The sequence below is a fragment of the Leucopleurus acutus genome, assembly GCF_964270905.1.
Source record: "Leucopleurus acutus genome assembly, chromosome: 19".
Taxonomy (NCBI): Eukaryota; Metazoa; Chordata; class Mammalia; order Artiodactyla; family Delphinidae; genus Leucopleurus; species Leucopleurus acutus.
Genome location: NC_139161.1, coordinates 18024259 through 18164404, shown reverse-complemented (window position 1 = coordinate 18164404; position 140146 = coordinate 18024259). Strand labels below are relative to the sequence as shown.

The window sequence follows — 140146 nt, the reverse complement described above, 5'->3', positions numbered from 1 at the left end:
ATCACATGATAAGTATTCTTTTATGTCCAGCTTTCACTCAACATTATGCTTGTGAAATTTGTTCTTGTGTGTAGTTATAGTTTGTTCATTCTCGTTTCTGTATAATATTCTGTGAATATTGTGTGGATATGTCACAATTTATTTCTTTTTTTAAAAAAATAAATTTATTTATTTATTTATGGCTGTGTTGGGTCTTCGTTGCTGCTCACGGGCTTTTTCTAGTTGCGGTGAGCGGAGGCTACTCTTCATTGCGGTGCACGGGCTTCTCATTGCAGTGGCTTCTCTTGTTGCGGAGCACAGACTCTAGGCTCACGGGCTCAGTAGTTGTGGCTCGCAGGCTCTAGAGCGCAGGGTCAGTAGTTGCGGTGCACGGGCTTAATTGCTCTGCGGCATGCAGGATCTTCCCGGACCAGGGATCGAACCCGTGTCCCCTGCATTGGCAGGCGGATTTTTAACCACTGCGTCACCAGAGAAGTCCCTATTTCTTCATTCTACTGTTGATGGACATTTGGGTAGTTTCAGGTTTGGGGATATTATGAATACTGAGGCTATGAACATCCTTGGAAGTGTCTTTTGGTGACTACGTGTACACATTTCTGTTGAGTATATATCCTTGAGTGGAACTGCTGGATTATAGGGTGTATATGTTAAGCTTTATTAGATAGAGACAGTTTCCCAAAGAGGTTGTACCAGTTTACACTCCCACCAGCAGGATAAGAGCTCTGGTTCCTCCACATCCTTGTCAACACATGGCATTATCTCTCTTTTGCATTTTAGCTATTCTGATGGATGTGTAGTGGTAGCTCACTGTGGATTTGTTTGGGTTTTTTAAAAAATTTTTTGGCCATGTTGCGCGACATGTGGGACCTTAGTTCCCCAACCGGGAATCAAACCCATGCCTTCTGCATTGGAAGCATGGAGTCTTAACCATTAGACTGCCAGGGGAGTCCCTTATTGCGGTTTTAATTTGCATTTGCCTGATGACAAATAAAGTTGGGCATCTTTTCATATGTTTATTGACTTCTTTTGTGAATTTCCTTTTCAAGCCTTCTATCCAATTGTTTATCAAATTGTCTACCTTTTTCTTATTGATTTGTACAAGTTCTTTATGTACTTTGGATATGAGTCCTATACAAATCTCTCCTTCCACTCTGTGGCTTGCCTTTCCAATCTCTTAGTGGTATGATCACTACAGTCCAATGTATCAATTTGCATAAACATTTTAAATTGGCAGCCAGAGAACATATGCATTCTTTCAGGCACTGGATGAAATTATCACTGCGCAGACACACCTCCAGCTCTGTCCAGCTCTGCCTGGACAGGGACAGGGGACTCCAGAACCCCAGACAATGGAAGCCCTAGCCACATTCACACTTGAACCCACATTCTCACCCACACACATCTCCCCAACCCTGAATCTGAATGGCAGGTCCACGCTAATTGGCAAGCATCCCCACTTCAGAGTGAATGGGCTGGGAAGCACATCCCACGTGGCAGGCTGTCAGGAAAAGCTGGAAGACTCTGGAGCACAGATTGGATGGGGTCAAACCACTTGCACATGTGGGAGCCAGTGAGCGTGTTTTCCCATACACGGCCCTGGGTGCCTGTGTAGGCTCGCCTCTCAATCAAGGACTTGACGAGGAAGCCACCGCATGCTCAAAGGTATTACTCTGTGTCTACGATGTGAACGGTGCCTCTGAGAGTCAGTGCTCTAGTGCAGTGCACAACCTGGCTCCTAGTACTTGGCAGCCTTGCTTTCAAGCAGGAATCAGTCAAAATCAGAGAAAGTTTAGCCAAGGTTCTGGCCAAAGGAGGAAAAAAATGTAGATTTAAGCATGTGGCAGGAACAGGCATGACTGCACAGGACTGGACAGTCTTTCAAGCTAATCAGATGTTAGTAAGGCTTACCCTTGAACTTGGGCCAGGCTGGATTCTGCTCTCAACTGGGAGTCTGGGCCATACGCCTATGGCCAGTCTATGTTCGGCAGGCTTTCCTGGTCTGGGCAGTTGCTCATTTTTTCCTGGATAAGACAGTTTCTCCCTCAGGCTACCTTGGGCATGGGGTATCCTAAGGAGGAGGAGAAGGGTGGTGGCCCCAAGTCTGCAGCCTCCAGCAGTATGTTGAGGTCCTGAAGGCGCTAGGAGTGGAAGATGGGGGCCAAAGGAGGGACGTGGGGACAGAGCTGACAGCCCTGGGATACAGCAGGCAGTGGGGCGGGGGGTGTTGCCCTCCAGGGGCTCTCTGGCCCTGACCCCTGCCTGGTGCTGTCCCCAGCTCTGGGGTTTGCTCAGTGTCCCACAGTCCCAGCCCTGCTGGGACACAGGCAGCCTGAGTCTCCCACTTCTGGGACCCCAGGGGTGTGGGTGCCTGTCCCCAAGGGGAGGAAGGGGAGGCTTGTTAGGGAGCAGTGGACAAGTAGGTCCCTGAGGCCTGGCTGGAGGGGACGCTGCAGGACGTAAGGGCTGTGCCCTGGAGGCTCACACACCACAGGATGGCACAGTCCCTCTGATACCTACTAGCACCCACTGCCAACACCCCACAAGCTCAGGCACCCAACTGTCACCTTCAGGGATGTAGACACTTCACACATGCTTCCATTCAGACCCACACGGACTCCCACCGGCTCAGGGGCGCACCCTCCAGAAACTGACAACGCCCCGCGGCTCATCAGCACCCCACACCCCCCACGTGCCCACTCCCCACGCGCTCCCACCCTTCACCCCATACTTCGCAGCTCTGACCGGGAAGTCGCCGTCACAACCTCCCCGCCCGGGGGTCCCGAGCATCCCGAGGCAAGCGGCGCCTGTTTGCGCAGCTAAGTGGCATCTGTGTACAGAGCTGCGCGCTTATCTCAGCAAACACGGCTCCCGCCGCCCGCCTGCATTAGCCCCGGCCCGGAACCCTTCCCCACCGCGCGCTCATCCGGCCACCGCTGATAAGGAGCGGAGGGGACCGCCACTCCCCGGCACCCCACCACCTCCGATCGCTCCGCGGAGCCAGGAAAAGTGACCGGATCCCTGTCAGTGGAGCTCCAACCCAGGCGAGGCCAGAGCCCCTCCAGCGCCTCTCCCGTTGCTGCCCACTGCTGCTCGGTCAGCCCTGCTTCCTTCCTCTCCCCACCGCCCGGACCGTGGCCATCAGCCTGGCTGCCGCAAGAACACCTGGCTGTCCCGGCCTCCTTCCCCTTATGGGATCCACGTCTTGACCTGGATTCCCAATGGATGTAAGCAAGAGACTCAACGGGAATTCCTAAATATTACCGCTGCTGCTGCGGCTACTCCTAGTGGTAATAATAATAATCAAAATAATATCAACTTGACCAAGGCTTAGCGGGGGCACAGGGCTGCCTGAGAAGCAACCTTATCATCTGATTTCATTTTCCCAGCAATTGAGTGAGGGAGGCAGTGTTATTAGCCCCGGTTTACAGAGGTGGAAACTGCTGACTTAGAGAAGTTGAAGACCTTAGCACATGGATGAACCTGGTGCTGCCTGAACCCAGAGCCTGCACCGGCCACCTCAGAAGACACCAGCTGGTTAGTCCAGCCTCCTCGGTTTACCGATGGAGAAACTGAGGCACAGCCAGGAAGGCAGCTCCCAGACCGGCCTCGGCACTGCCACATCTGTCTGGGGGTCAGGAACCAAGCTGGCTCTGAGGTTACCGATACTGATTATCTAAGTCTAGTCTCAACTGGCGAGGTCGTTAAATCTCGATTTCGCTCTTAATTAAATCCAGTCGGGTTACATAAGTCGGTGAGAATCACAGAGACGCCTATTTTAAAAAGTAAGGAAGGGCAATGCACAAATGACTCACAAATGTGAATTGATTCAATTCCACTATTAATCAAAGAAATGCAAATTAAAACAGATCCTTTTTTTTTTTTCCTATTAAAAAATGTTGGCAGGGCTTCCCTGGTGGCGCAGTGGTTGAGAATCCGCCTGCTAATGCAGGGGACACGGGTTCGAGCCCTGGTCAGGGAAGATCCCACATGCCACGGGAGCAACTAAGCCTGCGAGCCACAACTACTGAGCCCACGCACCACAACTACTGAAGCCCGCTCGCCTAGAGCCCGTGTTCCGCAACAAAAGCCACCACAATGAGAAGCACACGCACCGCAACGAAGAGTAGCCCCCACTCGCTGCAGCTAGAGAGGGCCCGTGCACAGCAACGAAGACCCAACACAGCGAAAAATAAATAAATAATTTATCACAAAAAGAAAGGCTGTAAGAGAACTTTCAGAAGGCTGATAATGTGTATAACCTTTCAACCAGAGTTTCCATTTCTATGAATGTAACCAATGGACACATCCAGAGATAAGCACCAGGATATTCATCATAGCTGCAATTAACAACGGCACACACACAATAAGAGAAACAACCCATACCCCCAAATGGTAAATATAGTATATAGAAAAGATGCACTATTTTAACGGAACCATTAAAATCACGTTTTAGAAAAATGCTAAATGATATGGAAATGTTTATGACATATGCTTACATGGGGGGAAGCAGAGTACAAAAATAATTCATATAGAATGATTCTGAGTCTGTAAATATATATATATATTTATAGGAAGAAATATTTCTATATATATTTCTAGGAAGAAATCCAGTAGGGATATTCTATACATTAAAATGTCGATATATGTCAACTGATACACTTTGCTGTATACCTGAAACTAACACAGCATCATAAATCAACTATACTCCAATAAAAAAATTGTTTTTAATTAAAATTAAAACAAATGTTAAGAGCATTATCTCTTGGGATGGGATTACAGGTGGTTCTTTTCTTTGTGCTTCTCTGTAATTTTTCTAGTTTAGAATGAATATGTATTTATAATCAGAAAAGTTCTAATTGAAAAAATCAAGAACAAACAAAAGAAATGAGAATAAAAGATGTATAATCGACCACCACCTCCCTGGCCCAGTGTCAAAGTCCAGCCCGCCTCTCCCACCCCTTCCAGCCTCTGGCCACGAGTGAGGGCCCAAGTTAGGACCACAGCCCAGTGGGGCTGTGGTCTCAGCAGGGAAAAAGCAGAGGCCAGACTCAGGACCTGAGAGGAGCAGAGACCCACGATTCACCAGGATTAGGTAACGAGGTGGAGACACCCCCTTGGCCCATAAAGAGAGAGGTGAGTGTCCAGCAATTTCTCCCCTGAAGACACATGCCCAAGTGTATGTCCAGGGAGGATGGCCTGTGGGGTGTCTGAGGAGGAGGTTGGGTGCCCCATCGCTCCCCTGGTTCACCCCAGGATGGGGTCACTTGGTTTCCTGTGACTGTGTACCCCAAGTTTCTGTAGCCTTGCAGCCTAAAGGAAAGGGTCATTTGAGGACTGTGGCACCAGGCAGGCTTAAACTAGAATCCCAGCTCTACAACCCACTGTTTTTCAGCAAGCCACTTTGCCTCTCTGAGCCTCAGTTTCCTCATCTGTGAATGGGCATAAGAACACCCTTACAAGGGTCATTGTAAGGACCACAAATAATGGAAAAAATGGACAGAGTGTCTGTTAAACGATACCCGAGGCTGTTTTGCCTGCCCCAGGACTCAGACCCACGGGACCCCGTCAGGAAAGCCTGCGTGTTCTGGACTCCCCACCCAGTCATCTGCTCCCATGTGGATTCTCACACCCCGCTGCCACAAACTACTTTTTGAATCCCGACTCTACATGTGTTTGCTGCACGCTAGACGCACTGCTAAGCATTTTACAGTTAATCCCCAGAGCAATCCTGTGAGATCCGTGTTATTAGTGCCATTCTACTGGTAAGGAAACTAAGGCTCAGAGAGGTTAAGCAACTTGCCCCAGGCCCCACAGCAGGTAAATGGCAATACCGGGGCTGTGGGTCGGGCCAGTCTAGCCCTGGTCCGAGCTCTTTCTTCTGTCTCAGGCTGCCTCATGGAACCAGATGCCATCACATTCCTTGGGCCCCTGCTGTTCTGGTGGTCAGCACAGATGTGGGTGACTGAGGCTGTGAAGCCACGTTTCTATTATCGATATTCCCAGACTGTGCAGAGCTCTGCCTTCCTCTGCCCTGATTAATTACACCAGGAGCCTACTGAGAAAATCAGGTCCCTCTCCCCCAACCCCTGCTGTTCTCTGGCTTAATTACTTCTCCTCCTGGCTGTAATGAATGTCTCAGGAAGCTTCATCAGGAGCTGCGGTCTCCATGACTCAGCCCATGCCTCCCATAGCCCTGTCCCTTTGGGCTCAGACACAGGCCCAGCCTCTGCCCCTGTCTCCTACCCCTGCCTCTGTGCCCCGGCTTCAGCTACAGAGAACATCTGTGGGAGGGAGACTCCCAGCCCCTCAGCCTCCCTGCCCCCCACGGAATGCAGACCAGAAAACCAGACACAACAGGTCTGCCCCAGACTGGGGGCAGTCCCTCGCCCAGCAATCTGCCCGCAGGCTTTGGAGCAGATGCTCGGAATGGCAGTTCCTCCTGGATCCCTACCTGCTTACAGCCCCACGGGGCCAGCTCAAAGAGGCCATTCTTTCCTTTCCTTCATTCACCCAATATTCCCTGAGCACCTACTCTGTGCCAGTCTCTGTTCCCGGCACTGGGAATACAACAGAGAGCAAGAGAGACAAGGCGTGCGTCCTCCAGCAGCTTACGGTCTAGCAGGAGCACAGATGCAAACAAGCAGACAAACAGATACGTACAATTATTTATAAGGAGGGGGAGAGTGGGAGCAGAGAGTGACAGCTTGCGGGGCAGGGGATGGGCAGGGAGAGATGGTACATACTCCTCCATCCCATCCTGTCTAATCCCTATGCTGGAAGTCCTTACAGCAGCCTGCTCTGCATCCCTCATACTTCAAGGCCAACGTGGTCTCACTGGATCATCACCTCCCATGACCCAGGGCTTCGGTCACACACACACACACCAGCCGTCACCCAAAAGAACCACAGGGAGGAGAGAGGGTGATGAGCAATGAAGGCAGGGTTCCTGGTAGCCACCAGCCTCCCCTTCTGCCTCTTTGCCTTTCCATTGGGGGTCCTTTATCCCCCCATCAATCACCAAAATAATTTCCAGGTAGATCAAAGAGTTAAATGTAAAACTAGACTGAACCACTGGAAACCAGGAAGAAACAGAACGATCAGCCCTCTTGAGGGAAAAGCTCTTTATGAGCATAAAACCACTGGAAGAAATCACAGAGAGAAAGGTCAACAACAGCCTTGCCCACGGAAGCGTTAAGCGTGTGTGCGTGTCATAAAAGCATAGCCGAAATTACGACTCAGACCTCCTCCCTCTGCTAGACTAACGCCTAAGCTCTTCCAGCTTTACTTACACAAGGAACTTGACCCCCACCCCACCGCTCACCCACTCTGGGTCAGCTGTCACCCCTGACTGCTCCCTGAACCCCGGCTGCTCGACCCTCTATCAAAGCAGACATGAAACTGCATTGGGACGGTGCTTTCTACTTCGATCCTCATGGTGCTTGGGTACCTTGATGTCCTCCTGTTTTTATAATCTCCGTGCCCAGCATAGCATACAAAAATACTTCACACAGAACTCAATAACCTTTTTAGTGTTATATTTTCTGCTTCCCTAGGTTTTGTGTTTTTTATAATTATAGTAATATACACATAAAATTTCCCGTCTTAATTTTTTTGAGGAACTGCCATATTGTTTCCATAGTGGCTACACCATTTTGCATTCCCACTAACAGGGCACAAAGATTCCAATTTCTCCACACCCTCACCAACACCTGCTATTTTCTTGGGGTTTTGATAGTAGCCACCCTGATGGGTGTAAGGTGGCATCTCACTCTTGTTTTGATTTGCATTTCTCGGTAACTATTTTTTTTTCAAATGAAAGTCAACAGACTAAAAAAGAAATCATCCTTATGGTCGTTATGACAAAAGGTTAGTATATTTTATGTGTAAAATGAATGTACAAATCTCTAAGCAAAACAGTAGAATGCCCAAAAGATAAATGGCCGTGAACAGACAACTCCAAAAGAGGAAAAGCAACATTAGAACAAATAGTTCAGCATCATCAGTTACACAAAAGACAAAATGGGACAATATTTTACCTGGTAAGATTTCAAAACTTAAAAAAAAAGATAAAACTCACTGCTGACAAGAGTGCTGACAAAGAGACACTCCTTCATGGCTGATGAGAGTGTATATTGGTACAACCCTTTAGAAAAGCAACTTCCAGGGGCTTCCCTGGTGGTCCAGTTGTAAAGAATCTGCCTTGCAATGCAGGGGATGCCGGTTCGATCCCTAGTCGGGCAACTAAGTCCGAGCGCAGCAACTACGGAGCCCGCGCCTCCTAGAGCCCCTGCCCCACACCTCACAACCGGAGAGAGAAAACCGGAATGCCACAACTAGAGAGGAGCCTGCACGCTGCGAGGAAAGATCCCGCATGCGGCAACTGAGACCCGACTCAGCCAAAAATAAATAAATAAATATATTTTAAAAATGTTAATCACTGTATTGTACAACTGTAACTTATATGATATTGTACATCAATTATATTTTCATTGGAAATAAAAAGAAAAGCAACTTCCAAAGACTCAAGAGCATTAAAATTATTCATGTACTTGAACCCAGAAATTCCGTTTCTGGGCACTTACTGAAATAAACTCAATTTAGAAATCTAAGCACAGGGACTTCCCTGGTGGTCCAGTGGTTAAGAATCCGCCTGCCAGTGCAGGGGACACGGGTTCAATCACTGGTCCGGGAAGATCCCACATGCCTCGGAGCCCGTGCACCACAGCTACTGAGGCCACGTGCTGCAACTACTGATGCTCGCGCACCTAGAGCCCGTGCTCTGCAACAAGGGAAGCCACCGCAATGAGAAGCCGGCGCACCACAACGAAGAGTAGCCCCCGCTCGTGGCAACTAGAGAAAGCCCACGCGCACCAACGAAGACGCAACGCAGCCAAAATAAATACAGAAATAAATTTTAAAAATCTAAGCACAAAAAATGTGTACCACAGTTTATTTATAATAATAAAAGCTTGGAGGCATTATAAATATCTAATAATAGCATATTCAATATTAAATTTTAAAATATTCCTATTGCATAACACCATGCAGTCACCCAAAACATGGTTATGAAGTCTATGGGATGAGAAGCTGTCTAGGATCTAATGTTATGCGGGAAAAGCAGGATCCAAAATGTTACCTGCAATAACGTCTAAACTAGGGAAAAAATTAAGGGTAGTAAGTGTATATGAAAATATACGGCAGGCTGGTGGAAACTATCTCTGGCTGATGGACCTATGCGTAATTCTTCTTTTCTTCATTTTGCTTCTCTGTGCTTCCTCTCTCCACACCAGACCTCTCCCCAAACCGATAACATAATTAAAACATTTCCTAAACTTTTCTGAATATTGATCCTTAAAAAACGTCACTCAACAATATGAGGGAATTTTAATGCATAAAGTGCTAATTAGGACGTTGTTTATAATCATATAGAAACTGGACGCAAATCAAGTTTTAATAATAGAAAATTAATTAAGTAAGTGAAGGAATTTTACCCTTGTTGAAATCTTAGGCAGTCACTACAAGGCCGGGTTAGGAAGTGCTATCGGTTGAATTGTGTCCCCAAAAAGATACGTTGAAATTCTAACCCCAGAATGTGACCTTATTGGGAAATAGGATCGTTGTAGATGTAATCAGTTAAGATGAGGTCATACTGGAGTAGGGTGGCACTTAATCCAGTATGACTGGGACTTCCCCAGTGGTCCAGTGGGTAAGACTCCACCCTCTCAATGCAGGGGGCCTGGGTTCAATCCCTGGTTGGGGAACTAGATCCTGCATGCATGCCGCAACTAAGAGCCCGCATGCTACAACTAAAGATCCAGCATGCTGCAAGGAAGATCCCGTGTGCCACAACTAAGACCCAGTGCAGCTTAAATAAATAAACAATTTTTAAAAAATCCAGTAGGACTGGTGTCCTTATAAGAAGAGGAGACACTCAGGGAGAAGATTGTCAGGTGACGGTGGAAGCAGAGATTGGAGGGATGCATCTATTGATACAAGGCAAAGAATGCCAAGGATTGCCAGCAAACACCAAAAGTTAGAAGAGGCAAGGAAGGCTTCTTCCCTACCAATTTCAGAGAGAGCATGGCCTGCTGACACCTTGATCGATTTCTAGCCTTCAGAACTGTGAGACAATAAGTTTCTGCAGTTTTAAGCCACCCAGTTTGTGGTCCTTTGTTAAGGCAACACTAGGAAATGAATGCAGGCAGTAATATGAAAAATGTTCGTGACATCCTGATAAATGAAAACTCAGGACAATTAATATGTACACAATAACACAGCCATGTTTTAGAAATATATAAAAAAAGCCTGGAAGGAGACAGACCAAATGCAAACAGCAGCTGTATTACTAGACTAGGTGGGTTTTGTTTAGCCAGTTTTTCAGTTGTTTCCCTAAATTACTTTTATAATGAAAAAAAGTTTTATTTTTTAAAAAAAGTATATCCTAATTATAACCACCAGCTCCTCTTTCCATTCCCACTGTCAGGACCCTGGCCTCTCTGCCTGGGATCCACCACTCCCACTCCTCCCACCCCATCCCACATCCCTTCCTTCTTCCAAGAACCCGCCTGGGATCTGGCCACGCTCCTCCTCAATATCCCTCAGTGGCTCCCCAGGTCTGTTTGATCCTCACCCACGGTACTGGCCTCAACCCACCCTGGGCTGTGCCCTTCCCTCCCCTTCGCCTGCCCACCACACTAACAGTCCAGTCGAGGAACATTTGTGCTTCCCCTGAGGTTTCTCAGTCGGAGGCAAAACAACCGGTAAGGTAGTGAAGGAAGCGAGTTTTCTCCCTGCTGGGAAGACGGAAACAGAGGATCCATCCCTGCGTGGGAGGGAGCGAAAATCCTATTCAAAGCCAGCCCGAGGCCAGTCTCTGAGGCTGGGACCCGAGCCCGCGCGTCTGAGCCCAGATCAAGGCAAGGACCGTGCCCGACCCCCGTCTCTACTCGCCCAGCGCCCTACCGGGTACCCAGTGGGAACTCCATTAATGCGTCCCGTCCCGACTGAGGACGCCTGAGACCCCTCCTCCCATCTTTGCCCCAAATAATATCCCCACTCCTTTCAATGCCTTGGCCCCTGCCTCCCCTCTTTGACTGTACCCTCACTCCCTGACCCGCGGGCTGGGTTTTCAGGGAAGAGGGTTGGAGTAAGGGATCCGAGAGAGGCACGCGAAGATGGGGTGGCTCTGGGAGGGTGCTGGCTGGGGGTGGGGGTGGCCAGAGCTCGGGGGGAGGGGCGTAAGTCTTGGCACGAGAAAGCCGGGAGTACACCGCCCCCAGACCCACCGCCCAGGGTGCGTTCCCTCCGGCCCCTCGCGCGGATCTCTTTACTTCGAGGATGTGGGCACTGCGGGCGGACTGGACGCGGCCAGTCCGGGACTCACCAGGATCTCGTACCGCGTGGCCGGGCCGGCGTTGCCCTCTCGTGGCACTAGTGTGTAATTACAGCCTGCGGGCACACAGCGGAATCCGTCTCCGCCAGCCACTGACGACCAGAAAAGTATTTTGGGGTGTGGACCTACGCCCTGAGTTCCCTGAGCCCCGGAGGCTGACTGTTCATCCTTAGGACAGTTTCCTGAGCCCTGAGGCCCCACCATCCCCTACCTACACATTAACCTAACCTCTGGACATGCACATCTTAGGATGAACCGTATGAAATTTCCATTAGTTGACCTTTCTGATGTATAAAAAACACACATACTGTCCCACATCTCACCTTCACACATGCCACCACACACATACACACACACACACACACACACACTCCTCTCTCCTCTGGAGAACACACAGAGCTTTCAGCCACGCGACATGGAAATACTGTTCCACTTAGCACCACACTACCTTAGCCATGAGTCCCACACAACACCTAACCCCTGCCCAGCCATAAACACACACACAACCACCCTCAGTCCTCACCCCAGTGTCTTCACCTCTCCCTCTTCACCTCCTCAAACTCACTAGGGACATCCCCATATAGAAAGCCACCTTTCCCGACCTCTAGGGACCAGCCCACATCTCTGCTCCACTACTTTTCAGACTTGAAAGCCCATAAAATCCCCTGGGGATCTCATTAAAATGCAGATGCTCACTCAGTAGGCCTAGAGTGGGCCCCAGATAGGGCATCTCTAACCGTCTCCCAGGTGACGCCACAGACCATGCTTTGAGCACTGTAGCCCTGCTTCTTTCTCCAGCCTCAGTTTCCCCAGGAGTTCCATGCTATGGTCTCATCCCACGCCTCTCCCCAACCCTCTGCCACCTGGTTCCCCCACCCTACCTCCCCACCACCCCACTGAAACAGAAAACTCACTAATGAGTGAAGCCAATGGTCTTTTTTTTTTTTTTTTTTTTTTTTTTTTTTGCGGTACGCGGGCCTCTCACTGTTGTGGCCTCTCCCGTTGCGGAGCACAGGCTCCAGACGCGCCTCAGCGGCCATGGCTCACGGGCCCAGCCGCTCCGCGGCATGTGGGATCTTCCCGGACCGGGGCACGAACCTGTGTCCCCTGCATCGGCAGGTGGACTCTCAACCACTGCGCCACCAGGGAAGCCCAAAGCCAATGGCCTTTTCTCAGGCTTTGGGGCATCTACAGTGTGAGCTGCCCTTTCCTTCTTCAAACATCACCACCTGTGGATTCTTGGTGACTCCTGACTGGCCTCCTACTCTGGACCCCCTCCAACCTCTCCCCTTTCTACAGCCCTCCCTGGCAGCTCATGGCCAGGATCAGGGGTCTCGTCCACCACCCTCTCCACACCTCTCCCGCCCAGACCCCTCTCCTGAGTTCCAGGCCCCTTTTCCAGTTGTCTGCTAGGAAGCCCTGCCTATACCCTGAAAGCACCTTACCTCCACTTGTCTGAAACCAGCCTCCTAGGATCTCTGTAATAATGGTGGGAATTCTGTGGTGGCCTAGTGGTTAGGACTCCACTTTTACTTCCGAGGGCGCAGGTTCGATCCCTGGTTGGGGAACTAAGATCTGTAAGCTGAGTGGGGCAGCCAAAAACAAAAAAAGGTAAAGCCTAACTTCATGGCATTATGTGAGAATTAAGTAAGTTAATATATATCATGTGCTTATGGCAATGAAAGCACTGAGTCCTAACCACTGCACCACCAGGGAATTCCCAGAATTTGCTATTATTCTAGTAGTCCTTCCTAAATATCCCCAATACCTAGAGATTATAAACTGAAGGAAGACCCTTCCTATCATAGAGTTATGGACAAATCCTGCTTTTTCTCTCCCTCTGTTTCCTTCTATCATCTCAGAGAAAATGTCCCTATCAGATGCTAACACGCCTGCCTGTGTGCATCAGGGCATCGTCTTTCTTACACTGTTGATAATCTATTCCTTTTTTTTTTTTAATTTATTTTGGCTGTGTTGGGTCTTCTTTGCTGTATGGGGGCTTTATTTGCGGCGAGCAGGGACTACTCTTCATTGCTGTGCGCAGGCTTCTCATTGCAGTGGTTTCTCTTGTTGCAGAGCACGGGCTCTAGGCACGCGGGTTTCAGTAGTTGCAGCACGTGGGCTCAGTAGTTGTGACTCGCGGGCTCTAGAGCGCAGGCTCAGTAGTTGTGGCGCCCCAGCTTAGTTGCTCCGCAGCATGTGGGATCTTCCCGGACCAGGGCTCGAACCCGTGTCCTCTGCATTGGCAGGCGGATTCTTAACCACTGTGCCAGCAGGGAAGTCTCTCTTTATTGGCTTTTGAGCGGCAAGCAGCCAGACCCCGTTTTCGGTTACAGATCCCTGTATAGCACAGGGAACCATACTCAATATCTTGTAATAACCTATAATGGAAGAGAATCTGAAAAAGAATATGTACATATAACTGAATGATATAAGAATATATAATATATACAACTGAATCACTCTGTTGTACACCTGAAACCAACACAACATTGTAAATCAACTATACTTCAATAACAAAATAAAAATTAAAATTTTTTTTAAAAAAGCACATCTCAATTCAAACCAGCCACATTTCAAGTAATGAACAGACACATGTGGTTAATGGCTGTTGTACCGAACCCTTCAGAGTCAGAGAATTAAAAATAAAGGGGAACAATAATCGAAGGACAGCAGTGTTCAGAAAAGAGGCTGCCTGCCTTTTGCAATAGGGGAAGAGGGGCGGTGGTTCTCTGGGAAGAGGCCACCACAAGTATTGATGGAAACATTGTCATCATCTTCATGGTCTCCACAGAGCTTGTTCCATCTTCACCCTGACCTTGTGAACTAAGGATTACTCTCTCCTGATTAACAATAAGGAAACAGGTTCAGTAGTCTAAGGGCTGGTCCAAGGTCACACCGTGAAGGAGAATTGGATGTGGGATTCAAGCCCAGGGCTCGTGACTCCCCGTGTTGGCCATACCGTGCTCTGGAAGAACCCGGAACGATTCCTGAAACTCCAAGGGACTCTCGTGGCTTTGTTCTGTCCCCAGACCTCTCTCAGCTCCTGGAGGCCCCGTAGTACACTGCGAGCACTGCTCTCCGCTTAAATGATGGGGTGTGCTAACGTGCTGGACTCGGGGACACCACTGAGGGCACAACAGGGGCCTCCGGGAGGGACACCTAGACATTACATAACAAAGGAAGAAGGAACGGAGACCCAGGACAGCACAGTGGGCAGGAGAGATGAAGATGAATGTAAAAGGGAGGCTTGGCGCCATCTTCCAAGCAGATCAGACTAAAGACCGGAGAATGGGTCGGATACCACCTCTGAGTTCTCATTTTTGTTTCCGGTAACATCAACGTAACTTGATGAATGGTGATTCCTGATAAGGAGAGTGTGCCCAAGCAAAGCAGGTCCGTTGGCCAACGCACAGCAAACCAAACGCTGAGATGCCATGGTTCGCAGCCGAGAAAGAGTTTACTCACAAGGCAGCCAAGTAAAGAGATGGGAGAACAAGTCTCAGATAACCTCCCTGAAGTCCGGTTGTCTATTCCTTTTAACAAACCCCCGGGGCAGCAGCGAGAGAGAGGCAGAGAGTAGGGAGTCCCCTGCTGGACAAGAGGTTCATGGCACATTTGGAACTGAAAATCTTACAGCCATAAATCTGTGGGTTTCCTCCTCCACGTTGTACTATGTATTTGTGGAGTATTTAGTATTTCACATATTTATGCCTTGGAGGGAAACTATGCCTGGAAGGAGAAAACTAGCTTTTACTAAGTGTTTACATTATGTCAGACTGGGAACATGCACGTATGGGAATTCACTGAATCTTTAATTTTGCAAACGTCCAAGCATTCATAAAAGTTGGGAGATTGTATAGTGAATCCCCTGTATCCATCATCCAGCTTCAACAAGTAGCAACTCCTAATTCATTGTGGCTCTGTTCCCCCACCCCGCTTTCCCTTCTCCTGGGTTATTTTGAAGAAAATTCGAGGCATCTTATCTTTTCATGTATAAATATTCAGTATGTATACTAAAAGATATGGAATCATTTTTAAAACATTAACAATCATATCACATCTAAAAAATTAATATGTCAAGTATTTTTGTGCTCAAATGTTCCTGATCGTCTAATATTTTATGGTTTGTTTGAATCAGAATCCAAATAAGGATGAAAAGAGGCTTTTAAAATGCTTCTTTTGATCTATAGGTTCATCCTTCCCCTCCTACTCTTTCCTTGCAACTTATTTGTTGAAGAAACCAGGTTGTTTGTCCTATAATGTTTGCGAGGATTTGGCTGACTGCGTGCCCACAGAGAACTTTACATCCTCACCACGATTCAATGAGATTAAGTTTTCTTCCCCCCATTTTACAGGTGAGAAAACTGAGGCTCATAGAAGTTAAAAGCCTTGCCCAAACCTTTGCATCCTAGTAAGTGGCAGGGCCCAGGCCTCCTGACTTCCAGCCAAAAAAAAAAAAAAAAGAACAGCTTCCTCAGAGCACCTAGTTCAGTACCTGGCACATACTGTGTGCTCCTCACTGATGGAGAGGGCCACCTTGGGGCTGCCTGGGCAATCCTAGGGCCAAGCCCACGAACACAGATTCCACAGACCCCACAAACCATGATGCCAGACTTTTCTTTCCACAGGCTCTGCTTCTTTCTCTCTGTCCTCTCTTCATTAATTTATCCGATAAATAACTACTGGGTACCTCTCACATGCCAGATGCCATCCGGGCATATGAATGAGTATGGCTGTGTGCCTCTGTACATGGGTAGATGGGTATGGTCTCAGGGAGAAGTGGGTTCTACTTCTAACTCTGCATGTAGTGTGTGTGTGTACACAAGTCTGTGTACATTTGTATCTCCAGATCTAAACATCCCTGTGGTTGTCAATGACTACAATTGGCTATATAGTTGTGTGTTCTCAGTATCCTTCCATGTAAACGTGCGTGTGTTTCTATGTATGACACAGTCACTGAGAAAACCTCCACAAATGTACACAATTCTGTATGCATATGTGTGTCTGAGTGGACCTGTGTCTCTCTGTATAGCTGTGTGTCTACACACGTGCATCTCTCTATGTGCACATATGTATCTGTGTGACTACGGATGCTGGAGCTCTCCATGTTATATATATACTCTGTGTATCTCTGTACGCTTGTGTGTCTACACACCTGTGTATCCGTGTGCATCTCAAAGGGTGGCGTGGGTCTCTACTTTTGTGTACTCTGTGTATCTGTGTGTATGTCCCCTCTGGTGCTGTGATGAGGACGGTCACCTATCAACCCTCACCTGCCCAGATTCCTGTCACCTCCATGCCCACCTATACTAAGTGGCAGTCAAGGAGGACTCTCATGGGAGGGAAAACCTCGGCCCTTCAAACCAGCCCCTGTGCCCAGGGCTGAGGCCCCTGCTGAGGGGAGTGTGTAGAGGGGTTGGAAGGTTGTGTCTGCTCCCAGCATCTCGAGGACCCGAGGCCTGATTAGAAGATAGGAGCCTGACTCTGGGCCCATTGACAATAGGCTTTGCTCTGAAAGACGAAACATCAGCCAGCTTCAGAGGGGAAAACATAAAATTCAAGCAGGAACCATAGGCCAACAATGGTCCTGTAGGCCTTCAGTTCAGACGGGTGGGTCAGGTAGGGAGGTTGACCCCATACCCACAGCCATCTCCTCCAGAAAGCAGGGCCAATTCCCCAACCACGGGCTGGCCTTCTCCAGGGAGAGTGACCCCAGGGTCAGCCGGCCTGGAGTTAATCATCTACTCGGGGTATCCCTGGGCCCCATTGGCTGCCTGGGGACACGGCCCTCTGGGCTGAAACCCAAAGGAGAGGAAAGGAGTTTCCCAGCCAATATCTGCCCCACCGGCCCAGGGGAGATGGGGAGGATGCTGTTGGCTACTGGACCTGGTGGGCCCTCAGGAAGCCCACAGTCTGGGAAGGAGAGAGCACCCCCCCCCCCCCCCCCGCTCAGGAAGCCCCAGTCTGAAGGGAGAGACCATCCTTGCCCTCACGGGGGCCCCAACCTGGCAAGAAGCAGGACTCAGCCGCAGCTGGGGGGAAAGGACCTAAAAGGGGTGTACGCTTTAGTTGGAAGAAGCGAAGGGTAGGGGCAGAGACCCAGAGCAGCAAAAGCGGGGGAGACCCAGAAAGAGGAAGTCTGAGTAAAGCGTGGCCCGGAGGGTGGGCGCTCTGACGACGGGCTTGGATGGAGAGACCAGGAAGCGGAAGCACATTTGAGGTTGAGGGTCTCTGAGAGCAGAAAGAAGGAAAATGATTTGGGCTCCAAGGGTTAAGACCACCTCCTCTAGTGGATTCTGGGAAGTGTGGGGATCGGAGGGGCAGCAGTAAAGAGAGAAGAGAACGAAGGCCCTGGAGGTGGCCCCTCAGGGCAAGGGGTACACACCCTCCCTGCCATTGCTTCACTCTGTTGGAACTCAGGATTTCTAAGTAGGAAAACGGAAAAGTCAATGGAGGAGATCACAGAGGTCAGCTCCCGTCTCCCCCTGCCAGGAGTCTCCTGCCCAGGACGGTGCGTGCATGTGCTGTGCTGTGCGTGTGTATGTGCCTGCTCGTGTGCGTGTGCACGTGTTCACGCGAACGTGTGTTTTGGTGGGGGATCCTTGGCAGGGTCAGTGCACTCACGCAGCATCCTCTGGGACACCCAGGGGAGAAGAGCCCAGACCACTGCTCCCCATTCAGGCAGAGTCTGACACCCAGCACAGGGAACACAGAGCTGTACGGAAGGAAGGAAAGAGCAGGGGGTAGGAACTCAGGATGTCAAGGGTCCAGCCATGACACTAACAAGCTGTGTGACCTCGGCCAAGTCACCTCCCCTCTACAGTTGATTTCACCACCCTCTGTAAAGACAGAGGGTGGGACCCCACCGGGATAGAGTGTACCCGAGGGCAGGATATGTACAACTGTTAGCACACCAGGTGTTTTTAGGCAGCACAGGGGATACAGTATTAAGCAACAATGAATCACATCCTGTGAAAGTTTTCAAGTCCTTTTCAAATCTTGCTTAAGAGCATGGATCGGGAGCAAAACTGCTTTGCTTCAAAGACCAGCTCCACTGCTTACGAACTCAATGACCTTGTCCCTCACATATTTTTGTGCCTCAACTTCCTCGTCTATAAAATGGATGTAATAATAATACCGATTCTGGAGTCACTGTAAGGATTAAATGAGTTACTACGTGTGAAGTGCTTTGCACAGTGCCTGGCGTTCTGCATGTGTCAGCAGCTATTATTCTATCTTGGAGAAAGCCTCACAGTGTGCTAGGGGACCTCTACCACCTGGTGCTTGCTAACATTCTTTGTTCCCAAGAGAAGCAGACGACACTAACCAGCTGGAATTTATAACATTTTGTTCTCTCTTTATTTGTAAGACTTTCTTTCGAGTGATAATGGCCTTCTAGTTACAATCCTGATGTGGATAAATTTTAAAATTAAGAAGTTCATTTTTTTTAAAAGTCTTTATTGAATTTGTTACAATACTGCTTCTGGTTTTTATATTTTGTTTTTTTGGCCCCGAGACATGTGGGATCTTAGCTCCCCGACCAGGGATTGAACCCGCACCCCCTGCATTGGAAGGGGGAGTCTTAACCGCTGGACTGCCAAGTCACAGGATTAATTCTAGCCTCTCATTGAAGAGTCGACTGAAGGGGCAAGGGTGGAAGCAGGAAGTCCAATTAGCAGAGGATTGAGATAACAGAAGTGGGAGGTGATGGAGGCTTGCACTGGGGGTGATGGGGAATGGGGGCGTTGGTAGAGGAAGTAAGAAGGCATATTTCATATTTTTTCATAATTCAGAATGTTAATTTCATTATACCATATTATAACATTTGGTTTCTCTGGCCAAAAAAAAAAGTTTAAAGAAAAACTTTAACACTAATAAGGGGTGATTTGAAGACATGACAAAATTCTTCAAGGTGGTACCCAGTGGCTGGCGTTTGGCAAACTCTGGTAACCTCGTGATTCCATCTTCTTTGAACTCCAACAGGACAGAGGCATCCCCGCCCTCCACGCTTTCACTCTTCCCCCACCTCTCCCTCCAGTCTCCTCCCTCAGCCAGGCGTCAACTGCAACCTGCTCTCCTCTCTTGCCCTAATCAGACTCCCCCTTAATCATTCAAGACCCCGCAGAGCGCCAAATCCACCTGTGTGTCCCCTGAGCCCTTCCTGGAACCGGCCTTGGCGGCAAGTTAAAGACACCCAGCCACCGTTTATCTCTGCCTCGTGACTCTCGCTAGTGGGTTCCATCCCCCCACCCCAGGGGCGGGGATCCTGTCGGCGCTGCCTTCTGACCCATGGCCTGACCCTCCTCAAACGCACCCGGAGGCGACTCCGCGGCCCCCATCGGCGCCCCGCCCCGTCAGTCCCAGCCCCGCCCCGCCGTAGGTTAAGAGGCCCCCAGAGCCAGGAGCTCTGGACAGACGGACACTTGGTGGGGGGGCGAGCTGGTTTGGTTGTCATGGCGACGGCGCGGTTGGCCTGGGCCCTGCGGGCCGCCCCTGCGGGCGGGAGGCTGCGCGGCCCCCAAGGCACTGGGGGTGCCCGGAGGCTCAGCGGCAGCACGTGGCGGCGGGCGGCCAGGGGCACCAGCCCGGGACGCCGGCTCAGCACTGCCTGGGCGCCGGCCCAGCCCGCCCAAGAGGAGGCCGAGGGCGCCGTGTACGACATCCACTCGCCTGCAGCGGAGGAGCCGTCGTGGACACTGCCCCCCACGCCCCCGGTGTCCCCCGACTCCCCCGGGCCCCCGGCCGGCCGCTCGCTGGTGCAGCGGGACATCCAGACCTTCCTGAACCAGTGTGGGGCCAGCCCCGGGGAGGCGCGCCACTGGCTCACGCAGTTCCAGACCTGCCACCACTCCGCGGACAGGCCCTTTGCCGTCATCGAGGTGAGAGAGCCCGGCGTCGGCCGGGTCACAGACAGGGGACGGGGGTTGTGTAGCGACGTTTCGTCAGGCATGGCAGGAATGCGGACTCTGCGCAGCGGAGCCAGGAAGGGGCTCGACGGAGCCCAGACGAGCCCCTGGGACTGCGCGAGACTGTGCACTCCTCGAGAAGTCTCGCGCCCAGCCCGGGTGAGGAGCCTCGGGTCCCCAGCCCGTCAAACGTGATGCACTAGAGAAGTCCTCCCAACCTGGGCGCAGTTAGGGGTTCAGTTGGCAGTTAGGGAACCTGGATAGAAGCCGCCTGCGTCACCCCTCCCCCTATGGTGTCCTACAGTCCAAGGTCGCAGGGAGGAGCGGAGGGAGGAACACTAGTGTGAGATAAGAGGATGGCAAGACCCAACGGGGCAAAGGGCGAAGCAGGTGGGCGCAGGTGGCCAGAAATGGAGCCTGACAGCTCCTGGGCAGGGTGGGGGCCCCGAGAGGGCCCTGAGGACCCGGCTGTAGGAGCAAGCGGGTGCAGCAGGAGTCAGGGCCGGTGTCGTGCCCGTTGAACGCCCACTCCTCCGCAGGTGGACGAGGAGGTGCTCAAGTGCCCTAAGGCCGTATCCAGCCTGGCCTTCGCCCTGGCCTTCCTGCAGCGCATGGACATGAAGCCCCTGGTGGTCCTGGGGCTGCCCGCTCCCACGGCGCCCTCGGGCTGTCTTTCCTTTTGGGAGGCCAAGGCACAGCTTGCCCAGAGATGCAAGGTGCTGGTGGACGCCCTGCGGCATAATGCCGCCACTGCCGTGCCTTTTTTTGGCGGCGGGTCGGTGCTGGGCGCTGCTGAGCCAGCCCCTCATGCCAGGTTAGTGCTGACCCTGCGTGCCCCTGCGTCCTCAGATCACGCTACTCCACCCGCCCAGCCCCAGACCCGCGGGTCCTGGAGGCAACCTCCTTGAGCACCACGTCTGGCCCCCAGCTACGGCGGCATCGTCTCGGTGGAGACCGACCTACTACAGTGGTGCCTGGAGTCGAGCAGCATCCCCATCCTGTGCCCCATCGGGGAGACGGCCGCCCGCCGCTCCGTGCTCCTGGACTCACTGGAGGTGACCGCGTCCCTGGCCAAGGCGCTGCGGCCCACCAAAATCATCTTCCTCAATACCACGGGCGGTCTGCACGACAGCAGTCACAAGGTTTGTCTCCTCCTTTTGGACCCCACTCCCCGCGACTCTGCGCCAGGCTGAGCCCCTCTCTTAGGTCCCCAGCACGCCTCCCAGACGGGCCCCAGAGTCACTCTCTCTCCAGCCGCATGAGTCGGAAATGTAGTGTCAGGGAAGGACTCAGCCGATGGTGCTCAGATCTGAGCCCCTCACCGGCCAAGGACTTCGGGAGGAAGTAAGGGAAAAGGGGTCAGTGAGGAGAGGTCCGTGGGGCGGGGGCACAGTCCTTGTCCGGCTGCAGGTCGGAGGCTCACCCCCTCGTCCTGGACACAGGTCCTGAGTAACGTGAACTTGCCCGCCGACCTGGACCTAGTGAACAACGCCGAGTGGGTGAGCACCAAAGAACGGCAGCAGATTCGGCTCATCGTAGACGTGCTCAGCCGCCTGCCTCACCACTCCTCGGCCGTCATCACCGACGCCAGCACGCTGCTCACCGAGCTCTTCAGCAACAAGGGTGAGGGCCGGGGCGGGGGGTGCGCCGGGGTTTGGGGAGCCAGGAGAAGCGGCTTCCTCTCCAGACAGTAAAGGCTTCCTGCTCTTGCCAAACCTGGGGGAGGTGAGCAAGGAGGTGGACGGCCCTGGGCTAGAACTTGGGTGGAACTAGACAGATGGGAGGGACTTGGGTGGGTGGGAGGAACCACAGACCCAGCGGAACCAAGTGGAATGGCCAGAGCTAGGAAACGTGGGCGGGGTTTGGACGGGTGGGCGGGACCAGGGGCGGGGGAGGGCAAGGGTAGGCGGGACTAGGAGAGGTAGGTGGGACTACAGGCGATAGGCGGAACTTGAGGGACAAACTGCCTGGGGAAAAAGCAAATCCCTGAACGAAAATCGCGCATAAATCTAGGCGGATCTTAGGAAGCGTCTCACTATGGAGAGCTCCCAAAGAGAGTGATTGCCCCACCAGCCCCTGTCCCATCTGGAATCCCCACCAGGCTGCGCAAACGGAGGAGCGGAGGGGACCTGGATCTCGGGCCGAACTCACCCCTCCTCCTCCATCCCACCCCCAGGGTCCGGGACGCTGTTCAAGAACGCCGAGCGGATGCTGCGAGTGCGCAGCCTGGACAGCCTGGACCAGGGCCTCCTAGTGAACCTGGTCAACGTCAGCTTCGGCAAAAAGCTCCGGGACGACTACTTGGCCTCGCTGCGCCCGAGGTTGCACTCTGTCTACGTCTCTGAGGGGTGAGCCTGCGGGCCCCAGAGGGCAGGGACCAAGGGACAGAGACGGGGAGCTTTGGACCAAGGAGAGGTCCCAGCCTGCCTCTCCCCCGCTGCGCCAGGTACAACGCGGCTGCCATTCTGACCACGGAGCCTGTACTTGGGGGCACCCCGTATCTAGACAAGTTTGTGGTGAGCTCCAGCCGCCAGGGCCAAGGCTCCGGCCAGATGCTGTGGGAGCGCCTGCGGCGGGACCTGCAGACGCTTTTCTGGCGCTCCCGGGTCACCAACCCCATCAATCCCTGGTAGGTCCCGCCCCTCCCGGCTCTGGGCTGGGCCCCGCCCCCACTCTCCTCTCCAGCTCTGGCCAGCTACGCCCCGGGGACCACCAGCCAGGAAGGCTGGGCCTCCCCTTCTTTCATTAGCCATTCTTCCCCAAGGGAAATGGCCCGCTCAGTGTGGCCCCACATTCCCCAGGGAGTGGACCACACACGGAGCCTGAGATTTCCCTAGAGGCAGAGCACACTTAACCCGGCTCTGCCCGGCTAGGGTAGATTCCTTGAAGCCAGTCTCCACCCGGGAAGCAGCCTGCCTCTCCCAGGGTCTGCAGAAATCCAGCACCTCAGGGCTCTATGCCAGGCCGAGTTGCCAAGCTCCGACCCCAGGCCCACTGCACCTCCAGTGGAACACTCCCTCCTCTCTTTCCTTCTGCAGTTATCACCTCATCCCCCACTACTCTGCTCTGTGGGCACCAAGAAGTGAACAGGAACCCCTCCCCGGGCTGCACAGCCAAGGCAGTGTGCAGAGAGCAAAAGAGGGCCTCACTCTAACCCTCCTAGCTGTGTGACTCTGGCTAGTTAGCTAACTTCTCTGAGCCTTAGCTGCTTCTCTGTGAAAAAAGCATAACACCACCAGGCTATTGGCTAATGCTATAAGGATAAAATCAGATTACACACCACAGGTCCTAGCAGAGTGTCCAGCATGTACAGGCATACCCCAGAGATATTGCCAGTTTGGTTCCAGACCTCCACAATAAAGTGAATATTGCAATAAAGTCAATCACATGAATTTTTTGGTTTCCGAGTATATATAAAAGTTATGTTTACACTATACTGTAGTCTATTAAGTGTGCAATAGCATTATGTCTAAAAAAAAGTGTATATACCTTAATTTTAAAATACTTTTATTGCTAAAAACTGCTAACCATCACTTGAGCCTTCAGTGAATAATCACCTATTTGCTGGTGAAGGGTTTGAAATGTTGCAAGAATTACCAAAATGCAACACAGAGATACGAAGTGAGCAAGTGCTGTTGGAAAAATTACCCCGATAGACTTGCTCCACACAGGCTTTCCACAAACCTTTAATTTGTAAAAAACGTAGTACCTGCAAAGCACAATAAAGTGAAGCGCAATAAAACGAGGTAGGCCTGTCGTAGGTCCTCAGAAAATGAACCAGTGAGCAGTGAGCGCTGGCCTTGCCTAAAACCTGTCTCCCACCTCCACCAGGTACTTCAAGCACAGCGATGGCAGCTTCTCCAACAAGCAGTGGATCTTCTTCTGGTTTGGCCTAGCCGACATCCGGGACTCTTACGAGCTGGTCAACCACGCCAAGGGGCTGCCAGACTCCTTCTGCAAGCCGGCTTCTGACCCAGGCAGCTGACCCTCTGTACCAGCCCTGCAGGCCCTGGGACAGCCAGGGTGGACCAAAAGCCATGCCTGCTGAAGGTGACCCGAGGCAGCCACAGGCCGGACCAGGCTTGTTGGCTGAGTGAGCTGCAGAGAAGGCAGCAGCCCCTACTCTACCCTGCCCAGAGGGGGGCACCCAAGTGAGGACAAGTGCAGGAAGGAGAAGGGCCTGCCCAAGACCCCGTACTTGCTCCAAAGCCACAACCAGATGGCCCTGAATTGTCAGTCTAGGGATTTGGGGGGAGGAGGGCTTGCCTTTGAGGGCTCTACTCAAGGCTTAAGGGTGGGCCAGTGTCTGTGGTCTCTCTGCTGTTTTGAGGCTCCCTTGCCCAAAATATCACCCACATCTGCCTGATACTCCACCATTCGTTTTAGTTCCTTCGGGTCTTGCAACTTTTCAGGAGACCTTGATTAAAATGCAAATACCTATCTGAAAGTCAGCTCACACTTGAAAGGCAATTAGCAGTGACCCTCTGGAAACAAGATGTTGAGGGCTGGGGAACCTCTTCCTAGAGGGAAGAGAGGAGCTAAATGAGGCCGAGGCCCCCAGATGAATGCTGCCACCACCACCCTCCCCCAGCTGTCAGCAGTCCCCAGAGAGACTCCCCTACCCCTTAGTTAGGAAACATCTTCCATGCCACAGACCAGACCGACAGCAGCCCCAGCTCCCTTTCCAGGCAGGGCTCAGGGCCAAGCCCAGACTTGGATGTTTTCCCCTGGGCCCCCCTGGAGGTTGTGTCTCCATCTTTGCAGGAAGAGAACATCTCAGACGGGTAGGAGTCCAAAGCCTGAGGTTTCATTTCACATTTCTGTCCCCCGCCGTGTGCCAGGAACCATACTGGCTGCTGGGGCTACTTTCTGTCAGGAGGTGTGCGGACGAGTAGGGAGAGGGTCACCATGGCACACACACGGGGCTGCTGTGACACAAACAACCCCCAAGAGAGGGCTGGTGTCCCGTACATATCTGGGCGTGGGCATCAGACAGACCTGACCTGGAACCCAGCTCTGCGGCCTGAGGCAAGCTGCTCACCTTCTCTGAGCCTCCGTTTCCTCACCTGTGAAATGAAAACCCCTCAGCCTCATAGTGACACTTAATATCAGTTCTCTCCCTCCAGCTGCCCTCACCAAAGGTTTCTTCGAAAAGAGCTGGCACCAAATGGGGAGGAAAAGCTAAGCCACGAGAGGGACTGAAGTGAAAGGTCAAAGCATATACCACAGGGAGCATTCGGAGACTCTCGAAAAGAGAGCCAAAGGACTGTGGGAACTCTCAGAACAGGGGAAAGATCATGGGCGGATCAAGGTGGGGCTTAACCAGATATGGTATTTCAAGAAACCCGAGATCAATCCCAGCCAATGGCTAAGTGCCCCGCGGGGAGAACAGAGAAGCAAAGCCAAATGTCTGTATAAAATGTTTATTTTCGGAGGACTGCGTGGTCTGGTGTTTGGGAGGGCACCCACCCCCACCAGGCCAACCACGGAGCTGCAAACAGAAGGCCAGAGGCAGGAAGCTGGCTGCTGCCTGTCCCACCCCTGCAAACCCCAGAGTAAACTGGGGCCTGCTCTACCCTCAAGGTGGGTGACAGCTAGTGCTGTTTCTGCCCCTGGCACACCCTGAGAGCCCACATGACTTCCGTGGTGCCCGGCCCCTCTGCTCCTCCTGGGCCTGAGCCACGTGTCAACGTGCACACTCACTCGCTCTCAGTCTCAGAAAAGCACTGCGGAGCCTAGCTGCGTCTGCCAGGTTCAAAAAGGGCTGTTTCACATTGGCTCACTTACGGTTCTCCTCTGTCTCCCACTCTCAGTACCCCACCCTAGCCCTGCCTTACTCCCTTCCCTGGGACAGGAGACCCAAGGGAGCAGCTGGCCTCAGCTCTCCTCGTAACAAACAGGAAAAAGAAACCTGTAAGGCAGAGTCACCAGGGATCCCACCTCACCAAGGCCCAAGCCCAGGAACTGGGGAAGAGACCTGCCTCTTACCAACACACGCACACACATGCGTACACACACACATGCACACAACGCAAGTGATCAAACAGACCAAAAAGCATAAGTAAACATAACTGGGCCAGCAAGGAGGAAGGTAGGGTAGCCCTCAGTGGCTCCCTGCACCCATCTCAAGACTCCCGCTGTGCAACTCAGCCGTCGGTGGCCAGGATGACAGCGGCCCCAAAGATGCCCACGCTCTCTCCAAGGAGCTTCATCTGGTTCCAGAACTCAACACGCCGTGTGTTATGCCAGTAGGCAACGTTGCCATCAATGAGCAGCATAACCGGGGGCAGCAGAACAGCCAAGATCTGGGCAGCCAGGGTCACGTAGTAGCCTGACAGGAAAGCCAGGGCCAGGACGCCATACAGCACGAAGAAGAGCTGGATCATCAGCTCCCCGCCCGGGAGATGGTTCAGATACGCCAGCCGGTCCTCCTTGCTGTGCTGCAGCGAGTAGGCCTAGAGACACACCATCCTCTAAGGCTCTCCAACAGGCTGAGGAGCCTGTCTGGGTAAGGCCACCCCTGGCATGCAGGCAGCCCCTACAAGGTGGGCTTCTGACTCCCCTCTCAGACTTGGGGCTTTCTGAAAGTAAAGCCTGTGTCTCCCCATCTGACTAGGGAGCTCCACGGGGTTAGGACCTCTGTCTCTCCTCACTCTGGGGTCTCAGAAGGGAGGAGGTTCCACGGTCAGACCGGGGCTCTCACCTCTGAATACAGAGCTCTGCACATGGGAGATGGTGCCCAGCAACGAAGATGAAGCCAAGTGACTTGGGGCCTGTTCACGTCCCCATCCACACTGGCCTCCCCGAGCACCAGGAAGGACAAAACTGGCTACACTAGGCAGCCCCATCAGCTCTAAGTGGCAGAGTCCCATCTGGGACCTGAACTCTACCCAACCTCTCCTTTGTCCCCTCTCCCAGTCCTCTGGGGCCTGAAGCCATGAGAGGACCCGTCCCGCTTGCTCTTCTGGCTCTCAGGCTTGGGACTGAAGGGTCAACCCATCCTCTTCTCTCCCCAGTGGCAATAATGCCGGAAGGAGGGGCTCTCGGCCAGGTCTCAGGCACTTGAAGGGCCCCCGAGGCCCAGAATTTGGCAGGGGCCACTGCCAGGAGCCAGGCACGGGCTCACTTCTCACTCCCAGTCAGGCGCCTCCGGCCCACAGTCCCCCAACCTACCACGCAGATGAGGTAGATGCCCAGGAAGACCTGGCCGGTGGACTGGAGGGAACGGCTGCGGGGTTTCCGACGGTACAGCTCCCCAGCACCGCTGGCCAGCACAAGAAAGCCACCGATGATGGCAACTGTGCGAGAGTACATACGGACCTAGGCCAAGGTGAGGGGACCCCAGTCAGGACCTGAAGCCACCACACTTCTCCTGGCTTCCCGGAGCGCAGAACTGCCCATCTCTATACATCCCATTCCACCTGACGAACCCTCTTACCATTTCCAAGTGTGGTGGGCAGGTAGAGCAGAGATAGGTAATTTTTTTTTACCAGAAGTAGAAACGGAGGCCCAGGGGGGTTAATAAAATTGTCCAAGGTCCTACAGAAAGTAAGTGGCAGAACCCAGATACCAAGCGTTGCCCCCCTCCCCACCCCCAGGTCTGCACACTCGAAGCCCAATGTTCTCTTTGCTATATAGTATACGCTGTTCCATAACTAACCGTTGATCTCACTGTCCTATAGCTATTCACACATCTGCCTCCCCTGCTGGACTGACAGTCCACTCCTTGCGGGTAATGCCTTGGTCCAGGCTTATCTCCAAGCCTGTAGTGCCTGGCACAGGTCCTGGCATCTACAGGCTTAAATGCTGCCCTAGGATTAGATAAATTTCATAAAATCGGTTGGGTGGAACAGGTACTCTCTAAGGTCCCTTTTGTCCTATGAGTCTGAGATAACTAATGGTTTAAAGGGTTCTGGGAACCAGGTGACCTGGGTTCTGGTCACACCTGTAATGCTAACTGTGGTGTAACTTTGGGAAAGTCTGTTTTGCATCTCTGGACCTCAGTTTCCACACTCTGAAGGGGAGGTTTGCGTGGTGTCTAAGGTCCTTCCATTCTCGCCGTCTGTAATAACCTCTACACGCCTGGGGGTTCAGCCTTTCCAGGCTTCGCACTGTGCTCCTGGATAGCACCAGGCATCGCCCAACTGTCCCGGGCATTGGCTCCCCAACACCCCAGCGAAGTCCCACTTAGGGCCGAGGCGCTCACCTTCAGCCAGTCCCCGTAGTGGACGTAGCCCCCGATGTAGGCGGCGTAGGTACTAATGGCCAGCTGGAGCGCGGCCCCCAGAGCGAACCAGCGCCGCTTCACTCCGAAGGACATGAAGCTAGCGCACAGCACGGCCGCCCCCATGTCGAAGTACAGGTAGGGCACTGGGATGTCGGGCTTCCTGCGAGCCGGGAGGGGGGAAGGAACGAGGACAGCATGAAGCACAGAAGGAAGCGGGGAAAAGAGCCTTGAGACCCCTTAGGTTCCCGCAAGCTCCACTGCTTCCCCAAACCGGCGGCCCCTCTCATAGCTAGGACCCCCCCACACTCCGCTCCATGCCCACCTTGCTCCGGACCAGAGTCCCTAACAAGTCCAAGGTCCCAATTCCTCCCGGTCCAAGGGTCCCAACTTCTGGGCCGCAACTTCTTCCCCACCTCACCGCACCCTCGTTGCTGGGACAGGCCGGACCGCCCCCACCGCGTTCGGCGGCCGCGCGGGGCTGCTCACCGGCGCGCCTCGGCCCTCTCAGCGTACAGCATGAGCTGGCTGAAGCAGCCCCAGAACGGGCAGCGTGTGAGCAACACCGAACCCAACTGCATGATCAGCTGCAGCATCCACCGTCGCGAACCTATCTTCGACGCCATCTTGAGGAAGGGCAGTCCGCCGCGGCCTCACCCCGCGGCCAAGGAGGCCGGCGCGAGGACGCGACGCACAACTTCCGGCTCTCGCGGGTTTTTTTTCCCCCACTTCCGTCAGGAAACAAAGCTCTCGCTCTCTAGTTCTGGACCGAAGGAAGTGTTCTAGCTGCAGGGTTGTCTTTCCTTCTGCCCATGGAGGCTCAAGGGTCCCTTCTTGTAGCTGCAAAGTTGAAAACTAGAGTAGAGGAAGGAACAGTAAGCGAACTAGCCTTTGAATGCAGCTAAACTTAGGCTCCAACCCCTAATGCAACCCTGTGACTTTGGGCATATTGCTACACTTTCCAAGATTCATCTGGGAAACGGAGATGACACCTATCTCACAGGGTTGTTGTGAGGTTTAAATGTGACAGTGTTGGTTCGAGCACATAGTAGGGGTTCAATAAATGGTGTACACACAACACACCCCAGAGGAAATCCCTCTGCTTCTGTTAAAGCTGAAAGTAAAAGGTTTTCCCCATAATTCAGAAAGACACATGCACCCCAATGTTCATTGCAGCACTACTTACAGTAGCCAGGACATGGAAGCAACCTAGCCAGGACATGTCCATCAACAGAGGAATGGATAAAGAAGATGTGGTACATATATACAATGGAATATTACTCAGCCATAAAAAGGAACAAAATTGGGTCATTTGTAGAGACATGGATGGACCGAGAAACTGTTAAGAGTCTTTACAGAATGAAGTCAGAAAAACAAATATCATATATTAACGCATATATGTGGAATCTCAAAAAAATTGGTATAGATGATCTTATTTACAAAGCAGAAATAGAGACACAGATGTACAGAACAAACATATGGATACCCAGGCGGAAAGGAGGGGGTATGATGAATTGGAAGACTGAGATTGACATATATACACTATTGATACTACGTATGAAACAGATAACTAATGAGAACCTACTGTATAGCACAGGGAACTCTACTCAATGCTCTGTGGTGACCTAAATGAGAAGGAAAACCAAAAAAGAGGGGATATATGTATACATATAGCTGATTCACTTTGCTGTACAGTAGAAACTAACACAATATTGTAAAGCAACTATACTCCAATAAAAGTTAAAAAAAAAAAAGAGGTTTTCCTAAGAGCCACTTGTAGAGAAGTGTGATCTTGGTCTGGCTTCCTTCTGTCCCCTGAGAGAAGAGAGATCTGATGTGGACATATGGGACAACTCAGGCAGTCCATTTCTCCAGCTCCGACGCTCCCACTCTAGCCCAAACTACCACCTTTTGTCAGTTTAGCTGCACCAGGTTTCCAACTGGTCTTCCCCACTTCTCCTTTGGTGTTGTTTGTTCTTAGTTCCTCTATTTTATGTTCTCATAACCAAAAGGCACCCTTCCTTTGAATCAGCACAGTGGCAATTATATATTTGTGATTTTTTTGTTGTCATTGATGACAAGATTAACACTAGACTGTGAGCTCCATGAGGGCAAGGACAGTGTCTGGTTTCTGTTTACAATTATATCCTCCGGGCCTAGTAGACAGGATGCATTCAGGAAACGTGTGCCAAACAGATAAATAAATGAAAAGGTGTCACCGCTTTCTTGCCTGAGGAATCATTTGCTGAATAAGTAAATGAGCAAAAGTTCTGGACACTCTGGGATTGCCACCACAAAGCCACGCCCACCTATCTTCCTGCACACCCCACCACCACCCTGCAACATACAAATTCATCTTCTGATATTCAAGTTAAGACTCTACAAGCACTTCCACAAGGCCATTTAATTCAGGAGGTCTGTTTTCATTTCCCTGAGAAAGGGGCCTCCTGCCCAAGAAACATTTCTGACAATATGAATTTAAAATTCCCAATCAGCCAGTGAAAGCTTGGGACAACAAAACACCTTTTCACATCTAATTTTTTACAAAGTCACTAGGATAAAGCCTGGGTATGTGAGAAAGGGATGTATCCAGGCAGAAAACTAGGGAATGAGATTGTGTGATTGCGGGGTGGGAAGACGCCAGTCAAGGGGAATGGGAAAAAAGACTGGGTTAAAGGTCATTTTGCCTTCCCCTCCCACCCCTCCCACCCCCCACCACATGAGGCAAGTTTTCTTCACCAAAATGCAGGCACATACTACAGAATCAACTTTCCAACTGATTTTCTTTTTCCAATCTCCTCACCCAACCCCGATTCAAACGGGACAAGATGCACAGCCATCGGGAAGGAGCTGAGGTGTTGAGAACCGGGATAGTGTACATCCACAAGACAGTTCTCGGAGCCTGCCTGGGTTGTGCCCACGGGAACAGTACCCTTACCCCACCTCCATCATAACTTTAGCGACCAGTTTCTGATCAAGTCCCCAACAGCAGAGGCCAGGGACGTGTGTGAGGAAGGGGAAGGAGATGAGGTTTAATGCTTTCCTTGTACCCATCCCACCCCAGTTCCCTCTGGTCTTCAGTTTCTACCTTTTAGTGTCCTCCTCCCCAAAGAAGTGTTGAGGACTAGGGGCCAGATCCCTCTTTTTCTAGGGCTGGAAAAGACGGCACTGTGCTAGATCGGGGGAAACATGTGAGGAGGGTGGTTGGCCCTCGGCCCTGAGAGATGAACACAGCCATTTCTCTCTCCCCTCCCACCCTGCCTGGGCAGACAACTGAGCCCCGAAGACTTCTAAGGACCATCCCTTTTCCTCTCTCACAGCTTCATCTTCTCCCCCGCCCCCAGCTGCCTCTCTAGAGGGCTCCCCTGCTCTCCAGTTCTCCTGGGGCCCCACCTGCACTTGCACTCAACCATGACCACAGCCACATTGACTAGAATGGTGCCCAATACCTAGCCAAGGCAGAGCTGGGGCTCCACACTGCTTAGCACCGCCCCGCCAGCCGCCCAGGGCCACCACAAGTCATGCTGCCCAGGTCAGCCACACACAAGCGCCACAGGTGGTCCAGCTTCCCAAAGGCCCACCGCAGGTCAGTCGCAGACCCAGGGGTTGCTGGTCAGCAGCAGCAGCATGCCTGCTGTCCGGATGCCGGCCACATCTTGAACTTGACATGCTGCAGCAGGCTGCCTACAACAGAGAGCAGGCCCAGCGCCTGCAGGGCTGCAAAGGCCTCAGCCTCCTGCTTGCTGACGTCGGTCCCAGCCAGAGAGCACCTCCAGGCTGGCGCCCCTGACTCGCTGTGCCGGTTCCCAGCCAGCCCTGCCCGCACAGGTGGAAGAGGCCCCTGGCTCCAGCAGTGCCCAGCTCAGCCCGGCTGTGTGGCTCAGGTCCAGCTGCCCCAAGTTTCCCAGGCCCCACAGGCTGCAGGGCTCCAGGGTAGCAAGCAGGTTGTGAGAGGTCTAGACAGAGCAGAGAGCACAGGGCGATGGAAAAGTCTGGGCACAGGTGAGCCAGCTGGTGTGGCTGAGGGCCAGATGCTCCAGGAAACCCAGGCCCCTCAGCCAGGGCTCCACCAGCCAGATCCCACGGGACACTGTGAGAAAGCAGCGGCACCACAGTCCCCACAGGCCCTGGAAGGAGCCACCTGCCAGGTGGCTGAGACTACTGTGGCTCAGCTCCGAGAGCTAAGCGGTCAGGGAGCCTGGAGGGGGCTGAGCAAGTGGAGGCCCCCACAGTCCACACAGTGCCCAAGGCTGGGCAGGTCCATGGTGCTGGCCACACTGCCGCCAGACTCCCAGCAAGGCCAATGCCACCATTGTGGCCATGGTCACCGTAAGGAAGGAGGGGCCACACCTGCCCCATCCCTGCCCCGTGAGGGGCTGGAGTGAGGGTGGCACCGGGCCGTCATGGATGCGAGAGCCCACGCCACCCTCCTCCACCCAGGAGCCTGGGGAAGCACGGTGATGCCAGGAAAGAAAAATACACGCAAACACCATTCAGAGGTCGCACCATGTTGCCAGGTCCCCCAACATGGTCTCAAGGTCACCTTCCCTCCATCTCCCAAGATTTTACCTGCTACCTAGGCTTCTGGCAAAAGCCAAAATTTCAGCCTGAGACCCCAGCAACCAGATGCCCCAGCCCCAGACACCCACCCCCATTCCATTATTCCTACTAGGATGAAAGGCAATGGAGGAAGGCGGCCTTTTTAATCCTCTCGACCTTTTTTACTCACACTCCACACCCCACCTCACTTATTTCCCACACGATCGCAGGAGAAACGCTGCCTTCTCCTACAAGAAGAGCTTCAGCTAGATCCTGGCCTAATTTGGCCACTGAGGTCAGGGACTCAGGCGGAAGCCCTGGGCACTCACATATATTCCTGGCACTACTTGCTGAGTGCAATCCCAGCCCAGGAATGGCAGAGGAAGCTCAGCTCTAGTTACCTGCCTTGCTGGCCTCCTGCCAGAGCCCCACCCCCCAAAGCAGGAGCAATCAGCTCTCAGGAAGCCATAATCCTGAGGGTGGGGATGGAGGACAGGTTGAGGAAATCTCCAAGGCCTTTTGGCCTTATATCCAGGGGAGCAGGACCCTGCCCTGCTTTTCTAAGAGCAGGTGTTCCCCCCTCCACCTCTTTCTCCCTTCTGGAGACCCAGGCCCTCCTCTACTTCTTGTCAGGATGGCAGCTGGAGGCCCCTTGGAGCCCTCCCTCAAGTGAGGAAGCAGCCAGGTGTCTCTTCTTTCATTCTTACTTCCTGCCTAAGACATCTGGACGCAAAGGAAGGGAATGCTCGCTCTTGTTCTCACTAGGCCAAAGGTCAAAGTACTCCACTCTGGCCTTCCAGGAGTACCCAGCATCTCCTTCTGAAACAGAGGGGTCTGGGGCCAGGGTACCCCGTGCTTCTGCCTTGCCCTGGGAGGCTAAACAAGTTGCTTTCTCTCTAGGTTCCTGAGTGTGCTCACGAGCCCCACCCAGCAAACTCTTAAAGAGAATAATAATAATGGCCCTATGGAAGAGATGGTTACCAAGGGCCAGGCATCTCATTAAAGGCTTCATTTAATTCTCAACTAAGACACTCATTTCACAGATGAGGGAACTGATGCTTGGCAAGGCAAGGTAAGTTGCCAAGTCATACTGCTAACTAGTGGCAGAGGTGAACTCTGACATGACTCAGCCTTCTCTGAATCCAGGCAAGCGCCTAACCACTAAGCTACAAGGCCCCAAAGAGTGGGCCACTGTTTCCCATGCCAGCCAAACATCCCCCTAAGAAGTCAAGGTCCCAGGTGAATAATACAGATGATGCCCAGAATGGTAAGAGCAGCAGAGCCACCACCAACGTGGGAAATTAGTCTCGGCTTGTGGTTGATCAGACTTGAGCCCCTTTGAATTAATTCAAGTGTGATCTCGTTCAAGCAAATTATACCGGAAAAACTTGAGGAATCACTGTCAATAATCTTTGAGAAAACATTACACACAGAGGGTTGCCAGAGACTAGAACTCAGCACAAGTTCCAATTTTCAAAAGTCAGGTAAGTGTAACAACAGTTAACAAAATTCAAAAAGGGTTCATGAAACAGGTAGTCTCATCAGTTACCGAAAACATGATGGCCGCTAGGTGCCCACGTGAGTCTACCCAAACAGGTTTATTTCCCTTTTTGGTAAGAGTTGTTATGTGGCTATCACAGACAAACATCTGGATCTTATTCAAGTCTCTCACGATATCCCTTTAGATAATATGAAAAGACAGTTTATGAAAACTGGAACACAACATTGGGATGGATAACTAGTATATTAGATTATAGCACCAAAATTTTTTAAAAGCTCTTAAGAGGCTGGAATAGTTGGCTAAAAATAAGCCATTTCACTGGAGAAGACAAGACAGCTCCCAGTCATATCTGCCTGTTTAGCTACTTCAGTGACCCTCACTCAAGGACATAAAGAGCAAGGACTAGAGTGCAGGAGACCGGAGCTCTAGCCTCAGTTCTAGAGCTGCTGCGTGGAGGACCAAACGGCGAGGTACAGCTATCACACGTTGCTTTTCAAAGTAATGAGCTCCCCATCAATGGAAGTGTTTGAGTAGGGGCAGCCTGTCAAGGATGCTATAAGAGTGGATATTTAAACTGGGAGGCAGTTTAAATATCCACACAAGCTCCAAAATCGTTGGCATTTCTCAGTGCTAGGATACCTGTGCTGAGCTTCGGATACCACACCTGGGCCACCCCTGGAACTAGAAGCATCCTGTCTAGAAGCACACTGTTCACACACTGCCTTCTGGAGTTACATGGCTTCATATCCTTCCCTTAGCCAGTGCATGTGAATGACGGCACGACACTTTCATAAAGGTTAATCTGAGCAAGAACTGAACTGTATTTGACAGCAGCACGCATTGTAGGGGTCAAGGGACCACGGCTATAATCACTCCCCCTTGCAAACATCCTCAGCTGAATTCCCTTCTCCCACCACGGTACAGACGTGATAAACCTCCCATCCCGCTTATACCCAACTATCCACCCTCTGTGTCTACACCAAGTCACTCAATATGACTCACACAGTGGCCACGCGGTCACACCCTAATGCGTGAAGAGCACCTCTGCAGAGCACTCAGCGATCTTAAGGTAGTTCCCTCACGTGTCTACTGAGCCACTGGCCACATACTCCTTCACCCCCATCTCCCTGCCAAACTCCCCTGCAACCGTACTATCTTCTCCTTCCTTCCTCTTTATTATGGAGGAAGAGCCCCCTTCAATCAGAAGCCAAAACCCCTACTGTGGCCATGGATCCTCACCCGCTTCTCGGCATTCAGGACGAGGTCACAACTCCTAAAAGTCTGGCTCCAGCCCACTCCTCTCCTCTGAACTCCAAGCTCGTTATCCAGCTGCCCATTTGCCACCTGCTCTCCAGCTTTTCATGGGTGAGACAAAATAACAGAACTCCACTTTCCCACAAAGCTCTTCCCCTCCCACTGTTGGCCATCCACTCAGACGTCATTCTTAGTTCCTCCTTCTCTGACCACCTTGCCCTCACATCCAATCTATTAGCCAGTCCAATCAGTCCTGCAATGTTTCTGCCACCACCATCTCTTCTCTGAACCACTGCAACAGGCTCTTAATGCCAACAGTCTTTCTGCTTCCACTGCTGCCATCTAACATCAGCCTACATCCCCTGACAGCTTAAAACCCTCTAACACCTTCCCACTGTGGCTGAGAGCAGAGATTCCAGTCCCTGCTACAATGGCTACAAGGCCCTGCGTGATCTGGCTGCTGCCAAGTTCTCCATCTTGCTCACCAGGCTTCAGCCTCCTACATTCTAGCAGTTCCTAAACATCCCTAAGCTCCTGTCAACCTCAACTTTACCTCCTGCTGGTCCCTCTAACCAAGCACCCTTTGCTGGCGCCTTGTTCTTCAGATTTCAGCTTAAATTACATCTCAGGAGCCATCCCAGAATACTCTCTTTAGAGCAGTACACGTACCTCCCTACAGTAAGCATAAGCAACTACTTTAAGCTACAAGACAGACCAGAAAGGGGGCCAGATCAGAAAAAGCAGCCACCACTGTAGTCCCTCCACTGAAGACTAACTGCTGCAGTCAGCATCAGGATTAGCTGGGGGAAAGGGAAGAGAGGTTGGTTGAGAAGTCACTAGAGAACTGCCTTACCTTGCCAGTTCAGGAACTTAGTTTTTTAGTCTTTTCAACAAAACTGGAAATTTGAGAGGCCACAATCTGACCTACCTTGGTCCTAGCTGCCAAAGTCTGCTCTGGAGAAACCTGGGGGAGGGCCCCGGTGCTGTTCAAGCTGGAACCCGGTAAACCCTCCTCCCCAGCTCCTCCCATGTTCTTTACTGGTCCCTCATCCTTTTTCCAAACTTGACTTCAAGCTTTCCTCAAAACTCAGTCAGCCTGGACCACTTTTCATCTTGGCTCAGGGAACTCATTCAGTTATTAAACTGATGACTTTCAAAACTCTACCTTCAGTCTTACCTTGATGGCTGGATGCTAGGGAATAATACATTATCCTTGCCCTAGGGCCTCAAAATTCCTCATCAGACCATTTAAGAGAAACCCAAATAACTATAATGCAGGTTATACATGCCACACGGTATGAGTGATATAAACAAATTGTAGGAACCCCTTTCCATTTTCACTGTCAAAGATGGCTTCACAGGTGGCACTGAAGCAAGATATTGTAGGAAAAGACAGAGAAGATAAAATAAAATAGAACAGATTATTGAGCTTGGAAGTAATCTTAGAGATCACCTAGCCCCCATACCTTTTACATGTATCAGTTCTAAGGTGCCAACTGATTAAAGAGTGCACTCTGTGGGCTGGGGATGAGTGAACTGGTGGGCAAGTTTCTTTTGACATGGTGAAGCACGCTGCATTTTCAGAAATGCAAGGGTCAGGGAGAAGGGTGTTAACATCTAGAGGATATGAAAGATGTCAATAATGTTTTGGGGGTGGTAGATGGAAAATATTTGCCTTGCTTTCTCATTTTCCCGTAACAAGCCATGTAAGGCTTTTATAATGAAGAACAAACCCATTCTGAAACTTCACTGCCCAGCAGCAGTCTATCACCAGTGGATGGCAGCCCAACAGCACCCATTTTTCACCTGTAAAGTACTTCATGCCGTTATGTTAAATCCCTGAAGTCTAGGCAGTACATGACGATTTCACGTTTCTTAAAGGGGAACGTTCTGGCACCGGCGGCCTCCAGCAGGGATGGGAAAGCAAATCTGCCACGTAAACAATGACTATCCTCCAACCCAGATGACCAATCCCAGTTCCCAAACTCTTGTCCCCAGCCTGTCCCCACAACACATCCCGTACAATGCAGCTTCTAAGCTTCTAGTATTACACATTCTCAGTATCCTCCACATCAGCAGGACAGTAGATTCTATTTCTGTGCGTGACTGAAAGCCCTCTACATCTTCCTTTACCAGTATGTCTTATGGGAAAACAGATTTTTGACACACACACTCTTACCTTCAAAAATGTCAAGGAGGGCTTCCCTGGTGGCACAGTGGTTGGGAATCTGCCTGCCAATGCAGGGGACGCGGGTTCGAGCCCTAGTCCAGGAGGATCCCACATGCCGCAGAGCAACTAAGCCCGTGCACCACAGCTGCTGAGCCTGCGCTCTGGAGCCTGCGAGCCACAACTACTGAAGCCCGCACGCCTAGAGCCCATGCTCCGCAACGGGAGGCCACCGCAATGAGAAGCCCGTACACCGCAATGAGGAGTGGCCCCCGCTCGCCGCAGCTGGAGAGGGCCCACGCCCAGCAACAAGGACCCAACTCAGCCAAAAATAAATAAATAAAATTAATTATTTTTAAAAAAATGTCAAGGAGCCTTTACCATGAATCAGTGGTTCCTAGGCTGCAGCCCCTTAACTAATATTGAAGTGCTTGAGCAATATTCAATACACCAAACATAAATCAGCAATGAGCTGTTCAGACTTACAACAGCACAGATTCAGTATCAACTCACCGTGGTAAGGCTGTTTTACCATACTGACCAGACGCTCTAAATAGCAGTAAACCCAAAGGCATGTATGTGGTAGTGTGGTGGTGACGGGGTGCTGGGGTGTAAAGGTATGTGTGTTTCAGGAGAAAGGAGAATGCCTCAAAACTAAGGAAACACTGCAAAACCCCCTGTACGTGTTCCACCATAGATGCAAGCCCCCTGCACCACATTCAATAGTTCAATGTTCTTTCCATCCAGGGCACAACTCCTGCCCCTCTCACCAAGCTCCTCTGTGTTCCACCCCAAACCTGGCTAACAAAGTGAACAATACACATACCATCAGTTCGTAAAGTCACAGGGAAGCACTAGGAGCCCACAAGTGCATAAAGCCTGGCGTTTGTTCCAGCGCTGCCACTGTGGGCAGCGGCAGTTTCTAAACAAGTCACTTAGCCCTGGTGGAACCCACTCACCTTCTGTAAAATGAGTGGTTTTCAAATTATAATCAAAGAAACTTCTCAGAGACTTCAGGGAAGAGGTAGGGATGAGATCTGTAAGAGACTGAGAGGGCAGGGCTCCGAGGCCCCCTATCTCTGCCCAAATGTTTTACATATTAGCCTCACTTAAAATGGCATCTAAACAAAGACTTCTAAAACAAAGCTGGAGCTTCTGAAAACCAGGTAATTCAATCTCATCTCCAGATTTAACAACCCCAGGACCAAGCTAACATGTATACTAACATTTACAGAGTACCTTCTAAGTATTAAGCATTTTAAATACCTTATTTAACCCTTCACATCAGTTCTAGGAGACGAGCATTAGTTTCATGTTTACAGGTGAGGAAACTAAAGCTTGGACAAATAAAATGACTTATCCACAGTCACAAACGGAGGAAATGGAAGTGTGAGAATTTGAAGCTAACTATTTATGTCTCCAAAGCCTTTGTTCTTCCTTCCACACTGCATGTCTTTCCCACCATACTAACTCCACCTCTTGAATTGCTCAAAGTTCCCCCACATCATTTCATGAAATAAAACCAAAGAGTCAAAAGTGCTTCCTACCAGAAACAGTTGGTACCCACTGTCTCCCATTCACAGACCTAGAGACCAATGGGGAGAAAGTGATGATGTGGGACACGTGACACAGAGCTTCCTTCCAGGATTGCCATTTCCCATGAACCACGTTCACTTCTTTAATCGCATCTCTCAGGTTTTCTAGACCTTGCAAGGGCGCCTCTCTTCTCCCTCTTTTATCTTCTCCAGAAGTCTACATTTCCATGCGGACTAAATCAAAGGCTTGGTACTTTAAATCAAGTTTTGGCCAATGGCAGGTGATATGAAAGTATACTTCTCAGTCTTCTCTCATTTTTCCTCCAACCAGTCCTGTAACAAATGGTCTCATGTATGTACCCACCCCCTTTATTTCCTCTACTCCACTTACATGCAGCTCCCAACCCTGGATCCCCTTCTTAACTTATACACCTGGCACTGTTTTCTAGATGAGTTCTCAGTGGTAGAAGGAGAGAGGGTAAAGAGTAGGAAGCCAGAGAGTTTAAAGGGAAAGCTTAAACCAAACACACACATCCTCAGACCCCTCCCTCTGGGGCCTCTAGAGCACGCACAAACCCGAGACATGAGTGATGGTTAAAAAAATTTGGGTTTTATTGTTTTTGCTAAACAATACTAAAAAAAAAAATTTCATTTTGAAGGCAGGGCTTGAATTATTTAATTTTGATCCATTTATTTAATTAAAAAAAAAAGGAAGGGGAAAGAGATCATGGCCAAAGCAATAGTAGTTAACCCCCACCCCACCCCCAAAGCTCTAGCCAGTCACATGAGCATCACCCACCTCCCACGCCACGGTGCCTGATATTCAGATGGTGGTACACTCTACCCACTGGACCGCCTTGCAAGCGCAGGGGCAACGGGTGCCAGTCTAACTCTCAGCAGGTTAGTCAAACCAGACAAACCGGTGGGCTGAAGTCCAGAAATTCTTCCCAGGTTTTCTGCCCATCGGCTGAGCACATACAAACTGTCATAAGCTTGTAAAACTTAAGGGGGGGTAGGGAAGGGCATAAGAGCAGGAGGTTGGCAGAAGAGAAATGATAGGTCACCCAAGCTTTCTCCTGGGCTAGTGGCTCTGGATACAGACTTAAAGAGAGGTCGGAACAGGCAGACTCCAGGTTTCTCATGAAAGAAAACCATCCTTCGAGAAGGAGCTGAGATGTGCCGTGCAAAACAGTTCTTCCTGCAGAGGGCACAGGAGAAAGGGCAGTGGACGCTCCCATCTAGGAGACAGGAGAGTGGTGAGGAAGTTCTTCTAGTACCGTGAAGTAAGACAAAGGCAGAGGGAGAATCCTGAGGTTTTTGCCAAATGGGAGACTGGTACACATACAGTTAAAAGACTAAAAAGCTACCAGGAACCCTCAAAGCCAGATCCCATCTGCATACACTGGCTCTACAAAGTGCTGCAGGAGATTCTTGCTGTGAACTAAGTCAAGTTAGTTGCCTGGCTATGGGTGGTGGGGAGGACAATACACTTTTATTTTCAGAGGGATGAGGTGGGAAGAGTGGCCATGATCTAGTAAAAAGAGACCTGCAAGAAGCAGAAAATATTTAGAGAACATTTTAATATATATTTTCATATATATATTTAAAGTTAAGAAAAATAAAACTAATTCAAGCCATGCCCTGTGCAAAAAAAGAAAAACAAAACAAAACAAAACAAAAAAAAAATTTAAAGTGAGACCTCTGTCTGCTGCTCTAGTCTCAACTTAAGTATCACAGTCAGCTTGTTACTTTTATTTTGGAAGAGAAGATGTAAAAGTTTCTTTCAATCACTCAGAAGGCAAGTGTAGCCACTTATAAAAACAGAATGGCAGAGACAGACTGGGAAAGGAAAGTCAGAGGTGAAAGGGCAGAGCAGGAAAGGAATTTTCAAAAATAAAATTAACAAGGTGACTGTTCCAGAAGGGGGCTGTGAAAAGGACATGGTGGACCGAAGTCTGTTAGTCAAGTAATGATTCAACTTTTAAATTATTCTCTTGTTCTTTTCTGTTGGGTGTTTTGTTTGTTCAAGTCTAAGATTTGGAAATGCTGACCCTTTGTTGACAAGAGCCAACAGGAAATATGGAATCCCTTCCCTCCCCCGGCCTGCCTCCGCTGAAGCCACCACCATCGCCTCCTTGGCTGGATGCTGGAAGAGTCCTCTGTATGTGTGGACTCAGGATGACAGGGCAGCCTCCTTCTGTGGTTGCTGGGCTTGTGAACGCTGCAGTATCTTTTGGCTTTCCACGTCTCTAAAATGTTTTTCAACCTGAAAGAGACCAGTCAGCCTAGATCAGAAAAAGAGATGGGCACACAAGGCCTCCCGAACAGTTCACTCTAGACGTCAACAGCCCGTCCTGGCTGTCTAGCTCGTGGGTTATTCAGCACCTTTGCCCCTGCTGTCTGTTGGCCTTCCCGACAAGATAGCTGGGGGGATCCTCTTGTTTCAGCCACATTTTTTTGCAGCTTCAGCTAAGACTGTCTAAAAGAAGGGGAATCTATAAAGTAGAGTATGAAGGGAGATTATTATGACCCAAACTCCCTCTCCCCTCCTTACACAAGTGCAGAATGAAAAGCTGGTGGGGAATTACAGTCTTAAAACTTTTTACATAAACAATGTTGGTCTCTCAATGCTCAGTTTGTTTTTACAAATGCTGCAACTCAATCTAGAAAGTCAGATGACACATGAAGGGTCACAGACTCCAACAGCCACTGATGTGCACCAACCAGCCCTTCTCGAGAAGAACCCTGCCTGGGTTCAGACGCAATATCATGGGATGGTCTGGATAATTCCAAAAAGCCACACTGCAGAGGACACAGGGTTGACCACTCGCTTTATTCTGCACCGCCCAGTGGTTCCACACCCTCCAAGTGTCCAAGCCATGGCTGCAGAGCACCATGGTGCCGGGAGGCAGGGTGATCAGGCAGGGCTGCTCGCAGGCTGGCTGTGTCAAAAGGGGCAGGGACTGTGGCATAATGTCTTGCCCTGAGGCTGGCGGGGGGAGAAGGCTGAGGAATCACCCTCTCCCTAAGGTTTCACGGCTTCTTTACTTACTATTTTGCGTACATGGCTCAGTGCACTCCCCTCTTTGCCTTTACAGTTTTCCACTTGATATGGGGGTGTAATAACAACTTCTTCCATGACTACGATGTTTTTTTCTTGCCATTTACAGTCTTTAATGCTGGAAGGAGAAGAGAGCAGGTGAAAGTTACCTCTTGCGGGGCATCCCACACCTCCTGCCTGATGAATAAATAACTCCAGAAAGCTAACCCCAAGTTCCTAGCTCACCACTCAGCCAACAACTGGTTGCCATCAGCCCACAGGGAGAAGTAGCCAAGAAACATTTCCTGGGCACCACTGGCTAGGAAAAGCAATGAAACCAATGCACACTTATTCCAAGGATGGTCCAGAAGAGTTAAGAAGCATTAGGGACCTGAAAAACCGCAGAAAACTTGGTGGCAGCCTCAGAAGTCCAAACTAATTTGACTTACAAATAAATAGCTAGGCTCAGGCCACTAGATTCAATTTAAATAGCAGCCTAGGGCAGGGGTTGGCAAATTTTTTCTGTAAAGGGTCGGACAGCAAGTATTTCTGGCTTTGCAGGCCATACAATCTCTGTCACAACTACTCTGCTGCTGTACCTCAAAAGCAGTCACAGATGATACATAAACAAATGAGTAGATCTGGCCCACTGGCTGCAGTTTGCCAACCTTTGGCCTAGGGGGAAATGGTACCTTTAAAAAGACAGAACAAACTCCCCATCTTATTGCAATCTGTACTCTGCTCCCCACCACCCGAAATGATAGCTGCTCCTCAAACTGGCCCTTCCCAATTATCAGACAGCTGGGTAACTTGCCAGACTGGGAAAATCCATCCCAGTTCACACTTGGGGGAACCTAGGGCAGCTGCCACTGCTAAGAGAGTTCCTTCACATACCTGTAAATGCTTAGATACTCACACCATGGCCTCAAACAGCTCTGATGCCAGCTACCATCTGTGCACCAGACTCAGGTGGTTAAATAGGGTAACAGAAGGCAGCAGGAGGAAGGGGGAGTGTCAAATGTTTCCGTTTTTCAGCAGCTAGGGAAGCTAGTGGAGAGTCAAATGACTTCTGCTGTGACAAAATGTCTTTTATGAGGTGGTAATAAGGTGGCCTTCTGCTCTCCCTAACTCCCTATGTTCACCCCAATATATAATTGGGAAGAGGGAGACAGATATAACTTTCCCTTAATAAAACTGCGTCAGCTTTTAGAGAAAGGTACAAGATCAAAATAATAAAAGAGAAAGAAATCACTAGTTCTAAATTATGGAATACTAGGTCTGGAAGGGACCCTTAGGGATACTCTAATCCAAAACTAAGTTCTACAGATGAAGAAACTGAAGCCCAGAGCAGACAACTTGTTGGAGATTACACCATTCTGCCATATAGAAAGGCAACAAGCGCCGCACCCCTGGAAGCCGAGGTACTGCTAACACACTACCCAGCTTCCCTTGTGACATTCATAAACACAACTACCCCAAAATCATCCACCAGACAGCACAGCCAGGCAGCATCACCCCCGGGGCAAGGGACCCCTATGCTCCCCCCAACTCACGTCTTGTGTATGGTCTGGAAGAGCTGCTGGCCCTCTAGGGAGACACCAGCGCTGATTGCATAGGCCTGGCTCAGCTTCTCCTCCTTCTCTGTCCGTGCTTTGCTGGCAAGCTAGGGTGGGGGAAAGGAAAGAGACTCAGAAAAGCGTTCACCTTCATCCTTCCTTCAGGACCTAAGTTGAGGAAAAGGTGCTGGAAAAGACTGATTTGGGTAGATTCAGTTTTCTCAGAGATCAAAAGTGAAACAAACAAAAACACACACAATATACCTCAACAGTTTCTGCTATTCCTGGCAAACATGCGTTCCTTCCAGTACTTACTGAATGCCTACCTTGTGCCAGACATTCACTGCACTAAGCTAGAGATACAGCACAGAAGGGGGCAGGGGAGACCGACTATAAACAAAAACAAACAAGATAACTTCAGACAGGGCTAAGTGCTAGGAAGAAAACAGAGCAGGACAAGGTTATAGAGTATGACTGGGGGGCGGGGGGGGCCCTACCTGATGGAAAGTGATGGTCAGACATAAAAGGTAATGCATACATTTCTACGAAAGGAAAGAATTAAGAATTTTTATCAGCTACTGCGCTAGAGCCTCAGGTTTAGAAATAAATGTCTACCACACCTTCAAAGACCAGGATTTGAAGTTCTAAAGACTCAAGCATTCTAGTACCATTATCTGTACTCACATAGGGAGCCAGGACTCCAGGAAACCTAACCGTGGATACCATCCACCGTCCACCGACTTGGGCTGTAGATACCATGCTCTTTAAAAAAAAGGAATGGTCTGCATTCTACCGCGTGTCTGTTCCTTAACTGCCCTCTAGTGGAACAACCATAAACTGATCAAGAATTGTAGTAAAATCTAGTAGGTCTACTCAAATCTAGTAAATCGCTCCCAGCAGGGGTGGGTATCCTGTCTATCCCTACTGCCCCTCTAATACATTTCTGGTCCCCAACCCACACTATTGGTTGCTAGACTACAGAAGTACAAATTCGAGTGGAAGCCAAAACAAATACACTGATGGTTTACACGAGAGGCAGATAATGCATCTGAAAGTCAAACAAATGACTTGGAGATTTTCAGATCCATGAACAAGAACATATACTTAGTATACTGATGCTGCAGCATACTAAAGAGATATGCACAAACATACACATGAGAACACCCAACCTGTCCCCAAATACCAGCTCCTTAAATGCAAAGAGAGATCATACCTCCAGCACATTCCCAAAGTACCTAGATGCTTGGAATTCTTAAACATTCATATTCTGCTTTAACAGTGACCTTTCAAACCATAAGCCAAACATAGTTCTACAGCGGGAAAAATAAGCAAAGTGTCTAACTGTTGGTAAAATGAAGCACTTTCTTAAGTGTGGGTTTGACTATGAAGAAGAGAAAAGGAGGCCTTCAATCAGGTTAGGGTAACTGAGGAGTCTCAACTGCCCCTGAGTTTCAAGGACTGTCTGAGGGAGGAGGGGGTATGAGCACAGCTCATACATGCTGTCACTTCGGACTCCCTAGGTAAAAGCGGGAAGAAAGGCCAAAACTCTGCAGTGATTTAAAGCCAGAGCTCCCTTTTCATTTGGTCCCCAGGACATGGAAAGAGACAAATACAGCAGCAGTAAATAAATGATCTTTCAAGCCAGGTTCTGCCATTGTGGTCCCACCAGGCTCCAACTTTACAGAGAAGGAAATGCACAGGGCTGACTCCCCTGAGCACTGGCAATCCCAACTGCAGCAAGGAAGCCTCGTGGCTTGAAAGCACTCAGTTTCTATGGAACGAGAACTGCTAGGGGTGTGTTTTAAGCAGCAACAAGCAAAGCTTACTTGGTCACCAAGAAAACCCTAGTAACAAGGAGTTTCCTTGAGTCTCACTTTCCAAACAATCCTGAAGAAAATCTGAAGTCTCCAAGGAAAGAAAGGAAAACTGGAGGGAAGCAGAGCTCCCTTGGATTAACCAAGCTCCTGCAGAGCTCCTGAGAAGTGGCTAGTGGTCAGGCAGATGTCTACCCCATGAGCAGGCAGAAGGGTCTCACTTTGAGGTCTTTTAAAAAATATTTATCCCTGAAGACCAAAAACATCTCCCAGTGTTGGGTCAGACAAAGCTGCTTCTATAAAGCTTGTGTTGCCTAGATAGTAACAGCACCCTTGTCAGGAAGACAAGAGTTGGCTCAGGAAAAGCAGGCATCCATGCAGAATATTTAAGAATGGAACTGACAAATTAAGCTGGGGTTGGGGAGGGGCAGGAAGGCTGGAAGAAGAACCAGTTTTGAATTTCTGCCAGAGGCAGAGTAAAATGGATATAAATCTCAGCCACAAGTGACTTGTTTAGACAGCCTGAGTCAAATCAACACAATGGTTATAGAACAATGATTTCAAAATACGCCCTAGCCACTCCCACCGCCGACCTCCGCCAAATACCTGTTGTACAATCTCTTCTAAAGGGTCTGAAAGCAAAGGAGAATGGACTAGATGACTCTCCATCTCAACCCATAGTGCAGACTGATCCCAAATGCTAAATGATACAAGGGAGAGCCTTGGAAAAGTCAGAAGTCAGTGTAAGCTGACTATTTCAATTTGCCCCAATATCCTCAACTACTCTACCTGTACCTGCAATTGTGCTTTGGGGATTTGGATTCACAGCAAACCCTGAAGCCTCCAGCTGCCAGTTTATGAACTATTTTCATGGCTATCTGAAAATGCTTAAACCTAATATTCAGCTACACAGATCTGCTTTCACTAAGAAGCTGTATAAATGGGGTAAATTTCTGCCACAGAGAACTGCATCAATTAGGCAGGAGGAAGATTACCTTCACAAAAAGAATCTAGAAATGTTTCTTCCCAAAACTCGGGTGAGAAGGGAAGGGAGATTACCCTGCTCTTTTCACACATGTTCCTGAAAACCCATAACAAACGTGGATAAGCCTCCTTTTGTAAAGCAAGTGACTATCACTCTACCCTCAAGTTAGCTGTAGCTCTACATTTCCCCACATCATATTTTTGTAAACTAATGCATATCTATAAACGGTCCAGTTACTCCAAGTTCATAAGTTTATGGTTACTGTCAAATCGCCAGACAGAACCAATAAAAGCTGTCCCCAATAGAGAAGGTGTAGGGTGTGCCTTTTAGGCTTCGGAGGGACTTCAGGACTGCAGTTTTTAAATTCAGTAACTATCACCATACTACATTCATTTTCAATGCAAGCATGCTAACTGCTGGCCTCTCTTCCAATCAAAACTGAAGCACTAACCGGTTAGAATCATAAAGAATGTTAAAGGCACCAACTTTAAGAATACACTGGGTTCAGGCAAACTGAGAAGCACAAACCTACAAATACATGTTACTAATGTACATGTGACCTAATTGAAATAACTGCACAAGACAACCTGCATTTATCTACCCCTCCTTTTATTTTGCACAATTCCCAGAGAAAACATTCATTCCTTGTCTACTAACCAGTTCTTCCTCTCTTGGCCATTTTATATATAGCATCTTGATGTGGGCAAAACAAAGAAAAGTGCATGAACGTGACTCCAAAGCACATCAATATTAAAAGGCTTCTAGTCATGCCCGCTGCTGGGTAACCCTCGAGTGAGTGAATCAGTGAACAGCGGCAACACATCCCTCCTCCTGCACTCAGTGACATGGAGAAGAGGAAGCAGCCACAACAACATAATCCAAGCATCTTGTTATAACCTCATCTTGTTACTTGGTAACCAGCTGGGCCATCTTATTTCCACATACCCAGACCAGGAAAGCACAGGTGCTGTGAGGAATCCAGAGGGATTCCTACTGCAAGTATTTAACAGGCTGTGACAGCTGATCCAACAAGGGAAGCAAAGTGCAGAGAGGAACCTGCTGGATGTGACCTACTGACTCCACTGAGCCACTCTTGGTTTGTCTTCCCTCTGTATTCGGGCCTTCCAACCAGCTGCCCTCACTGAGGGGTTAGGAAGCACTGCAGCTGCTGCCCAGAACTGGCAGTGCTGCCTGCAAGGCCTGATGGAGGCTGAGGGACGGCAGACCAAAGCAGCCAAGAACCACTGTCATCTTAAGGGCCCACGCTTGCTCCTGCTGTTTCAATTCTGGGGTCCACTCCTGGAAAGCCCTCATTCTTGGCTAGCAACAAGAAGGCTCAAAAATATTTCTTCTGGGGCTTCCCTGGTGGCGCAGTGGTTAAGAATTCGCCTGCCAATGCAGGGGACACGGGTTCGAGCCCTGGTCCGGGAAGATCCCACATGCCGCAGAGCCACTAAGCCCGTGCGTCACAACTACTGAGCCTGTGCTCTAGAGCCCGTGAGCCACAACTACTGAACCCGCATTCCTAGAGCCCGTGCTCCGCAGCAAGAGAAGCCACTGCACTGAGAAGCCCAGGCACAGCAACGAGGAGCGGCCCCCACTCGCTGCAACTAGAGAAAGCCCGCGCACAGCAGCGAACACCCAACGCAACCAAAAATAAATACATAATATAAATAAATTTTTTAAAAAGTAACCTGAGATAGATGAATAATATGAAAACCCCAAAATAACCCAAATATTCATCAATATGAGATTCATTAAATAAAGTTATTTTAAAATATATATATATATATTTCTTCCAACTATCAATATCCCCAAGTCTTCCTGCTCCCTGGCTGAAAGCTCCTGTCTGAAAGTTTCTAAAAAAATACTGTTCTTTACAACCTCAGATAGCTGGGAACTCAAATAGAGAACCCTGCTTGAAGTCATGTCCCAGAATACATAACAATGAACCAAAACACTGAATCAAACAGGGGAACAGTAGAGTCCAAGAGGCCTGGCAGTGAACACTAAAATCCTAAGTGCTAATTTGTTGAGTGAGAAATTACTCCACGCAATGCACGGAACAACACGCTTTACATGTATTAAATGTTTAATCTTCCCAACAATTCTGTGAAATAGGGACTAAAATTACTCCAACTTAACAGATGGACTTGCCCAAGTTTACCAAGTCACAAGTGGGAGAGTCTGGATTTGAACCCAGACAGTCTGACTCCAGAGCTTGCATTCTGAACTCTGCACTATACTCAAATAGTTCCACCTAAGAGAAATGTTGAAAATACACTTATAAATTTGAATGTAAAAGAAAATCTTTTATAAAAGAGAAAACATTTTAAGCCTCAGCTGTCATCTTCTTTTTATCAGTGAATTCTGACATTTCCATCAATGTCCTCTGTACAGAACACAATTGTCTGCCTTTTAATGAAGGGCCTCTGTTTTCTGAAAAGGGTCCCAGTCTCACCCTAAACCTCAAGGACATCCTTTATTTCTTTGGTTGAAGGTAATTCATAGGAATGCATTTAAGAAAACAGATCCTATGTGAGAAAGCATTTCAGGCCGATAATAATGGGCATTCCCTGAACCCATCATTTTCTGATGTGCCAAGACTAGAGAAGGTAAGTCAAGCAAGTCTTCTGCACTAGAAAGTTAAGGTACATTGAGAGTGTTGAGCTCTGATGAAAAACACCGTGCAGCAATTAAACTCCAATAAAGATGTTTTAAAAAAAAAAAGGAAAAACACCCTTGCAAATCCAGGGGCCACAGTGCCACCTCAGTCTCCAGGCTCTGACCACCATATTGTTGTCGTACAATACAGGCCAGCCTCAAGTCAGTCAGTACACGCTATAAGCAAAGTTTTATACTTCACCTGGCTTAGAATAAAAACTAGTTGCCAGCAAAGTCAATAGTTTTTCTTAGTTATTTGTAATTATGTCAACAAACACTATTCATAGCTACAAAAGACAGCTAAACCTCCTGGACACCAACAGAGTAACTTCCTAGTCCCAAGACCCTGACACCAGCACTGCTGTGGAACCTCCACAGGACTCTGCCAGGAAAAAAAACTGGCGCAGATATAAACTGAAATTTGACCTCAGCAACCTATCTGTGAGAGTACACGCTCAAATTAGCCATCTCACACATGGCCGTGAGGATTAAGGGAGATAACATGGGTGAAAGCACTAGGTGAGTTGTAAAGCACTGTACAAATATTAGCTGTTAACATTATTATTATAATAACATCATTATTATTAGCACAGAGAAGGTGACTTGTGGGTTATTTCAAAAAAATTCATATAATCCAACCTTCCTTTAGCCAATGAGCTCAGGGCTCTCTCTCTTCTGCTTTCTGTAAAAGCTGCTAGAGAGGCTATAAATCCTTAACAGAATAAATTCCAAAATATAACTGGAATAGTAAGTTGGAAAATGCACTTTATGTGCCAAAATGGGGGCTTTGCTTATAGAATAAAGAGTTGATTTTATTCAGAGATAGTGAAAGAACCAAGTGCTGTCGTTTCCTGGGCTCTGAAGAGGGCAGAAAAAGAAAAGTAAAAATGAAAAGCCACCCCCTTGCCACCCCACCCCAAACAAAAGAGATTCCAGATCAAACCCCTACCTACCACTCCCTAGCTACATGAATCTGAGCAAGATGCATAACCTCTCTTGAGCCTTAGTCCATTCATGGGGGCCCGTCCTAAAGGGTTGTTATTGGGGTTCAGTAAGATACACATCTAACACCAATACTGGCACTTAACTAGTCCCTTCCTTAATTTCTAAGAACTGCCACCAGTTTAGCTCACTGACAGAACAGCAAAAGTTTTTAAAATTGCAAAGATGGACAAACTGAAGTCAATCCAAGTCAGCTTGATTCCATTTAACTTCCCTCCCTTTACCTAATGAATTGTGATTTATTCTTCAAGACCCTACTCCACTGTTACATCTGAGAAGGCTTTCCTAAAATGTTCACTACTCTAAGCCAAGGATTGGCAAACTACAGCCTGTGGGCCAAATTCAGACAACCACCTGTTTTAGTTAAGTTTTATTGGAACGACCATGACCATTTGTTTACATATCACCCACGGCTGCTTTTGCAGCAAAGGCAAAGTTGATAGTTGTGACAGACAATGTATAGCCCACAAAGCCTAAAATATTTACTATTGGGCCCTTTACAGAAAAGGTTTGCTGCCCCCCTGCAAAAAGTTAAATGCTGCTGTCTCTCACCACTCCCAAACATGAGATTTTTGAGGGCAAAAGCAGTATCTTAATCATCCTGACATTCCCAGCACCAGGAAGGGAGGGGGAGAGAGAGGGAAGTCAGATCAAAGGAAAAGAAACCTTGACTATTAAGAGATTCACAGAACAGTTCCCAATGGTTGAGTGGCTAACACACAGTCATACAACAATTCACTAGCAGCCCAGCTGTGAAAAGAACCCAGTTCTGCAAACTCCCCACATTCTACCACACTATACTGTTAGCTTTTGGCATGGTATATAGATCCTTTAACTTTCTAGTTCATGTACAATTTGCTTCACTCTCCAGGGTAGTTTCTGGTATTTATCTAAGCTAGCCTTAAATTCCAATGCTAGAACTTGACTGCACCACTTGTTTTTTTCTTCCCCCCAAGCCTGGTCTCTGCCAGGAAAATTAAACCAGTTAGAATGCCCCTTTCTTAACACTGTAAGAGATACTACCACTGAGCTATCAGTAAAGTGCTTATTTTGAATCGTCTCTGTGTCAAAGAGATAGAATGCAGGGGTGGCTGGAACAACACACCTATGGCACGTCTCTGCCAGTCACCTGGGCCGAGCAATCTGTCTTTTCACGTAGACGATTCTCCCCACACCCCTGTGATGTCAGGAAAGCCCCCTTCAGAACCAAACTCTTGACCTGAGGACGGCTCCACCAAGTCAGCTGGCTGCCATGCACTACAGCCTGAAGTGAGTCATGAGCTGTAGCCTGGAACGCCGCACCCCCTATTATAGTTATCAGGTTGACCCCAATGTTTTAATGCCACCAAATGTGACCTCTTTCAAAGGTTAGTGATTTTTAAAATGGCAGTCAATCACCTACCTCTCTGACTTCAGCTCACACCACTCACTACTTACTGTGTCCCTGTTACTCAGCAATGATGGGTTCTTCCTCTTCACCCCACACTTGCTTGCATCTTCATGACACTTCTGTGAGGAAGCAGCTGTCTGCTCAGAGTCAGGTGCAAAACTTACTGGTGGACTCTAACCTGGGACTGTGGCCTTGACAACATATTTTAATCAAGTGAGCCAGTAGGTTACACGTAGCTTCTAGAAGCCAGAAAAATTTTATCTGACAAAAAAGTCTTGCCTTCCCTAGACAAGTTATTTTCCTTCCACTTTCACAATATGAACACATTCTACCTTTTACTAATATATACATAGCTAAACATAGGGTGGTCAAGTCGTCTGACTCTACTTGGTGATAACTCCATACCTCAACACATTAGGGTCAAGATATGGTCAAGGTCTCAGCTAACAGGATACGTCCATGAACACAGGCCACAATGCAGTAGCTACCAACGACCCCAGGAATTTTCTCACACTTGAGGATTATCCCTCACATCAACAAAAAGCCGTAAGGTTATGCTAAATCTTAGCTTTCAAGCTGGTTAGAAATCAAAACAAAAACCAAGTCAGTTCTTCCCTGTGTGACATCATACCTAAAGGTAAGCAATGACGTCAGTTCCTTTCAAAAGTGAACTTTGTGACTCTTCCATTTTCTCAGCCTTCCCAGGCCCTTCCACTCCCAGACCAATCTCCCAAGTATCATTTTTATCCAAAGGCAGCAAACTCATTCTTCACTACCAGGTGCTGATGAAAAGCTCTTTGAATCTCTTCTTCCTGGTTCTTCTTCCATTTAATCACTCACTGCTGGTTAGTAAGGTACAAATGGGTAATAAATACTCAAAACAGGCTGATCAATCAGTCAGTGGTTTGGTAAGGGAGGTAGATGCCTTATCTGTGGAGTTCACTTTTCCATGCTTTGTCCCTTTTCCTGCCTCCTGCACAACATACGAGCATCTCCTCCAGAAAGTCTTCTCCAAATCAGCAAAGTGAAAAGAAGACTTACATATCATTCGATGCACTGGAGGCATTTATCCAAACAAATGAATACCTAACACTTGCCTTGGCTGTCTCAGTGAGTTTTTTCCTAAGAGTCTCAGGAGTTGAAAGCACAACCTCTTAGGTTCTGTGACTGCTCACACTAACCTCCAGTACTCAGGCAAGAGTTCACTTAATTATGCCCCTTGATAACACTGCCCTGGAAACTCACGTTAATTCTGGTCACAACAAGAGGTATCCAATATAATTTTGATTTTCCCCAGTCTTGGGTTGGCAAGTTCTGATATCTGAGTGAATGTCAGATCCAGTATCAGGAAAGACTGACATAGGAACAGTGCCAATGTTCTTGGCTGCTTCCCTTTGTCATACTGTCCCTCTCCCCCCATCCTGCTCCTACACCATAATTCAAGGAACATCAACTGGCTGCACATAGCTAATGCGGGAGAATAGGACTAACATCTGCCAACTCTGATCAACTTGACCTAATCCTCCAAACAACTCTATGAGATAGGCACTAACATGATCCCATCTCCATAGTGAGAAAGCTGATGCTTAGCAAGGTTAAGAGGCAGAGAAGTGACTTTAACGACTTATCCACTTGGTTCCAATGTTCTTTCTACTAGACCATTCTGCTCCTGACCACACAACACAGATGTTTCTCTTTACTCAGAAATATTACTTAGGATTATAGATATCTGCATACTCATTTCATGTCATCAACCTACTCTATAAGTTCCTTGGGTATGCACACAGAAGCAGAAAAAACATGGGACTTTGCCATCAAAACATTAGACCTGAGTTCAAATCCCAGCTCGATCACTTACTAGTTGAATGACCTTAAGCTAGTGACTCATCCTCTCTGAGACTCAGTTTACTCTTCTGTAAGATGGTGATGGTACGCACACCGTAAGAACTATTGTTAGGATTAAACGAGATGTCTACCGATTACTAGTTCAGAGGGTGGCATGTAAAAATACTAGTTCCCACACTACTTGCCATATAACCTAGAACAAGTCACTTAAACTGATAAGCCTATCTTCCCATCTGTTAAACTAAAAGGAAAAGAATACACTCTAAAGATCACAAAGCATGGTTTTGAGAATGAACCGAGATGTGTCAAAGCTCTTTGTAAACTGTAAAGCTCTAGAAAAATGTAAGGTGTGGTCCCCAACAGAGCTTACCACAATGCCTTGCACAAAATAATTTTCAGTAAATGTTTGATAAATGCTACATAGAAGAGAACTCTGTTAATACTGACATGTCCCAAATCATCTGAGAGCACTGCTAACTCATGGGCAATCTCTATCCCCAGAGAACAAAATGTGGATTCAACTCAAAGGAACTTGTTAAGAAACACTTTACTTCACCCTACCATGCAGACCCTGGGCTCTCATCCTCATGCAAGATTTAAACCTTCCTCGTGACAGAAAACTAATAAGCCACATGGTGAATAACCTGAACCTCACTTATGATTGGCTTTGGTGTGCTTTTGTACTTTTACAGTCAGGAAATTCGAAACAATTTTACAGGGTACAATGTTACTGTGGAGAAGATAAAATGACATTCAAAACTTCCACCTTCTGCGACCCCACTGTCGTCTTCCAAGCTTCCTCCTACATCTCACTGCTGTGGACAGACATAGGACATCTTAGCCTGCAGTGAAAGTGCCAACCAAAAACTAAGCAAGCTCATCTCCAAGAATTGCTAGTTCATACCATCTCTAGTTGGGCTGGAATTAAATATTTCCTTTAAAAGGCCTTCTATTCCATTTCCTGCTGGGTCGGAGTAAATATCCGGTTTATATCAACACGTTTAATTAAACACAGCACTTACTATGTCAGCAAGATGAGCCATCATGTGATGTTATCCTCCACTGCAAGTGGAGTACACAGGTAGTGCTCCCTAGACTGCAAGTATCAACAGTTTTCTTCCAGGGATTTCAAGGCACTTTAGTTCCCTTCTAAAATGCTTAAACAATCCTCCATCCTAAAAAAAAAAACCTCAAGCTCATGCTCTTAAATGAGATGAACTTTTCATGTCATTCAAGCAACATGTAGTTGCCCAGATTAGCTGTTTTCAGTAACAGTAAGAGCCCTCAGGAAGAATCACAAAGCATCCTCAAAGGTTGGTTTCAAGGGAAAACCAATATAGCTTATTCATAAACAACTCTACGAATGAAGAATGAATAAATGAAACCCAAAGATAGCCCTCCAACCTAATTTTAGTCTTCAGTTTCTGACTCCTTTTTCAAGACTTGGCTAGCAGGCCACAAAGTAAGAAAAGTAAAGATTTCTGGTATTCCACAATCTATTACTTCTGGCTGCTTTCTTGAAAGAGTGGGTAAACAACTAGTTTACAATAATGCCAGTAGACAACTGACCAGCAGAAAGCAAAACCCTAAAGGCAAAGATAATCCGCAAACTAATAACCAAGAACCATTTATACTTGAAGTCAAATGTAAGAAAAGAATTGCTTCTCAACAGCTCCCACTTAACAGTCCCACCCACACCACTCCAGCCCCTCTCAGATAGATGGTGGCACTTGGTGGTCATAAGAGCAGAATCTTGTATCTTTTAAATTTGAGAAAATCATCCCTCTTTCAGATAACCTTTCCTCGACTACTCACTAAAGGTTGTTGACAAACTTCTCATACCCTACAAACACTAAAGGATAACTTAGAGCCCCTTTCACCCTCAACATACCAGGCATAAACTATTTTATTTGAAACTTTTAAAATCTCTTCTGGGGACTTCCCTGATGGCACAGTGGTTAAGAATCCGCCTGCCAATGCAGGGGACACGGGTTCGAGCCCTGGTCCGGGAAGATCCCACATGCCACAGAGCCACTAAGCCGTAGCACCATAACTACTGAGCCTGTACTCTACAGCCCGCGCGCCACTACTGAGCCTGCGCTCTAGAGCCCACGAGCCACAACTACTGAAGCCGTGCGCCTAGAGCCCGTGCTCCGCAACAAGAGAAGCCACCGCAACAAGAAGCCTGCGCACCGCAATGAAGAGTAGCCCCCGTTCACCACAACTAGAGAAAGCCCGCACGCAGCAACAAAGACCCAACGCAGCCAAAAATAAAATAAATAATCTCTTCTGCTAACAGAAGATCATCCAAAGACGACCTATACTTTAATAGGAGGACTGAGCCAGTGTTCCAAAAATCTATAAGTCTAAGAATGGGACATTCTGTGCGCAACAGCCTTTAATATGAAACCCAAGACCCTTCTGAATCTGTCCTCAGACATCAGTAAAACAGAAAAGTGTGGCACTTCCCTGGGACCTAGTAAGAAGGGAGCTCCAGATCTGAGGTAACTGCATTCTGCCGGCCTCAGTCACTCTCCTTTGTTTCAGCTGCCTGAGTGTCTCCCTGCTTTGCTGAATTGTAGCAAACACACTACATTCCCAAGAGAGGCAAGAGAATATACATTATTACAATACTCATATACAGGGAAAAAAACTTCCACCACACTAACTCAAGAGACTTAAGGCAACAGTTATGAAAATTGAAGGCCTAACTTACTCATTCAACAAGTACTTACGAAGCACCTACTCTGTGCAAGGCTCTGTATATTTAGTGATGAACAAAACAGGTATAGCTCCGATCCCCACAAAACAAATTTTGGTTAGATAGAAAAGTAAACAAATGATATACAATTATAATTACAAAAAAGCTATGAAGAGGGTAACCTTAAGTCGCAATTTGCCCAGGACACACCAATCTATACTTGGTGTAAAACAAAAGCACCACCCACCCCTTTACTCTCGAAAATGTCCCAGGTTGGACTGTAAATGGTATGTCACCTTATCTCTGAAGGCTAAGGTACTGTAAGCGAGAATGGGGGCAAATCACTTTAGCCCGAATGATCAGAGAAGACTTCTTGAAAGAGGTGCCATTAAACTGAGTCCTGATGGATACGACTCCAGTCATTCTGAAAGGGTGTTCCCAGTGCAGGGGACAGCAAAGGCTACAACAGGGCTTGGGGTATTACTATTATTGATCAACATGAACTCTGGCTAACAGAACAAAAGAATCAGGAAAGTTATTTGAGGGTTCCCAGAGACCAATTTGTACATCCAAGATTAAAATATCCTAAAACTCTAATTTTGTTAGACCTCGAAATTCAAACATAAAGACAAAAACAAAGCTCTAAGGCAGTGGTTTTCAAATTTTTGTAGGTCATTAATCCCTCTGAGAATCTAAAAACATATTCCAAATCTTCACCCAGGAAACATATATTCTCATGTGCACACATACACAATTTCAGGAGGTTCAGAAGCAACGCCCCTACCCAACCCTCCCAACACTGGAAGTTCACACATGGACTGCAGGTTGTGGGGGCGGGGGGCGGGGAAGCCCTCTTTCACAAAGGACAAAAGCCAGCTCTCAACTCTATTTCTCTATTTGGGCATTAAGACATTTCTTAAAATCTTCTGAAGATACCCAGGAATAAAAAGAAAAGTTAAACTGATATATTTTTTTAAAAAATATATCAAAACAAGCAATTGTAAATCACTGAAAAAAATGAAAAACAAACAATGGACAATGTATGTACCACCAAGAGTCAATGAGACTCAAATTTCCCATCATTTTGGAGAACCAGAACTGCCCTCAAGTCCTTACCTTACTAACATTGAGTGAAGCTAGGGGAGGAGGGGTTTCTGTTCGGTCATTAATTATTTCCACTTCTGAAACATACTGTAAGTTTATGAGCAAGATGTCTGCGTGGTTGGGCTTTCCACTGGAAGAGGGACATTCTGGTGAAAAAATAAAGTTAAGGAAAATAGGGGCAAGCAGAGAACTGACACATCCCAAAGGGGCATGGAAAACACAATTCACCCAAGGCTTGTGTAAAAGGTGTGCCACAAGCAAGAGAGTGAGCCTCACAAGAATCACACCTCTCCTCAGGAAATCTCTGCCTGTCACTTTCCTGCCGCACAACCCCATAACCAAAAGATCTCAAGCTTTTCAAAGCCAAACACGATCCAAAATTGGAAGCCTCAACAGTGTTTCTGTCACCTTCTCTTTACCGGTTTTATGAAGAGGCTTAATACAGTTTTAATGCCGTTATGTATACTGTTTGTCTTGAACCTAATGAACCACACTGAAGAGCAAGTACTTTCTGTTCTTGGTATAATACTCCCTATATCTAAACAGTGCTCTTTTCTCTTTTTCAGAGTTGAGATTTCCCATTTTGCACAGGAAAACTACAACACTGGAAAGGAAGCTCACTCAAGGTGACCCAGCTAGCTAACCCATTCATTCATTAATTCATTCATTCACTCACCCACTCATTCACTCATTCTCCAACCATTTCTCAAAAGCATACTGTATGTCAAATAAAGGTAGAGTAATTCTTCATTCCGAAACCCTTCCAACTAAACCACTAATGTAAAAGGTCTTACTTGGTCCAGGTATGAAGTCTTGTGTTCAAAAAACAAAAACAAAAATTAAAAAAACCCTGCAATTCTTCTTGCTGTAATTAGTTTCAAAGGACATCTTCCTAAGCTACAAATCCACAACCAGTAGTTAAATGAATTAAAATACTTGCCAGTCAAAGGCAGCAGCAGACTCAGTAAGAAACTTCCTTTTGAAAGGTGCCATAAGAGATTACTTAAAAAAAAAAAAATCCAAATAAACCCACCTGTGGCTCAAATAAAAGGGGAAGGGGTGGCACATTTATTACAACCAGGTAGTATTCCATTTCCACGACTGAGTTTCCTGGAGTAATTCAGAAATCACTTCCACCCCAAAGAAAGAGACCACCTTTTCCATTCTGTTAAACACTGACACATTCAAAAGGGAAGGCTACTGCTATGGAGAAGTCAGGACTCCATGTGCTGAGCTGACAAGAGAAGACAGTTTACTCTTTCACCTGTAACCCACACGTCCATACATAAGCCCCTGAAAAACGTGGTCCTCTCTCTAGACCAGGTTTCCAATACAAACATCCCCAAAACAGCAACTTCCAAATCACTGAGAAGCCGAAAATTCAGCACTCCCTGCCCCCAGCGGCACCACGCATACACAAGCACCAGCAAAACAAGCCCCTATCCCCAGTTCTGCTACAAACTCTGTCCTGCAGTTACTCTCCCCCCAAACAGGCGAGGCCCATTTGGTCACCACCCCACCGCCCTTTCTTGGACCAAATCCCATCAGTGGACAACCCCTCCTGAACTCCATACCCTTGTACCACTCACTAGCAGTTCCTTACTCTACACACCCCTTCCCCACATGATTTTACCCGTCCCCCTCCCATCCGGGCTCCAATCACCAGCCCCCTCCCACGACCACCCCTCTCCGGATTACTGTGTCCCCTCTCCTAGCGTTCCCCCCGAAAAGCAATCAGCGTGTCAAGCCCCCCTCCACCCACCCACCCTCGATCGGGGCCCAGCTCCCACAAGGGGTGGGAGACAAGGGTCCCCAAGGCGGACCGAGGGACCCACGAGAGGGGGAGGGGAGCTCAGGGCCGTGCGCATGCGCTCCGGGCGCCGCGGTAGCCGGTCGCCCCTAGGCCCGGAGAGGGCCCCAGCCACCGCCGTCGTCCCCCGCCCCCCCACCGCCGCACATACACGCCGGCCCGGCCTCGGGCTCCGCGCAGGGAAGGATACTTAAAGCCAGCATCTTGGACTGGTAGTCGAAGGCTACCACCTCGCCCTGCAGCCGCTGCTCCTGGCACGTCCGGCACGACACCTGGCTCCCAACGCTGAAGTACTCGCCCGGAGGAGCCGCCATCTTGGGAGAGCAGCCGCGGCCGGCGGCGGCGGCGGCAGCAGCGGGCGAAAGCCGGGCCCCCAGTGAGCGCCGCGCCGCGACGCACGGGGCGTGCTGACGTCACACGCTAGGGCGTGGCCTGGACTGGGTGGGGCGGGAGCCTAGGTGGATGAGGAGAAAAGAGGAAATAAAGAGGAATGTGAATAATTACGTTTGTGCGGCTGCGCCCGGTTTGTAACAGGCTTGCAAGGTCCGTTTTAGAAGTTAAAGATAAATGACCTACGTGGAATGAAAAGGGGAGGGAGGAGGGAACTGCAGTCTCCCTTATGTGCACACCTTGACACAAGAGTTTGATGAATGAACTCTATATTTTACAAATGAGGAATCCGAGGCCCAGAAGACTTAACTAAACTTGCTCAAAACGGTTACACCTAACTACAAAGTGGTAGTGGAAAGAACATTGGCTGTAGAGTTAGCTAAAACGGAATCGGAATTCCACTGAGTTATGTGACCTTGAGCAAATTACTAAGCCTGATTCTTTTCTTTATTCCTTCTGTATTACCACTGTTGAGCATCCAGCAACCCTTCGATGTAGGAATCAATATCCTCATTTTACAGAGGAAGTAACTAAGTCTTAGACTAAACTTTGTCCAGGGGGGTCACACAACTAGCAAGGATCCGGTCTACCTGTTTCCAAAGGCGGTGCTGTTTACTGCTATGCTATATTAGATAATACCTCACAGAGTAGTTAGGAGGAGCGGGAGATAATGAGATAATGTGTACAAATGCATGGCACGTAGTAGATCCTCAATAAATGGTAGTTCCTCCGTGATCACCCATCACTGTTGGAACTCAAGATGCTTCCCCATCTCCCATCTTGCCCTCTCCTCTAGAAAACCGGGCAAAGAGCCAGAATGAGGAGCAATGGTATTGACAAAGGGAGCCTTGGGGCAGGAGTTTTGGGCCCCCCATTAATGACTGTGTAATATACGAAACAGTTTTCTTAACATGTAAGTACGATGCAGATGCATTTTCAAGCCCTACCATCACCAGTTGCCATCCCTAACCCACCTACCCTTCCACTAAAGAAATTCTAGAGCCTCATGTATGAGTAACAACAGGCAGAGAGGGAGGCAAAGGGCCAGTCCTGGCACTACTTAACCTGAACAAGTTCCAAAAGTGTTTCCTTGCCTTGCAAGAGACCTCAACTTCCTAAAGTTGGGCCCGTATTAGTACAATCATTGTAATAGAAATAAACATACTGCTCCCTCATACTTGGGTTTTTCCAGAGAACTTTCACATCTACCCCATAACAAGTCATACATAACTGCCACTCCACCTTTTATATAACATTGTGATTATAGGTTCTCATAAATGACTGCCAGGCACTGTAAGGAAAAGCTTCCTGGAAGAAGTGGAAAAATCTGAGATCTGAAAGACAAGCAGGGAGAGTGGCCACGTTCTAAGCAGAGGTAACTGCAGACGTCAGGACCCCTAAAAGGAGAGAGCTTGGTGATTTCAGGGAGCGTAGAGTAGCTCAGAAATATCATGAAACAGAATGTGGGACTGGGCTGGTAAAGGTTGTTGTGGCTAGAGGCCAAGCAAACTTTCAAAGACAGAAAATTTAGGCTTTTTCCTTGGGGCAATTGAAAAACATTTAGCAAGGGAGCAAAATGAGATTTGTATCCAGCTTCCTTTCCCCACACCCTTTTAATTAGTGAAATTAATCTCTTTCCAAGAAGAACCCAAATTTACATTCTCATTTTTACCCCTCAAAAACTCTCCAAGAACAAAGTTGCTTGAGGTAGGAAGGAACCACTTCACCAGTCTCCTCCCACCTCACCTCTGCCTCTAGGCAAGACCTCACCTAGAATTGCTGAGATTTCTATTTTCTGTGTGTTCCTCCAAGGGATTATTCCAATTTTTGTCGTGAGTGTGTGCCTTTCCTCTTCCTTTACCAACCCAGCTACTATCTCATGGTTTATCTGCCCAGCTGGGTTCTGGAAGGCAAGATGACAAGATGACGAAAGGAGAGGAGCAAGGCGAGCACAGAACTGGGAGGAAGGGTGATTTAGACTGTGCTATGCGTAACAACTCTCAAGCCGTTAGGGATGACCCCTCAAAATCAAGAGGCTGATCTGTCAGCCTCCAAATCAACAGCAGAGGAATTCAAGCAGCAGAGTCTTGGGCTGGGGGAGGAAGGCGTGTACCGATTAGCCAGCTGTGTGTGCAAACGTAGGGGCCCGCTTCAGCACCAACCAGGGATGCCCGGCTCCCCGGAGCAGGGGTTGTCCCTAGCCTTCTCTCCAAGAGATCTCGAAATATTTTTGGAGGGTAGCTGTACTGGAGGAGAAAGGTCTGGTCTGGAAGGAATCCTGGCCCGGGATATTACATATCCATCTTCACAGAAGTAAAGGAGGGACCCTGGACGCACCGCCGACCCTCAGGTTAGTCTGTCCCATGACCCGGAACAGCAGCTGGAGCCGCCTCTACGCCCTCTGCCCACGTGCCGGCAATAGCAGCCACGTGGGGCTCTGCGGAAACGCCTTCGAAAAGATTTGTCCCCTGCGCTGCCCAGTAGAGAGGGAGGCCCGGGAAGAGCGCAGGAGGAGGAAACGGTACCGGCAGGAGGCCTGGCTCGCGCGAGCCTGAGGCTGCAGGGGGCGGGGCAGGAGGCGGGGCTTTCCCGGCCAACGCCAGGGGGCGGGCCTCGGATCCGAAGGGTGGGCTTTGGAGGGCCGTGAGGAGCTGCTTCCTGGTCGCCTGGACTCCTCGGCTTCCGCCTTAGCTCAAACCCTGGCCGGGCCGGCCCCGTGGTCGCCATGGAGTCCACGCTGGGCGCCGGCATCGCGATGGCCGAGGCGCTGCAGAACCAGCTGCCCTGGTTGGAGAACGTGTGGCTCTGGGTCACCTTTCTGGGCGACCCCAAGAGCCTCTTTCTGTTCTACTTCCCCGTGGCCTACTACGCCTCTCGCCGGGTGGGCATCGCGGTGCTCTGGATCAGCCTCATCACCGAGTGGCTCAACCTCGTCTTCAAGTGGTGAGACAGCGAAGCCCTCCCGCGTCCTGGTCCCCCACCCCCAAAGGCCCTGAGCCCTGTTCAGTCCTTGATCTCTCTCGTCAGCTGCCTCAAAGGCCTGGCTTCCCCCCCACCCCACCCCGACAGTGAACCCATGGCCTTAAGACGTCCCACCCCTACCCCGTGGCCACTGACTTTTCCCCTATGAGCATCTTTGTGCATCTTGGACCTCAGAGTCCCCATCCTAATCACTAAACTAGTGTTTAACGGGCCTGATCAGAGAAATCACCTAAGGGGGCGTATTTAAAATGCAAATACCCCATTCCACCTCAGACAGACAGATTTTGAAACTCCAGGGGAGGGGCTGGGAATCTGTATTTTAACAGGCATCTGTGGTGACTTAAGTAGCAGAAAGTCCTGCTTCTCAACTCACTCTTTGATTCATTTATTCATTCGTTTATTTGACATAGTTTTTAAGAAGCATGCTTTGTGCCAGGCTTCACACTAGTGGCTAAGGACAGAAAAGGCTTGCAGATTAAGGTGTGGTCCCCCAGACCGTGGCCGGCAGCATAAGGAGCATTTGAAAACTTGCTAGAAATGCAGAATCTCAGGCCCCACGCCAGAGCTACTGAATCAGAATCTGCATTTTAGCAAGGACCCCAGGCGATTTGTGTGCACAGTAAATTTCAAAAAGCACTGGGCTAAAGCATTGCCTTCCAGGGAACACTTTCTCTTCTCCCTTTTCCCCTTCATTCACTAGTAGGCTCTGCACACAGACTTAGAAGCCAGGAACCCCAGGCAAGTGGGTGGGGCCCTTGGGGTGTATCTCTTTGTGCCACCTGTTCTCTCTTGGGTGCAGAAGGGAGCTATATTCCCGCTGGGCATGCAGCTGCACCTCCCCTCACCCCTCACCACTGTCTCTGTTGCCAGATTGCCAGCCTGGGGGAGGGAAGGGAGGTTCATAGGAGACACTTGAATGGATGGGCTGGAATGACTTGCTGGAAAACAAAATACCTTCCCTTCCACTCTTCTCAGCCAGGGCTTCATCCCTGCTGTAAACGGAAAGCAATTGTCTGATCATTTCCTTCCTACTGAATTGCTCTTTGCTGTGTGCTCTCCTTCCTCAGAGTCTGTATAAGCCTTTCCTCTCTAGTCCTGTTCCCCTAAGACCGCCCCCTTGGGTAGACACCCTTAATGCCCCCCACATGGCAGAGCCCCTGTTCATTTCCTAAGTATGTGTTGAGCATCTGGTGCATGATCCAGGCTCACTTTTGGGCAGGGAGAGGCAAGTCCCTTCCGCACCTCCCTCCCCAGCACTTGGCTTCCTGCCAGCATCTCTTCTGCTCACGCACCTTTTCTCTTTCTGGCCACAGCAGCCTCTGCAGTGTGTTTCCCAGGGTCCAGTGAAGCACCTGGCTAAGCCAGTGGATTTTGAATTTTTTTGTCTTCCTTATTCTCTCTCAGCCTCCTTGTCCATTCCCCACTCCCATTTTCAAAGACCAGAGGCTTACCTAAGTAACGCAGGCTGGAATTTGGGAAATGGAGAGAGGAGAAGCAGGAGGGTCAGTGAGGGTCTGGGGAGGGAGGGCGAGGGGCAGGTCCTGGGCTCTCTATAGATGGCAAGAGCAGAGCTGGCCCTGTAGCGGGAGGGCTAAGGATGGGACTTCTGAGCATCTCAGAGCACACACACGCACACACCACAATCTCTTGCCTCCTTATCACTTTAAAAAAAAAAATAGCATGCTTTCTCCTGTTCCAAGGTAAAAAACCCTGGCAAGGCAATGGCACAGAATTGGACACCCTTTCTGACTCCAGCCTGTAAGCCCTCCAGAGTACTCCAGGTGTCCTTCTGCCTCAGCCCCCGTTCCCCTGGCTGTGTGTGCGTGTCATGGCATCTCGCATCTGTTCTCTTCTAGGTTTCTGTTTGGAGACAGGCCCTTCTGGTGGGTCCATGAGTCTGGGTACTACAGCCAGGCTCCAGCCCAGGTTCACCAGTTCCCCCCTTCTTGTGAAACTGGTCCAGGTGAGAAGCCTCAAACTTCCCTCTCCCAATGTGGTTAGGGTTCAGTGAGTGTTTGGTCGTACTTTTCAGCTAGGGCAACCTAATCAGAGGCCCAGCCTCTCAGTTACTGGGCCAGAGAACAAAGAAACCCAGGGAAGACCATGTTGAATTATAGGAGGAGAGCACCCATGCCGCTTCAGGGCAGAGGGAGCTAAGGGTCAGTGCTGGAGGAAGGCTCCCCCCTCGGCCACGGGGAGGCAGCCGTGTTGAGCGATCACCAGGGGCACCTGGGTTCCACCAGCATCCTCTCACCACAAGCTTCTGAATCCCCTGGCAGGCAGCCCTTCCGGACACTGTATGATCACAGGAGCAGCCCTTTGGCCCATAATGACGGCCATCTCTTCCCAAGTGGCCACTCGGACCCACAGGTACACCTTGGCATTGCCCACCAACGGGGGCAGAGGTGATGGTACCCTGGACCCAAAAGACCCAGCAGCAGGGCAGCCTGGGAGCTGGAGTTCTGTAGACGCCAGGGCATCTGGTCAAACTGTGAGGTGCCTGGGTGCTGAGGGAAGCCCAGCTGTGCGTGGACGCCTCCTGAACCATTTGCCTCTCTTCTTTTTAGCCGCTGGGTGAGGGTGATACCTAGCTTGGCTTATTGCACCTTCCTGCTGGCGGTCGGCTTGTCCCGGGTCTTCCTCTTAGCACATTTCCCTCACCAGGTGTTGGCTGGCCTAATAACTGGTGAGCAACTGGGGCAACAGGGTGGACCCAGAGGGTGCTGTTGGCAGTGAGAGGACCAGCGTATGATCTTCCCATTGTACAGCCAACCCCAAGGGCCCCCTTCTCCTGCCAAACTACCCTGCGGCTCGGGGTGGGGGTCATATCCCCAAACTCCTTGAAGCTGCTGTCACCCCACTTCCCTAGGTGCTGTCCTGGGCTGGCTGATGACCCCCCGGGTGCCCACGGAGCGGGAGCTAAGCTTCTACGGGTTGACCTCACTGGCCCTCTTGCTGGGTGCCAGCCTCATCTATTGGACCCTCTTTACACTGGGCCTGGATCTTTCTTGGTAAGTCCTGCTTTGAAGCTTGGGCAAGTTGGGGTCTCACCTATACCTGGCCCAGTGGGTCTCTGGTTGGTTGTAGCTAAAACGGGACACATTAGCTGTTCACAAACATTGACTCTCCTGGGGTCACGGCAGAACATGGCGGTAGGCCCCAAAGGGGTGGAGAGCCATCAGCCCTCTAGGACCCAGGGGAATCTCTCTCCTGGCAAAGACTCTCGCTCCCCACAGGTCCATCAACCTAGCCTCTAAGTGGTGTGAACGGCCTGAGTGGGTGCACTTGGACAGCCGGCCCTTTGCCTCTCTGAGCCGCGACTCAGGGGCCGCCCTGGGTCTGGGCATCGCCCTTCACTCCCCCTGCTATGCCCAGGTGCGGCGGGCATACCTGGGACATGGCCAGAAGCTAGCCTGCCTTGTGTTGGCCATGGGGCTGCTGGGCCCCCTGGACTGGCTGGGCTACCCGCCTCAGATCAGCCTTTTCTACATCTTCAATTTCCTCAAGCACACCCTCTGGCCATGCCTGGTCCTGGCCCTCGTGCCCTGGCTGGTGCACACGTTCAGTGCCCAGGAAGCACCACCCATCCGCTCTTCCTGACTCTAGGTGCCTCCTATTGCCACTTTCCCTCTCCCAAAGCCCACACACTCCGTGACCTCCACACTCCGGGGAGGCAGCCCCGTCCCCTTCCAGCCCCCAACAGGCCCTGCTCATGGTGAATTTTCTACTTCTCCCACCACCTGGTCTCAGCCCCAAAGAAGGGCCTTCTCTCTCCCAGGAAGGCTGGTCCTCCTCCTGCCTTCCCTCCCATGTCCCCAAAGGGCAAAGGCAACAGCGAGACCAGTGGGTTCCTGTAACACTGTGAGGGGCTCAGAGCAGCCCCAATAAAGCCCTTCCACACCTCTGGACTCCTCTCTTGACTCTGTGCACATCTCCACTGGACTTGCCCGTGTGGCTGCAGGTGGAACCCTTGCCAGGCCACCTGTTCTGCACCCGCTTCAACCCTGTGCCCCCAGAGACTGAGAGTCAAAAGGAACAGGGAGACCTTCAGCCAGGACCCTCTCCCCACCATCACCACGTAGGCCACACAGAGGTTCCAGGAGATGCTGTGGCTACGTTCAGTGAAACCTTGTCCTTAACCCACAGGACAGAGATCCCACTCCCTCCCACCCCAGCCTCTTGCTTCCTAAATTGGCTAGTCCAGGGGCTGGAGAAAAGTAGTTTTTTTTTGGCCAGGAGGGGGAATGAGACCCTCAACTCCATTTGAGAGCCCAGAGAACAGAGACATTGGCCCCAGAAGGCACTGCCAGAAACAAGTTTATTTACACAAGGACACACAGTGTAACAGGTTACACAATACTTAACTGAAATCCATGTCCAAGGAGACAAAGCAAGGAGTGGGTTTACATGAGAACCAGACCGGCCGTGGGGAGAGGGAGGGTAAGCGGCCCGGAGCTGGGGCTCAGCATGGGGAGGCCTGGTACCCTGGGCCCAGCCCCATCCCCATCCCCCAGGAGGATCTAGAACACACTAACAACACACAAGATACAAGCGCACAATGAGCCAATGGTGGTGGGACTCCTGCCCCTCCCCTGGCTCCCTCAACCCTGCTCAGGCCCCCATTAGGATAATAAATATGTAAACAGATTGGTGGAGCCCTGGGGACGGGAGGAAAGAAAGTATATGCGGTGTTGGGGAGACGGAGGGAGGAAGACTCAGCCCCCTAGGAGCTGCTTCCCATCTTTGGTTTCCCACAGGCTGGACAGCATTCGCTAGAAGCCTTGTGGGCTCCTAGCCCTGGAAACAAGAAGGCTAGCAGGGCTTCTGGGAAAGAGAAAGGGCAGTGCCCAGCCCCATCCTGGTCTTAGTTCCCTTGGGCTGGTGGCCCACAAAGGAAGCCCAGGAGGAAGGCAAGCTACAGCTGAGGGCAGACTCCTGGGTTCTGGCCCTGCCCCTTCTAGAACTCCCACTCACCATCCCCAGGCTTCAAAGCCAAAGGCCCCAGGAGAGAGGTGGGCCACTGACCCTTCTGCTTGCAGCGTGCTGGACGGCTGGGGAAATCTGGTCCTGAACAGCAGGGGGGCTCTCACCAGCCTGGAGCCCCCCTGCAGGGACCACCTTCTCCCCGCTCCCCAGACTGTGCCAGCAGAGGGGCAGGGAGGCCGACAGAGGAAGATGGAGAGCAGGCCCGGTTCTGCGCCTCCCCTTGGCCCCTCAGAACCCAGGAGTGCAGCTCCAAACCTCCTCCCACGCTTTCACCCTCTCCAGCCCCTGAGAAGGGGAAATAGGCCCTGAGGAGGGTAAGGCAAGACAGCCCTGCCCACAGACCTCAGGCCCACATCCGACGGCACAAAGCTTCCCTTCGCTGCTGAGGCCAGGAGAAAAGAGGAGGAGAGAGGGGTCTGTGTGGAGATGGTGAGGACACTGGGGGAAAAGAGTGAGAGTCGCAGGGCGGGAGCCCACCTCCCCTCCACTCTACACCTTAAGACTGTAGAGGGACCCTCCGGATCCTCCCCTGGGGCTGGAGAGGGGAGGAGGGTGAAATTAAGGCATTTCCCCCTAAGTCAGCTGAAGCCAAGGCACCAAACTTACTGTTCCCTCCTCACTCAGGGGGACCCCAGGACCGGAAGGTGCTATCTGGGCCCCAGGCCCACCTTGAGCTGGCCCAAGCTCCAAGGGGGACGACGACAGAATGCAGGAAGCGGGTGCGGGACACAACGCGAGGGAAGGGCTGGGAAGGGCACCCCTGGCCCTACAGAGGGCGCAAACTTCTAGAGCTGAGACGTGGGCCACGGGGGGTGGGGGAAAGGGGGGGCCTGAGGCAGCTTAGAGGAGCAGGAGGGGCGAGGCTGAGAGACCCACACGGCAGACGTTGTTGAATGTGTGACTTTTTGTTTTTTAATAGAAAAAATAAACAAAATCACAATGATGAAGCCCAGAGGGGTGGGGGCCAGGGCGTCACAGGGCAGGTTCCTGCTCCATGGGCTCCTCTGCCGGCCTGTGGGCACAAGCACAGGGAAGGGCACTGAAGCACTGTGGGATGGGGGGCAGCAGTCTGGGCGAGGGCAGGGAGGTGGGGGGCACCTCACCTGGGGCTGTGCTCCCGGCCTGCAGCAGCCTGGGCCTGCTCGGCCCCCACCGACAGCAAGGCCATGGCGCTCACAGTCTCAGCCTCCTCTGTCTCACCGGCCTGGGCCTCCCGCAGGGAACGGCCTAGACCAGCAGCAAACCTCTGCACACAGCTCCAGTGTTTGCCTGTGGATGAGGGATGGGCCGGGGGTCAGGGAGAGCCAGAAACCCCCAAACGTACGGACACCCCCAGCCCTAGCCCTGGCGTCACGCAAGCTCCGCCCCCTTGGCAAGCTGGGCCCTGAGTCCCTCTGCCTGTGCCCACGCACTCTGGATCTCGATGACTTTCTCTAGCGTGGCCACTGCGTTGACGTTGGGCTTTTGTTGCAAGACTGCCTCGTCCAAGGGCTGCAGCTGGCAGGGGAAAGAAGAGAAGGCTTAGAGTGGCTGCCCCTCTAACCATCCCGCCGTTCAGCCCCATGACAGGGGCAAGCATAGCCTTTCTGGGGAAACCTCTATTTAGAAAGCCTTCCCTGGCCACCACCTGTCCTCAGGAATCAGGAAAACCTCCCCAAGGGCCCTCGGTGCTGCCTGACCCAGGAAAGGGACCCTCCCTCGCTGGCCCCTTCCCCCTGGCCTACTGGCCCACCTCCCCCAGTCCCGCTGTGCACCCCTCACCTCCACGCTGAGCAGAGCGGAGACACAGGCCTCAGAGGCATCACAGATGGCGGTCAAGTCGTGGCCTCCCTCGAGGGCCAGCACCACCCGGCCCCCTGCCAGCGTCATCAGCTGCCTGGTCAAGTGGCCAAAACCTTTAGGGACGGGTGAAGGGAGGAAGAGGAAATGGTTAAAGAAAAAACTCAACTCAAGAAAAAGCCAGAAAGGAGAGAAAAAGAAACAAGAGATGGGACAAACAGCACAAAAGAAGATGGTGGATTTAAACCCAAATAGATATCCATAATAAAATTCAGCGTCAATGGACTAAATGCTCCATAAAAGACAAAACGTAAGAGGCGAAAAAGATCCAGTTACACGTCTCCCAAGGAGCACCATGAAAAACCACCACTGAAACATGAGGGATCAGCGAGCTCCATCCCTACAGCTCCTGGAGGAGACGCTCCCCCCCACCTGCTTGCCCCTCAAGGCCAGGGTTGGCAGACGGAGAGTGGCAGGACGCTGCCAGGATGATTCCAAGTCTTAGACCTGCCTTCAACCCTCCTCCCAACCTCCCACTCGACCCCACCTTCACTGCTCCATAGCCTCCCTCGATCCCCCCACAGGCTCACATCTGGCGGTGACAGAGTAGCCACCCAGCGGAGACAGGTGTCCCTCGACAGCATCAAACCCGGCGGAGACCAGGACCACGTCAGGTGAGAACTCGTGGGCAATGGGCATCACCACTGTCCTGCAAAGGGAGGGCCCAAGCTGACCCTGGCAGGTGGCTCGGCCAGGCCTCCCCAGGCTCTGCCCCCAACAGAGCCGACCCCCTCCACCCATGCGGAACTGAGTGCCTTCTGCCCCGCCCATGGCAGGGCCCGGGGGTTCCCACCCCTCCCTCGGCTCTTCTCAGTCCCCACCTGAAGGCCGTTAGGTACTCCACGTCTCCGATGGGGGGATCCACACCTCCCGTCCATGCCACGTTCACATTGTACCCCACGCCCGGCCCTCCGCCAACCTGGCAGCATGGTGGGGGAGGGGTTACTCTCACTGCCTGGGGATCCCAGACGTTGCCCCGCCCTCAGCCCTGCCTCCAGCCCTCACTCCACTGACCTCTGTTCTGCATGGAGGGGCAGTTGGCTGGCGTGGTCCTCCCACTAGGAGCCCAGACTCCCCAGGTACCAGCACCACCACGGGCCTCCATGGCTCCCTGCCAGGTCCCATTCTGCTATCTCCCCGAGGGCCCCACGTTTGAGCCCAGGAGCTGTACCTCTTCAGGAGCCCCAGAGCCCGGAAAGAAGTTCCCATTGTCATAGCGATGCAGGGAGATGTAGAGCACGGAGGGGTCGTTGTAGAATGCTTGCTGGGTGCCGTTGCCGTGGTGAATGTCCTAGTGGGAAGGGGTGGGAGCATCAGGGAAGAGGCCCAGGGTCTGACCCAAAGGTCAAAATTCTGCTTGGCCCACCCCAACCCTGTGGTGGACTCTGGGGGTGCAGCCCACCACTAGCTACGGGGCATCTGTGTTCTGTCTGCCACGGAATCACCCCACGCTTTTCTAACCAGGGTCTGCGGGCCGGGACATGGCACTGCACAGAGGAGACACAAAGCCAGGGGACGAATGTGGTGGATCTCCCTGCGAGCCCACTCTGCTCAGCAGTGTGGAGGGAAACAGTACGGCTAGTCAGGAACTGAAAGCAAACAGATGCATTCTGAAGGAACCCAACGTCATGAACTTTGAAGCCCACGCTGGGCTTCGAAGAGATTAGATCCCTCCTTGCTGAGGCCTGCTCCTCACAGGGAGTGGTAGGGGCCTTTCCCTCTGCTGTGAGAGGCAGAGGCGGAGAAGCACAGCGTGGCAGCAGGAGCAGAAATGCCGGGGCCCAGAGGCCTGATCTGAAACCCAGTACCCAACATCCCAAGCTAAGTAACCTTGGTTGGGTAAGTCCCCCAACAGCCCAGTGTCTCTGTTTATCGAAATGGACATCCTACTACTTAGGAAGCAGGGCGGCCATGAAGCAGCACCACGTGTCTGGCACACAGTCAGCCCCCAGTCAACAGGGACTCCAGCAACGGCAGGAGCTGTCTCTACCACGCAAGGCAGAAAATCTCCTCGGCCGCTCAAGGCTGCGGGCTGGGGGCCAAGGCGGACCAGGGGCTAAAAGCATTTCGAGTCTCCACTAGTGAGGAGGGGGGCCCCATGGGACTGTGAAGGCTGGGCTAACAGCCCCAGCACGGGCACCTGAGGACGAGGGCGTGGGGCTGGGGTGGAGGCTTCCTGAAGGCTGACCCTGGTCCCACCAGCCCACTGCCTACCCAGTCCACGATGAGAACCTTGCCCACATTCAGCTTCTGCTGCAGGAGTTTGGTTGTGATGGCTACAGAGTTGAAAAAGCAGAATCCCCTGCGGGGGTGAGCGGAGAAGAGGGCAGGTCGTCAGCCTTAGTGGATGTTTGCTCACAGATACACGCGCATCAGCTCTGCTGAGGGAGATGGTGTGAGGGCGGTGGGTCTGGGGCAGGGCTGCGGTGGCACTCACATGGCTGTGGACTCCTCCGCGTGGTGTCCTGGGGGCCGGATGATGGCAAAACCATTCTGGAGAGGTACAGACGGAGGGACAAACAAGAGGCAGACAGGCGGGCAAGGTGGCCACGAAGTGGGTGGACACAGAAGGAGAGAAGCATAAGCCAGGACGAGAACATACGTCATAAGCATCAATCCCACGACCTTTAGGAACGCCAGCCGAGGGCCACGTGAGACCCATGACAGCACACACCTTAGTGCCTCTTGGTCATTCCCGCTTTACCCCTCACCCCCCAGCTGGCCTGGAGCTAGCACCTCCTCCCCACATCTGCACCTGAGAGTTGAGATTACAGAGGATGGTGCCTTACTGACAGGAAAGCCACAGCTGCCCCCATCACCCGCTCCTGAGGCAACAGGACCAAGGCCCCACACACACTCACCTTGAGCTCCCCCGTCGCCACCTTGAAAGCCAGCTCCACCAGGCAGCCCACCGCCATGCGCACGGCACTGGAGGAGTGCATCTCATTCCACACGGTGTCACTGTCTACCTGCGGGGGCAGGAGAGCAGGCTTCAGCGTGCCCCCTGCAGGGGGAGGGCGAGAATGGGGGTGCAGCTGTGGTGGGCAGGAAGGGAGGGGCTGGAGCTGGGAGCACCACCCACCCATCCCCACTGGCAGGTGCCCTACTCACCCCGATGCCCCCACAAGGCAGCATGGCGTACATCTTCTGGCTGATGGGGCCTGCGGGGAAGAGGAACAGAGCTACTCTGGAAGTTGCCTCAACTGCCAAAGCTGCAGGTTGGGGTGTGCAGAGGGCAGTAAAGTCAATCACAGAAAAAGAAGGCCAGGCCCCAGCACACGACAGGCCTCTGCAGCCCATGCCAGCTGGGAGATGTCTGTCCCCCCTCCTGGGGGGGGCATCCTACCTCTGGGGCAAATGGCAGGGAGAAAAAGGGGCCTGACAGGTTAGGGAGAAGGGCAAAGCCCATCACCAGGCCTGACCTGTCACCTCCCATCCTCCTGCACACATCCCACCAGCATGTTGTAGTCTGTGTGAGTGGCGCCCTCTGGAGGCGTGCAATGTGGCAACTGCGCCCACGGGAACCCACCCGCCTACCCCAGTCCCACTGGGGCAGAAGACCTGGCCTGGCCCACGCCCCCCCCCATCGGCCGGCCAGCTCACCGAGCAGCTTCTTGCTGTCCAGCTTCTGTCGGTTGAGGGGGCTGGTCCCATAGAGCAGGGTGTGGTATTCGGAGTGCACCGTCTGGATCTCGTCCAGCGTGGCTTTGCGACCCCGGATCCGCTGCCAGGGGAGAGCAGGAAGAGAGGCTGGTGAGAGGGATGGTACCACAGGCTCAGCTCCCCCGAGGCGCAGCCCCTCTCTCTGCCCCACAGCCTGGGGCACATGGGGCCACTTTCTAGCCTCGGGAGATCAAAGGTTGTCGAGAAAGTATGCCCCGGTCCCCCAGGGACCCCAGTCCAGGACCCTCCCCCATTCAGCTGGGGATCATGGGGGAACCAGGCTACAAGGGATGGAACTGGCAGGTGCCTGGGGGGCCTGGCCCTGAAGTCAGGGGTGGAAGAGACCCAGACAGAGGCTTCCCCGACAGGGGAAACACAAAGGCTTTCGCTGGGTTTGAGGTGGAAGCTGGAAGGAGGGGCTCCCTTACCTCACACTTGCTGAGCAGGCCTGTCTCCTGCAGCCGAGACCAGATGCTCTGGATCCGGCCAGCGTGCTCGGGGTGCACGTGTGTGTTGCCGCACATGCACTGGTGCTTCAGCATGAACGTGTCATAGACCACACCTGGGCCAGAGACACACCTGTCAGCCAGCACTGCTCTGGGCCGTGTGACAGCCTGGCCCCCGCCATCCTCAGCAGAGCTCACTGAGCTTTTCCCCAGCCCACCCTGGTCCCAGCACCTCCTCACAGGCACCCCAGCTGCCCTCCCACACACCTGCCCCTCTTCTTTTCATGAAATTCCTTTCCCCCATCACCGCCTGTCAAAAGCCTCCCTGCTCCTCAAGGCTCCAGCAGGCCGCCCTTGACACCCCCGTCGGTTTTGACCTCATGGCGCATCCTCCTTTCCCCTCCTGTCACAGCCCCTGCGTGCTGCCCCTCTACCCCCCAACGCACCCCACTGGTGAGTGGGGACCGTCCTCAAGCATCTGTGCCCCCTCAGAGCCCAGCACAGAGCAGTTTCACATGGAAGAGCTTCTGGAATGGACTGAGCCCTCACATTTAACCTCACAGGGCAGAGAGGGAGCTAGAACAGCAGGACCAAGCTGAGACAGTGGGCTCCCTCCACCTAGGCCTCCAGGGCTCGTGTGGCGAGGGCGCAAAACTGGTGGTCTCTCAGCAGTGGTGGGATGGGCCCCTGAAAGATGACGCTGCCCCAGTGGGCAGGGACACTCACCACCCTCCCACTGACGCAGAGGCTGCCACCACTACCACAGGTGGCTGTGGTGCAGAGGGAGGGGAAGGCCTGTTTTCTCTCCCTTCGGGATGCTCTGCGGGGCCCCGGCCATCTCTCCAGGGCAGGGGCTGTATCTTATCTCTTCATGATGCCCAAGGCTGGATGCCATGCACAGGCCCCCTGGCAGACGATGTGAGGACAGCAATGCCCAAGGCTGGATGCCATGCACAGGCCCCCTGGCAGACGATGTGAGGACAGCGGGCACGGGGCTCACCTGTGGTGAAGAGGTGCTTGGTGGGCTGGTCCGGGGGGCTCTTCATGCCCCCAGGGGCAGCAGGTGAGGACTGGGTGCGGCCCAGGGCCTGATGAGGCACAGTGGCCAGGCTGAGGGGCGCCTGGTACACCTGCAGAGGCTGCAGCTGCTGGGCATCTGCAAACACCTGGGAAGGAGGAGAGTGGGAAGGAGCCTGGGTGAGGCTTAGTCTGAAATGGAAGTGAGGACAGGTGGCCTCCCAGGGGGTGGGGGGCCTGAATCCAGCCCTTCTCTTCTGTATCGCCTCCTCCCCCCACCCTCCTCCCTCCAGGGACAGGAGACACTCCAGCCTTAGCCATCTTCATCTCCATCTCCGAGGAGATGGGGAGAGATGTGGGGGGGGGACGTGATGAGTCATGCTACCGGAGTAGCATTGAGGTAAGAGGCTGGGAGGGACGGGGGTGTGAGAGGGGGTGGGATGAGTCAGGCCCGGAGGGCTCAGCTGTGTCCGCAATGAATGGAGTGCGTGCTAGGCACCAGGGCAGACTGTAGTAACAGCGGGGGCGTGTGTGTACACACGCACGCAGAGACCGACGCACAACCGGCCCTACGCAGGCAGAAACGCAGATATACATGGACCACGTGCACGTGCACACGTGCGCGCGCGCACACACACACACACACACACACACACACACACACACTGAAGCAGACAGGCGGGGGCAGTCACAGACGCAGGGAGGGGCTGGCAGACGGGGCACAGACAGCTGTGAGACTGACACAAGCAGCTCCCTCCCTTCCACAGCCCCTTGTCTCTTTCCTGCTCCCCTTTCACTCTTAAAAAGTTGTTCCTGCACAGCCTGGAAACTGCAGACTGGGGAGAGGGAAGGGTAAAGGTGGAAAGATAGCGGGGAGGATGCAGGGGTGGTGATCAAGGGCTGGGGCGGACGGGGCACCTTTTTGTAACCAGCACTGGACTCCTCCAAGTCGGGCCCCTCCTCAGCACCACTCTCGCCCTCCTCATCCTTGACCTGGATGCAGTCCTCCTCCTCCTCCTCCTCCTCCTCCTCCTCCTCCTCCTCCTCCTCTCCCTCCTCCTCCTCCTCCTCCTCTTCCTCCTCCTCCAGGTCTTCCTGTGTGCTCTCACTCTCCGTGGAGCCTTCTCGGGGTATGGCCAGGGCCCCCTCCCCCAGGAAGGCCTCCTGCTGCTCTGTCAGCTCCTCCTCTGTCTCCTCGGGGTGGGTGGTGGGCTGCCGTGGCAGCTCCCCAGTCTTGGTGAGGATCTAGGAGCAGAGCAAGGAGGCACGTCAGCTGGGAGGGGGCGCAGCTGTGCAGCCTGTGGCCCGGGAGGTTCTATCCTTCCCTCCTCTCTCCCCGGCAGACAGCCACCCAGCCCATACAGACCTTTGATGTGAATCAGAAAAAGGCAAGGCGGCTCCTCTGATGCAGCCTGGGGAGTGGCCTGGGTGTCAGCCCCCTGCCAGCCCCCTGCCAGCCCGGCACCCTCCGTGTCCTGACCCCAGCATGGCCCCGGATGTTTGCTTCTCCCGGCTCACCTTGCCCAGCTGCAGCTGCTGCTGCTTCTGCTTCTCTAGGAACTGCTGGTGCTGCTGCTGCATGACCAGCTGCTGCAGGGCCTGGGGGCTCTGGGGCAGCGGCGAGGACTGAGTGCGGCTCAGGGGCCGGTGCCGAGGGAGCTTGCCCACCGTCCGCATGCTGGTGGCCACGCGCTCACCCGTCACCAGCGGGGACTGCCCGTGGAGCGGCACTGTGGAGGTGGTGCGGGGAGGGAAGTAACCATCACTGTCAGGGCACCAGGCTCCCACTCCCACCCCGAGACTCTCCCCCTTCTGGAACAGTGCCGCCTCCATACTCAGGAGAAACCCGCGAGGGGCCTGGAGCACCCTGCTCCCAAACCTGAACCCCATTCTTCCTCCTCCCCACAACTGAAAAGTCTCGCAGCTCAGAGCCACCACCTCCGGCAAGACGTCCTGGATTCACTTACGAGCACGTATAGTCTCGGGCCCTCCGTGTGCATGAACAATGACTAGTTCTCCCCAACTGCAAGACCTCCCTGATCATGGACGTGGATCCCACCCAGCTGGGAAGCCTGGAGGCCAGGATCACATGTCTTTTAAGCAGAACCTCTTTCTTCTGATGCCACCAGCTACTTATGGGCTGACTGTCCAAAGCCGCGCTGTCCAATCCCATAGCTGCCAGCCACACGTGACCACTGAGCACTTGAAACATGGCCTGTCTCAACTGAGATGTGCTCTAAGTGTGAAATACGCACCAGATTTCAAAGACGGTATGAAACAAAGTAAAATGTTTCATTGCTAACTCTTCATATTCATTTCATGCTCAAATGATAGTATCCTAGATATACTAAGTATATGTTATTAAAACTAATTTCACCTGTTCCTTTTTACATTTTTTAACGTGGCCACTAGAACACTTTAAAGTACACATACGGCTTGTATTATATTTCTACTGGACAGCACTGCTCTGGAATGTGAGCTCCATTACGACGGCAGAGTTCGGGAACAGTGCCTGGCCGGCTGTAGGTACTCAATAACGTCTGTAGAATATGGAAGAAATCAATGATGCCATGGAGGGGAGCTGTGACAGGGCTGGTGAGTATCCCTGGCTACTTCTCCCTGGCAGTTGGTCCTTCCTTGAGCCCTCAGAATGGGGGGGGGCGCGCCTGACACCCCCTCCTTGGACAGCTGCCCGCCCACTCACCAGCAATGAGGGTGCTCTGCTGCCGGGCCTGCTCCAGCAGCAGCACATGCTGCAGCAGGGAGGCATGCCCGTGGGGGCTGGTGTCGCCCTCCAGTGCCACGCCCAGCAGGCAGCCAGGGATAGAGGATGTGCTCATGAACTTGCCCGTCAGTGCACCACCCTGCCGCAGGGACTGGAGGGCCTGCCTCTCGGCCTCCTGCTGCGTCGAAAGCTTTGGGGAGGCCTGGGGAGAGGAGATGGAGATGAGGGAGGGGTTTATACTGCCCCCAGTCCTGCCGACTTTGGACCAGCATCCCTCACCTACCCTCTGCCCACCCCCAGCTCTGGGGGAGGGCCATCTGATCTCCATCAGGACCCTGGGAGGACAACAGCCCCAGCCGGGGACCTCCAGGACCGAAGACCTCAACACCAGAGGGAGGACAGGGTATGTGCCCCGTACTTACGGTGAGGTGCGAGTTGGTGACAGTGACCGTGGCCTGCAGCCCTAGGGAGATGTTAGGCAGAGAGGGAGACGTGTAGAGGCTGAACTGGTTGGGGGAGCTGTCCAGAGGGAGGGCCCGGTGCTGGGGGAGCATCTGGGGAGCAGTTGGGAGAGACAAGCATGAGAGCAGGCAAAGGGGGGCCACCTGGGGCCAAGGCTGAGGGCTCTGAATGGCGCCCCGCTTCCTGCACCAAGCCCCACCTTGGGGGGGGACTGAGAGATAAGAGCCATTCAGAGGCCCGTGGGACAGATCCCACTTCGGGGCAATAGGTCCCTCTAGCCTGTCCACGCAGGCAGAGGGTCCCTGCTGGGCACGCTCAGCCAGACAGACCGGACGGGACAGAAAGCAGCGCTGGCCCACCCGCCCAGCCCTTGGCAGGCCTGTACCTCGGTGGGGATGTTGGGGACTGAGCCAGTAAAGCCATTCTCGGCGATGGTGCTGTGGGAGCTGTTAGGAGAGCTGGGGCCGGAGCCTGGCGCGCTGTTGCACACGGCTGCCGCTACGGGAGAAGTGGCTGTCACCTGGGCCTGCTCGGAGCCACCCCCCGCTCCCCGGCCCTCCGAACGGGGACAGGAGAGGAGCCCTCACCTCCAGGCCCGGCACCTGTGATCTCAACAGCTCTCTTCTTAAAGGTGCTAATGACAGTCCCGTCCTTGCGACGCAGGAGGGGACTGCTTCTCCGCTCGGCCACCTTCTGCTTTAGCCTCGAACGTACTTTTAAGTTGGGTTCGGAGGCTGGGGAGAAGGCAGCCGGGGCTCAGACACACGCACACAAACGGACACACCTGCGGCCTAGCCTGGCCCCTCCACATTCCCACCTCTGCCCACCCCGCCACCCATACCCTGGGAGGCCAGGTTGTACTCACTCACCTGTTTTGCGGAGGGGGAAGTCATCACGGCTGTCGTAGGGCCCAAGCAAAGGCAGTTTGTAGGAGGGAGGCGTCCCAGGGGGGCCGCTCTGGGGAGGGGAACTCTGGTCCAAAGAAGCATGGTGGGCTCCCCTGCAGGGTGGAGGGAGGGGATGGAAACAGATGTAGGTTATCACCCAGGCAGCTGGACCGGCCACCCAGCAATCTACATTTATGAAACATCTGCTGCATATGGGGATAGGAAATGGATCCTGGGGAGGGCAGCGAGGAGACAAACAGGGGTGGGAGTCTCGTCTCCTAGGAGAGGTTACAGGGCCCCTATATGGCTTCAGGCCAGGAGCCCCTTGCCATCCTGCAGCCAAGCAGCCCCTGAGCAGGACACCTGTGCAACCCGTGCCTGCCGAGGGCCATTACCAGCATTTGGGATGCTGTGGGAGGGAATGGTTGAGGCCGCCTGGTGTGGGCTCCTTTGACTTCGACAGGAGGAATTCCTGGAGCCTCAGCTTCACCTCGGTGCTGGCGATGGCACCTGCGGGACAGGGCACAGCTGACCCGGGGGCTTGGGGCCAGGTCCCCACGGCTGGGAGGCGTGGGGCGGGGCAGGAGTCCCAGCTGGCCCCGGGCGGCCCCAGGCCTTACTCTCTTTGCTCTTCTCCTTGTTTCGCAGGATGAGCAGCTGCTGCTCCAGCCGCTGCTTCTCCAGCTCCTCCTGCCGCTGCTGCTCCCGCTGCCGCTGCTGCTCCAGCTCCTGCTGCCTCTTGGCTGCCAGCATCTCCTGCTGCTGCTGCAGGGGCGCAGGGGGAGCGAGGCTGGGTGAGCCGGGTCTGGGCGGGGGTCAGAGGTCTGGGTGGCCCCCCACCCCCGCGCCCTCCCTCGCTCACCTTGAGGTGCTTCTGCAGCTGGACCTCATGCTGCCGGGTCAGGTGGTCGTGCTGTTTCTGGAACTCAGCGAACAGGAGCTGCTTCTGCAGCTGCTGCTGCTGCTTGAGCGCCAGGAGCTCCTGTTGTAGCTGCTGCTCCCGCAGCGCGGGGTCCACGGGGCCTGCCAGCGCACCCCGCAGCTCCACGGGGCTGGGGCTGCCTCCTCCCCCGCCCCCCATGGAGCTGGGCATGGCTCCTGGCAGCACCGGCTTCACCTCCACTGCGGGGAGAAGAGACAGGAAGGGGTCAGTGGGCCATCCCAGACCCCACCGGGCCCTGGCCGCTATGCCTGGGGCCCAGAAAGCTACCAGGCAGGACTACTAGACCCAAAGAGAATGGGGGAGGGGGGAGTCAAATCCCTCTGCTCTGTGGATACAACCTTCTGCCTTAAATAAATGAGATCGAAGCCATGAACTTCACTAAGAAAACGTGCAGGGCTTCCCTGGTGGCGCAGTGGTTAAGAATCCACCTGCCGATGCAGGGCACACGGGTTCGAGCCCTGGTCCGGGAAAATCCCACATGCCGCAGAGCAACTAAGCCCGTGCGCCACAACTACTGAAGCCCGCGTGCCTAGAGCCTGTGCTCCGCAACAAGAGAAGCCACCGCAATGAGAAGCCCACGCACTGCAATGAAGAGTAGCCCCTGCTCGCCGCAACTAGAGAAAGCTCGCATGCAGCAACGAAGACCCAACACAGCCAAAATTAAATAAATAAATTTATTAAAAAAGGAAAAAAGAGAGAAAACATGCATAAGCAAAGCAGGGTACCTGGAAGATCACGAGTGTTAAACGAAGAATATCGTCATTGATAGTTAAGGCCACTGAGCATTTTATGTGAGTTACTTTAGTGATAAGGAAATTGAGGTTTAGAGAGGTGTAAGTAACGTGACCAAAGACATACAGCCAGGTGATCAATGAACCAAGATGTGATTCCAAACCCTATACTTTTTTTGTTTGTTTGTTTGTTTTTTTGTGGTACGCGGGCATCTCACTGTTGTGGCCTCTCCCGTCGCAGAGCACAAGCTCCGGATGCGCAGGCTCAGCGGCCATGGCTCACGGGCCCAGCCGCTCCGCGGCATGTGGGATCTTCCCGGACCGGGGCACGAACCCGTGTCCCCCGCGTCGGCAGGCAGACTCCCAACCACTGCACCACCAGGGAAGCCCCAAATCCTATACTTTTAACCACCGCCCTTCCTGTGCCTCCTCCCCCACCTCTCAACACCACACAATCCCCACCAAAAGGCCTATATACTACAGGAGAAACCGAGGCACAGACGTTAGTTCTAGAACTAACGTGGCTAGCAGCCAGGGACCTCACTAAGCCCAGGAGAGGCCTGTGGAGAGCCTCTGGGCATCCCTATCTGTTCCCCTTTTCTCTGCCCCACACTCAGCTAGGGCAGATGGGGCAGGCAAGAGAGGCTATGGGAATATGGGGTGGGGTGGGAGCAGGAGACCGCAGGAAAAGGGGGGGTGCAGGGCTGCACCAAAGCAGGGACAGGAGGGGGCTGGGAGTCAGACTCGCTTCCTTTGCTGGATTATCTCCTTTCAACAGTTTTATTGTAATTACCCTGAAAATGCCGCTATATATAGAGTGAGCCAAACAGCAGCTGTGCCTGGGGGGAGGGGGGAAAGAGAGAGAGAATGGGCGGGCAGGCGCAGGGAGGAGGTGGGAGGAGGAGACAGGAAAGGAAAGGGAATCAGACAGGAAGAAGGGTAATGGCAGGGGGGGGCTGGCTGGAGCCAAGGCAGAGATCTCAGAACTCCAGTCCCAGGGAGAACCCACGGGGAAAGGGGAAAGGGGTGGAGGGACCTGCTGGGTCCCAAGACCTTGCGTCCAGGCCCCCATGTGGACCATGGACCAAAGGGCCCCAGGAAGTGGCAAAAGATTCCAATGGGCTTATGGGAAAGATGGGTCTCGACCTCTTGATCCCTGTATACTGTCCTCTGGTCACTGAATGTCACTCTCCACCACTGCCCTACGGTTGCCAGGGCAACTGGGCAAACACCACGCCAGCAGGGAGCCCCAAGCCCAGCCCACACCCCCACAAAGCCTCCTGACGCCTGCAGGAAAGGGAAGGCAAGCTACCCACTGACTGGAAAGGAGGAAGTGAGAGAGGCAGGGCCAGACCGTCTTGTTTCTTTTCCACTTCTTTCTCCAAAGACAGCCCTCACTTTCCCCACTCCAGCCCAGGGAGGCCACAGGGAGCTGGGCAGACTTTCCGGTGGCAAGGAGGCCCACTCCAGCCCAGGACTGCAGAAGGAAAGACCCCACCATCCTGATGGCTGCCGGTGTCCCCTGCCCTCGCGAGCAGGCCTCTGCCCAGGCCTCCACTGCCATCTCTTATCAGGAGTGGAGAGGGAGCCGGGAGGGGGGCTAAGGGCTGAGCTAAGAAAGGCTCCCACACCCACTGCAGTCTGTGAGCCTGGATCTCTCCAGGGAGCCTGCACTGAACAAGTGTCCCCCCAAGGCAGGGACAAGGCCTGCTGAAGGCCAAGGCCATGCTACCCTCATGGCTGAACATGGCTCCTGGGACCCATTGGAGATGGGAGAGGGAAGGTGGCCTGAGCAGAGTTATCTTTCATGCTCCCCATTAGCCCTTCTTCCCCCAGCACTGCCGGGCACATTCCTCTGTGGTTTGCCCGCCAGCCACACTGACGACTCTGCGGCCACAAGGCCAGAGCCACATCTGCAGGAGTGGCCAGATGTGACCAGGAGGGTGGGGTTACACACACACACACACTCACTCACTTTCCCTCCTAACCCATGTCCTGCCCCAGCACCAGGAGGAAAGGCCCTGGGAAACGACAGAGGCCCTTTCTGGAGGTGGCCGGCCCTGTCCAGGGTGCAAAAGTAGGGTGGCAGCAAGGACCCAGCAGCCAGCCTCAGGTGTCCCCAGCCCTGGAAACACTCAGCAAGGTCCCAGGCTGGCCGCAATGTTATCTGTTCCTAGGCGAGGCTGGCTTGGCCCACGGCACTCTGATCACTCAGCCAAGGTGGACAGGCTTCAACCTGCTGCTCCCGGCAGTGCCGGGGCTGTGGGAGCCGGATGCCAGCCCGCCCGCCCGCCCAGGGAAGGGCAGGGGTCCAAGTGCTCCTGGCTCCCAGCAGATAACCCTGCTTGGGCTGGAACTGCCGCCAGCAGTGCTGGCTTCCCTTGCAGGAGCCCTGCAGAGAGGGCACGGGCTCAGGCGAGGGGACTCTCCCACCAGGGCTCCTGCACAGCCGCTGCCACCGCTGCCACCGCGGCAGAGATGCTAGGTCCTGTGCTGCAGTCGCGGCCTCAGTCCCATTGGTACGCAGGTGGCGGGGCAGCCGGCGGGCTCTGCCACACAGCCTTGTTCCCACACAAGCAGGAAGCACGAGCGACTGGGAATATTAATCTGCAGGCCCTGTGGGGCCTGGACAGGATGCAGCAGCCCGTGGGTCTGCAGGTAGTAGCCCAGCTCCATCCAAGATGGAAGGGGCTGCGGCTGGACAGCTGGAGTCAGGGAAAGGGTGGGGGGAGGCACAGAGCCCCCCAAATGCAGTTTTCTGGGCATGACACCTAGAGTGTGGCTGGCCTTGCTCCCCCTCGAGGATCTGTGCCCTCTGCAAGCTTAGCATGAGCAGAGCAGGTGGCAGTGGCTGCCTTGAGAACCAAGCACCTGGAAGGAGAAATGGGGTGTCATGATAGAAGGAGGCTCTCGACCGCCTCCTGGTGGACTGAGAAAGGTGGCAGGACCTCTGGAAAGGGAAGAAAGTAGATGGAGGAACACTGGTCCCTAAGAGGACAGGCTGGGGACTCTGGCCAGCAAAGGCCTGGGAAGGGGTCACATGGGAGGGCACGGCATCCTACCCCAGGCCTCCTCCTGACAGAGAGCTGCAGAAGTCGAGAGGAAGCCGGTAACTGACCCAGGGACCTCCTGCAGAGGCAGACAGAAGGGTTCAGGTCTGCCCGCTCCATACTCCTCCCCTTCCGGGGACTCTGACCCTGCCTCCTGGGAGCTGTGGCCTTAGGAACTGGCAGCAAGAGCATCCTGTCCTCCAGCCTTCGGAAGGACTAACCAACACTGCCTCCCCGGAGAAGCCCCGGCCCAGGCAGCTGGGTACGCAGCCATCAGAAGGGCCCCGCACACACCAGGCTCTGGCGTAGAGCAGATCACTCTGCCCAGCTCATGGGTACAACTGAGCAGCGCCAGTGATACTTTAGTGACACTTCCTTCCCATCTAGCTGGGCTTCCGATCTCTCCATGAGCCCCATTGCCCCATCAGCCCAGCGGGGGCTCCCACAGCAGATTCTCTGGGCAGTACAGCCAGGGATATCCTGACTCCTCGGGGCGGGGGCGGGGCCGGGGGGGGGGGAAGGATGACGCAGGTGCTGACAGGGTAACCTCTGGGATGACTGCCAGCACAGGCTTAGACTAAAAAGAGAGTGTCCAGGCAAAGGGACACTGCCCCCGAGCAGACAAGGGGTTCTAGGACACCAAGAGCAGGTTTTTAGCAGCACCTTTGGGGAAAGGGTTCAAAATAAAAACCAAGGTCAAGCCTTCCTCCTGCTCTGAACACAGCACAGGCCATGCCCCAGCTCCCAGCCTTCTCTTGGAGAAGTCACCAACTCCCGTATCCCTGTGACCCAAACCCTAGCAGCAAGGAAATGGTACCTTGAGTTCCCCCTGGAGAAGCACCAGAGTAGGTAGACTGACCTGGCAGACCTAAGAAGCTTAACAATTGGCTCTAAAAAGACCCTGCTCCCAGAAGCCACCAGCCACAGAAGGCTGGGGGGAGGAGGGGAGCCAGGGTACATAGAGTTTGAGGGAGGGGTGTATTAAGCGGTTTGGAATGTCTACACAGGATGAAAATGAGGCCTCTGCAGATAAGCCCTGGATCTGAAGAGCTACCCCCAACAAAAAGAGCGGAGAGGGAGAAAGGGGAGGGACCATCTGCTTCAGCTGCCTCGTGTCACAGGCAAGGAAACCAAGCCTCTCAGGGACTCAAACCCAGGTGTCCTGGCTCCCAGCTCAGGCGGGCTCCGTCGGAACACTAACCTATGCAGTGCTAACTCCAGTGCGGGGCATCCCAGGTGCTCAGCAAGAGCCAGCCCTAGAGAACCGGCCCCTCTGGAGAGGCAACAGGCTGGCAGCCCACCCTAGAGGGCAGTGCCTTCCACCCGCACCCAGGCCCTCAGGAGCTCCCTCAGCAGTCTGGGGTGTCAGCAGCTTCCTTAAATGTCAAATGACCTCGTTCTGTTCCTCTGGAGAATGGGAAAAGGCTCTTGTCCCCTTGCTGGCCTTGAGGGATTTTGGAAGGAGGCAGGGAACAGCATTTCACACTCCTCCCCATGACGCCGATGACCCCTCCCCACCAAGGACGGTTTCCCATGATCTATTTCTGGTCTCTTACGTGACTAGGGAGGCCAATTTAGACTCGACAGGTTCTACCACAATGCAGACAGTATTTCCACATGTGCGAGCTGGGGATGACGCTCACCTAGCAATTTTCCCAACTCCCCATGCAGCGCAAGCCAACACACATCACGTAATTGGTTAAGAGCGAGGGCTCTGGAATAAGAGAACGCCAGGGTTCAAGTCAGCCTCTGCCACTTCCCAGGGCAAGACACCAAGCCCCTCCTTGTGCTGCGTGCGGGCATCTGTGAAATGGGAGGAAGAACAGCACCCACCTCCCAGAGCTGCTAGGGCTCCGGAGAGATAACACGTGCAGTGGGGCTTGGCGCAGAGCCTGGGAAAATCTCAGGAGGTACTCGTAGAGGCTATTAATGGCTGACATTTGTGTGTGTCCTGGACCCCTCTGGCGGTCTAGTGAAGCCTAAGCTCTCTTAGCGCTCTGATTTCAGACCGTCCCAAGGTCACTCTGTGGTCCTGTCCCAATCAAAGCCCTTCCAGTGGGCCCCACACAAGCTGGAGCAGCCGGCAGCTGGATCCCAGCGCAGGAGGAGGCATCCCTGGGGAGAGCCTCCTCCCGATGGCAGCGCTTCCTAGCCTGTCTCTCCGGCCTCCCCTGCCTTGTTAGCTCCAAGAAGGGCCACCCTGTCCTCTGAGGCTCAGCCCACAGCGGTGGGACCCCTCAGTCCCTTAAAAGCATTACTTAACACAGGTGAACACAAGCTTTGGTCCCTGCTCTGGGGCCCCAGCTCCCGGCAGTCAGAAAGCCTTTCCAGGTATCTAACTTTGCTGTGCCTGCTGCAGGCAACACCCCTCTCCCCAGGACCATTCTACATCCACCTGGGGCCAGAACTCGGGTGACCCGAAGCCCCTCTTAGGCGGAAGCAACGTGAAACTGATGTCAAAGACTTAGAATGTCACTGAAGGGAGTGCCAGCCGGATCAGCCACTCAACTCCCCCAGCTGACAGAGGAGGAAAGCAAAGCCAGAGATGGAAGAAATTCATCCAAAGTCACCTGGAAAGGAGGCAGAGGAGCCGGGGCTTAACCCTGGGTCTTCTGGTTCTCTCTTGCCTCCCACCAAAACCCAGGAGAAATCTTGAAGGCTATTCCTGAACTTAATGACAGCAGGGAGCCAAACTCCGTATGAAGGATCCAGGGATCTAGATGGGAGACCTGGTTGGCCCCAGAACCCCAGAGCCGGGAGTGCAGGGGAAAAGGGGGCCAAGTGAACGGAAACCCCAGAAACCTTGAGGTAGACTGTGCCTCTCAAGGACCTTAAGCTTAAGGGATGCAGAGCCCTGGTGGAAGGCACAAAGCATCTCTCACCGGCAAAAACAGAGTTAGTCACTGGTCTTGAGCAGCTCTCTGGAGGAGAAGCAGACTCACTTCTCCCAGCCCGGCCATTTCCAGGAAACACTTGGGCACTAAGCTAGAGGCAATTAAAAGGCACACTAACCATTCAAAGTCTGCAGATGTCGCTGGGACTGCTCGCTCCACACCTGGGGTGGACAGCAGGGGCTCCAGGGCAGGAGGTCTGCCTGCACTACTCCTCAAACACAGCCCAGCCCAGAGCGTCCAGCAGAGCGCCCTGTCCCCCTGGCCTCTTGTCATAATCCCCTGCCCCGCTGGGATTTAGACACCTGCTCCCCAGTGTCTTAAGACATCCTCCGTCTCCAGACTGCCAGGCTGCTGGGAGCTGGATTTGAATCTGACTGAGGCAACAGCCTCCCTCCCTCTGCAGCTGGCCTTCTCCCAAGAGTCCCAAAGCCCATCGAGGCCTCCTAGGGAGACTGGTGACATCCACGGGCAGGCTGCTAGGCCATGACCCCTGTCCATAGGACCCCTGCCCATACTCCAAGCATGGTCTGAGCCTACTCACATCAAAATCATCTGAGGTGTGTTAAAAATGCTGGTTCCTGGGCTGCCCTACGGAATCCGAACCTTGGGGTGGGGGGGTAAGGCCTGGGAATCCGCATTTTAATAGCTCCCCTCGGTAATTCTGTGGCAGCGGAAAGTTTGAGAACTGCTTTCTCACAGTGTCCCCCGCTGGCGGCATTTCTGCTGCCAACCTGACAGCTGTTACAGCTGTGTGCGTGGACACGGTTAATCTGATTTCCTGTCTGGCAGCTGTGCAGCAGGGAAGGGACAGCTGAGGGTCTCAAAAACAAGAAGAGGGGATGGGGTGGGGGGGGATGGGGGCAGGGGAGGCTGTCTGAATGGGACAGGGTGTTCAACTTTGTTCCTGAGCCCGCTTCTCCCCCCTTGGGCCGAAATCCCTACAGGGAGGGAAACAGCTGATCCAGCGGCCCCCAGTATTGGTAGAAAACAGTCTCCTCCCAGAAACCTCAGGAGCCCCCCAAGACCAGAATGGTCTCTCTTGTCGAGGAGCACAAACTTTGGAAGCGACAAAGGCAGACCCACCACATAAGGTTGTGCAGGCTGTGTACTGCACGAGGGCACCCAACTGAAGGGGCAAGCTGGGGGCTGAAGTCTAGCCCATGCTCCCAGTGCTAAGCCGTGCACTCTGGCTTGAGGATACAGCCACCTGGAAGAAGGGCCGCCTTTAAGACATTTGTACAGGGAAGCTCTCGTATGGGTTAGACGTCGCCCTACACAAAGCCCTGAGCCGGAAGCCCAGCCGTCATTTACTCTGGGACCTTGCGCAAGTTCCTTAACTTCTCAGATCCTCCTCAATTGTAAAACATAGCTATTAATACCTTTCCGAGGGAGATAAGGTAAGGAAAGCACCCTAATACCCATCATTTAGTAGATTATAATATTAATTCCCCTCCCACCCCAGTCTCGCACTTCCGACCTACCCACACCCCTATGCCTACACACCCACCTACCTAGCCAAGCTTGGAATGGTATGAAGAACGTGAATAGGAATATCCAGGGGGAAACCTCAATACCAAAACCAAACCCCAAGGCACTTCCCTACATCCACGGCATCCCTTCCTGGCATAAGCGGGATTCACACCCTCCCTCACTGGGGAAAGAAGACTCCTCCTCCACGCCTGCTTTTAACATCCTACACGTTGCCCAAGCAGCAGCGCGCTGCCCAGTCCAGGCCAGAAGGAAATCCAAGGCCCAACAGAAGGGAGGCAGGGGATCCCGCAGCACTGCATCCCTGGGAAACCCTCACCAGAGTTCAAGCTCCTGGGCTCCCCGAGCCGGGACCGAGCCTGTACGAGAGGGGTGTCCACTGTGTGCTGGGCTGTTGCGGGAGGAGCCAGGCAGAAACCCCATCTATCAAGGAAGACCTGACAGCACTAGCAGAAGCTGTGTTTTGTCCCCGTCCTCAAGCAGGAACAGAGGAGAGCACCCAACATCCTTCGTGCGCTCGCCTGCCAAGACTCTGGCTCACCCACCAGGGCAACTTACCATATCTGTCTATTCACCTAGAGGGCCAAGCCCCAGAATAGAGCCCAGGAATCCTGCTGTGAACCCTGGATGCCAGTCCCCTCAAGCAACATTCATTCATCCATGTGCCAGGCACTGTGCTAAGTGCGCACAAGACAGTCCAGAGAGCCAAGGATGCCCCTAAAATAGGGCTCCAAAGACTTACTGCTGGAGCGGGCAGCGAGTTCGGGGCAGACACCCACCGTGGAAAGCCCCTTTTCCACAAACCCTCCGGCTGGGGAGGCCTGGCAACACACACGGCCCAAGAAGCGTCCCTGGACACCTGCTTTTTTAGCCACAGGCTTTTGCATCCTGTCTGGAGACTGATCAAGAGATGGAGAGAGGAGGTGGCGGGGGAGGGTTGGGGGGGGAACACCAGGCTGCCTGGCCCTCATGGCCGTGTTTATCCGGGGTGGATTTTTTTTTAACCCAAAGGTTAAAGCGTTTCTATTTGAAACATCTATTTACATTCCAGAGTCCAAAAAAAAAAAAACAAGGCAGCCGAGCTCCAGGCCTATATCTGTCCCCAGCCGCGTCACAGACACAGCATCAGAGCTGCGCAGGGGGAACATTCTTAGCCCTCTCCCCGAGCCGCTGAGGTGACTCACGCCTCCCTCCTGCCAGCACGGACCACGCCACCGCTCAGAAGGCTAGGCAGTGTGCATGTGTCGGGGTGGGGGGTGGGGGGAGGGACTGGCTGGGGGGGGGTCTATGCAGGGACAGGGAGCCTTAGGGAAGTGATGGGATCAGCAAGGTTCCAGCCTGCAAGGACTCTGGGGCCCAACTAGAAAGAGGATGAGAGAACGTGCTGAGGAGGAAACTTCAGGCCAAGTGCCAACTGCTTCTGGGAGGCAAGGGGCAGCGGGGACAGGATGGGTGGGCTGCTATGGCATCTGCCGAATGGGGCAGAACCACCCCCCAGGCAGATGCTCTGCACCGTCAGCCCTTTGCTTGGCAAGGGACCACCTTGACTCCCAGAGGCTTCAGGGTAGGAGCGAGCAGGCAGGTCTTTAGCTAGAGCTGTGAGCTCCACTAGACCAGGGCTAGAACGGCCCTCTGTGTTTACACCCCTCCCAGGGGACTGTGCAGAGACTCTGCACGGCTGGCCCCAAGGTTCCACCCCCCCCCCATCCCAGGGGCCTGCACGGGCACTCTCAGGGCTGGTCCCCAGGGTTATGCCGCGACCTTAGGAGACTACATGGGCATCCCTGCTCAGGCAGACGGTAGGCTGGGTTTGAAGGCTTTTCCAAATGTTCCCCAAACCTCCATCCTCTCACACATCCCAGTCCAGCTGCAACCTTATCCCTGGACGGCTTAGAGTCAAATCACTGGCACTTGCACAGGCACATGGCTCCCACCTTCCAGTTCAAAGCCTGGGACCCACACCCACATATCCAGAGGCAAAGACTCCCCATACATACACACACAGACGCCCACACCCAAGTGCCAAGCCACTGCCAGGAGGGGCCGAGCGGGCATGGGTCCAGCAGGCCCCTCCCTAGAGGAAGCATCTTGTGGTGCCGGCCTGGTGGGGAGGCTGTGCCAGGAAGGCCTGATGCTGCCAACAGGTTCCTGGGAGGGAGGGAAGGAGTGGCCCAGCTCTGGGGGACGCCACCCCCAGCCAAGAGCCAAAAAGGTCCCCGCTGAGAAGGTGGGAGGGCTAGGGAGTCCTCAAGCCCTGTGAGCCTGAGTAACATTCCTTCATCCTCATGGGCTGAGAATAAACCAAAGCCTGGGGGGAGGAGAGGTATGGGGGAGCCAGAAGCCAAGGCAGCCAAAACCCCCAACATCCCAGCTGCCGGCCTCTGCCTACCTCCACCACAACTGCATCAAGCCTCCTCCCCAGGTGTGTGATTCCCAGGGCACTCCTGACCGGGCACCGGCAGAAATCACTGCACTGGACCCTCTGACCCTAAGAACCCAGCCAGAGGAGTGGGGGTAGCCTTTATTCTTATGGACACTCGGGCTGTGGGTTCCTCCCTTGTCCAGACCCGGGGAGCAGACAGCCTGGAGGCAGGTCACTGACCCACTTCCTCCCCTCTGACCATGGTGCCAACTAGGCCAGGATCCTCTAGTAATCCACAGCCCCCAGCAGCTGATGTCGACCCTGCCTGAGGCCAAAGGGACTCGAAGAGATGCAGCACAGTGCAGCTGGAGGGCATGGTGGGAGGGCAGGTTTGGGCCCAGGGAGAGCAGGGAAGCCCATCCCAGTAAGCACACCTCCCCTGACTGCACATATCCTCAACAAAGACCTCCAGGAAGATCCAAGCAGGACCCCACCTGGGTGAGACTTGGAGCCAGACGCTCAGCCCCAGAGACAAGGATGCCCAATGGCAGAGGGCAGGCAGGGACACCGAGGCACTTACCTGCCACAGGGAGGCCATGTAGAGGGGTCCGAGGCAGGATTTCCAAGGATGGTTCCCGGCCTGGCATCCCATCTGCTGAGAAACAGGATTCCGTCTCATAGATGGTCTGCAGCATCTCCACAAGCCCCTGAGCCTTGGGCACCAGCAGCATGCCCGGCAGGGGGCCGCCTGAGGCGGGAGTCGGCCAAAGGGAAGGTGGCTGGGCGGGGCCCTCGCTGCTCAGGGGCTCCCTCAGGCCACTGCTGCTGGGACCCGCGCTGCGGGGAGGTGCCTCATCCGGCCTGGGCACTGCAGGCGGCAGGAGGAGCCAGGAGCCCCGGAGCCACAGGCCCAGCTCCCTGCTAGAGGGGCATCCAACCACTGGCCCTTCCAGAGCTCCCAGAAGCGGGTATGGCTGAGCACTCAGGGGACAGGAAGGGGAGCTGAGCAGGCAGGCGGGCTCTCTGCGTTCCCTCCCAGCCCTGGGTGACAGCTCTGGGCCCGGCTCCCTGCTCCTCCTTCCCGAATGAGCCGCCGGCAGCTGGCAGGAGACTGAAATAGCAGTTGGGGGAGGGCCCTGTCTATAAATAGGTGGAGCATGCTCAGGGAGCCGCCGGCCGGCTGCCAGGAGCCCGGGCCTGGCGGAGGCCCCGAGTGGGGGAGGGGGAGGCGCGTTCCACCCCAGGAGGAAGCGCCAGGCAGGGGGATGGGGACAGGGGAGGGCCTGCATTCAGGGCCAACGCCACAGAGCCGGGTGGCCAGAGCCTGCGCCGGGGAAGGGCACACGCTGGAATACCCACGCATCTGGGAGCAGCTCTGGCGCTGCTCTTGGCAGGCGAGGGGCTAGAGACCAAAAAGCCAGATTTCCTTCTCTATCTGCCCTCTCGCCATCCAGAGCAAGTAAAGGAGCTGGAAGGGTCTGGGAGAGGGTGGCAGACAGGGCCACCTGGCCTAAACTTGCATCTTCCCTGGAGTCCCTCTAACAGCCGACGGATGGGAGTTGATTTAATTTCTGCCCTCTTTCCAAGCTGGGGGGTGGCTCCCCCACCCCCTCGACCAGCAGGGAGACCCCCGAGCGGCAGCTAAAGGGCAGCTCCCTCCTACCCATTAGGGGTGTCACCTCCAGAGGCTGCTCGGCTTCCTTCCAGGGGGCAGGGAGACTCTTCCTGGACGGGCCTCACCCCACCCAGGGAAGGGCACCTGGGAGCACCTGCCCGTCCTCAGAGCACAGGTAGCTCTTCCTGTGGCAGTGTGCCAGGTGTAATGCTAAGAGCAGCACATACATCACCTCGTTTATTCTGCACGATGACCTCAGAAGAGAGGTGCAGACGGGGAAACCGAGGCACAGAGAGATGAAGTCACTCACCCTAGGTCATACAGCTGTTTCAGTGGTAGGTCTGGGATGTCTGAAGTTCAAGTCTGAGCTCTAACCACCACAGCCCACTGCCTCCTGCACAGGGAGCACACGAAGCTGCCCCAGGGTTTCCATTAACAGGTATAATGACCCCCAGTACCAAGGCAGGAAGAGACTTGAGGTTGGAGCCCCTTCAGGAAGAGTCAAGGGGCTGCCAGCATCCAGCCCTTCCCCACCAGCCAGCAGCCCCAGGCCTGGCAGAGCCGCCCCGGCTCCTGGGGCCCTGCTGGCACCTAAGGCTAGAGCGCCATGAGGACTGGTGACACCCGCTTACCCAGCCCACTGCTGGCCCATCCCTCCTCCTGAGGTTGTGCCTCCCACTTGGCCCCCTGACCTCACTGGAGCCTTTTAATAGCCTGGTTATTCCTGGGTCTGTGTCCCCCTCCCCCTTCCTGACGTCACAGTGGCTATTTTGGAGCCCCCTCCTGGCCCCCTTTGCCCCCAACTCTAGGCATGGAGCCAGGGACACCTGTCCTCTCCCTGGACTGGATGACCTCACCCTCCTGTCGGGAGCCCAGGAGGAGCTGGCCAACCAAGGTCACAGTAGCTGTGGCTCCCGCCAGCTGGGGATGGCAAAGGGGCCTCCTGCCCTCAGGTGGGAGGATCACATGGATGGGTAAGTGGCAGAGGTGGGCTTTCCCAGGCCCTAGACTGGCTGGCAAGATGTACATTGAGGGAGTTGGAGGTCAACAGGAACGAAACAAAGCTCTGGAGCCTCAGCTTCTCAGCCAGGGCAGACTCCAGAAAACTGGTGATGGAGCAATGCTCCCCACAGAGCTCTGGAGTCGGTGGACATTTCAGGGTAGGTCTGGGGACTTTGCTCAGCACCCCTTGCCCCAATCTCATCCTAGCCAACCAGGCTCTCTCAAGAGCAAGGGAAGGGAAGGTCAAGGTCTCCTTAACAGGTGACAGGCAGCAGACTCAAGGGAACCCAGAAAGCTGGGGGCAGCAGCCCCTCCCAGCCAGGACTCCACCCACCCACGCTGAAAGCAACCAGAAGGGCTGGCTAGCCCTGTCCTGACTCTCTCTGCCTGCCCCAGGCACAGGAGAGTATGGTAGGGCAGCCCTGTTCTGGAAGAGAGGAAATCATCAGTTACAGTGACTCAAAAGCAGGGGCGCCAGAACGTGGAGCAGTCAGAAACCTAAGCAAACACAACTCCCTGTTTAGGAAAGCTGGGAGCACCCAGGAGACTGGGCACCCAGAGGTGGCCAGAGCTGGGGACTCGGGGCAGTTCCCAGCACTACTATGACTTCCAGTAACAGCTTGAAGTGGGAAGTGAAGTGTCAGACACAGTCAGCCAATCCTCAGTGTAGTTCCCAGAATCCTCCAGGGGAATAAGACAGGAGGCCTGGGATGGGGACAAGTGTCTTTTTTTTTCTTCGGAGATTCAAGTCATGCAACAAAGTCTTCCTAATGTCTAACCGCCATCCTTCTCGCTTTCGAGCCCCTCTCCTTGTGGTTCACGTCTCTTCTCCATCCCCACGCATCTAGCTCTCCCATGTGTCATCCCACAAACCTTAGAGAGCACCCACAAAGCGTGGGTTACAGGAGCCTCAGTAGGAACAGGCACCGACCCCTCCCTGGTGCCGCAATGACCTTGCTCACTCTGCTCCCTCCCCTGAAGGCTGGGCTCAGGCCTCCTAACCCTCTAAACCTGGAGGAGGAGAACCTAATGTGGCTCCTTGAGCTCTCGAAGGCGCCCACTTCCTGGGCTCAAGAGGCTGGAGTGGGGGCCTGACCGAAAAGAAAAAAGCAAAGTCTGCTCTGTGCACAGTAAAAAAGCCAAGGGCTGGCCGGGGAGCACCCCAGATGGAGTGTGCGGGGCCAGCTGCCCTGGGGTCCTGGAGATATAGGGCCTGCCTGCCCTCCGGTTCTCTCCTGCCCTCGCGGCCCAGTCATGCTGGAGCCCGTCAGCATCGCCCAGGAGCTGCCATGCGCCAGGTCCCATGCTAGGTGCTGGCTGAACCCTCTTCATTTGAGACCAAGTCTGGGAAAAATGTGAACACCTACTTTGGCATCTTGCACATCCCCTCAGGGTTGACCCTGCCTCCTCCGGACGTCCCGTGCTAAGCCTTCAATCCCTCTGGAATGATGGGACAGGGGAGGGGAGAGTGGGGCAGATCCTGATCTATAGTGAGCACAGAGGTGTGCCAGGGGGGCATCTAAGTGGAGAAGGGACACCAGAGTCCACTTCCCAGACCCCCCGCCCCACGCCGACTCTGACCCACTTTCTCCGCCTTCCCTGGGGGCTCAGAGGCAGAGCCCAAGGCTGGGAGGCGGGACGCCGAGGTTCCTGGCTCCACCCCACGCCTATGCCCCAGTTTCTCTGGTCACCCAGAAAGGAGGGGGCAGCCAGGAAAGGGAAGGAGAGAAAGTGTGCAGCGAGCTGGGAGGTGCTGGGCCAGCAGGTGTTGTCATGAAGCTTCTCTCCCTCCCAAGCTGGGGCTAAGGAACCTGGCCACCTTCTCTCCTGGGGCCCTGTCGCCCCACAGACTGGCTCGAGCCTCACCCTTGCCCTCTCCTCTGGGCAACAGCATGGAGGACAGGGCGGGGACCAGAGTGGGCCCAGGCTGGCCAGGGGCACATTCTGTCAGTCCTTCAGTCCCACTAAGGGGAGCAGAAATGAAAATATAGCCTCGCTCCTCAAGTCCCCCGTTGCCTGAAGAGAAGCCAGCCCCCGGGCAGTGGCCTCCGCAGGGAAGCGGGCAGCCCATCAGCGGCTCTGCCTGTACTCCCGAGACTGCAGGAGAGGCAAATCAGGTCAAACGCTGGCCCTCGGCCCGGCCCAGAGGTAACTGGATCAGCTCCCACTCCCCGGGGAGGACGGGCGAGCCCCAGAAGTAAATCTCTCCAAATCTCTACCTGCCACCCCTCACCCGGAATGTGCTCTCTTACTAACTTGTTTGCTATGAAGGCCGGGGTGGACCATCTTCTATTTTTCTTTTCCAAACAGGAAAGTTCCTGCACTGAGAGAAATGGAGGGAAACTGCCCCTCACCAAGGCCTGCCGTTCTGCGCCCTAAGGAGAGAGAAGTGAGTCTCGGGACGGGGTGGGAGGTGCGCAGGGGCCGGGGCACCCAGGCCCCGGGTACTAACCGTTCTCATCCCCACCTCTATCCCCAGCCCCACAGCCTCATGCTCTTCCTGGGGCACCCTGTGAGGTGTCTACCCGGGATGTGGACACCCAGCTACAATTCGTGGTTTCATCTGACTTCCGTGGAGTCCAAGCATGTGGTTTCCAGGCTTCTGCCAGGCGCCGGACACCCGCAGCCCCAGCCCAGATGCCACCCTGAGCTCTGGGAATGGCAGATGCTGGGCCCCTCGAAGGGGGAGGCTGTGTGGAGGCTGGCCCCCTCCCTGGGCCAGAGCAGCTGGAACTCCACAAGCGGGAGAGCCAGGCCCGGAGCCCCGGGAAAACTCGGTGGGAAAGACTTCAGGGCGCTGCCCTGAACAATGACGACGATCCCAGCTCTGAGGTCTGGCCACAGTCCTAAAACCAGCTTCCCAATCTCTGGCCCCCTCTCTTTCTCCCTCCTTCCTGAACACGAGAAGACGGCATCTCCCCCTGCTGGGGGGAGCGGGAAAGCCAGCCAGGAGGCACGGCCAATTCCATAGGCCCCACTCTGGAGGCCCCTCCTGGCCCGGCTCAGCGCAGATGGATACCTCCAGCCCCTGCCAGCCCTGGCACCAGTGGCTACAAGGGGGACTCGGACCACCTGCATGTGGAAAGGCAACCCACTGACCTGATCTATCTGAGGCTGATTACCTCAGCCTTTCACTGTAAGGGAATAAAATCCCAAAGCTGGAAGACGTCCTCCCCAAGCCACCAACGCATGCCTCTGGGAGGTTCCTGTTCCCTTGGCCAAGGGTTAGACCCCAGGCCCGGTGTGACTGGAAGTGGCTCCTGGACAGGTCAGCATAGTAGCTCAGAGGAAGGGAGCGGTTGGCACCCCTGCCGGGCACAACTGACCCTGCAAGGGGCAGTGTCCAGCTGAGATGGCCGAGGGGCTGATGAGAACCCACCAGGCCTCTCCTTCCCTTCGCCAGCCCCACCTCAGAGGAGGAAGCAGGAAGTCAGGGCAGCCCCCCTCCAGCACCAGAGTCACACAGACCTCTCCACGTCTAACACCTGGCACAGCCCCTGCAGGGGGAATGGAGGCAGGCAGAGGCGGGAGGACCTGAGGGGGAGCCACAGACCCTGCAGGAGGGGGCCCATGGGCAAAGCTGACCTGGTAAGTCTCAGGAGCCCAGCCTCCTCCAGCTGGCTCTCTACTCTCTCTGTGCCCGGGGTATGTCATGCTGGAAAGGGAAAGGGGAGGGGGCACAGCCTTGACCAAAGCCAAGCAATCCCGCCAGCTTCGGCTTCCCTGAATCGAATCTGCTGGAAGCCCTGGGGCCGTGGTCAGGGCCACAGGTCGCCAGCAGGGGATCCTCACAACAGGAAGCATGAGATTCAGCACAGTGACAAGGACAGGGAACGAGAGGCGAAGGGGCCTGCATGCCTCCCTGCTGCTGCTCCAGTACCATCCTGCAAGTGGGTTTTGGTCTCTAGGCCCCAGTTTCCCTATCTCTAAAGAAGGAGAAATAGCTCCCACCCCTACAGAAAAAGATGTTAAGTGACCGGATGGCCTGTGTGGGGGGGGTTAAAGTTGAGCAAGATGGACTCTGATCCTTTAAGTCTGTGCAGAAGGAGACAGCCAAGGAGGGAAGGCAGTTATTACTCTGACCACGCTGACCCAAGACCCCCCTGTGACACTCCTGAGGGTCCATCTCAGGCCATTTGGACACATCCTCACGGGCACGAACCCAGACCCACCCGTTCACAAAGCTGCCTGGAGTCCCACCCCTAGACTATTTCTGGAAGCACTAGGCAGGCTCCCACGAGCAGAGGGGAATAAGAAACCTCAGAGACCCCAAATTAGGACTCTCCCATGTCCAGGGCATGTCTACCTGGACTCAGAGGAGAGAGCCGAGTCTCCTCCGCCAACGTGTCACTGCACGCCCACCCCAATACCACATATCCCAACACAGGCTAAGGCTGAAGGCCCTGCAGAGCTCCACTAAGAATAAAGTATGGAACACAGAGAAACACTCCACCAGGAAGAGGACACCACCACAGAAAAGGAAGCTGGACGTTCAGCTATCACAGGGACCTTCTTCCAACATCATCCCCGGACCGCCTGCAGAGGTTCAGGGGCACACATCCCCTCAGCCCTGCCTGTCCTGGTGAACAGGGCAGGGTGGCACGGAATTGAAGTCCCCCGAGTTGAGAGGGCAGGCCTGGAGACAGAGTTGAACCCATGCCCTCCCAGGGCCAGCGACCGTCAACCCATCAGTTTCAGGTCTACCCCATGGTCAATCACTTTGGGTTTGCCTCTGTCCTTTTCTCACGATGCTTCTCCACTCCTGACCCCTTGTTCCCTTACGGCTCAGACCCTGAAGGGCAGCTGGCCTGGGCTGGATACCCATACAGCCCATTACATCCAAAGCCACCCCAGGTGCCTTCTCCAGCCTCCCAGCTCTTACCCGACTCGGTGGGAGAGTTCATGCCGGCTCTGGGCCCGCAGGAAGCTGGCGTTGGGGGCTGGGACGGGAGGGGGTGGAGCTGCGGTGATGTCAAGAGAGACAGACGATAACAGACAGACGGACGGGACAGGAGCCCGGGGCCGCTGTGCCTCTAACGCCCATCCGAGGCCATCCTTCGGGGCGAGGCAGTCAGGCACTCAGAACGGCATCCCTGGGGAGAGATGGAGCAGGGTTAGAGGTCCCCAACTCTGGAATCTGAGAGTCGAAGGAGACCTTGGAGCTTGTCAGTTACACCTAGGGAAGAGAGGGAGGGCCACAGGCCCAGGGGCACAGAACTGGACCAGACCCTGGTTTCTTCTCTTTCTAATTGGTGAGGACGTCAGCCCTCAAGGGAAGGGAAATGGCTACAGTAGCCACAACAAAATTCTTTTTTAGGTGACAATGTCCACTGCCAGGTGGGGAGACCTCACAGACTCCCAAGGGTGCCTGACGTGGGAGATGGTGCTCACCAAAGGAGAAAGTGCAGGGAAAGTGCTTCTGAACTCTGTCCAGGGCAGTGGGGAGACGCAGGGCTGACCTGGAGCCCCTCGCAGAACTTAAGGGAGAGACTGGTATCCCAGCCCCAGTAGCCTGAGGTGGGACTCTCATCTTCTCCCTACTCCCTGATCCTTGTGCCACCCAACTCTGGAAACGTGATGTGCTTCTGTCTTGGTCTCCCCCATTCAACAACAGGTCAGAAAAAAGAGGGCAACAATTGCTTTTCCTCTACCCATTAACCATGCTGTTTCCAAGAATTTCGAAAGACAGAGACATTCATCCCACATCCGGTGCCCTCTGGACTGGGGGTCCAAGGCCCAAGCCCAGGGCCTTGTGTGTGTTGTATAGGTTGTGCCCTGTGCAACGAGGTCTGAAATCCAGCCTTTGCTCTGCCTGCCAAGCTACACAGGTTAAATCCACCCAGAATAAGGGACACCGTTTTCCAGTTTGTACAAAGGCACCAAAAGGCCCAGCAGTACAACCTGCTGAGGCCAATACAGTAAGAGAGGATGTCCCCATATTACAGGACCATGAGTTTGCCAACCTGTCCCCACCTCTCCAGCTCCTCACCTCGCTCCAGCCCCACAGCTAGTCCTCAAGCCTCAGACACTACACACGCACCCACCTGGGCCCATCCCTAAACAGTCCACGATCCACCCTAGACACGATCTCATTCGTTTTCTTCCAGATGAAGGCAGGCCCTCCAACACCCAGTGAAATCGAGGTAGCTGGAAGCGATCGATGAGGCTGAGATTTAAACCCTAACTCTGCTCCCCAAACTAGGAAGAGACACTCAGCTCCAGCCCAGGACAGCCCACCTCCTGGCAGGATAAATTCTCGGTAAGCTCTGCATTCTCAAGGATCGCCAGGCGTGGGGTCCATTTGGAGCCGAGGAGCGCAGGAGTCAGCCACGGCAGGGACACAGGAACATACACACAGACATGCACACATGTGTGCCATGCACAGAGTAGGAAGACCTCAAGTCCTCCTAGGCCTGCTGCCCCCTAGGTTTGGACTCTGTAGCTGGAGAAAGGTGCACTCAGATGGGGAGGTGGGAGGAGGCAGAGAGAAGGGGCTGAATTGCTCCCAGCAGGTACAGGTGTGGGGCGAGGACAAAAGAGGCTGCGCAGGACTGGGGCCAAGCTCAGGAAGGCGGCAGGTGGGCTTGTTGGTGCCCTGGCAGGGCCCGCGTGGGCAGACAGCTCAGCCCATGCCCACCCCGGGGCTGGCGTCCAGCCCTGCTCACACCCTTTCCCATGGGCTGGGGAACACAGGTTCAGAAATTCCCACGATTCCCAGCAGCCCGAGTGCCCCAGCCCATCTCCTTAGTGAAAGGAACCTCCACAACAGGGCACTCAGGAGGGGCAGAGCCTCCATGGTACACAATCTGCGTTAAGATCTGCCCTGAGCCCCCATCTTCCTCACCCCCTGGGGAGAAGAGGAAGGGAGGGGCTCCTAGAACTCCCGAGGGGCTCAGGACTCTGTTAGGCTGCACTCCTGCCCACCCTGCAGGATGCAGCAGGACCCCGGACCCCCATCCACCTGTGGAGAGTGTCTGCCAACACCCCCATCAAGCCTCCCTGGGAAACAAAGCAGCATTCACGGTCTAATCAGGACAGACAGGACAGGTGGAGATTTTGGACTAAGGAGGGCCATGCAAGGGGAAAGGGCAGCTTTACGGTTAAAACCTGAGCTGTTGGGTGCCTCCTCGGCCAGAGAAACTCACTGCTGACCATTTGTTGTAGGAAGGTCTTTGTGGGCAGTCAGGGACCAAGGGCTGTGTGGCTCCTGGCACTTTGCTGCCAAACCAGTGAGCAGCCTGGCTTCCGTGACATCCCAAGTAGGCAGACCCCAGGGCCCTGGCCCCATCCCCTGAGAACTCTCTCTTCCAGTCAGACCTCTGTCCCACTCCAGGATCCAAACCCACTTCCCACCTCCAGCCAGGACGGCAGGTAACCTGCTGCATCTCACCCTACAAGCTCATGGCTAAGCCGGAGGAGGAAAGGCAAAAACCCTAGGGGAATATCCCGCGCTCCATTCGCGAGCAATAAAAACTCTGGCAGAGGGTGGCAGAAGGGCAGACAAGTGAGGGACATGAGGAGGATGCAATGCCTCAAAGGCCAGAAGTTCACAGTGCTGCCCTGCAGGCATCTTGTCCCTCAAGGAAGCTGAACTCCAGCACCACCAGGTAACCGCTCTGCCAACACACCAGCTCCAGCCCTGCCAGAGGCAGGCCCAAGTCCTGAGCACTGAGGCTGGGGGCCTGTCCCCAGCTCAAGGCAGCCAGGTGGGCTGTCTGAGCCAAATCCTGTGAGCCTGAGACTGCTCACGATATGAGATGTGCCCCAAAGACGCCATCAGAAAGCTACGAGCCCAGACAGCCCATCTCAAGGCACAAAGGAACTCTCATCTTGACCCCTCCTGACCGTGGCCACGGCCGATCGCTTTCCCCAGCCTCCAAAAGCTTCCATCGCCGTGTGCCTTCCCCCAAGTTGGCCCACCAGAAGCCTGCAGACATCAGAGCCAGGAGGGGTGGCTGACTTGGATGTCCAGGGCCCAAACTAACGGAGGGGGGAGGACAACAGGGGAGGAAAAAAGGCACCAGGCTGACAAATTCATTTTTGCAATCGGCCCATCTCTGTTTGTCTGCTCAGACGCAGCTCCAGGCATCTGCACAAGCCAGATGGACGAGGCTGCTATTTCTAGAAAAAGAAAAAGGGTGTGGGGGGGGGGTGAGAGGGGAGGGAGGGGCAAGACGGAGGCAAAGGGCAGAAGACCGGGTCTGTTTGCCCTAAAACCTCACGCAGAACGGTACCCCCTCACCAGCACTACCAGACAGAGTCCCCATCCAAGAAACGGCTGGGGCCGAGGCTGGGGTGAGGGGGGGTGGGGGAGAAGAAAGGCAGAGAAAGTTTAAGTAGCCAAAGTCGGCTACAATAGGCCCCCTCACGGGCTGCGCCAGGTTTTCATTCATGAGGAAGCAACAGTGCTCCAAAAGTGCCAAGAACCGCACCCCCTCGCCGTCTCTCCCCCACCCCCACCAACAGGAGTGCGCCCTCCAGCAGGCTGGCTGAGCCTGATGCCGTGTTCCAGACATCCCTCCTCAAAGGGATGTGAGTAGGAAGAATTAATTATTAAAGAGCAGCTGGTACTTCGGCACCAACTGCACTCCCCCCAGCTCCTATAGCTGATGCCCCCTCCCCCCTGCAGAAACACAAACTCCCCGCCCCACACCACCCCCCCCCCAGCCCCAGCCCCCATTTCGAAACACACAGCTAAGATGCCACCCCTAGGGAAGGGAATGCAAACCTTTGTCTCTGCAGCTACTTAGAGTGGGTGGGGCATGTGATAGTGCTGCCCTCCCCCCCCCCCAGATTACTCCATCCAGCCACAGAGGAGGATATATTGGGAAGGGGAGGCTGGCACGGAGCTAACATGTCCTCCATCCTTGCCCCCAAGTAAACTGCACCTGGTATGTCTCTCTGGCCCCTGGCAGGCATACATTCCCGGCATACAGTGGAGACGCTAGGGGCCCACCCCTCTAACTCAGAGACGCCCACCCTGCCTTGTCTGGACATAGCCCAGATCCAAGTCCAAGGGGAGATAGAGCAAAGAGAAGATTCAAGAGAAGGGGCAGGAGGCAAACTAAGGGCTCCCCAAGCTTTGTGTTTAAGAGGAAGAGGAAGGAAGGAAGACTGAAATGAAGAAGCAGGCAGCCCCCAACATGGCTCACCCACCATCCCCAGCCCAGCCCAGCCCAGCCCAGCGCCTAAACAGCCAGCATAGGCTCAGGGCCCCTGTTGCCTGGAACTCGAACTGAGGACCCTCCCTGCCTACATCCTCTGAACCTGAGGAGGCCCAGGGCAGGACCCAGCTCCAGGCTCCAGTCCTGCAAAGCAGTCTGGTCATGGGTCCTTCTGGCTACTCCTGATCTCCCACCCCCTGCCTCCTTTTGTTCCTATGGTCTGCTCCATCCTTCCCTCCCAGTTGGACCCTGAACCCAGTCACCACCATCATCACCCCCAGTCGCCAAAGCTCATTCCAGGCCCCAGAAGCACAGTGGTCACTGTCAGAGCGGTGGGTCTCTCGAGCACCCCCAAGAGCAACTGCAGCTGCTACCCTTCCTCTTTAGGGACACACCTCATCTCAGAAGGCCAACGGGGGATACCAGGTGGTCACCTCCTCCCCCAAACGGAGTGCTCCCACCTTCCCCTCTTCTCTCCCCACAAACAGACTCCCAGATTAATTACTTATCACCCAGCCAATTCTCATCTTCCCCAGGGGCCCAGGGAAGGGTGGGGTGGGGAAGCAGCCTACCCAAGTTAAAAGGCACAGGCAGTGTCCCTCCCTCTGTGAGATACAGACCCAGGATGAAAAATGGGGGGCCTCCACCCCAGACAAGAAGGGGGGCAGCTTTCATCTCCTAGCTCTCTCTCTCTGGCTCCAGGGTGTCAGACGGGAGAAGAGGGTGGGAACAAACGCAGTAACGCCTCACGGGGGAGGGGGTGAGAATAATGGGAGAGAGAAGTGAGGTGGGCCCGCAGGCCCCCTCCTCAAGCACGGATGTCAAGGACACAAAATCAAGGATGCGTTCTGAGGTATGGCTAGAAGCGCTGTGGGGTGGGCAGCGCCCCTCATCTCAGAGTACCAAGAAAGGGTGTCCAGCGAAGAGGGCTTTGCACAGAATCCGGGTGCAGGGCTCAAAACGCCCTGCAACGCACCACGCGCCTCCCGGGAGAGGGCAAATCAGACATCCCCGGCCGGTCTCCCGGCCATCTGGGGGTGTAGGTAGCGGGAAGACGGGCCCCTCCCTTACCTGCAGGGAAGGCGCCCCTGCCTGGGAGGGGCGGGGAGGGGCGCGCGCAGTAACCCAGAGGCCCGGCTACCGGCTGGCGATGCTCCCGGGGGGCGCCTACTGGCACCCGGGCGCCGGGAGGGAGGAAGGGGGGCGCGGAGCGCGACGCGCGCTCGGGGAGCCCGCGGGCAGCGACGGCGGGAGGAGGGGGCGCCGCGTCGAGTCCGGGGAGCCTGGGGGAGATGGGATCGGGGCTGGTGGGGCGCGCTCACCCCCTGCGGCTCGAGCTCCGGCTTCGCGGGCGGCGGCGGCAGCAGCGGCGGCGGCAGCAGCGGCAGCACCTCCTCGACGGCTCCTCCATCTTTGCGGCGGCTCCTCCGGCTCCGCTCGCCGCCGCCACCAACAACAACATTCGAGACGTCACTGCCGTCACGTGACTCGACCCGGAGCTAAAAATAGACCCAGACCACCCCCCCACACACACCCCCACCCCCAGCTTCAGCCACCAGCAACCCCTCCCCTCCTTCTTGGCCCTCCCCGCCGGGCGGGGCCAACAGCACCACCGTGACAGCTTCTAAAAGGGCCAGTACCCAGCAAAGAGTTGGGCTGGGGAGGGGAAGGAAGGCAAGGGATCGGAGCCCTGCGAGTAGTGGTTGAAGGAGCCCTGGGAGTAGCGGCTGAAGGAGCGCTGCAGGCTTACGGGCCTGGCTGCTGAGGGCTCGGCGTTTGGGATGCACGGTTTTCCTGCCTGAGCTTCCTCCACTTCCTTTTCAAACCGTGGATGGTGCAATCGTTGCCTGCCTAAGCGGCTACCCAACACGCCCTCCCGCGGTGGGGGAGGGGAACTGGGGATGGATTCCTAGGGGCTGAGAGGGCCGTGGAGGCCCCAGCTAGGGGTCCAGGCTGGGGGTGGATGTCTGGGACAAGTCTCGAACCCGCCAGTTCCGACCGCACACGCTAAATGTGTGCCAAGCAAAAAAAAAGAAAAAAAAAAAAAAAAAAAGAATGGGAAAGGCCAGGGTAGAGCTGTAATGTAGTAACAGTCCAAGGCCTTCAAAGGGAAGACTTCCGGTCCCTGGCTTCGGCGCTATCCTCTTCTACAGCTCCCCTTAGAACACAATACGAGTGAGTATGTGTGATAGAACCTAGGTGGTTTGTCAGTGACCCGGTCATTCCACTGACGAAAATGTATTCTAAGGAAATAAATATTGTTGTGCTCAAAACTGAGTATAGAAGGAAAGAGATCGCTTCTCATGATGTGAAAAGTTGGAAGCAACCTAACTATCCATCGGTAGAGGATTGGCAATAAACCAAGGCACATCCATTCAGAGGAGTACCATCCAGATCCAGACATTTAAGATGATACGTCCATAGTGACCTGAAAAGGTGCTCAAGGTATACGGTTCTCTTGAAAATCAGAAACCAAACAAGTACTACAGAATTGTTCCATTATTATAAACAACAAAAAACTAGATCCATATGTCTGAATATGTTTGTATATCAAAAAGCCTATAAGAATATATGCAAAATATTTACCTTTGCTTTCCTCTTTATCTTTTTCTGTATAGCTGAAATTTTGCAACTATCATGTGTTACTTATCTGATCGGAAAAAGTGAATATATAAATGTTTCTGTAATAAATTTATTTATCTATTTTTGGCTGCACTGGGTCTTCGGTGCTGTGTGCGGGCTTTCTTTGGTTGCGGTGAGTAGGGGCTACTCTTCATTGTGGTGCGCTGGCTTCTCACTGCGGTGGCTTCTCTTGTTGCGGAGCACGGGCTCTAGGCTTGCGAACTTCAGTAGCTGCAGCACACAGGCTCAGTAGTTGTGGCTCGCAGGCTCTAGAGTGCAGGCTCAGTAGTTGTGGTGCACGGGCTCAGTTGTTCCGCAGCATGTGGGATCCTCCCAGACCAGGACTTGAATCTGTGTCCCCTGCACTGGCAGGCAGATTCTTAACCACTGCACCATCAGGGAAGCCCAATGTTCTGTAATAAATGATAAAGGTTCTTGCTACAAAGTATCTCATGAATAGGTCCCACCTGTCTTCATCCCCACCCCTTTTCTGAAGCCAAATCATGCCTCACCTGAGATATTATAGCTGCCTCATCAACCAGTCCACTCCCCACATCCATCCCAGCCTTCTCCCAAAGTCAGAATGACCTTTTTAGAACACAAATCTAATCAAGGGAGGGCTTAAAACTTTTCCAATTTTGTCACCGAAATCTGTATCTGTCCCAGAAGAGTGGTTTTCAAACTTTAGGGTACTCACAAATTACCTAAGGAACATGTTCAAAATGCTGATTCCGGAACCCCACTGACAGAGGTGGGGATGGGGATGGGCCTAGAATCTTCATTTTTAGTAAGTACCACAGGGAATTTTGCTGCAGCTGGTCCTACTTCTCCTCATACTTGGATAAAAAACAGCCTAGAAGCTTCTACATGATCTGGTCCCACCTCACCTCACTTCCCTTAGCTCTCTATACTCCAGCCATTGTGGCTTTCTCTCATGGCCGTGAATAGTGTGTCCCTTGCTCCCCAGGACCTTTGCACAGGCTGTTTTTTCTTTCTGGAATGCTCCCTTCCCCTCTTCTCTTTGCCGAGCTAACTCTTACTCATCCATAGAGCTCAACTAAATATCACTTCTTAGGACTCTGCACTTCCACTGCCGAGGGCCTGGGTTCAATCCCTGGTCAGGGAACCAAGATCCCACAAGCTGCAAGGGCGTGATCCAAAAAAACATCACTTTCTATAAGAGGTCTTCCTTGGTCCTTTGATTAAATAAGATCCTCTTGTTACATGTGCTTTCCTTTTTAAAAAAATATTTATCTATTTTTGGCTGCGTTGGGTCTTCATTGCTGCGTGGGCTTTCTCTAGCTGTGGAGGGCGGGGGCTATTCTTTGTCGTGGTGCGTGTGCTTCTCATTGAGGTGGCTTCTCTTGTTGTGGAGCACGGGCTCTAGGCACGCGGGCTTCAGTAGTTGTGGCATGCGGGCTCAGTAGTTGTGGCTCACAGACTTAGTTGCTCCGCGGCATGTGGGATCTTCCCAGACCAGGGATCAAACCCGTGCCCCCTGCATTGGCAGGCAGACTCTTATCCACTGCGCCACCAGGGAAGCCCACGTATGCTTTCACTGATGCTGATAACAGTTTGTAACTATACATCTATTTATGGCATATGGCATCTCTTCCCCTAATGAGTGTTAAATGACTTAGCCAGGATAAGCACTTTTTGACTGTGGACTCTGAGCAGAAAGGCCACCCCAACAAAGTCATCCTGTGTTACTCCAAGACAGGGGTCTTCTTGCCTCTATCCTGTAATGATGGCGCCGCCCATTTCCCGTTATTCTTGTGCCATCTTATGGTGTCTCTTGGGTGGTTAGGTTGGGTTGGGATTTTGCTTTTTCAGTGCATATATTTTACCTCCCCAAGCAGAGTACGAGCCACTTGAGAAAAGCCGTAAGATCATATATGTTTTGTTGCCTTTCCAGCACCTAGCACATCACCTGACATATAGCAGATAAAGCTTCAGGGACACTGAAGACTCTGGAATTTCTTCTCTCAAGATCTCAGAACATGGGGAAGAATCTCCCCATGTGGTATGATAGATGTCAGTAACTGTCTTATGGCCAGGCCCTTTCCATTCCGCAGATGAAAGGACTGAGGCTCAGAGAAGCTAAATAACTTGCCCAGTCACAGAGTTCATGCAAGCAAGAACTAGGATTGAGACCCATGTCTCTCTGGCTCTCCCACCAAATACTAGGAAAAGGGCCTGGGGGAGCTGGGCTCCCAAGCCCGGCTCTCCAGCCCTGTTCTCTGTAGGTTTCTGAGATCAACACCTTGTCCCTGCCATGGCCAAATGCCCCAGAAGTTAGGAGAATTCACCATATGGGGCCCTGATGAGCCTTCAGATTTTTCCTTCTCTGATAAGTGGGGTTAAATAATTCCACATGAATTCTTCTTACGTTTCTGGAGCACAAACGGTAGGCGCTGGAGATATAGAGATGAAACTGCCTTTAAGGATCTTAGGGTCTCTCACAGAGAATAAAACTACCTTTTGTTATGAGTCCCTCGGGTGGGCCATTGCCAGGACCATTCACCATGGAAACAGGAGTCACGGGGTTGTCTCCTTAACCAGTGCCTCAGTTTCCCAATTTAGAATGATCGGGCAGATGGGATCTAGTAGCTGATGGGAAAACTTCTGACCCTGGGACCCAGTGGTGAATCTGGCCTCTTGGTAGAAGGAAATCAATCTCGGAGGAGAGCCAGGTGTTTAACCTATAGCCTGACAGGTTGGCAGCACCATTGGACTTTGAGAAGGAGGCATCAGGGCTGGGGAGAAAAACGAGGAGTGGTGAGCAGCAGTGCCAGGGGCTCTGGGAGCGGCTACTCCTGTCTAAAATCATGAGAGAGGTCCTGGCCAGTTCTTGGAGCAGGACAGAGAGCAACCTTCCTCCCTGCTCTTCCTCCCTGCTCGGTGAATGCTGTGGAACTAACAGCTACACCCATCTCCCTCCACATCCCTCTCGCTCACACAGCGTCTAAAGTTAGCATTAGGGACTTCCCTAGTGGTGCAGTGGTTGGGAGTCCACCTGCCAGTGCAGGGTACACGGGTTCAATCCCTGGACCGGGAGGATCCCGCATGCCGCGGAGCAACTAAGCCTGTGTGCCACAACTACTGAGCCCACGCGCCACAACTACTGAGCCCGCGCGCCTGGAGCCCGTGCTCCACAGCAGGAGAAGCCACCGCATTGAGAAGCCCACGCACTGCAACGAAGAGTGGCCCCTGCTCGCCGCAACTAGAGAGAGCCCGTGTGCAGCAATGAAGACCCAATGAAGCCAAAAATAGATAAATAAATAAATGAATAAAATAAATAATAATAAAGTTAGCATTACCTGGGGAACAGACAGGGCACCCAGTGCCAATGTGCTCTTACCTGCAAACTCTCACCCAGAATCTCTCCTGGGATAGAAAGCCTCAGATTCATGGATAGAATTCCAGAGGCTCTGGGGTGGCCCTTGTCAGAGTGGTCCAGCCCACAGCTCTGGTCCCCGGTGGAGCAACACTTTTTAGGTGGCCCTGCCGGTCTCCAAAGGGTGCCTGGTGTGGAAATAGTCCAGCTGTGCCTAAATACAGCCTCGGGTGGAAAATATTTAATATAGAACAAGGAAGAACTGAGCTGATAAACTCATGCAACACGGATTTACCGGATATTTATCAAAGGAAATACGCATTCTTTAAAGCTTTTATCAATTACCAAGGGCAACTTGTACATAGAGGCATGTTGTTTCTAGTCCATTCAGCAAGAATTTATGGAGCTCATTGAAAAATTATCAGGCTAGCACAATACTAGGTACTTTGGGGACTGCAAAAATAAATAAATAAATAAAACAGGACAGGAGATGAGAAAACCTAGGTCCTAGGATCAGCTCCATCCGGGTGTGCTATTGGATGAGTCCATCTGGGCCTTGGTGTCCTTATCTGGGGAACAGGACTGGACTTCTGTTCTCCAAGGTTCCTTTCAGTCCTGACCCTCTGAGAATCCCAAATTAGATGTGATGACAACATCCAACGTAGTGCTAGGCTTCGAAGTTTAGGCCGGACCTTCATTCCTTCAGCATGCTTTAAGGTTCAGTCCTGCCCATGGGCGGTTTACAATACATTCAAGAGTCAAGAGAGTTTATTTCAGGGCAAACAATTCATGTGCCCCAAGGCACAAAGCAAAGGAGTGTCACTGAGGACTGAGCTATGCAGAGTGTAATGAAAACTGCCCCCAGGATGCCTGAGCGTGACCCTGGACAAGTCCCTTCCTCTCCGTGGGCCTCTGTTTCTTTACCTGTAGGATGAGAGGGTTGGACTGGATTTTCTTCCTTCCAGCTGGAGACATTTCTGGAGGGTCCAACAGGTGAAGTTGAAAAGGAAAGATGGAAAAACAGTTTCCTCCTCCCCTCCCTCTCCTGCCTTCCTCCCAGGACCCCCTCCTCCAGGCTTGGGGCAGAAGGAAACCTGTTTCAGGCCAGCATCCAGGATATAGTCACGCTTGACTGTTTGAGATGTTTGGAAGAAGAGCAACATACAGGTGCCTGGGAAGGCTGCTACCCCGTGGACCTCACTTTGCTCATCTGTAAAATGGTATAATTGAACGGATGACTTCTGAGGATTTTTCCAGCTCTGTGAGCTAACGATTCTACAGCTGTAGCTCTAAAAAACCAAAAACAAAACAAGTGGCTAGAGGAGAGGGCCTCAGTCATTCCTCACTTGAAAGCCTTACCTAGCCCTCGACACTTTCTGTCCTTTCCCAGGCCTCCTACCTCCTACCTTCCTGGGCCAGAGATTGGAAGCCGGTCACTGTCTCTTCACTCGGCAATGGCCGAGCCTTGAGAAAGCCAGCGCTGTGGCTCCTGGAATAAGCTGTGAATTTGTTTAAAAATAAAGACAGTTCTGGGTGCAGCTACCACCATTTGTCATGGTACCTTTAATATATATGTTATGTAGAGAGAGAAAGCAGAAAAGAGCTGCCAGTGTATCGACCAAGAGCCTCGCATAGCAGCGAGCTACCTGCTAAAGGACAGCAGGTGACCAGGAGGCCTGGGACAGAGGTGGGAAAAAGCTTCTCAGCCTAACTCCACCCCCGCTACCCGCCAGGACCCAGAGTGACCCACACGGAGGCTTATTACCCCTCTAGCAGCAAGAAGAGCAGGAGGCCCAGGGGACTGTAGCTGAAAAGGAAACCTACGGCCTCCCCCACCGCCCTGCTGGGACCTGGAAGTGAGACCCAGGATTTCCTGGACTATACGGGGTTCCTGCCTGCCCGCTGAGGAGTCAAGGCCACATGAGCACAACAGTGCAAGGGCGGTTATGGCCAGTCACATTCCAAATGTCTGCAGGTCCCTCCAGGGCATCTTCTCTGGGCGGGGTGTGCATGTCGGGGAGGGGACAGAGGGTGCAAATGTGCCTGCCCTCTGGGAGCTTATGATCCTGTGGAAACAACAGAGCCCCAAGAAGCAGAGTGAAGCAGTGGTGAAGGAGGGAACCTGGGAGACGCAGGCCAGCTCTGCCTATAGAAGTTCAGGCAAATCATTTGCCCCCTCTGAGCCTCAGTTTCCCCTCTGTGATCGGAGGTTTGTACACTGTGATTCACTCTTGGCCCTGAGGTCATGAAACCATAGAGAACAAGACACAATGGACTGATGCTACACGGAGGGGCATGGGCCACAGCCACACCAAACTGGCCCAATTTGTGTCCCTCCAGCAAGTCGTCTTTGGTTGACAAAATTTTGTTTTGTTTTGTTGGCTGCACTGGGTCTTTGTGCTACACACGAGCCTTCTCTAGTTGCGGTGAACAGGGGCTACTCTTCGTTGTGGTGCCCGGGCTTCTCATTGAGGTGGCTTCTCTTGTTGCGGATCACGGGCTCTAGGTACGCGGGCTTCAGTAGTTGTGGCACGTGGGCTCTACAGCGCAGGCTCAGGAGTTGGGGCACGCAGGCTAAATTGCTCCACGGCACGTGGGATCTTCCCGGACCAGGGATCGAACCTGTGTCCCCTGCATTGGCAGGCGGATTCTTAACCACTGAGCCACCAGGGAAGTCCTGACATACATTTTGCCCCCTTTCTACTAAACATTTATTGAGCAACTTCCTTTTGAAAGGCCCTGTCACGTGTATTACCATTCTCACAATTCTACAAGGTAGACGCTATTCCATCTTATAGATAAGGAGACAGAGGCCCAGTGAGGTTAAGCAATCAGTAAGTGTCAGGACCAGGGCAGAACCCAGGCTCTGTGGGTACAGTGCCAGATGAGGTCTCCCCAGGTTTGAAGGGTCTCCCCCAAATACGCAGAGACATCGCGGTGTCATCTTTCTCCTGGGAACTCCTTGCGGAGCCAGGACCCCCCAATGAGAAGGCCTTGATTTACATGTCTGGAAAGGACATTCCATCATCCTCAAGCAGTAGGGCCTCTCTAGCACACCCACTGAGGACCCGTCCTGCCCAGCAGACAGACGGAGCAGCAGGCAACAGACTTTACCTGCACCATTTCACTTCATCCTCCCAACTCCACAAGATGAGTGTCCTGTTGCTATTATTATTATTGTTGTTGTTATTATTATTGCCCCCACTTTAAAGATGAAGGATCTGAGGCTCAGGAGCCTTAAGGAACTTGCCGAAAGCGGCAGACTCAGTAAGTAAGGATACAGGGATCTGACCCCAGGTTATCAGAGCCCAGAGCGCGATCAGTTTAACCACTGGACCCAGCCCCAATGAAAGGGCAAAGACCTAGACCTGATCTGATGCTCTGCCACTTACCAGCTGTGTGAGCTTGGAAATTTACTTTCTCTTAGAATTTCCTCACTCATAAGAAAGGACAATGACCTCCTCCTCCCTGGGTTGCTAGAGCAGGATGTGGGGTACCTGTGTGAAGAGCTAGCACAGGGCATGGCAAAGGGTAAGCCCGACCCTCACCTCCAGCCTTGGTGTTACCACCCCTTGGTTCAGGGCCAGCTGTAATGCTCCAGCCACTCCCACTCCCTGAGCAAGGAACTCACCTTCTACACTGGAAATGATCTCTGCCCCACCCTCTCTCACCTCGCCTTTTCCAACTCCTGAGATCCCCATCCCACTCTCCCAGACTTAGTATCTATAGAATTGCCCTAGGGGTGGGTGGAGGTGCAAGCCCAGATGTCCACCCCCAGGTCTGTTTCTCTGCCCCAGGGATGCTGTAGGAACAAGGATTCCAGATTAAGGTTGCCAGAATTGGGGGGGCGGGGTGGGGGTAGGGGGAGGATTCCCAGTTAAATTTACATTTCAGATGAACAAGGAATAATTTTGTATACTTACATAAAGAGCTCCTGACTTTTTTAAACTTATTTATTTTTATACTTATATTTTAAAATTATTCCTTATCTGAAACTCAAATTTAAGTGGGTGTCCTATATTTTATCTGGCATCCCTACTCCTAGACCTCAAGTTCAGGTTGGAAGACAGCCCAGCAAATGGCTTTTGTTAAGAGTTAAGAGTTTTTAAACAAAAAGTTACCCATTTTAAGGATACAATTCAACATTATTTTAGTAAATTTACCAATTTGTACAACCAACACATAATCCAATTTTAAAACATTTTCATCACCCAATAAAATGCCCATTTACAGTTAATTCCCATTACCACCCTCACAAATGGCTTTTTTAAATATTTAATAATTATTTTTTTCTGTTGTAAAATGTCACAAACTCTTTTTTTCTTATTTAATTTTTTTTTTTTTTTGGGCCGTGTGGAGCAGCATGCAGGATCTTAGTTCCCCGACCAGGGATCGAACCCATGTCCCCTTGCAGTGGACGCGCAGAGTCTTAACCACGGGACCGCCAGGGAGGTCCCCAAAATCACAAACTCTTCATGTAGAGGGAGATTAGAGAAGTACAAAGAAGAAAATAAAATCACTCCTAAGTGTATAATTCAATGAGAACAATTATTAGTAATTGGGTAAATGCTTTTCTGATCTTTTTCCTATGTTCATATTTTTTCAAGAAATGGGCTTCCCTGGTGGCGCTGTGGTTAAGAATCCACCTGCCAATGCAGGGGACATGAGTTCGAGAAGATCCCACATGCCGCCAAGCAACTAAGCCCGTGCACCACAACTACTGAGCCTGCCCTCTAGAGCCCGCGAGCCACAACTAGTGAAGCCCGCGTGCCTAGAGCCCGTGCTCCGCAACAAGAGAAACCACCACAATAAGAAGCCTGCGCACCGCAACGAAGAGTAGCCCCCGCTCGCCGCAACTACAGAAAGCCCGCGCGCAGCAACGAAGAGCCAACACAGCCAAAAATAAATAAATAAAGTAAATAAATAAATTTTTTAAAAAAGAAAAATTGTATCACACAGTATACAATATCTTACTGTCTAATTTTTTTATGTAATACATCATGAAAATATTCCCATGGCATCAAATCTTCTTCCACAACATCATTTTTAAAGGTTGCACAGCATTCCATTGTGTTGTTTAACCAGTTTCTTTATTCAATCCCTTTTTGATGGAAATTTGGGTTGTTTCAAATTTTTCACCATTTTAAATAATGATGTGATGCACCCTCTTGTAGCTAAATCCTTGCACACATCAGTTTTTATTTTCTTAGGATAAATTCTTAGAGGTAGAGCTGTTTTATCAAAGGGTCTACACATTTTTAAGGTGTTTGATTATTTATTTCTGACCCTGTAAGGGACACCACTGTGGGACCAAGTTGTCCAAGCCCAGGTGACATTCAGCCCAAGAGAAGAAGGCTGATTGATGCTGGGTGGTGGGGTTCAGGCTGGGGATTGGGGGAACAGGTAGAGAAGGGCAGATGAGAGCATCTACCAGGTTCTGAAGATTGTTAGGTACTGGGGAGACACTGTGTGGGACCTCCCTGGAAACCAGAGGAATGCTGCTGCCCTGCCCCACCCCTTCCTCACCACTAGCCACAGGTGCTCCAGACAGCAAGCTTCACCAGCTCCTTCCCTGCTGACCCCTGTGGGTCTTGGTGCTCCAGGCAAGCTGGAGGTCGGCTCGCAGAGACCCAGCCGGCTGCAGCCTGCCCTGAGCCACGCCCACCCCCACGGTTCGGAGAGAGTCAGCCTCCCGTCCAAAGCCAGACCTTGGCGCCCCACCAGGTGTCCAGCCTCCTTGCCCCCACCTCCCAACCTTGGAAGAAGACCATCCGCGAGAGGCTTGGGGGAGGTGGGTGTTGGACTGGAGGCGTAGATCTTGTGATGATTCACATGCCACCGGAGGGGAGAAAGGGGCTGGAGGATGAATGGATTGCAAACCAAAGGGAGGGGCCAAGGAGATGAGCTTTAGTGCCTTGATCCGCCCGCGTCAGTTTCTTCAACATCTGCAGTGCGTGGGGTTGAGCGATCCCACCGGGGGGTTGGGGGATAGGACTGGGAGGCTGGCTGACGTTAGCTTCCCGCCTGCTGGGTCGGCCAGAGCAGTTCATGAATGACTCACCTCATTGTCAGGCTGATTCACTGCTCGCCTGGGGACTTGCGGGGGGTGGAGGGGGGAGCTGGTTGGGGGGAGGCGGTAGCAGCCCCCTCTGTACGTCTCACACGCGCGCACACGCGCATACACGCGCGGGCGGGGCTCCAGCGGGTCTATTTCCCTGCTGGGGTCGGGACGCGGTGGATGGATTTCCATGATAAGAGGGAGGGAGAAGCACATCACTTGGTCTGTGGAGAACAAGTTTGAGGTTTCTGTCAATAGTCTACCTGTGACTATTTACATTTAAATTAATTAAAATTAAATCCAATTAAAGCTTCAGTTCCTCAATCTCACCAGCCACACTTCAAGTGTTCAATAGCCACATGTGCTCTTATTAATAGCTACTCTATTGGACAAGGCAGAAAGTTCTATGCGACGGTGCTGGTCTACACAGCCTTCACACACATAATGCCACACAAACAGACCAGCCCTTCCCCCACTCCCATACACTCAGACCCCCACCCTCGTAGGTAGCACACAACACACGCTTAATTCCACACACATTCCACACGCTCATTCAACATGCAACACCCACCCACCAACACAGCCACACAAAACTCTCACTGTGTGTACACACTTCCAGTGTATGCCACTGTCCATACCAAGACAAACGTAAACACATAAACACGCATCATCACCCTGAATTGCATACAACTGTTCATACGATCAAAATACAAATTAGGAAGAAATGCATTTGCAAATATGCTGAAATAGATACAAACTCAAGCCTTGTGGTTCCCATAACAAATCTCAGCACAGGTTTGCAAACTCAAGTAGAGGGGGAAGGGAACCCACATTGTTTAGCCCCTGCCAATGTGCCAGGCATGGAGTTAGCCATTTCAATGCATTAATTCCTTTAATCTCACAGCAACCCTGTGAGGAAGATGCATTATTCCATTTTCATAGAGGGGACAACTAAGGTTCAGAGAGGGAAAGCAACTTAGTCAAGGTCACACAGCCAGTTAGCAGCAGGGTCAAATACGAACCAACATTTGCCTAACTCCATAGGCAGTGCAGCATGCTGTCTCCAAACACACACACACACACACACACACACACATACACACACACACCACACACACACAAATACAGGTGTTCTTTCTCTTGTGTCTAAGAAGGTGAGGCTCCGCTTCCAATAAGTACAGGTACTGTACAGGGAAGTGAGCATGGATTTACCTAGACTCCTTTGCACTCCCTTCTGACAAAGGGCATTAGGTCATTCAACAAACGCTTACTGAGTGTCTTCTGTGTGCCAGGTCCCATGCCAAGTGCTGGCTCACAAAAGTGAAACCCTACGGTCAATTGCCCTGAAAGAGTTCAAAGGCCAGCAGGGAGGTGTCAGGGAAATTTGAAGGCAATACAGGGCATACAAGGGACCTAAGCTATCACGGAGGTAGCCCCCAAGTGCAAGGAACCAAGAAGGAAACCTGGGTCTGCCTGGGCCAGTCAAGGAAGGCTTCTTGGAGGAGGCAGCATGTGACATGAGGCATGAAGAATGAGTGGGGTGGAAAGGGATTGGTATTGACTGGGATATTGGTTGAGAGATGAGATAGGGCAGGGGATCAGATGCCAGGGCATTGCAGTCCCTGGGGATTTTATATGTCATCCTCTGGTGACTGGGAGGGATTGAAGAATTTTTACAGTGGAAAAATAGTATGCCATTTGCATGTTCAAAGAGTGGACAGAAAGGAGGAGAGTTTGGACTAGGGGGACCATGCAGGAGGCTATGGATGGCGATAGCCCAGGCAGGAGAAGGTAAGGCCTGATGTAGAATGTAAGGCATCCAGACAAGATAAGGGATGGAGGGGGATGAGGGGTTAGGGTGTATCCTGGTCCTGAGACAGTGCAAGGCAAAGCCTTCTGACCCATGAAAATGTAATAAAAGCCATGATTTTCTTTCAGAATAAGGCATATGTGCATAGGCGCATGATGTTTTGGGCAATTATAAGGGATTCATATTCCCTAAATCCCCAGGTTAAGAACCTAGTTCGTTGGAATTCTAAAAGGCAAAACAACATAATGGGGACTTCCCTGGTGGCCCAGTGGTAAAGAATCCGCCTTCCAGTGCAGGGGATGTGGGTTCATCTCTAGTGGGGGAAATAAGATCCCACATGCCTCAGGGCAACTTAGCCCACACACTGCAACTACTGAGCCCGTGTGCTCTAGAGCCTGTGGGCCACAACTAGAGAGAAGCCCCTGCGCGGCAACAAAAGATTGCACATGTCGCAGCAAAGATCCCGCGTGCTGCAACTAAGATCCAGTGCAGCCAAACAAATAAATAAAAATAAAATCAGGGGCTTCCCTGGTGGAGCAGTGGTTAAGAATCCACCTGCCAATGCAGGGGACACGGGTTCCAGCCCTGGTCCAGGAAGATCCTACATGCTGCAGAGCAACAAAGTTCATGCACCACAACTACTGAGGCTGCACTGTAAAGCCCACGAGCCACAACTACTGAGACCACATGCCATGACTACTGAAGCCCACGTGCCTAGAGCCCATGCCCCGCAACAAGAGAAGCCACTGCAATGAGAAGCCCGCACACCGCAATGAAGAGTAGCCCCCGCTCGCCACAACTAGAGAAAGCCCACACAGCAACGGAGACCCAACGCAGCCAAAAATAAATTAATTTAAATAAATAAATAAATAAAATAAAATTGGAAGATGGAAATTACGGTGTGAGTACGAGTTGATATTATTCCTTTTGGCTTTTTGGGCTCTGTGGTGTCCCTTCAACTGGAGCTGACAGAGCCCAGATCCAGGGTGAGCTGTGCCTGGGATTCCTGGGAGGAGAGGGGGCCTGTAAGTGGGAGGGTTGGGGTTTTGTCCTCTAGCTCAGAAGCACAGAGATCGTGAAGGAATTCCTAACTTGAATGAGAATTAGAAGTCCAGGTTTCCTCTCTCATCACCATTCTGGCCTCTATTCTGACATATGACAGGTTAGCTGGTCCACATGGAGTAATGATGGAAGCCATAGGCTGCCCAGTGGTCAGGCCAGACCAAGCAGGCTACCCTAGGGAAGATCCATGGCTGGTTCAGATCAGATTGTTAAGAACTCGAGTCAGCTACCTTGCTCCTGCCATTTGAGTCCTCAAAACCATGCAACTCTTGTCTCTCTATCTCTCTTGTGACAAGCAAAAAGGGAAACTGAGGTTGGGCTGAATCAGTAACCACAGTAGGCTTTAGTGATAAGAGCTGGCCTTCCCAGATCTCTGGGCCCCTGCCCATCTGTCTGCACAGCTCTCCTGGACTCTATCTTTTGATCTGTATCTCCCTGACTTGTTCATATTCTATTTATTTATTTTATATATTTTTTGGCCACCGTGCGGCTTGTGGGATCTTAGCTCCCGAACCAGGGACTGAACCCATGTCCATGGCAGTGAAAGCACATAGTCCTAACCACTGGACCACCAGGGAATTCCCTCCCTGACTTGTTCATGAACTTGAGAGCACAAGGAGTCATTCATTTCTTCATCTCCAGTGTCAAGCACTGTGCCCGTTAAATAGTAGTCGCTGTGTCACTCATTCAATAACTCTGTGGGTCATTGTTCTAAGTGCTGGGATACAAAGTTGAACAAGCCAGACAAGGTCCCTACGCTCATGGGGCTCATATTCTAGTGAGGAAGACAGACAGTAAAGATGTAAATCATGGGACTTTCCTGGTGGTCCAGGGGTTAAGAATCTGCCCTGCAATGCAGGGACGCCGCTTCTATCCCTGGTTGGGGAACTAAGATTCCACATGCCGCGGGGCAACTAAGCTTGTGCGCGGCAACTACTGAGCCTGCGCCACAACTAGAGAGAGAAGCCCCTGTGACGCAATGAAGAGCCCATTGCGCCACAACGAAAGATCCCGGGTGCCGCAACTAAGACTCAATGCAGCCAAAAATGAATAAATAAATATTTTGGGGCTTCCCTGGTGGCGCAGTGGTTGAGAATCCGCCTGCCGATGCAGGGGACACGGGTTCGTGCCCCGGTCTAGGAAGATCCCACATGCCGCGGAGCGGCTGGGCCCGTGAGCCATGGCCGCTGAGCCTGCGCGTCCGCAGCCTGTGCTCTGCAACGGGAGAGGCCACAGCAGTGAGAGGCCCACGTACCACACACAAAAAAATAAATTAAATAAATAAATATTTTTTAAAAGATGTAAACCATGACAATTATAAATAATGAAAAATGCTGTGAAGGAAATTAAGCGTTGTGAGGGGGGGAGGGATGTTACTTGAGAGATAAGGTGACAGGGAAGATCTGAGATCTAAGCTGAAACATGAAGGATGAAAAGAGCCTGACGGAGAATACCTTGCTTAATATACGCGTGGCAAGAATAGATGGATGGATGGATGGAGAGATGACAGACAGACAAACCAACAGGGTAGATTCTGGTGTGAATGAGAGTCACGCTGTAGTACTCAGTCCCTAGTATGCTTAACACAAGAGAGGAGGGTGGGCAGGATGGGATGCAATGGGCCCCATAATTCCCAACCTTGCTCTCACCTGAGCGCGCATTGAACAAGCGGATTGGGCCCTAGGGGCCGCTAGGGGCCGACGGAGAGCTCATTCGTTTCCCTTTAAGGCCGGGGCGGAAGACTGCGGTGAAGGGCCTTTGTGTCGGCGGGATAGAAATAGACCTGCCCCTTTAAGAGGGCGGAGACGCTGAGTGGCGGCGGCTTCGAAAGCGGCCTAGGACGCCAGCCGCAGCTTCCCGACCACCCACCTTCGGCCGCCACCTGGGCTGCAAAGACGCCTCTCTCCGAGCTCGCCCCAGAGACTCTGTCGCCCGGACTCTGACCCTGCCACCTGGACCAAGGCCGAGGCCCCGGTGACCCCTAGAGTCGGGGTCTACCCGGCCAAGCCGCGGCCGCAGACTACCGCCGTCGCCATGGTAATGCCCTGCCTGGGACCACCCGGCCGCCCGGTCTCCTGGCCGCAAGGACCTGCCTTCCGGGTTCCAGCCCCTCCCCCGTGCGAGCTGCAGGGCCGGGTTAGGGTTTAGGGGAGAGCTCGGTGGGGTCGGGAGGCCTGGGCCCTAGTCAGGGCTCGACATGGACACGCCCGGACCCTCGGGGAAGGCCTCTCCACTCACCTCCCTCTGGGCCTCAGTTTCCTGCCTCTTGCCTTCCATTTCATCTTGGAGAACTCCTGTTCATCCTTCCCGGTGTGCTCAGACCTCACGCCTCTTGGGCCCTCCTTCTCCCGCTAACCCTTCCAGTCTGATCCTTGACATGCCGGGATAGGTCTCCCTAACTGTAGCTCTTGCTGCTCTGGCGTCTGAGGTTAGGCACAGCCCTTGACTCTAGGAGTGACACACTTTTAATGTTGGCCACAGCAGCCCTGCTGCCCAGAAAGAAGGAACTGAACTGTGGACTGGGAGGCATCCCACCCTCCTGGGACCCTAGCTTTGGGGTGTTGGATTAGATAAAAACTACTGGCTTGACTCTCAGAATCAAGGCCACTAGGCTGGGCATGCTTGGATTTATGGGAGTGTCCCTTATGTTTGACAAAGGTTCCTAACGCCAAACCTTTGGGATGTTGCAAAATCCTTAGGCCCACTGCACAGTGCTGGGTCTAAAGAATGACGCAGGCTCCCGTGGGCAGTCTTCTCTTTGCTTCCTCCCTCTTATTACAAGATTAATGCAGGGCTTCCCTGATGGCGCAGTGGTTAGGAATCCGCCTGCCAATGCAGGGGACACGGGTTCGAGCCCTGGTCTGGTAAGATCCCACATGCCGCGGAGCAACTAAGCCCGTGCGCCACAACTGCTGAGCCCACGTGCCACAACTACTGAAGCCCGTGTGCCTAGAGCCCATGCTCTGCAACAAGAGAAGCCACCACAATGAGAAGCCTGCGCCCTGCAACTAAGAGTAGCCCCTGCTCGCCGCAACTAGAGAAAGCCCGCGCGCAGCAACGAAGACCCAACACAGCCAAAAAAAAAAAAAACAACCAAATAAATAAATCTTAAAAAAAAGATTAATGCAAATGGACCTGAGTGAATTATTTTACAAGAAAGGATTCTAAGTCATCTAAGTCTTTAAGTAAATCCCATCTCTTCTCTCCTCATCCCTTATTCCTCCCCCCAACACTAGCAGAAAAACAAACAAACAGAAAACAGTAAACCTGATGGTCTTGTTAGAATTGGGAAAAAGCAGAGTGAGGACAGAATGTACTTGCAAACGGTATTTCTTCTCCAACCTCAATTGCTTTGTTTTCCTTTCAGGCATGCAGTCTGCAGAAGCTGTTTGCTGTGGAAGAGGAGTTTGAAGATGAGGTAAAAAAGTGTTGGTGAACAGAGATGGCAGAGAAGGTCTTAAGATGTAAACACCCAGGCCCAGAACCCAAGTTTCCTTTTACTTGACATGTATATCTTTTTTTGTCTGTGAGAGGCTGAGAAATGATGAGAAATGTAAATAACCCACTTAACTGTCTTAGAAACAAATGAAAAACCAGAAAGATGAGCTGCTTAACTGTCATACCTTTAGATTATAAGGGCCCTTGCCCGGAAGCTGTGTCACGTGGATGATTGGATTCACCTTCACGATGACATACTTTATTTTAATATAAATTTATTTATTTATTCATTTATTTTTTGGCTGCGTTGGGTCTTCGTTGCTGCAGGCGGGCTTTCTCTAGTTGCAGCGAGCGGGGGCTGCTCTTTGTTGGGGTGTGTGGGCTTCTCATTGCGGTGGCTTCTCTTTGTTGTGGAGCACGGGCTCTAGGCATGTGGGCTCAGTAGTGGTGGCTCACGGGCCCTAGAACGCAGGCTCAGTAGTTGTGGCACATGGGCTTAGTTGCTCCGCGGCATGTGGGATCTTCCTGGACCAGGGCTCGAACCCGTGTCCCCTGCACTGGCAGGCAGATTCTTAACCACTGAGCCACCAGGGAAGCCCCACGATGACGTACTTGATGTGGGAAGAAAATTTAGGGAGAGTCAGAGATGGCACAGTTACTGGACAGCAGGAGGCCTGGGGTCACCAACTGGCTACCTGAGCCAGGGCAAAGTACTGCATTCTGTGGCCTTCCATTTTCTCTCCTATCACACATGATGGCCGTTCTTCTGCCATAAACATTCTTCCCTTCCCCCTCTCTCCTCAGAAGATGACACGTTAGACTAGATCTGAAGCTGGCATGTTAGAATCACCTCTGCCGAGGCCCTACCACATACCAGTTACATCAGAATTTCTGAGAATGGGCGCAGGCAGGGGTATTTCTAATCTCCGGGTGCAGCCGGAGACCACTGAACTAGTGATCTGCACAGCTGTCTTCCCACTCAGATCTAACAGATACAGTTTCATCTAGGAGGCCCAAAATTGCTATCTCAAATCCTTTTCAGAAAGAAACAGGATTTAAGTGAGTAAATCTCCAAAAGGTAAATTAAGTTGCTTAAGAATACAGCACCAGGGACTTCCCTGGTGGGGCAGTGGTTAAGAACCCACCTGCCAAGGCAGGGGACACCAGTTCCATCCCTGGTCCAGGAAGATCCCACATGCCGCAGAGCAACTAAGCCCGTGTGCCACAACTACTGAGCCTGCTCTCCGGAGCCCACGAGCCACAACTACTGAGCCCGCGTGCCACAAATATTGAAGCCCACGTGCCTAAAGCCCGAGCTCCGCAACAAGAGAAACCACTGCAATGAGAAGCCCACGCACTGCAACGAAGAGTAGCCCCTGCTTGATGCAACCAGAGAAAGCCCGTGTGCGGCAACAAAGACTGAACGCAGCCAAATAAATAAATAGATGAAAAAGAAAGAATACGACACCGACAGCCAGGATGGCCTCCTGACTCCAGTCTAATGTACATGGAAACTATTAAACTACATTTATAGACTAGAGTTGCTCTAGTTTATCAATGACAAGCCATTCAAACCTACTTTTTTGTCTCCCAGTGATTTGCTTTAAAAATCACGTTTAGAATTTGTCCGGATGCCTAACTGGTGCCTAGTGAAATGGTGAATGCTGCTCCAGGGACCCTTCTGGCAGCCACAGTCCCATGCCTCCCTTCCTTTGAGGCTTTTGGAACCCGAGGTTTGAAGGGAAAAACAGACCTTCCTCAGACCTCTGAAAATGCCATCTCTGGCTTGTCTCATTCATTGAGGCCCCAAGACATAGTGACAAAGGCACTTATGGGTTCCAGTCCTGGTTCTGTGAAGTTACTTAACCTCTCTGAGTCTCCGTTTCTGTATCCGTAAAACAGGGACAATAATAGTACCTATTCATAGGGTCATCATGAGAACTCATGGAGAGAATTCTGGTAAAATGTTTACATGGTACCTGGCACCCAGTGAGGTTTTTCAAATGTTAGATGTTTTGTTATCACTTGGGGACTTGATTTTTGTTTTTACAAATAATTCGAAACTGCCAGGTTTGTCAAGGAGATATGCGTCCTTGTCTTTGTCTTTCAGCTTTGGAGATGTGTAATTACGGGCTGAGAAAAATGACCCTCCTGGGTCTTACCAGGTCATGGTAGGACTGCTAGGCTAGTAATGGAATTAAGAGTGAAGGACTCTGACAGCTCAAGTTTCTGTTCCATGACCAGTCCCTTTCCCCCTTCCCAAGACAGATGACATCATGTCTGAGAGTGAGCTCTTCAGCGGAAAAGGGCTGCATCACCTCCCAGGGTCATCAGGATTTTATTGCTGCTGTAATTATAATATTATTATTACTAAGTCCTAAAGTAGTCCTGTTAGAGTATGCTACTCTCCTGATAGTACATGAAGCAAGAAAGATCCTTTCTCTAGCCTGGATAGTCCAGTGCAGCAGCGGGGGGTGGGGGTGGAGGGGACCTTCCTGTCAGTTAAATCAGCAGTTCTGACACCTTCGGAACAGGTCTGTTGCTCTTGAAGGTGTCAATCTCCCCTTGCTTCCCAACCGGAATCCATACTTCATTTACCTGCCTGAAAAGCTATATTTAACTTCTATCTATTTTGCAGGCTCCAAGGACTCTCTGGCTTACTGAAGACTAAGCGTGCGCGTGTGCGTGCGCGTGTGCGTGTGCGTGTGTGTGTGTGTGTGTGTGCTGGGGGTGAGGAGTGGGTGGAGGACAGGCAGCAGGACCAGATGGATAGATGCCTAGTGCACAGGCTCCACACCACGAAGCTAGTTTCCTTGAGATGGGTGTGTGACCTTGGATGATTTGTTTGACTCCTGGGTGACCTGGTTCCTTTGCTTCTCCTACTGCTCCCCCAACTGCCGCCACCACCCCTCCCCATCCCCCACCTGAGACTGAAGAAAGAGAGAAGCTACCTGAAGACTTAGCCTTAGAATGCGTCTGGTAGAAGCCTCGTTGTGGGCTCCTGGGCAAGGTCAAAGGTGGTGAGAGAGTCCACCACTGCCTTTCACACCTTGGCTTCTTGTTTGCGAGTACCTGCACACACAGACACACCACATACCCGAAACAGTGAAAGCAGAGTGTTTCTTGATTTCCAGATGCCAAGACCTGCTGTCTCTGCTTCTTTGTAGGATTTCTTGTCGGCGGTGGAGGATGCAGAGAACCAGTTCGTTGGCTCACGGCCTGTGAATGCTGGGTGCCTGCGACCTGTCTCTTCCCGGCCACAGGAGGCCCAGCTACTGCCATGCCCCACTGCTCCTTCAGAGGCTGCGGGCCTGCCAGCCCTGGGACTCCGCCTTTCTACCTCTGGCATGCCCAGGGCCGTTGAAGGTCCACCTTCCACAGGAACAGCTCCCCTAAGGCCTGTCTCAATGTCCAGCAGCTGGACTGGCAATCAGGGAAGAGTGACACTGACAGAAGTGCTCAGTGAGACCCCAGTAAGACCCCAGTCCTCAGTCTCCCACCCCCAGCTCACCTTCAAGAGCAAACAGCAGGTGATTGGTGGCTTTGAGGGGCCTGAACAAGATGAATTTGATAAGGTCCTGGCAAGCATGGAGCTGGAACTTGGAGTTAGCGGTGAGGCCACAGGAATCCTGCCCACCTGGCGGCGGGAGGACTCAACATTGGCTAAAAAGGCCCGGGCAGCTGATCTGAGCAGACCTTGCCAAAAGGGGCCCATGCCTGCAACCCACATAGCTGGTATCCCGTCAGCTCGGGATGTGCCCCCGGATCCTGTTGTCCGCTGTGGGACTCCACAGTCCCACTTGAGGCCTGGTGCCACGGGTAACCTTCCTGTCCCAACTGCCTCAGTGGTTCGCGGTCAGCAGCCCCATTGGGAAGTCTCTCCCGGTGGTCCCCCTCCTCAAGCGCCCCAGCCTCTCCAAGCTGCTGGCAGGCTCGTTCAGAGCAGCCCTCAAAATCATTTCCCTGGTCAGCCATTCCCGTCTCCAAATGCCTGCTTAACTGGCAAACCTCATTTTCTTACACCACAAACTCCCAACTCAAGCTGTGCTACTCCCTCAAGGACTATCTCTGGATTATTTCCTCGGGGGCCCTTCCAGCCCCGAGCTCCAGCATCTTCTGTCAAGTCTCCTGTCAGCACCCTGAAGGGCCCCCGTCCTTCCCCAGTCCCTCAAGCTGCTCTGCAGACGCCCATCGTCACGAACCACCTGGTGCGGCTGGTCACTGCTGCCAACCGGACACCCCAGCAGCCCACTTGCACTTCCACCCGCGCCAAAACGCGCCGCTTCCCCGGCCCAGCAGGGCTCCTGCCTCACCAGGTGAGTGACGGCTTCTCTCTGGCCAGAGCCTGAGCTCCCCAGGCTGCTGGGGGCCCAGGAGAGCAGCAGAGTCCCAGAGGATCTTCACGCCCCCCCAGGAAGGGGAGGAAGGAAGTGCAGAGAGGGAGCGTTTCCAAAGCTGTGGAGGAAGTCAGAAGAAGTGGGAAGAATTGAATGCTTGAAAACCCACATGCGAGATGCTTAAGGCTTGAGAATGTCACAATTTCCATACGTTTGTTGAACATCTACTGTTTCCTAGCACCAGAGCAGAAAGACTCATTCACTTATATTTGCTAAAGACTGGTATGTGTTGGGCACTTTGCTTGGACCTGAGAATACAGAGATTAACATAGAAATAGTTCCCGTCCTAAGGAGCTTCCAGGAGAGTGGAAGAAGCAGACACAAACGATTACACATAAAAGGCACAGGGAGAGTAGAGGTCATTCCCTGGGTGCTGGGGAGACACTGGGCTCCTTGGGCTTGCTGCGTGGGCTCTGGAGGGGTGAGTAGGAGGTTTACGGAGGTGTGTGTCAGAAGGCTGTGTCTTGGAGGACATTTCAGCAGTGGAAAGACGGGAGAGCATGTGCAAAGGCACAGATGCTCTGGGAGATCCACAGAATCTCATAGCTGGTGTGGGTCAATGTGGGGGAGTTGGGGCTGAGCTGCGTGTGTAGATTTCGGCAGCAGTGGAGAGACAGGGTCCATCAAACTACTCTTGGATCAGATCCCAGATAATTGGACTCCGAGGATCTGTTCTGGTTGTGATAGGTTACCCCCTTTCCTCACAGTTGAAGGGTGTTTGAAAAGATTCCTACCTGTTAGCTTGCTCTTCCCTGGCACTTTTAAGAGAAATCCAAGGAGACCTGGGATGGCCCTCTGTAGGGAAGGATGAGGTCCCTGAGAAGGGGTGTGGGGAAAGCTGCCCTTTTACTCATCTCAGGCCTCTCTATTCAAGTCATCGCCCCCTTCAGGAAGCCCTGGGGTTTGTTCCTGGGCCAGCTCTAGCTTCCTCACACTCCCAAAATGATTCCCAAAGCATCTTTTTTGAGCTGCCAACGAGGCTCCTGAGACTTCCTCAGGAGAGATGTACTATGTGTTAATTGTCCCTGGTAGTTTCCTGAACTCATTATGTAACCCAGACGAGAAGCTGTACTTGTAAATAACAGCTGCTGAGCTTGCTCTCGCCTTCTCCTCCTCTGTCCCCTTGTAGCACAGTGGGAAACATCTGGACGACATCATGGTTTCCACGCCCCAGACTCCGACTCATGGTGCTCTGGCTAAATTCCGGACAGAGGTAACTAATTCCATGCAAATGTTAACTTCCTGGGGATCGTTTAAGAGTGAGGGACATCCCTACATGTTTCAGTAGCTGAGGATCAGCGTCTGTGCTGCTCGGCCCGTTCCCTGGGGTCATACACCACAGGGCATTTGGGGAGGTGGCAATTTTCCTGGCATAAAGTGAAGCCTATCCTGATGCCAGAGGGGTGTGAACTGATACCATGAGTCCAGCCTTCTTTCCCAGCTAAGAAAGAAAGGCCTAGCTAACTCCATCTTCCCTCAGAGGAGGAGAGTGTAACAGTTGTCGAAATTGTATCTCAGGAACCCTGCCTTTCAGGTTTCTGGGAATCAAGCTGGGAAGGATCTGGCTTCATCTTGCCTCTGGTGGGTTCCCTCTTGGTGGGTGAGACCCAGCCTCCCTCCTCCCTGGGATTCTGGTTGACCTGCTCTGCTCCCAGACCCACTTTTGCTTTTAATTCTCTCTAGAAGTTTTTCTCTTTGCTGTAGCTCTGCAGATCCACCAGTCCATTTCAGCTCCAAAGCAATAAATATTCACCTGGATTCAAAGCATTTTTTTTTTTTTTTTTTTTTTGCGGTACGCGGGCCTCTCACCATTGTGGCCTCTCCTGTTGCGGAGCACAGGCTCCGGACGCACAGGCCCAGCGGCCATGGCTCACGGGTCCCAAAGCATTTTTTAATATAATAAGGTGAACAGTTAAAGCCAGAGGCATCCCAGATAAAATATAATTCGTTTCAAAATTGCCTGGAAGCCTATAAATATATGTGGGAGCTCCCTAGCCCTAAGACTTTGCAAGTCCATTGTAAGAGACAAGCATAGATAGCCTTTTGCATTAATGTAATTAAAGTCAGGGCCTGATTTAAAGTAAACAAATGCCTCAGTGAAAGTACTTTTGCTAGTGTACCTTTGCTATTGCTTCTCAGTGAAAGATGTGATATGCCACAAGGTTGCGCACACCACTTTCTGAACTTGGAGATACACGAAGGGAGAGAATGTGGCCACCGTGCTGCAGGGAATTCACCCTTGCTCTCCCACCCCTCTATCCCAGCTCAGTCAAGGCCTCTAGCAAAGCGGACCTGTTAATGCAGGCTCCCCTTCTGCTCTGTTGTGCCAGATTGTTACTAGTTCCCAGGCATCGGTGGAGGAGGACTTTGGGCGAGGGCCCTGGCTGACCATGAAATCTGCTCTGGGCCTGGATGAGAGAGACCCTACCTGTTTCCTCTGTACCTACAGCATCATCATGGTGCTGCGGAAGGTAAGGGTCCTGGGTGCTGAGACCCAAAGGGAAGACCATTGTTATCCCTTTCACCAACCTCCTGCCCTGCTCCACCTTAGGAAAGGGGCTCTCTGTTTGCTCCCTGCTACCCCAGGCCTGTCTCTGAGTGGCAACATGAAGCCCCTTTGGTTGTATCTTCCACTCACCTGCCTTTTCACAGTATCTGGCATAGGTGGAGGTGGGTTATGGGCATGTCTCTGCACATCTGGGCCCTGAATGGGGTAGGGTAAACACACTGCTACCCCTAGAGCTCCCCAGAGGTCAAAGGTCACGTTCAGACGCACGTTAGTACATGTGCTGACGTATTCCTGCCTGTGGCCTGTGAGATGGAGCGCTATATGAATACACACACATAAACACACAAAAGAAAGGAGGCAGGGCAGACAAATGAAAGGCCCGCCAGCTTCAGGTCTGCCAGAGGGAGATGGGATGAGCCCTGTAGACTGCCCCTTGGCCCTCTGAAAAGGAAGACCATCACCACACCAGTGCTCTGCCCCCCTCCCTGGGTTGCCCTGGCACACTTGGGAACCTTACAGGTGGGACGTGGCTGGCTCAGCAAATGCCTCTCCTTGTAACCAGGCAGCCCTGAAGCAGCTGCCCAGGAACAAAGTCCCCAACATGGCCGTGATGATCAAGTCCCTGACTCGGAGCACAGTGGACGCCAGTGCGGTTTTCAAGGACCCCACGGGTGAGGAGCTAAGTCCTGGGAGTGTCTGACGAGTGGCTGCATTGAGGTCAGGAGGTGAGGAGGAGCCGCCCTCTCCATTTGCAGTTAGGAAAATTGAGGCAGTGTCCAGCCCCCTTCCCAGCCGGGGCCCAGGCCAGTCACTGTGCTGCCCTTGGCCCTGATACAGATGGGTGGTGTGGTGTTTGCAGGAGAGATGCAGGGCACGGTGCACAGGTTGCTGCTGGAGACACGCCAGAATGAGCTGAAGCCTGGCTCAGTGCTGCTGCTAAAGCAGGTACGGGAGCTCCAGGTGGGGACCTGCTCTCCCGCCTCCCGCCCTGGAGAAAGCCCCGGGTTGTCTCTCTGGCTCCCTGCCCTCCCAGGGCCCAGGCAGAGAGTGGCTGCCCTAGTGCAAGCCCTTGGCTCACTGGAGCCGAGTAAAGGCCTGACTGCCATCCTTCAGGGGGCGGATGGGGGTGGAGGTCGTGCTGTGAGGGGCCGAGGATGGGGTACGCAGTTCTACTCTGGCAGCAGGGCTGCGGCAGGAGTGATTTCCGTGACCCTGGTGCAGAGGCTAGCAAGGGTGAGGCAGGCGGGACTGGGTGGCTGTCCGGCAGCACCTCGCGCTCTGTCAGGACATTGGACACCTTCCCCCCCTTTCTCTACTCCAGATCGGAGTGTTCTCTCCTTCACTCCGAAATCACTACCTCAACGTGACGCCCAACAACCTGGTCCACGTTTATAGCCCAGATTCTGGGGATGGGAACTTCCTCAAGCCATCTCAGCCCTTCGCCAAGGTAAGAGGAGCAAGATGGAGTGGGGATGGGTAGGGCCGCTTTCCGCCTGGATCTTCCGATTTCTTCGCCTCCTCTATCCTGGGGAGCAGGGATGTGAAGTGGACAGTTGCCCTGAGGTGAAAAGATGCCCTATGGGGACAGGGCCATCTCCTCCTGTCCCTGATCCAGCCACCTGCCAGATGGCACAGTAACAGGACCTAGAGGAGCAGCTGGCTTCTGGGTGGATCCCTGAGTGTCTGATGGCAGACCTGAACATTGGAGAGCATGAGAGTCACTTGAGAACTAACCGAGTTGAGGGTCCACGATGGGGTGGGGCCCTCAGTGAGTGACTGAGGGTTGGATTTGCTGCAGGTGGCAGTGCAGAGAACAGACAGCTACAGATGGTCTGTCAGGTGAGCCAGCACTTGCTCTGCATCTTCCCTCCTGGTTTCCACCTCTGCTAGGTGAGGGGGCGCTGGCCCAGAACTCCTTTGGGAGCCAAGGGAGGCTGGGTTCCAGGCAGTTCCACTCCAGGGTGAGGGTGCAGGGCCCGGCCTTGACTTGACACAAAGTGTCCCGTCTGTGGCCACCCCCACCTTCCTGGGATCCTGGGTTGTCGTCATGACCTGGCCTGGGGGTCAGGAGACCTAGGTCATGGCCCTGCTCTGCTGGAAATTTGTAACATGACCTTGGGCAAGTCCTGTCCCCTCCCCTGCTGTTGCTTTGTCTATAAAATGAGTGGGTTAGACTAGATGACATCTAGTCAAGTTACATGTTTAGTTCTAACTTGCTGCTTCTCATCTTTCTCCCTAACCTTCTTCATTCTCTCAATATCACCCCACTTCTAAAAAAAGCATCTTGATTTCCATTTTTTTTTTAATTATTTTTTTGGCTGCGTTGCATCTTTGTTGCTGCGCGTGGCTTTCTCTAGTTGCGGCGAGCGGGGGCTACTCTTCACTGCAGTGCGCAGGCTTCTCATTGCAGTGGCTTCTAGTTGCGGAGCGCAGGCTCTAGGGCGCATGGGCTTCAGTAGTTGCAGCGCATGGGCTCAGTAGTTGTGGCTTGCAGGCTCAGTAGTTGTGGCTCATGGGCTTAGTTGCTCCACGACATGTGGGATCTTCCCGGACTGGGGCTCGAACCTATGTCCTCTGCATTGGCAGGTGAATTCTTAACCACTGTGCCACCAGGGAAGTCCCATCTTGATTTCCTTTTAAATTTCAAGTCACCCGCGGAATTTCCTGGTGGTCCAGTGGTTAGGACTGTGTGCTTCCACTGCAGGGGGCACGGGTTCGATCCCTGGCCAGGGAACTAAGATCCCCCTCGCTGCAAGGTGTGGCCAAAAAAAAAAAAAAAAAATTTCAAGTCATCCATACTTGTTGAAAAAAATTGTACAGAATAAAGCAATGTGAAACTGACCCTTCTCCACTTCCATTCCCTAGGGCTAACCATGGTTAACAGGTTTAATTACTAATTTTAATTACCTGTTCATATATTAGTTAGTTTGGGGATTGTTAACAGCTCATTTTTAATTCCAGGCTAACTCCTCAGCATATTTCTGAATGGCGTCTTCACTCTCTGCTCCAGTTATAGAGATTCCCTAAAACATCAGATACCAGCAGAATTAGAAAAGAAAGTCGGCCAAAAGTTTTCTGTTTTTCTTTTATTTTTTTAACTGTCTGCTGTTTGGGGTGTTTGGCGTTTCAGCTCCCTCCCCACAGCATGGGCCTGGGTGACTGGCCGCTGCCACGTTCCTCTCTCCTGTCTTTCCTGAGCCCCCACCTATTCCTTTGAGGTTGTTTGGGCAGAACTGTCCAGAGGGATTTCAGGGGCACAGGTATTGGTAACCAGATCCTCTGTCCCCAGGATCCAGGAAGCTTCCATGAACGCCTCCAGCATGAGACCGAGAAGCCTGGGAAAGGTCTCAGAATAGCACAGAACCCAGAGGCAGGGGCATCATCTGAGAAAGAACTACTCCCAGAAGCAGGTAAGGCCGTCAGCCCACCCAGGAGCAAAAGAGGTTCTCCTTCTATTTCCTCTTGAATAGCTCAGCCAGATTGTTCTTCCTCCTGTGAGTCTTTGGGTCTTACAGAATCTTAACAGAAATCCGATGTGGTGTGTTCTCTGGCGAGGCTGCAGGCCACAAACTAATTAACACAAAGAATGTGAACCGAAGTGCCCCAGTTTCCAGGCCATGTGCTGTTAGCCACAGGGGGAGATAGACTGGCACCATCCTTGAGTCTTCTGTGGACTGATGGCCAGACCTCAGAGGCAGATTTCCCCATAGTGACTAAGCTCCAAGGCCCTCCAGGTGGTGCTGAGGGGTCAAACATCCATGAGGTTAGGGTGGGACCAGGATACAGACCTGAGAGGCCCAAATACAGACCTTTGAGGGGAGGGCCAACTTGTTCCTCAGGAGGGAGCCTTACCCAGGTGAAGCTAACACAGTCCAGGTCTGGTCCTTAGCTCTTTGATTCAACCCTGTTTGGCCCCAAAGTTCATGGGATTATGGATAGGTGTCTCGACGTTAACCAAATTTCACAGTAGACCAATGGATAAACCACAAAGCCCATTTCTTTATATTGTATGAACAAGTATCTACCCTGTATGCTGGAATCTTCTCTAGAATCTTGCACTGTCTCCTTGTAAGTCAGCTTGATGACAAGCCGAACCATCATCAGAAGGTTGCTGGTGGTCACAGTATGAGAGTGAGGCGAGTTGCCTGTAGAATGTGTGGTTGCTGTCATATCTCCACTGTAGGGACAGACCTGCCGGGCAGGCAGCTGCTGGTGGTGGCCGGGCAGCACTAGGAGACACAAATGCGGATTCCTACTATGATTCCCATTTTCCTAGGCTCACACTGGCTGGCTCACTCCCCTTCATTTAACCTAGTGTTTCTTCAGACGGTCACAGTGTAGCTAGTGAGGGGCAACTGTTTTTGTTATAATCAAATTGCAGTCCTGCTTCCCTGAGTACAGTGCTGGTCACCCTAATTAAATTTGAATGCCCCAAAACTGACTTCTGTCCTTCCAGCAGCAGTGTTATCGAGTGGGAGCTGGCCTCTGCAGGTATAGTTTCCAGCCGGACTGACTCTAGGGCTGCCTGATCCCATCCATTCAGCGGGAGTTTTCTAGTTGGAAGCTAGGGCTCTGGTGTCAAAGGGATGCTACTTGGGGAAGTTGTTGACCTCTGTAAACCCTGTTCTCTCAGGTGAAGTGGGGATTCTAACGTGAACTACCACGAGATGCCCTCTGAAGGGGCCCCGTGAGACCGAAATGAAGTGATGAGTGTAACGTGGGCAGCCCTGTGCTGGCGCCCGGCATGCCCCCAGTGCGTGTTAGCTGCCCTTGTTAACAGTCAGAGTAGCAGTAGGGCTTACTGAGGTCAGCTCTGTTTCCAAGTTCTCAGACAGAAGCACCCCATCTAAGAACTGTAGTCGGGGACAGTTACTTTTGTCCCCTCTGCCTACGAGGCACTTTGGGGGAGGGGACGATGATGTCTCCCACTCTGCAGATGAGAAACCAGGTTAATGAACTGTGTGATTCTGAACACATCTAGTGACTCTTCCTGGCCTTCTTTCTCCCTCTGTCCAACGCAGAGGTTGCACTAGGGGACCTCTGCTCAGGCACTGTGCCTCTGGATGGAAAGAGGAGCCATGAAGGCCCGAGGGGAGCCTCTTTCTTAGCAAAGTGGCCCGGGCGTTTTGCCTCTGCCTTTGTTGTGTGTGGGTATGTGGGGGGCAGAGGGGAGGTGGAAGGCGGGCCGGCCTCAGGCCCGTCAGTGTGGGTGCTAGCGGCTGGGCGAGCCACCTTCCTGACAGCCCTCCCGAGGGGCGGGAGCCTTGGCTCTGAGTCATGTGGAGCCCTAATATTATCACTAAGTCTCCCCGCCCTCTCTTCCCCCCCTCTCCCCCCCCGCAGATGACCTAGATGGACTCCTGAGCGAGCTCCCTGAGGACTTCTTCTGTGGCACCAGCAGTTGGGACTCCCCCAAGGCAGGGCACCCCCCATAAGCCGGCAGCCTCTCAGCACCCAGAAGAGAGAAGACCAACACAATTGGAAAACAAAGTTCCGGGACTTCTCTGGCTGCTCCCACCCTGGACACTTACCCTGAGAACACCCTCGTCCCTCGGGTTCTGCAGTGCCGTCACTTTGGGTCTTCCTTTGGCAACCGGAACTCTGCCCAGGATCAACTCTGCGGCTCTACTGTCCTCCAAGCCCTCGGGTGCATATTCCTTCTCCTCCTCCAACAGGGAAGGTGTGCCATTCTCCCACCTCAGCTTGAATTTAGAGGATGCTGGGCCTGGTCCCTTTACTCCCTAGTCCGCGGGCAGCTGAGGAGCTAAGAGGAGCCGCACCACAGCAGTGACGACCTGTCCCTCTGGACAAGGAAGGAACGCTCAGACTTCCCTGTGCGTCGTCTCTTGAGGCCTGTAGCTGGCCAGCTCACCTGTGCCCAGGGCTCCCAGGAGCGGGGGCAGGAGGACGGCTGAGGTGCCTTATTCTGAAATAAAGCAGCCGCCTGCTTCACCCACCTCCCTCTCGTTTCCAGCCTCGCTGCTCCTTGTTCTGTCTGCCCTGCTGGTGGTACCTTGGCCAGAGCAGAGCCAAGCCACTCGTTTTCTCTCTCTCTGTCTCTCTCCTTTTTTTTTTAACTATAAACTTTTTCTTGTAGACAGTTTTAGATTTATAGAATTTTTGCAAAGATGTTACAGGGAGTTCTCATATACCCCACACCCAGTCTCCCCTATTGCTGCCATCTTACATTAGTATGGTAGATTTGTTGCAACTAAAGAACCAGTATTGATACATTATTATTAACTGAATTCCATACTTTATTCACATTACTCAGTTTTCCCCGATGTCCTTTTTCTCTTCCAGGATCTCACGTTACATTTAGCCATCGTGTCCCTTGGCTGTGGTAGTTTCTCCAGCTCTCCTTGTTTCTTAATGACCTTGACAGCTTCGAGGAGCGCAGGCCCGCCATGTTGTCGGATGTCCCTCTATGGGAATTTGTCTGGTGTGCCTTCATGATTAGACTGGGGTTATGTGTTTGGGGGAGGAAGACCTCAGAGGTAAGGTGCTTTTCTCATCACATCATATCAAGGGTTGATGTTGACCTTGATCACCTGGCTGAAGTAGGGTTTGTCAGATTGGCCAGATTTCTCCACTGTCAAGTTACTCTTTTTCTCCCTTTACGCACGATACCCTTTGGAAGGAATTCACTCTGCTGCCCACACTTAAGGAATGAGGAGTTATGTTCTACCTTCTTAAGGGCAGAATATCTACATGGATTATTTGGAATTCTGCGTGGGAGATTGGTCTGTTTTCCCTTATCTTTTGTTCAACCACCCATTTATATCAGTATGGACTCATGGATATTTATTTTATACTTTGGGTTAGAGTCCACTACTACTTTATTTATTTTGTTGCCAAGCAACTCTTAACCACTGTAGCTTCTCTGTACCGCTTTTCAGGCAAGAATTGGACGAGGGTCATGGGTGGGGTGTAAAAGGTCTAATTATACCAAGTTGCCAACCAACCTTGTTTTCCTTTCTGGAATGAAGGGAGGAAAGGAAGATTCTCTCAGCACATGGTGGAGGGGGTGTGGGTTAGAGACCCCAGTTTGGCAGCCAGCCTCATCTGCCTCTGTTCAGCCTTCACCAGGCAGCTGTGAGTCAGGACCTCCAATGGGCTTGGTGCGGCTCTGGGAGAAGAGGTTAGGCTCCCTTTTTCCAAAGAAAAGCTGATCCCACGGATCCCAGTCTCAAAGCTGAAGTGAACAGGTGCTTCAAGAACTCCATGTTCAGCTGGCTGCTGGTGGCAGTGGGGCTCTGTTCTAGAAGGCTTTTGTGGCCCAAGCCCAGGAACAAGAAGGGGCTAATTCACCAGCACCCCTTTCACACTCTCACCGGGTCTTCCTACCTGAGCACACCACGCACTTCTTTCTCTTCCCCGTGCTGCTAACTCCCCAGCTCCGCCTCTGTAGCTTAGATCTGGGCCGGAGCCGCCCATCTATGCCGGGTGGTCTTCCTACACCTAAACCAGCCCTGCCCCTGGCCTGCGGTGCCCCCCCGCACTCAGCCCCCTTGAGCTCTGGTCTCTGCTGCTCACGATCCTGACAGATGCCCTGGTTTCTTGTGTGCTTCATTCCCCCCCACAGGCTCTGAGCTCCCAGAAGGCAGGCTGGGTATCCAGTTGCCTGGCACTGTTCCTGCCAGTAAAACTGGGCTCCCTGTGGGTTCACGTGTGCGTTGAAGTAAAGGCCTCAGGAAGTTAATGCTGAGGATAGTTTTTCTGCCCTCAGGAAGTTAAGGCTCAGGATAGGGGACTGAACATATGGTACCTCTGAGGACTGATCTGTAGTCAGAGCGCCTTCAGGCCTGTGACAGGAGGCTGCAGAGACGCTGGGGAGGTCAGAACAGCCTCAGGCCCCCGACCATGACGACCGTGCGCCTCGGGGGAGGCCCCCCCGACCATGACGACCGTGCGCCTCGGGGGAGGCCCCTCCGGGCCCCGCCGCATTTTGCCAGCTCCCGACCCTGGGAGCCCAGCTCCGGGCGCTCAGCTGGGCTGTTGGCTGGGCATTAAAACATCGAACGGGCGCCTTTCTCTGAGGATCTCCAAGCCCTCGCTGGGCATGATCTCATTCCTCCTCTGGGATCCCCCACCCTGGAATACCACGAAGAGGCTGGGGCCAGAGTGGGTGAACAGCAGGATAAGGGCAGAGCTGGAAACAGCCCAGGCTGCTGCCACCCACTTGGGCAGGCAGATGAGTGTCTGCCCCGGCGGAGAACAGGGGCCCTCAGTCAACGTGCTACACGTGAGAGGCCGGCCCACGACGAGCCAAGGGCTCCTCAGCAGCGCGACAAGATCTGCTGTGCGCCAGGCCCTGCTGGGCACCAGAGCCCCAGCTGAATCCGTTCAGGTCCTGCTCTGGAGCCCGCATCCAGCGCGGCAGGCTGTGGTCCACGGCACCTGGGGACAGGGGCTTGACAAAGCACACGGAAGGTCCTCCAGGAGCACGGATTGGGGGGTGGCTGGAACCGCAGGGGTGGGCGACCTGAGCAGGTGTCTCCCACCGCAGGTGACCTTTGAGGTGGACTTTGAGGGATGAGTCAGGAGGGAATTCCAAGCAGAGGGAACGGCAGGGATCTGGGAAAGGCGAGGATCCGTGAGGGGACAGCTGCCTGATGTGAGGCCAAACCAGGGCATGGGGCTTAGTGGGAAAGGGCAGGGCTTGGAAGTCAGCAGACGTTTTCAAGCTAGGAAATGAACTGTTTAGATAGATCCTTCCCTTTGGGCAGTGGAGCAGAGGGGTTGTGGCCAGAGGAGGGAACACCAGGTAGGAGGCAGGGCTGGTCCAGGTTAAAGGCCTTGAGATGGTAACTGAAGATGGGAGAATGGGAGCTGGAAAGTGTGTGTGTGTACTGGGGCAGCCATGGCCTGCAGCCAGGGCGGGCACCTAGTGCTGTTTCACGGCCTCATTCTTCCCCCTAGAGGCTCGTGGAAGCACAGCCACTTTGAGTGAGTGGGTTTGTGGCTTGAAGGTCTCCTTGGTCCCCAGAGTTGGGAGGTCAAGCCCTTGGTCCTCCTCAGGCAGGCATGTAAGCCCTTTTAGGAGCTGCGGGGGGGAAAAAAAAAACCCTAACCAAGACGCATTAAAGGCAGTGTTAGGGACCATGCTGTCCTGCTTGGAAGGTGGGGAGAGGCTCTCTCACCAAAGTGCACCATCTACAGAGTCAGACCCACTGTGGTCCTAGTCTGGCTCCCCTGTCACGAGCTGTGACCTTGAGCAAGTGGTTTCACCTTGCTAAGCCTTAAGTTCCTCATCAGTAAAACAGAATAAGGCCACCCATCTCAGAGGCGGTCAGACTGTGATCATCAGCCTGATCATATAATTTATCGTCAAAATCAAGCTTGCCGTTTACCCGGGCAAGCCAGAAAATACGTATGGTCACCTGAGTGAAGATGGATATAAAAGTGATTTAAGTGCTGTTAAGCCCTGTGTGTGTATGTGCAGATGCCAAGAAGAGGGGTTCAAACTCTGACTTCACCTGCCCTTATTTCCTTGGCAGGGGTCTGCCCTCCAGACAGCATCAGAGAGACCCTGTCCCGTCCATTTCCCTGATTGACTGTCTCACTCACCTCGGACCCTGCCAACCCAAGATGTTCACTCCAGAGAAGTGGGAGGTGTGGACCTGGAGCTCAGCTGAGGGCCGGCTCCCCAGCTGGAGGGTATCTGCAGGGGCAGGGGCTGTCCCTAGCCGCGGGCTGGGGGTTGGCCCAACACTTTCTCTGCACCAAGATCATGACTCTGGACAAACTGTGTTTACCAGAACAGCAAGGGGCCTATTTATAGCCTCAGCTGCTCCTTTCTCTGGGTCACGGGTTGGGGGCAGGGTGGCTCCTCAGAGCAAGGGTGGCAGTCGGGCTGAGGGAACCTGCTCTGCCCAGCTGCCGCTGCCCAGACCCCTGGATCCCTCCCCATGGCAGGGGAGACCTTCCCCTTCACCTCCTCCACCCTGCGCTCTCTCCGCCTGAAGCGGGAGTGGCTGGAATGGGAGGACCGGCGGCGGGCTGCAGCCCAGCAGTACCAGAGCCAAAGGTGCCCCCCGAGTTCCCGGGCCCAACTCACTAGGCCGTGCCGCTCCTGCCGGGACCCAGCTGTGCACAATGCCCTGTTCTCCGGTGACCTGCAACAGATCCAAGCCCTGTTCCAAGATGAAGGCGCTGCCAACATGATTGTGGAGACAGTGAGCAACCAGCTGGCCTGGTCAGCTGAACAGGGTAGGGAGCACCCGGTGGGGGCAGAAGAGGAGGGAGAGGGAGGAGGGGGGGGAGCCTGGGCCCCATCGCCCCCCTCCAGACCATAGACTAGACCATCCCTTCCCACTGCCGATTCCAGCTCCCTCCTAAACAGAGATGAGGCATACTTAGTGATTTGTATGTCTTTTCAGATTTCAAGTTATAGTGACATGTTATATGACTTACACAGGAACACAGTTGTATTCGAATGCAATTGTTTCTCTGAATGTATCTCCACGCGTGAATATTTTTTCTTTCATAGAATGAAATTATACTCCAGATGCTATTTATAGCCTGGTTTTTTCATGTAACATCTTTCTATGTCAATAACCATAAGTCCACATAATTTTTTTTTTTTGGCCATGCCGCGCGGCTTGCGGGATCTTAGTTCCCCAACCAGGGATTGAACCTGGGCCCTCGGTACTGGACGCTCAGGGTCCTAACCACTGAACTGCCAGGGAATCCCCCACGTAATAATTTAAATAGGTGCATGAATTCTATTGTATGGGTGTGCCATGATTTATAGAACTAGCCCCCAAATAGATTGGTTAGCTTAGGCTTCTTTTTTGTTTTATTTATTTATTGCTAAAAATATTTATTATTTATCTATTTAGGCTGCACCTGGTCTTAGTTTTGGCATGCAGACTTCTTAGCTGAGGCCTCCGAACTCCTGGTTGCGGCATGCGTGCAGGATCTAGTACCCCAACGAGGGATCGAACTCAGGCCCCCTGCATTGGGAGCATGGAGTCTTACCCCCTGGACCACCAGGGAAGTCCCTAGGTTTCCTTTTTTAAAAAAACTATTTTAAATAACAGTATGACCAACATCTTGGTGTACTTGTTCGATGATCTGCCTTAGGATCTATTCTGACCAGAAGGTTTGTCCATGTAAACCAAATGATTGCCCTGTTCTCAGGCAGGAGAAAAGAAACCACCCCCCGCAAAAAAAAAAAAAAAGATTGACAGGAGATTGCCTCACACTCCACCCATGGATATGGGGGTTCAAAATCCTTGGAGAGCTTATGCTCTCACGGTCACCACCAGGCCAAATTCCTTCAACTGTTAGAGATGTGACCCCACCCAGGGCACCCTGGTCTCCTCTTCCAGCATGTCCACCATCTCCATCTCCCAAATGGAACTTGGCCTTAATTTCAATCCTAATAAAAAACAAAACATGCTTTACCCAAGATTTAGGAAACCCAGGGATTTACTTAGCTACAATGCAAACAACTGACAGCAGGATATTAGCCATCTGTGTCCTTCGAACAAGACCTTGGCGATTTCTACAATTTGGATTCAACACCAGTCCCGTGATCGACCCCTCTTCCCACTCTTCTTTTCTCTACCTCCATCTCTTATCCTCCCTCTCTGCCCTTCCCCCCATTTCCATGCCACCCTCCCCACCCCAGGAGCATCCTAGGACTTCTTCAGCTCTGCTCTGGCCACTCCCTGAGTCAGTTCCAGGCACTCCTGTGTGTAACTCCCTCCCCTCCCCAACACCAGAGCGCCCAAGTTAAAAGAGCCAAGGACTCCACCAGCAGCTCAAAGACCCAGAGGTTTCCCTAACAGGATTCACCCTCTTTAGCTGCCCTTGTGGTTTTAAAGAGCAATTAAGGGAATTCCCTGGCAGTCCAGTGGCTAGGACTCGGCGCTCTCACTGCCGGGGCCAGCGTTCGATCCCTGGTCGAGGAACTAAGATCCCACAAGCCTCTCAGTGTGGCCAAAAAAAGAAGAAAAAAAAAGAGCAATTAAATGTTTTTCCTATGACCCACGTATTAACGTTTTGTTACAGACTGACAAACTGTTCTAAAAGGCTGTTCCAATTTACACTCTCAGCTGGGGGCTCGAGCAAGCCCCTCTCCACAGGTACAGACGAGCACAGGGTTTGCGCTCAGCCAGGCGTACAGAGGGCAGGGCAGCGTCAGTTGTACATGACAGCCTGCCCTGCCTGCCAGCCTCATACCCACCCCCCTTAACACTGCCTGCTCCCCCCAGGGTTCTGGGTGCTGACCCCCAAAGCCAAGCATACGACACCCCTCACCATCGCTGCTGCCCGAGGCCACACCGACTGCGCCCGCTACCTGATCCGGCGGGGAGCTGAGTTGGACGCCCGGGTTGGGGGCCGGGCCGCCTTGCACGAGGCCTGTGCCCGGGCCCAGTCCGACTGTGTGCGGTTGCTGCTGACCTTCGGCGCCAGGGTCAATGTGTTGTCTGAGGAAGGCACGACACCCTTGCACCTCTGCACAACCCCTGAGTCCTTACAGTAGGTGCCCAGGGGCTGAGATGGTTTGGGGAGGGTGTGTGTGGGTATGTGTGTGTGTCTCCAGCTCACATGCCAGAAACACATGTCCTCACAACATCATGGGAGACAGGTCTCATTCTTTTTTTTTTCTTTGAATTTTATTTTAGTTATTTTTTTATACAGCAGGTTCTTATTAGTTATCTATTTTATACGTATTAGTGTATACATGTCAATCCCAATCTCCCAATTCATACCACCACCACCACCCCCCTCCCAGCCACTTTCCCCCTTTGGTGTCTGTACGTTCGTTCTCTACATCTGTGTCTCTATTTCTGCCCTGCAGACCAGTTCATCGGTACCATTT

General features: G+C 52.8%; 7 protein-coding genes across 10 annotated transcripts in view; 4 read left to right on the top strand and 3 right to left on the bottom strand.

Moving 5' to 3' along the window:
• The first annotated feature begins 19823 nt into the window (after positions 1-19823).
• NAGS (N-acetylglutamate synthase) lies at positions 19824-26119 on the top strand. 2 transcript variants are annotated; one of them, XM_082860484.1, is made up of 7 exons: positions 19824-20274; positions 20841-21115; positions 21230-21443; positions 21744-21924; positions 22478-22649; positions 22748-22930; positions 24133-26119. In XM_082860484.1, exons 1-7 carry the CDS (start codon positions 19849-19851, stop codon positions 24284-24286), a joined length of 1605 nt encoding a protein of 534 aa, XP_082716610.1. In that variant the 5' UTR covers positions 19824-19848; the 3' UTR covers positions 24287-26119. The 2 variants fall into 2 exon arrangements, with proteins under 2 accessions (XP_082716610.1, XP_082716611.1); XM_082860485.1 differs by lacking the exon at positions 22748-22930.
• TMEM101 (transmembrane protein 101) lies at positions 26118-29151 on the bottom strand (the record flags this gene model as incomplete). Its single annotated transcript, XM_082860486.1, has 4 exons — positions 26118-26756; positions 27475-27621; positions 28508-28688; positions 29015-29151. The coding sequence occupies 4 exons, from the start codon at positions 29149-29151 to the stop codon at positions 26448-26450; spliced, it is 774 nt and encodes a 257-aa protein (XP_082716612.1). The 3' UTR covers positions 26118-26447.
• Positions 29152-40132: 10981 nt separating this feature from the next.
• Positions 40133-59825, bottom strand: LSM12 (LSM12 homolog). The gene is made up of 5 exons (XM_082860808.1): positions 59623-59825; positions 57635-57768; positions 44115-44224; positions 42574-42700; positions 40133-41787 (listed from the first exon to the last, which is right to left on the bottom strand). The coding sequence occupies exons 1-5, from the start codon at positions 59744-59746 to the stop codon at positions 41695-41697; spliced, it is 588 nt and encodes a 195-aa protein (XP_082716934.1). The 5' UTR covers positions 59747-59825; the 3' UTR covers positions 40133-41694.
• A 2694-nt stretch (positions 59826-62519) lies between these two features.
• Positions 62520-66652, top strand: G6PC3 (glucose-6-phosphatase catalytic subunit 3). Of its 2 annotated transcripts, XM_082860674.1 has the most exons (6): positions 62520-62765; positions 64661-64767; positions 65084-65174; positions 65372-65490; positions 65674-65815; positions 66041-66652. In XM_082860674.1, the coding sequence occupies exons 1-6, from the start codon at positions 62548-62550 to the stop codon at positions 66402-66404; spliced, it is 1041 nt and encodes a 346-aa protein (XP_082716800.1). In that variant the 5' UTR covers positions 62520-62547; the 3' UTR covers positions 66405-66652. The 2 variants fall into 2 exon arrangements, with proteins under 2 accessions (XP_082716800.1, XP_082716801.1); XM_082860675.1 differs by lacking the exon at positions 65372-65490 and having other exon boundaries at positions 66041-66189.
• Positions 66653-68737: 2085 nt separating this feature from the next.
• HDAC5 (histone deacetylase 5) lies at positions 68738-103530 on the bottom strand (the record flags this gene model as incomplete). Of its 2 annotated transcripts, XM_082861376.1 has the most annotated exons (27): positions 68738-68802; positions 68894-69059; positions 69203-69287; positions 69552-69685; positions 70160-70278; positions 70451-70548; positions 70801-70920; positions 71844-71931; positions 72067-72122; positions 72491-72598; positions 72741-72790; positions 73233-73353; positions 73721-73854; positions 74739-74904; positions 75674-76000; positions 76274-76485; positions 77460-77682; positions 77903-78034; positions 78328-78440; positions 78530-78676; positions 78812-78942; positions 79225-79339; positions 79450-79594; positions 79692-79951; positions 90878-90952; positions 97797-98007; positions 103401-103530. In XM_082861376.1, the coding sequence occupies 26 exons, from the start codon at positions 97816-97818 to the stop codon at positions 68763-68765; spliced, it is 3387 nt and encodes a 1128-aa protein (XP_082717502.1). In that variant the 3' UTR covers positions 68738-68762. The 2 variants fall into 2 exon arrangements, with proteins under 2 accessions (XP_082717502.1, XP_082717501.1); XM_082861375.1 differs by lacking the exons at positions 97797-98007; positions 103401-103530 and having other exon boundaries at positions 90878-91028.
• HROB (homologous recombination factor with OB-fold) lies at positions 103371-132746 on the top strand (the record flags this gene model as incomplete). Its single annotated transcript, XM_082860792.1, has 13 exons — positions 103371-103561; positions 118863-119004; positions 120335-120385; positions 123573-124160; positions 124252-124371; positions 124503-124721; positions 125932-126015; positions 127127-127273; positions 127874-127982; positions 128171-128256; positions 128633-128758; positions 130601-130721; positions 132655-132746. The coding sequence occupies 13 exons, from the start codon at positions 103371-103373 to the stop codon at positions 132744-132746; spliced, it is 2076 nt and encodes a 691-aa protein (XP_082716918.1).
• Positions 132747-137222: 4476 nt separating this feature from the next.
• ASB16 (ankyrin repeat and SOCS box containing 16) overlaps positions 137223-140146 on the top strand; it is a gene marked incomplete at both ends in the record, with an annotated part of 8127 nt that continues 5203 nt past the window's right edge. Inside the window, 2 exons of the mRNA XM_082861394.1 lie at positions 137223-137523; positions 139536-139803. Of these exons, the coding sequence (XP_082717520.1) occupies positions 137223-137523; positions 139536-139803 (569 nt within the window). The remainder of the gene's footprint in view (positions 137524-139535; positions 139804-140146) is intronic.

Bases quoted from the DNA above. Each gene is read 5' to 3' on its own strand.
- NAGS (XM_082860484.1), top strand. From the start codon at position 19,849: ATGGCGACGGCGCGGTTGGCCTGGGCCCTGCGGGCCGCCCCTGCGGGC. The intron at 21,116-21,229 runs GTTAGTGCTGAC...TCTGGCCCCCAG, and splicing joins GAGCCAGCCCCTCATGCCAG to CTACGGCGGCATCGTCTCGG. The intron at 21,925-22,477 runs GTGAGGGCCGGG...TCCCACCCCCAG, and splicing joins CGAGCTCTTCAGCAACAAGG to GGTCCGGGACGCTGTTCAAG.
- LSM12 (XM_082860808.1), bottom strand. From the start codon at position 59,746: ATGGCGGCTCCTCCGGGCGAGTACTTCAGCGTTGGGAGCCAGGTGTCG. The intron at 57,769-59,622 runs GTATCCTTCCCT...TTTTTTCACCAG, and splicing joins GTCCAAGATGCTGGCTTTAA to AATGTCCCTCTTCCAGTGGA. The intron at 42,701-44,114 runs GTGAGTTGGGGG...TTCTCCTTCCAG, and splicing joins TTCCAGACCATACACAAGAC to CATTAAAGACTGTAAATGGC.
- G6PC3 (XM_082860674.1), top strand. From the start codon at position 62,548: ATGGAGTCCACGCTGGGCGCCGGCATCGCGATGGCCGAGGCGCTGCAG. The intron at 62,766-64,660 runs GTGAGACAGCGA...GTTCTCTTCTAG, and splicing joins CTCAACCTCGTCTTCAAGTG to GTTTCTGTTTGGAGACAGGC. The intron at 65,175-65,371 runs GTACACCTTGGC...TCTTCTTTTTAG, and splicing joins GTGGCCACTCGGACCCACAG to CCGCTGGGTGAGGGTGATAC.